The 144179-nt window shown below is 38.8% G+C and overlaps 2 protein-coding genes across 3 annotated transcripts; one reads left to right on the forward strand and one right to left on the reverse strand.

The window, feature by feature from the left end:
* Positions 1-22092: 22092 nt before the first annotated feature.
* On the reverse strand, positions 22093-107230 carry EIF3H (eukaryotic translation initiation factor 3 subunit H). Of its 2 annotated transcripts, XM_065895127.1 has the most exons (9): positions 107079-107225; positions 89275-89325; positions 89169-89199; positions 36797-36964; positions 35177-35276; positions 33806-33955; positions 26199-26319; positions 24057-24189; positions 22093-22313 (listed from the first exon to the last, which is right to left on the reverse strand). In XM_065895127.1, exons 1-9 carry the CDS (start codon positions 107208-107210, stop codon positions 22216-22218), a joined length of 984 nt encoding a protein of 327 aa, XP_065751199.1. In that variant the 5' UTR covers positions 107211-107225; the 3' UTR covers positions 22093-22215. The 2 variants fall into 2 exon arrangements, with proteins under 2 accessions (XP_065751199.1, XP_065751198.1); XM_065895126.1 differs by having other exon boundaries at positions 89169-89325; positions 107079-107230.
* Positions 107231-120949: 13719 nt separating this feature from the next.
* On the forward strand, positions 120950-126702 carry UTP23 (UTP23 small subunit processome component). Its single transcript, XM_065895632.1, has 3 exons — positions 120950-121225; positions 124934-125108; positions 126168-126702. The coding sequence occupies exons 1-3, from the start codon at positions 121038-121040 to the stop codon at positions 126549-126551; spliced, it is 747 nt and encodes a 248-aa protein (XP_065751704.1). The 5' UTR covers positions 120950-121037; the 3' UTR covers positions 126552-126702.
* The last annotated feature ends 17477 nt before the right edge of the window (positions 126703-144179 follow it).

A 144179-nucleotide genomic window follows, 5' to 3' on the forward strand; every position in this document is an offset into this window, starting at 1 on the left:
AGAGTAATGAACCCCAGGGCTCTGCTCTGAGTGAGGGATTAACAGACAAGTTCCCGTTGTCTCTTAGAGTTTTATTTCTGCTTCAAGATTGTCCTCAGAGAGGTGACTGAAAGAAGGCTCCACCTTGCACTGATTTTCCAGTCATGTGCTGTCCATTCACCAGCCTTTCATGGAAGTCTGCCTCTAGAAATGCAGGCAGATGAGCCACTATTCAGTTCTAACAAGCTTTTCGGAGGAAGCCATGCACAACCAGCTCTGCTGCATCACCAATGACTGCTTACAATCAACACTTTATCCACCGGCTACCGATTCCACTGTTGGATCCTCTAATTTTTCATTCCTTTCAGTTTCATCTCCTTGCTTGTAAGGACTTTCAGTCACCTGTATACCTGCCAAACTCCTTCGCCTTCAAAATGTGACCTCTTCCCTTGTTTAGTCCTTGCTGAGCCGGGATGAATGGCTGGTTGAGAAACATAACATTTATTGACCGCTTGATACGTGCAACCGTGTATCTACAATCTCCCTTGATCCTCAACAGCCCCGAGAGCACGATACTATTACCCCCACTTTACCAATGAAGAAACAGGATCAAGGGGTTAGGTAACCCCATGGTAACACAGCTCCTGGTCTTAAGACAGTCTTTCTGCCCCTCTTCCCATCTACTGTTCCTGTTCTGGTGTAGACCACCTGGAACCAGCCATGCACCAGCCGCACCCAGGGCCAGATGGTCTCAGGGAATGGTGAAGTCCCATAGAAACTTCTTCGTTGCCTGTGTTCAGATATATTGATATTCAAAAGCATTTAATGCCATCCCTGGGGGAAGACTTACAACCCTGCCGCATCGGCAGCAACCTTGACAGTGCCACTTGATTTTGCCAGAGAAACGTGAGCAAAGGAGATGTGTTCCACTCTCAAGCAGAGACTTTAAGAGCCAGCTGAGAGTTTGCCATATTCTGTTTTTCTTTCATTACAAGCAACACGACTTTCAAGGTAGAGGTTGTTCCATCAGTCTGCGTCATGGACTGAAGCCACCCACAGTGGACACGAAGCATGAGTGCAAGATAAACCATTGGTTTGTAGGTCACTGAGATGGTATCATTTGTCACTGCAGCATGAATTAGCCTATTCAGGGCTCTGAAACTCCAAGGGGCAGATCCACTGCCCAACGTTTGTTAGCTTTTTAATGTATGGTAAATAGTCGAGTGGGCCACGGGTCTACACTCAGAACGAGTTGGGTTTGAATCCTGACTTGCCATTTACAACCTAGCCATGTGCCCTCCTGATCGGTTGCTTAACCTTTCTGAGCCTTCATTTCCTCACCTGTAAAACTGAGAATAATGGGGACTTCCCTGGCGGTCCAGTAGTTAAGACTCCACGCTTCCACTGCAGAGGGCACAGGTTCGATCCCTGGTTGGGGAACTAAGATCCCACATGCCAGGCGGCGCAGCCAAAATATGAAAAAACAATGAGAATAATGCCTGCCACATACACATTTGGAGTGAAATCTAAGCGATAACAAATGTAGAGATCCTCACTCTGCTTCTGGTGCTCTATAAACATCCCTCCAGCCTTCCTCCATCTCTAAGTGCTGCCCCAACACAAAAACCAATGTGTACACGTATGCCCAGCACACCTTTGCCAAGTCCTCATTGCATTTCCCCACTCCCTGTGAGCTCTTTCTTCCTGTCCTGTCCCCCTGACCTGTGTTCAGACCATCCCCTGCCGTCCCCTACACTTCTGGACTTTCTCTCCTGTTCCCCTTCCTTCTCCCCTGCACCCACACCCAGACACTCATCTTCCTTCTGACGCCTTCCTTCCCTCTCTCCCTCCTCCAGTAACAAGTGTCTTAACCTGAGAGCCTCAACCTCCTTCCCTGCATCTGTAGTCATCACTGAAATGCTGAGCACAGCCTGGTTTTCAAAGCCAATGGTTAACTGCAGGGAGCTAAGGGTGACCCCATGGCAGTGTCAAGTATTTACAGGGTGAAGTAATGAAGATGCTGGTAAGCAGACAGCCCGAAAATCAGCATACAATCCCCCTGAATAGTTTCCAAGGGCTCTGATGAAAGTGCCTCTCCCCGGCCGGTGAGGCTTGTGCTTGAGCTGGGACGCAGACAAGAGCCAAAGACCACCCCAGGGAGATGCACGGCGGGGAGGGTGCATCCTCAGACCTACAGGAGGATTTTGATAACTTCCCCAGTTACCATAGCAGCTGGGCTCAGAAAGGATTACACAGGAACCAAGCAGCAAAATCTTTAATGGGGTGATGACCTTGAGGGCCTAAGTCTCCCCTCACCAGACATAGTGGTCCCCTCCACCCCATCACCATTAATGAGTGACCCCATTAACACCCCTCACACAAAGAACAGGCCTACCCTCCCCCATGGACGAAGAGGGAACCTGATCAAATATGTCATATCCCAGCTGAGCGTTCTGAAAACCTTGAGAACAGTCAGTCTGTGCTCCTATCATAACCTTCTTTGCCTAGTCCGCAAATATTCAGACCACAATGGGTAGATAATACCCAAGGAGTATAACCATATTACTCTATGGGCCATCATATGGTCGTATGGGTTTATCTGAATGGAGGGAAGTTTCCTGAAGAGTCTTCCACTTTTAAAATGCAGCAGTTTTTTAAGTATTTACTCTACGTCAGCTCTGGGGACAAAGCAATGAAAAACTTAAGGCCCCTGCACTCAGGGAGTTTATCATCCAAGGAGGAGAAACAGAAACAAACGAGCAATTTTAAGAGAGGTAGGCCCAGGAAGTGTGGGGAGTGGGGAATGAAGAAAAGTGCTTACCTTGTGACAAGTGTTTGAGAAAAGATTTAATGTGAATGAATTTTTTAACTGTGGAAATAATCAATAACTGGAACAACACACTAGGTACCTTCCTACGACAGGGCATTTGCACCTTCTGTTCCTCTGTTGGCAATACTCTTCCCCCAGTGACTACTGTATGAGTTTCCTGTTGCTGCTGTAACAAACTTCTATAGACTTAGCAGCTTAACACAACATAAATGCATTCTCTTACCGTTCTGGTGGCTGGAAATCTAAAATAAAGGAATCAGCACAGCTTCATTCCTTCTGGAAGCTTCAGAAGCGAATCTGTCACCTTATCTTTACCAGCTCCTAACGGCCACCTGCATTCCTTCACTCCCGGTACTTCCTCACATCACTCTAACTTCTTAGCTTTGTTGTCATATCTCCTATGACTGACTGTGACCCTTTTGCTTCCCTTTTATAAAAATCCTTGTGATGACCTTGGGTCCACCAAAAAAACTCAAGATAACCTCCCCCATCTCAAATCATTAATGACATCTGCAAAGTCCCTTCCACCAGGTAAGGCAGCATAGTCCCAAGTTCTGGGGATTAGGGTGTGAATATAATTGGGGGGCCATTATTCAGCTTTCTGAAACCCTCATGACTCCTGCTCTTTTTCTTTTTTTTTTGCGGTACGCGGGCCTCTCACTGTTGTGGCTCTCCCGCTGCAGAGCACAGGCTTCGGACGCGCAGGCCCAGCGTCCATGGCTCACGGGCCCAGCCACTCCGTGGCATGTGGGATCTTCCTGGACCAGGGCACAAACCCGTGTCCCCTGCATCGGCAGGCGGACTCCCAACCACTGCGCCACCAGGGAAGCCCCATGACTCCTGTTCTTAACTTCTCTGCTTAGACACTACTTATTTCTGAGGTTTTCTTGGCCAATCTAGCATCAAATCAACATACTACCTGTACCTACAGCACTCCCTGTCTTCCTTACCCTGATCGATTTTTCCCCTTTATTTATTCCCATCTGAAATACTATGTCTTTACTCACTTATTATGTATTGCTCCCCCCTGCCAATAGAATGTAAGCTGCATGAAGGCAGGAACCTTGTTGACTCTGATGTCACCAGAGCCTAGAACAGTGCCTAGCACTTAATAAATATGTGTCAAATTAATGAAAACCTATAAGCTATGGAGGAGATGGCACTGATGGTGAGAACTTGGCCAGGCAAAGGGCTAGTAAAGAGAAAATGGGGGTAGGGAAAGTTCCAGGCAAAGAGAAATCATGAACAAGGCAAGAAACATCATGAGTTCCAGAAGCATAAAGAGATTAAATATCACTCTAAGGTGGACACTGCTGGTTGCCCAACAGGAATCCATTCTCCCATTTCTCTTCAAATGGAACCCCAGTTCTGAGCGTAAACCCACTACTCACGTACAACACCGCACATACAATGACCTGATGCTTTGTCCTATATCACACAGCCCCTGGCCCCGATGCGCTGCATTGCCCAGGTTCCCACATCAGCCACTGACTTGGCCCATGGAGGTGCTGGTAGGAGATAGGAAATGTAAACGACTATATTATGTCCCCTCAAAAACCCTTATTCCCAATGTGACTGTACTTGGAGGTGGGGCCTTTAAGGAGGTGACTGTGGTGAAATGAGATCGAAAGGGTAGGACCCTAATCTGATAGGACTGGAGTCCTCATAAGAAGGGGAAGGGACACCAGAGCATGCTCTCTCTCTCTGCACACACAGAGGAAAGACCATGTGAACACACTGCAGGAAGGCAGCAGTTTGCAGGCCAGAAAGAGAGGCCTTGGGCTTCCCTGGTGGCGCAGTGGTTGAGAATCTGCCTGCCGATGCAGGGGACACGGGTTCGAGCCCCGGTCCGGGAAGATCCCACATGCCTCGGAGCAACTAGACCTGCGAGCCACAACTACTGAGCCTGCGCGTCTGGAGCCTGTGCTCCACAACAAGAGAGGCCGCGATAGTGACAGGCCCGCGCACCGCGATGAAGAGTGGTCCCTGCTTGCCACAACTAGAGAAAGCCCTTGCACAGAAATGAAGACCCAACACAGCAAAAATTAATTAATTAATAAAACTCCTACCCTCAACATCTTAAAAAAAAAAAAAGAGAGGCCTCATCAGGAACCAACCCTGACAGCACCTTGCTCTTGGACTTTCAGACTCCAGGACTGTGAAAATAAATGTCTGTTGTTTCAGCCACCCAGGCTGTGGTATTTCCATTACGGCAGCCTGAACAGACTAAGATAGGAAGGAAAGAGAAAGAAAAAGCCAGGATATTTCTCTCCCTTCTTCCCTGACTCAGACAGCTCTGTCTCATCCGTGGCTCCGGCTGGACAGGCCCACGTGGTCCCTGCTTCTGCCAGGTGACCGAAGCCCCATCTGTGGCCTTTGTCCCTCCACCTATGACTCTCTGCTGCCTAATCTCTGGGGGGGCTACATCATCCCTTGATGGCTTCTCAGCCCGTTTTTGCCTGTCTGATCAATTCCCTGCATTCAATCCCCTCTGTTTCAAGAATTCACAAGGGTTCCTCTTTTCCTGGTGGGACCTTGCTTGACATCTCTTACGGCACATAAGGTGTGTGTGAAGGAAGCTGCACCAGAGGACGCTAGAGGGCATTGCGGGGGCTAGTTCACCGAACTCCTTGCCCATAAAATTGCCAACGGCAACATCAGAGCTCAAGGTGGGGTGTATCCAGGAAGCAATAAAGGCCAACACAGAAGCATTTGTAGCAGGGGGAGGACCATTTTCAGGGCTCCATTTTAGAAAGATCATGTCACAAAAGTCATCTACCTGCAGCACCTGGAGGATTATTCTTCTCTGGGGCTTACATTTTCCACATGGTTTCTCGAATGCTATACAGACATTACTTAAGATTTCTCTCCCAAAAGGAATGATAGTGGGAAGGAGGGGAGAGACAACACAACGATTAGAAGGCGAGAGCTGGCCCTCCCACTGTCTCTGGACCTAGGCATTCTGACTCGTAAATCATGTCTAACTCCTAAATCTTGACTAAACCACAGCTGACATGGTTGGGCATGCAATGGAAACAACAGTGTCCCCATATCCACCCTTCCTTCCTTTACAAACCCCGAATTCTTGTGCTTAAAAGCCAAGAACAGTAGGGGCTGAAAAATGCAAGCAAGAAACTCCCTGATCAGCACTTTGAATACACAGGATTTATCGGTTCCAAGTAAGGGTGTCATATGGGTGATGCAGCAAATACCAGCTGGTAGCTGTAACTCAAAGGGCCAACATTTTGATCTGTACAATCAATCATATGAAGCAAGTAGAGGCGTATTTGTTCTTTGTCTTCCTTCAGCAAAAGTTCTCCAGTGGATACACTTTTCTCCCTCTCTTTCCTCAGCTCTTTCTTTCTCATTCTTTTCGTTTGTTTGTTTTTTTTAAAATTCTTGGAAATGCTTTTCTGCCAATCACTGTCAGTAGCTACACAGGCCTTGGTAAGGCAACAGCAGATGCACGAGATATACAGACTTGGAAATGAGCTACGGAGGGTGCGTGGGAGGGAGTCTTCCCCGCAAAAAAGAGCAGATAAAACACTAGAGGCTAATACAGCCTAAGACAAATTCTAATCTAGTAAGAAACATTCTTCAGGTGCACAGACGGGCAGAAAACGGAACTGAACGCTTCATCATGCAGAACTGATTTCTTTTAATATTAGCAATGTTATTTTCCTCCAAAGGAAAGCTGCTGAGATTTATACGTATTGCTAACATATTTAAGGCAGAAAAGGACAAGACAACAGCCTTCAACAGGATCACGGGAACTAAATGGAAACAAACAACATCAGAGCTCAAGGTGGGTCCTCCTGTCCCGAGAGGCCAGAAATCATCTGAGACGCTCTAATGCCAGGTGCCCTTGATTATCAAGGTCAGAGGGTCCAGCTGGGGTGAATAGATGAAGGGAAACAGGTTTTAAGGACATTAGCCTATTTTAGAAATCAGCTAAGGTTTAAAGAGTTTAAGAAAAGCCATGGATTTCAGAAAAAGGCTCAAAAGAAATCTGGATGATCTCCTGGTCCCTTCTCACTCAGCACCCTTCTGCACGAACCTGTTTGTCAGTGTACACAAGCCATCCCCTGCCATCTACACAGAGCCACCCACACGCCGAAGACTCAACAGGGCCTATGGCTAGGAGGTAGCAGGGTTGGGTGGATGAGATGCCATCGGCCTCATGCTTGGACTCTTGCTGTCAGTCTCCAAACATAAGCGTGTCATAGTGTGTCCCTGAGATACACTCGCAAGACTAATTTTATAACCTGTTTTGGCATTTCATCATTTTTTAATAGAGATCATTGGGACTTCTAACACTGAGAGGCCTTTGGTATCAAGGATTTGATAAAGTCTCATCAATAAGACCTGAATGCCCCAATGCCCCCCCGAGAAGCAGATAAACCCAGACTTCTCTGATACTTTATGTACGAGGTCTGAGTTGGGTCTCCTTAGAATGTATGCTTGGGGTGGGAGTGGGGGTCTTTTTCCTGGAAAAAAAATGGAACCACTGAATCCCAAAGGAGAGAACATGAGGGAATAGGAATAATTCTTTTTTAAACCCCCAGAATTTCTATGACAATTTGTCAGACATCATCTCTGCTATCTCTACCCTTCTCTCTTTTCTATTCTCTCCCTCTCTCTCCCGCCCCCCTGCCGAAGGTCCATAGCCCCACCCTCTCACTCCCTCCGGAATTCTCTTCTAGCCCCTCTTTACCTGGCCAACTACTGCTCATCTTTCCACCCTCAGCCCCAGGAAATCCCTTCCTCCAGGAAGCCTTCCCGACTTTCATAACACCAGGCTCTCTGTGATACCACCTTGTGGTCTCCGATACTTCTCCTCCGTGGCTCTAATCACAATTGCAAATCACTGATTGCTTATGTGACTGTTTGTTTAATGCCTGTCTCCCCCTCCAGACTGTCCATGCCAGGAAAGCAGTGTGGTAGCCCCTCAGGTCTCCTGCTGCAGGGAGGGTGAGTGACTGCTGGCCCCAGTCGCTGTGCTCATCTGCATCCACCATGGTGTTACACCAAGGCCTCGCTTCCCATGGGCTGTTCCCAGCCACTGATCAAGGTCAGCACAAAACACAGTTCGTTCCTGCCAGATGTGGGACTCCTCCAATAGACGACTTGACTTCAAGGGCTCCCTGTTCACCTGGCCAAAACTTTCTCAGAACCGGGCTGCAGTCCGAGACTCTTGCTACCCTGTGCCCCCCCTCCGCCCTCTCCCCTTCACAAGCCCATCGGAAGTTTCTCCCCACCCTTCCAGCTCCCTCCTCTTTCTCTCTCGAAGGGCATCTGCTTCCTAAGGACCTGGAGGACTCGTACTGACACAGGCAGTAATTCCTGCTTATTCCCCACTGCTTCCCCAGGGCCTGGAACAAGGCCTGGTGTATATATAACAGGTGCTCAAATATATGTGTAAAATGAATACATGCTCACAGACATGGTGTAGATCAGTTGAGAGAGTGTAGATGAACCCGAGCATATCTAATTCATCCTCTGGGAAAACAACAACAGGAATATGCCCTATAGAATCGATACTAGTACCCCATTCCTCAGAGCCTTTGTAGTGTGAGAGTGACCATACCCATGGCCGGAGGAAAAAGCTGTTATCAACATCAGCACCAACACTACATTTCACTGAGCACCTTGTATGCGTTAGGCACTGGCCACCCGATTTCTAAGCATTAATTTATTGCCTTCTCGCAGTAGCAGTAAGGGCTGCTCTTACTCCCATTTTACAGATGAGAACTGAGGCTAATCAGGATAGAGTTTTGCTGTGGTGATAAAAACCCTCAAATCTTGATGGCTTCAAAGTATTGTATTCAATACAGAAATACAAGTTCTGTTCCTGACATCTTGTTCCTCCTTCTAGCCTTTCAAAGAAGGAGCTGATAAACCTTTTGAACCGTGCCAGGGGCTGTCTGACCTCTGCATCCTGAGTCGTTGAGGTCCTGCTTAGCTTGGACCTCGCATCACCAGGGAATATCTGTGACTTACTTGCTGGAGTCGGGCTTCTGGGGCCTGAGGTCATAGTGATAGACATGCTTTTGCACTGACACTCCCGGCTCTCACCAGTTCCGGTAAAACCAAATCAGTTGGCTTTCCATCCACAGTGCAAAGCCCACTTGCTAACCTTTCTTGTCCGTGATAAGAGCTGGCATCAGCCCTTCCAAAGACAAGGCATTTTATTATTTTTAGTCTTCACATTATCGCTGTGACTGTGTCCAGAATCCCCTCACTCTGAGCTTGTTGTTTTAGCCAGGCAACTAGGAAAGAGTCTACTTTTATTTCAGCCTTCCTTTGATAAACATTAAAATCTCCCTATCTCCCAACAATTTTTAGACTGACTAGTTATCCCAAGTGACCAAGAAAATTTGATTGAGCTTCCCTTTTGGCAAGTGCCAAGATGGGCAAGTTACAAAACCAACAGATTCCCTTTTTAATTTTCCCCAATACAAAATTAAACCATAATATTAAAAAGTGTATTCAAACTAAACCTAACACTCCCACTCCTCCAGCCCTGCTGGGGACACTTCTGGAGGTTCTGCTGTGCCCTCCCAGTCGGTTACTACTGTTCAGTAAGACTGCAAGAGACAAATAATATCACAACCATCTAGATGGGAATCTATTTGGTTCCAGGATACTTCTCCGGAGAGACAACCTCAATACAGGCCACTCAAGGGACGGAAGAAACCAGCTCATGAAAGAAAGAAAAGAGACCCTGTTTCCACATCGCGCTGCTTGTCTTTGACAGACTGCAGCCTTCCGACTCACAGCTCTCATGCTGCCAAACTTCTTTCGCCCTGAAGCAGCATCTGGTTTCCTGATTCAAGTCTCTCCTTTGTGAAAACGGGTTCTGTCCCAGCAGAGTCTCAGGTCCCTCTAATGCTTCTTAAGCCTAATTGGAGTAGGGGGTCTGAGAAGTCTCAGCCACTTTGGAGAGTCAGGTAGTCCCTGGGAGAGAGACCTTGTCCCATTCCTAGGACCCACCAGTTGTGTTGGCCAGAGTCCTACGTCCGTGATATAAGCCAATCCCGTAACCAGTTTCAGTACCTCAGTTTCCCCACTCATAAAACTTAGCTCTGGAACTTGGGAATCTTAATGAGCATTGGCCTTTCCTGGAGAAATTAACCAGGTGCCGGAAACATCTGTGGCTGGAAGAGGAGTCTGCTGTATAAACAGAATATAGTATTTTTATACACAGGACTGTAGCTAAAGCTCAAATACCAACTAAGCCTGACTTCATCCTAAGTCCTATTTAGTATGTCTCTTGGGAAAAGGCAATCTCTCCTCCTCTGGACTAGGTTATATTTGAAGAACTCACCTTCTCATTTAGCTCACTCTCTTCAACTCAGGACAAAGGGTCTTCTGTAAAAAGCAGAGGAATCAATTTTTTTTTTTTTTTTTTTTTTTTTGCGGTACGCAGGCCTCTCACTGTTGTGACCTCTCCCGTTGCGGAGCACAGGCTCCAGACGCGCAGGTTCAGCGGCCATGGCTCACGGGCCCAGCCGCTCCGCGGCACGTAGGATCCTCCTGGACCGGGGCACAATCCCCTGTCCCCTGCATCGGCAGGTGGACTCTCAACCACTGCGCCACCAGGGAAGCCCCAATAATTTTTATATCACCACTTTCCATTGAAATCATGTAACAACACTCCAGAAATAAATACCCCCAAGAGAATGTGTGTTCCATATGGACATAGACAACATCTGTCTTACTTACCACGATATCTCCAAAGTGCTGATTCAGAGGATACTAAAAAAGGATTTTTTGAACAAATGAATAAAGCACAGATAATCCCCCTAGAAAACTAATACTATATGTTTGCATAGGTTTTAGACTGCCTTTATGGCACCTCCTTCCATGCTGTCCTCAGTTTATGAGCTTACTAGGGCAGAAAATACTTGATAAAGGCTCAACGAAGGCTCAGAGAAGTCAACGTGACACAGCCAGTAGCAGATCAGGTCTCCAAATACCCAATTCTGTATTCTTGCTTTTACAACCCACTGCTTTTCTTTGTCTAAAGTAAGGATCAGAAAACTACAGCCCTGGAGCGAAATCCAGGCCATTGCCTGATTTTTGTAAATAAAGTTTTATTGGAACACAGCCACACCTATTCCTTTCCATATTGTCTGAGGCTGTTTTCCCACTACAACAGCCCCTGAGTTCAGTAGTTGCCGTAGAGACCACATGGCCCACAAAGCCTAAATTATCTACTATCTAGCCCTTTACAGACAAAAGCTTGCTGACCTCTGCTCTCTAGCAAACTTCGCCTGGAATCCCGTCAGTCCTGGAGCTCTGTGGTCACACTGATTCAGTCACATAGCTCACACAACCAACTGGCCCTTCAGGAATGCTTGCTCCTAGGAGTGCAAAGAGCTTCCACCCATGCTGACCTAAAACAAAGAGACCGCCAGTTATTTGTCCAGCAAAAATGGGTTCATTTGGCATCAACAGAGAATTGCAATTCTGCAACCATAGTAAGCTGTGTGCAAGTCCCCACATAGCAGGGGGAGGAGAACTCTTTTTAAAAAGGGTAAAGGAAGTTGGGAGGGCAATAGTGAACAGAGTCCGCTGGGGCAACTGAGAATTCAGAGTATAGCGGCTTTTCACTGGCTGAGCTGTGACAGTCTCTTATTGGCTGAGCTCTTGCCAGGCAAGAAGAAGTCGTCTTTCTTCCTTCTGTTGGGCTCTGCTATCATAGGGCTCGGCTAAGAGCATAGGATGTGAGAGCGCCCTCTTCTGGCCTCCTGACTCTATTTTAAGTGAGGTTTCTACTCACTAATTTTTATACCCACATTATCCTATTTAATTCTCCCAACAATCCTATGAAGTATGCATTATTGTACAAAGACATATTGTGCTAATAGCACTGGACTAAGCAATAAGAAATTGCTACTTTTTTGCAGGTCAAATACTGGCAATTTCAGGTAGGTCAAGCTAATATTATTATCTCCATTTAGAAAATGAGAACACAGGGGCAACTGGCCCATCCGCACTCAGTTGAGGGAAAGTGCTCAGATACTAACCAGCTCTCTGCCTAGGGCAGCCACTAGCTACACTGCCTCTTCTTAAAACTTTACACTTCACTTTGTATATTAAGGGTTGTGCTAATACTGAAGTAAAAAACTAGTCTAAGGCTGTTTAAGCAAGCTTTTTTTCAAATTTATTTGACCAGAAAAGTTCTGGGGTTCCCCCCTCCCCCAAGTAGCACCTATGAATATCCCACAAAACCAGTCTTCCTTGGCAAAACACACTTTGGGAAACACCTCCACTCCCTCCATCCCCATCAAAGAGCCTGCAACACTTCACAGGCATTGTCATCCTCAGACCTCTGGCTGCAGCCACCTCCTGCCTCCCCAGAAGGCCCACACAACTGTTCTGGGCGTGCGCAATTTGAGACACACTGCACCTTGCTCCACTGGCAAATGGAACTCCAATTTCACTAAAATAACCTGAATAGTTCTTGCTGTTGCTGCTGGCTAATTCCATTTACAGGAATAATGAAGCTCCATCCTTGTGTAGCGTTGGATGTTCATTTAATACACTTTAACCATCCCATACCTCCCATTTGTAATGCAAATAAACTGCATCTTCCATCAAAACTGCTTGCTCTCCCTCTAAATCCAAATTCTTCATAGAATTTATGTGCCGAATCAGTTTCAAGCTTTTTTCCAATGGCAGTACCCAAAATCTGAGATTGCCTTTTAGTCCAGGTCAATTAAACAACATGGTATATATACGCTTAGCGGGTTTACTTTTTTCCCTCCTTTTTAAAGGAAAATAATGGATGGTATATATAAAGTTTACAGTCAGGGCCTCATTTATTACAAATTTTCTTTAGGAATAATGTAATTCCATAACTGTCATATGCATCCTCCCCTGCCCCCTCCTAAAATATTAATTTGGTGGGGAGGTTAGAAATCTATCGTAACCAATGACAGACATCAGGGCACAAAAATAGCAAGCCTCGAGTTTAATATTTTATTGCCATATTTTGAAACAACTGGTTAGGCAGATGCTACTGTTATCTTCCAATTACTTCTCATTTTTCCAGAGTTTTAAATGCAAGCTGTGACAAATTAAATCTAAATTTCTATATGCTTTTCTTTGGGAAAAAAAAGGCAATTTCAGAAAACACTGCAAAAAAAGAATTGAAACAGAGAGGAAGAAAGGGATAATGACAGCAAGCAAGATGAGAACTCTATTCTCAATGCCTCCAATGATTTGTTTCGATGGCCTCAAGAGATGCAGATCTGCCTTCCCCACGCAGGCCACGCAGTCTCCATCCCAAAAAGATTCTTTGCACCCGAGAATATGCGGTTGCTAAAAATGCACTCTCCCTGCCAATTTTATAAAGGTGCTGAAGAAGAAATCCCATCACCGAACGCTGAACCTCTCTCATACTCTGGTGTAACACTCTACCAATGGTACCCAAATATACAAGAAACCTCTCAAAAGATGTAATGGGTCATATTTGGGAGCTATCAGCTCAAACAGAATTGCACATGATTTGGACTGACCACGGAGACAGCATACAGTATGATTATTTTTTTCCTAACGTCAACGTGCTTTTCACCATAAACTTACGGGGATGGTGTTCAGCAATTACATTTTTGCTAGAAAAATAATATATATTTGAATCGTCTCTGTTTTTTAAAAATCTGACTCCTTAACCCTAATTAGGGGGAGTTAGGGGTGAAGGCAGAAGGCAAAATGTCACAACTCCCTCTCCTTTCTGCTGTCGGCATTCAGATTTCAAAACAGAACTCATGTCACTCAGCCTTCGCTCAGTTCAAGGATGTTAAGTGGCACACGCTGGTTTCCTTTCTCTGCAGTGTTAACACCGCTGCCTCTAGGTGGCCGCTGCCATCAGCAGTCAGGTAAACAAAGCCCTGCTATAGCTATTGTCTCGGGCTCCCTGCGCACCTGCTTTGAAATGTTGGTGACTCTCAAGAGAAGGCTCCCTGGTGCCTGCGTACAGGGCTCTCTGGAGGCGTGGATCTCTCCACCCTTCGCCTTCTCCGTCCCTCTTCCTCTTCCTCCTCCCACTGCCTCCTTCCCCTTCTCTCCCACCTCTTCCTCTGTGCTGGTGTTGGCCAAGTATGCCTGCAGGCCTGGCTTTACACTCTGTCTGGAATCCTTCTCCAGGACTTGACATGACTATTACTCTTAACCTCTAATAGAGGTGACTACTCTAAAATAATTTATTGCATTCTGTCCTCCCCAAATCAGCTTAAAATAAGAAGATTCCCAGGCCTATTTCAGACCTGACTTTCAACTCCCCAGGCAATAATGACACACAGCCAGATTCAGGGGCCACTGTTCCAGAGCAATCTTTCACAAGCCTCTGAAACACCTGGGCACTTGTTAAAGCACCGGTTAGGCTCCACCCTCAAAGCTCCAGATTCCGTAAATCTGGGCGGAGGCCCAAGAATTTGCATTTCTGACAAGCTCACAGGTGACGCTTCTCCAGGCACCACACTTAAGAGAACCACTGCCCATGGGTAAGTCCCTTAGGGTCAGGACTGCCTGCAATTCCAGTCCCAGGGTTCAGCACCATGTGGACACATTTGTCTGCTGAATGACCGCCAGAAGGTGCTCCAACATTAATACGTATAGTACGGAGGAAAACACACAGCAGTTACCATTTAGAAAATGTAAGTTTGTGATTCTACTTGCATCCCACAGTGATGCTCCATTTGCAAAGCTAAAACCCACTTGCCAAGTTAGACATAAAGAGAGACTCAGAAGCACTGAACTGACAGAGTAAGCAACACTCAATTCTTTTTAAGGAAAAACACTGCTCTCAACTGGTTGGTTGGCTGACTTTTCTTCCTAGAAGTAATGAGAGACAAGCATCTACTACATAAGAGCACCAGGAGAAAAACCATCCTGTGGTCCAAGTGCGCTTACAGCGGGAGCAATGATTTACTGCTCACACTAAATATATTCAGAATCCAGGGAGCATTTACATGGCCGGCCTAGAATCACTTTCAGCAGAGCACCCCCCAGTCGCCACCGTCCATCCATACCAAACGGGAGATTGTCATCTAAGATCTGCCACATCAGGGCTTTGTCAAAATCCAAAATCAACACCGCCCCTTTCTCCTTCTCCTACCCCAGATGATTTCTGAATTTCTGTACATCTGTGAATTCACAGAAGCACGAGCAGAACGACATGAACATCGCAAATGCAAATGTCTTTGTTCCTAACAAATGGCTCCAGTTCCCCCCTCCCCTAAGTTTGGGAAGGGGAGGGAACGCACTCCACAGGTCATTTCATCCTAAGTTTCAAAGGCAGAGAGGCAAAGGTGTGTCACAGCATTCCAACATGTTTGGTCAGGAGGATCTTTTAAACAGACACATACACACACCCCATCCAGTATCCTTTTTTTCCAATGCTGATTTGTACTTTGATAAAACTGACATCTGCATCTCTAAAGAAATATTTCACTGTCAAAAGAATCTAACTTAACTTTGTTTGCTTGAAATGTTTTCATCTCAGACCAAATTTAGAATACCCGGCCACCTGTTTACACCACCAATCTCCAGCGAAGCAGCAAAAGTTCACCTCTTCCATCCTCTTCCTAGCTGGAACAGTCAGGGTGACGAGGAGATAAGTTACAAAAGGTTTTTAATTAGCCCCTAACATCTTGTTCTTTCTCAGGAGTGTGACCTTTGTGCTCCAAATGCTTCTGAGAACACACCTCAACTCCAGGGGGCATCAGAGAGCATCTCAAAAACAGAAAGGCTGGGCTTCCCGGGTGGAGCAGTGGTTGAGAGTCCACCTGCCGATGCAGGGGACACGGGTTCGTGCCCCAGTCCGGGAAGGTCCCACATGCCACGGAGCGGCTGGGCCCGTGAGCCATGGCCGCAGAGCCTGCGCGTCCGGAGCCGGTGCTCCACAACGGGAGAGGCCGCAACAGTGAGAGGCCTGCGTACCGCAAAAACAAACAAACAAACAAAAAACAAAACAGAAAGGTTCAGCATGAAGGGATAACACTCAAGCTCTTGAAGAAACGCTGAGACACAGAATAATACAAAAGAAGAGTGAATGATCTAGGCTATTTTGGAAACAATATTTATAGCTCTTGAAGGCTGTCTCCTCATCGGTAAATAAGAGTGTGTGTGGTGCCACTGCTATATTTAAATGGATAACCAACAAGGACCTACTGTATAGCACAGGGAACTTTGCTCAATATTCTGTAACAACCTAATTGGGTAAAGAATTTGAAAAAGAATAGATACATGTATATGTATAGCTGAATCACTTTGCTGTACACCTGAAACTAACACAACATTGTTAATCAACTGTACTCCAATACAAAATAAAAAGTAAAAAACAAAATTTAAAAAAAAGTGTATGTGGTGGCCAACAGCTCAGGCTGGGTTCCCTCCTGCTCTAAAATGTCATTAATGTATTTGCAAAACAACTTTGATTCTTCTATTCCTTGTAAGGCTGTACCTTCTCCAACCCATTCAGGCCTAATAGCAAATAAGCCTTAGTATATACATGAGTTGGATTAGGCATTTTTGAGGTAAAAAGCAACAGAAACCAACTCAAATTTGAAGGGGAAAAAAGGCAGTGTTATTAAGAAGATTCAGAAGTGTTTTTCTAAGACCCAAGGGCAGGAACACAAACAGGCCTCAGAAAGGGACTGGAAACAGAAAATCCAAGTGTTAAAGGAACTTGGAAGCATTCTTCCACCTTTGTACCTCTCTTGCTTCTTCCCCTAAGTTCTTCTCTGCTACTCAGCCCTATATTACAAAATGGTTAACAAGGTTAGATATTCTCTTGGCAAGAAATGAGCCCTAATGGACACTGGAGTCCCTTAATCTCAATTCTTATTTATCAGAAAAGGATCACTAATCGGGTGAGGTGTACACCCTGCCTAATTATAAACATGGAGGTTGGGGGCTCACCACTGGGATTCTATGAATTTAGGGGGTGGGCTGAACTAGGGGGCAAAACAGTTTGCCAAAATTGGTGGGAGGAGGGGAGAGAGTGGCTCACCACAGAAGTGAAGCTTTCATACAAATGGGAAGCTGTGCTGAACTGAGAACTATTTTCCTAGAGTTGTGTTAAGGAGGGAGATTGTGCCGAGTACTCATAAGAGAAAGCAAGGCCTGAGCTCCAGTCCTGGTCCTGCCACCTAGCAGTGTGGGAGCTTTAGTTAGTCGCGCCTTTTTGAAGTTTGGTTTCATCGTCCCTGAGCAGGAATTACCAAGTACCAAACACACTGGCTTCATAACACATCCATACTCCTTTCCAATCTCAAATGAGAAAATACACGAGCAAGTACCTGGTGAACTGTAAAACAATGTATTAATGTAGGAAATCGTTCTTCAAAGAGCTGTTTCAAATGCAATGTAATTAGTCTATTCACTTTCCTTTCCAAGTATCTGGGTCTTTCGCCTCCATAACAGGGGTCCCCTTCCGCAGGTATGGAATATCAGAGGGACTACAAGCCAAAATAATACTACCCATCAAGACCAGACTAGATATTGAATGTAGGCAGCATATGCATTTTGTAGTTCTTTGGCCCACTGCCTCCTGAGAGTGCATTTCTCTTATAGTACGGTGGGCTAGAAGTCATCGACTGTAATTCCTCTCTGTATCTCATCAGAGGTCTAGTTTCCCACCTTTCGTTAGTAGTAATGGTGGATGCATGCATCAAGGAGAAAAACAGACCCTCACAATTTTGATCAGGAGATTAGGTTACTGGGACACCTGCCTGCTTGACTGGACAATTATGACACTCAGAGATGCGTGATTCCATCAGGGAAAAAAATTAAAATCTTTGTAACTGTTTAAGAAGAATGAAATGCAATTTAAAAGCCTCAAAATGGAGAAGGGCAAGAATCAAAACTAAAGAATCATAGGCACACTGAATCTAAGAACGAGTTAAGCAAGTGAAAGCCAAATGACAAGATAAACAAAGGCGGGAAAGGATTACCCAGGGGATCTGACAAAACAAGAACTGTTTCCAATACATACAAAGTAAAACACTGGCAAGAAGAGACTCCAGTCCAAGAAGAAAAGGCAAGGACCATTTACCGTCAGAAGCAGTAAACACTGCTGAAAAGTTCAACAAATCCTTTGCCTCCAGGTCCACAAAGGAAGATAGAAGATGCCAGAAATGTCTGTGCCCTGGAGAAGGGTCAATGAAAAAAAACATTACTGAAGGAAACAGAAATGACACCTGGGTTTATGTCTTGAGGTTGACACAAATGCTAGAAGCAATATTTTCCTACTGCAATCAACTTGACTGTAAATAAGGACACTTGGAAATTGGCCACTCTGCATTAAAGGTCTTATGAAGTGCTAGAGTCCTTCACTTTTGTCCAAATGTAAAAACAGTGATTTTTGGAATAAAAGAAGAGAAAAATCATTTTTACATTTCTTTACAGTACAGCATCTGTCAATTACAATTCTCCTATACTTCTTTTTGGAGTAGGGGAGAATGCACATGGAAACTAAATGTCTATCTGCAACCTACTGAAAAGGACTTCCAACAAGTCCTAGGAGTGAGCATGGATTCAGCACCCCACCTACTATCCACTCAACTCCTGAAAGTTCCACAGAATACTTGAAGTTAGTGAGACTCAGACTGCATTCAATCTTTGGTAGTCTGCTAGCCACTGATTCAATGAAAGGATTGAAAATGGGCTGCCTAACTCACAGTTTTAAGAAAATGCAACTGACCTCAAAATCAATCCCACCAAATCAAATTGTGATTCTAATAAACTGAGCATGTGACAATTCGTATGAGAACTTAGTCTCTGAGAACAAGGAGGATATAGGTATTTAAAGAAATATCTAGGACGGACCAAGCCCCTCGAGAATGACCCAAACTCCCCAAGCTGGGGGTGGGTGGCTCTTGGAAACCATTCCACATCCGGAAACTGTATTCCTAAAAATCACTACTGAGGCTTCAGTATAGCCATTCTGGGTTATGCTGCAGAGCCAAGCAGGCTTAAGGTACATTATAGGGAGTGTGCATCTATGTAAAAACGAAGATGAAGGCAACGGGTATTAGGCCACGGCTGTTTGCTCCAGCAAACGGTAATTTCCCAATAGCTCTGGCTCCCCATTCCTCCTTTCCTATCTCAAGTAACTTGGAGTCAGATCAACCCCTGTTCCAATCCATCCAAAGAGGTTCAGACTCCGATTTGGGAGTCATTGCCCAACAAGCAGGTTTGAACTCCTCCACTGCACATTCTTAGGCTGTGGGATGCAGAAATCATCTACTGCTTTTCTCTCATCTTTGTCAATATTAACAGACTCAGATCTTCATCCTTCCCTTCACTACTTATCTACTAACCACTGTACCCCCCACTTCCATACATGCCAAATAAAGAAAGAATCCTCTGTTGGCAATGACGACTTGATTGTGCTTTCTATAGATGGGCACATGAGTCGTTTGCTAAAGTAAGCCTTTATAGGTATTTGGTTTGACCCAATTTGAGTATTATCAGCCCCATCTCTATGACAGAACTATCAAAGAAAAAGATGCCTAATGAAAAGAGAAAACTGATAAATGGTATATTACATATTTAATTTGAATGAGAAATACTTACTATAAGATGGAATTTACAACTTAAATAAAAAATTCTTTCATAACATTCTAATATCCACATCAGAGTTCAATGCCAGCACGGTTTGAAAGTAAAGCTGACATAGGTTTTCCAAAGAATGTTGTAAAAACGTACTGTGAACAGTGTAGTAACATTTTAGAAGACACTAAAACTTAAATATTTAGATGCTGCAAATGAGAAGTTACACCGAACTCCATTAATGACATTAACATTAGATAACCGCATCTCCATTTCCAAGCTTCAAAAAATGGAGAAAAAAGTTCCTTTAGTTTACCTCCATATTAAAAAAATAAGGTATTTTGGGGAGGCTAAAGATTCATTCTCAGGTATTTTCAATTATATATAATGTTACATTATCTAGAAACTTACAAAGTATTATCCATGATTATGAGGTTAAATATCAAATAGGTTTTACTTTTCTTACTTTGTAACATTTAATTTTCCATTAGGTTAATATGCTAGTTTTTTCTGTTCCTCTTGTTCTTGGGTAAGTGAATGATTTATCAGACTTGGTACTCAGTTTACGAGCTTTTCTCATTTCAACTTGAAGAAACTGCAAATATTTATAGAAGATGAACCACATGTATTTGTTCCTGAAGGTTGTCAGAATATAGCACTCAAATCAAATGCCGAACAGAAGCTATTCCCTAACACCACATACTGTGGAGATTTAATTTCCATTGACATGTTTTCCTAAACAGTTTTTCCCACTACAGTAATTCCTAACTCAAAAACTACTGAAATCTTCTTTTAAGTGTGTACTCACACATTACTGAGTTATGAGGACCTAAACAGTCATACAGAATGCAGAAATAGCCACATCTTTAAAAAATACAATTGAATCCTGTTAAATTAAACATATACCATGAGTAAAAGAGTATATAAGATTATGTTTGAACTGACTTTCCTTCCTTTTTTTTTTTTTTAATTTATTTTATTTATTTTTGCTGTGTTGGGTCTTCGTTTCTGTGCGAGGGCTTTCTCCAGTTGCGGCAAGCGGGGGCCACTCCTCATCGCGGTGCGCGGACCTCTCTTGTTACGGAGCACAGGCTCCAGACGCGCAGGCTCAGCAGTTGTGGCTCATGGGCCTAGCTGCTCCGCGGTATGTGGGATCCTCCCAGACCAGGGCTCGAACCCGTGTCCTCTGCATTAGCAGGCAGATTCTCAACCACTGCGCCACCAGGGAAGCCCCCTTCCTTCTTTTTAGTTTGCTCTTTGATACTTCAAGGGCGCTTTGTTTATCCACAACAAAATTCCAAATCTAGGCAACTAGAATGCAGGGAAATGAACCAAGAGTATACCATCCACAAAGGCAGGGACCATGACCAGCTCTGTTTATCAATATACCCCCTCTGCCTAACACAGTCACACTCAAATGTGTTCACTCTAATAAGGAATCACCATGGGCGGGAGTGCAAATCAGTATAACCTTTCTTGACGGAAATATAGCAACTAAAAGCCTTAGAATTATATATACCCTTTGACCAGTAAGTCCGCTTCTAGGAATTTATCCTAGGAAAATTAATTACATGTGAGCAAGGACTTGAATTCTAGGATGTTCGAGGGCCAGATCTTTTTAAAAGCAAAAACCTGCTAACAACCCCCAATATCCTGAACGAGGGCCCAGGGCGCGCCCTGCGTCACAGCTCACTCTGAGGCTGCTCCACACCAACCACGGCTCCCCGTGGACTCTGTTAGCGCCCACAGCACCCTACACTGGTCTCCTTCTCTCACCTCCTCTGCACGAGGACAGTGAGATACAAGGTGTCTCAGGACCCACTAAAGGGAAAAGAGCCAGGGTGCGATCCAGCTGACTGATCCCAGAGCCCCAGTCTTGCCTCGAAAACAATGTTACTGCAAAAAAAAGGATTTCTCAACTCTTCTTACCCACCACCCATTCCTTTGATCATCTTCCTAGGAGTCGTGTCTTCAAAGGGAAAACCATCCAAAGAGTCTCATAGGCACACCTCCGCCGGCTGGTCAATCTCACTGATTTTGGGGTTATACAAATGGCAGGATTTTTTTTTCCTTTCAAATACAAAATTATTAAAATAGTCTTTTCCCTCCAGTGTAGCACTTGTCTCCCAATTCTTCCTTCCCCACTCATAAAACTTGTTATTAGCATAATTATATTTCACGGTATAAAAAAATAAACATGAAGCCCTCAATTAAAAAGAAAACACACACACACACAGAATCAATTTCATTTTCATACAAAAACATGGTCCTTTGGTGAAATGATTTCTTTTTTTTTTTTAATTCTTGTGCCCGATGAATGGCCTATGAGCATGGGGCCTGGGCAACCATCACCTGAAGAAATGAAAAGGCGGACCCACGGGAAGCACGCCAAGCGATTCTAGGCCTGGGAACCAGGGGTGCCAGGGCAAGCACACAAAGCCTGGGGCTTCAGGGGCGCTCACCTGGGAGCGAAGAAGTACTAGATTCACAGTAGGTACCAGGGCCTCTGGGTCGGGCATCGGGACAAGCAGCACTGGACTCGGTGGCTGAAATGTGGCAGCACAGAGGTATAACAAAGGTGATGGAGCCTGTAGGTCTGAGCCTGGTGATGCTTCTGGTCAAGCCTGCTTTATCTTTGGAAATACACAGGTATAAGCTAAATAAAAATAAGAAGATAAATATAATATGTCTAAACCCAAATGAGCAAGCAGTCGAGATTATTTTATTATTATTTTATTATTTGCTAGAAAGACTTCTCAATATGCAAGTGTGTTTCTTCCGAGAATTGCCCCAATGTGATCTCAAGAGTCCACGTTAACTCCTTTTCTGGAAACTTCCTTTTCTTAGCTGTTGTATTCTTGAAGAGCCTGGGCCATGAAGAGTTTGCCTAAGTTTTGAGCAGTGAACTCCTTGATGTTCTGGCAGTAAGTGTTAATCTGGCCTGTGCATTTGGGAAAGTGAGAAAGAGAGTCATAATGTTCCACAAACTGTAAAATGACCCAGAATACTAGTCAAACAAGAAAATCAGCATAACACAGAATCATCAGAATGTTATTTTGTTATGTTTTGAATCAAAAACAAAAACGAAGCAGACACAGATTTAGCGAACAAACTAGTGGTTACCAGTGGGGAGAGGGAAGGGGGGAGGGGCAATACAGGGGTAGGGAATAATAAGACGTACGAACTATTAGGTATAAAATAAGCTACAAGGCTGTATTGTACAACACAGGGAATATAGCCAATATTTTGTAATAACTTTAAATGGAGTATAACCTGAAAAAACTGTGATTCACCAAATTGTAAACCTGGAACATATAATATTGTAGGGCAACTATACTTCAATAAAATTTTTTTTAAAAAGAGTTAAGAATTCTATTCGTTCATAAGGGATTAATAAAGAATATAAGTTTTTTTTTTAAATAAGCTATCTTCCACTCTTGGTTACATGGATAATGAAGAAAAATGACAACTTTTAAAAAGATTATCAGCAGTTAAGCACATATTAGCTGTCAATCAAAATGTACTGACTGTGCAGACCAGACCAACACTGTAACTAAGACAAGTGAGAGAACAGCACTAGCTCTTCTTAGCCAGGTAGAAAGGAGATACCAAATCACAGAACTGTAAACTAACCAGACCCACCTGACCCAGATGTTAACTACAGTAGTTTTCAGTCCGTGCTCCGGAAATATTAACAGCCTGCTCCTGCACCCCCAGAGCCCAGACAGACCATGAGCAAGGAGCCCATGTGAGGAAAGGGCTCTACCTACCACTGCATTAGTCTTAAAACTAATGATCTACTCTGATGCAACAGTTACACATTTCTTGAAAGTATAAGAAATACAATTCTGCTTGAAGTGGCCCTTAAGTAAGTAAGGTGTCTCAGTTTCCCAAATCTCATTTACACAGGTACCAGAAAGCTTTAAGGAATTTGGAATTTCCCCCACACTAAAAATATATCAACAGAATTGAGAAATTGCAGAAGACCCTCTTTTCTCTGAGTTGGATTTTCACTCTAACAAATCTCTCAGACAACTGGCTGACTGAATCAAACAGTATTCAACAACATTCATACAGAAATAAGGTGATTATAGCTAAATAAGGGCATGAATGTTATATATATTCAAAATCAAGTCCTAGCACAGGACACAACAGCTCTACTACCTTAAGGCAGTGTTAAATGTTTATCCCCAGAGAAAGTCCATGGAGAGTTACATTCATGTTGCTACAATACAAGTCAAAGTAAGGGAAATACTTCTTTAAGTCAAAAACTTCAGTTCAATTCAAACACCCACTTACAGACTGGGCTCAAGGCTAGGCTAGAACATCAAAAGTAAGGGGTTTGAACTCAATGGTCTTTTGCATTATGAGATGATAAACACTTTTTCTTGGTTTCCATGAAAGATGACTCACACAAAACCTTCCCATTTTAGAAAGTTTATATAATCCCATCTCAAAAGTGTTTGTTTAGATAAACACAGAGTGAAGCACTGAAAGGACCTTAGAAATAACAAAGACTGACAAATTCTTAAATTTCAGAAATTACAGGTGCTAGATTCAAGTCCATCATTTAACCATTTTAAATACACTAACTTTTAGATGTCTTACCCTGTGAATCTCTCAGTGTCTCCTGCTTCCTAAAGAATAAAGAAAACCAGCCATGTTCTGCACTGGCTAACAATACCTGCAATGAGCAGAGAATCCATCCTGGCAGGGGGCTGATGTGGTTTGAAGAGTTTGGACAGATCCTCCTCAGGGAGCGGGGGTTCTCCTCGACTCTGGCGCTGCATATTCTCCTGCTGGCGACGCTGCTGATACTAAAATTCAGAGAGGAAATGACTGGGTTATTTTTCTCTACCTGGGAAGAAAAAAGACCTCCCTCACTTATGTGATCAACAAAACTCCACTGCTTTGAACTCCAATCTCGGTTTTATAAATGTAACCCTTCATAACTCTTGCTTCTAAGAGGCTAAATATGGTTAACAGTTAAAGAAAACTTCCTTGTTGTAAACTCTAGTGTCACTCTGAGCTCTAAGATTATGTAACTAATGATTTAGAAAAACAAAACTGGTTATGTGAGAAACATGGGGCTTACAGGCAAAGAAGCTCAAGATTCATGAGCGAAAGGGAGTAACTTGACCAATTACGACAACAGGGTAAACAGCACTGCAAGTATGATTCATCTTAACTTGAAGAACTAAGTAATGAAATACCATATTGGGGAATTTTTTCAGCTTTATCCTTATTGACCAAAGTAACAATAATACTGATGATGTTACTATTATAACGTCACCATTCCTGTTATTATTATAACAGTAAATACTATCAATTCCTAACAACAGATAATCATCTGTGCTTTAGCTCTACACCGAAGAAAGAATATTAGCACAGATAATGCTTCAAAAACTTTCAAACTCTGGATTCTTAAGACTCAAGGCAGAGAAAGTGGGGTTATATATAAAGGTATATATCAACTATAAACTTATAGTTCAAACTACAATCAAGACGCTAATAGCTGTGCATTGCTTACAACAGCAGAGGAAATAATATCCCACACACAGCCTTAAAAGGTCAGATAATGGGAAACCAGGGTAGGCTAGTAAAAATTTTAAGTCCTTAGATAAGGGAAGTAACTTGCTTTGCAAAAATTTCTACTCATTATGGGGTATGAGAGTAGAAGTGAGACAAATCTATAAAGGGTTATGAATGGTGCTAAGTAGGAATAAATGTCAAATGCAAAAATTTATGTCATACTAGAATTCTAAAAAATATCTCCTAAGATTGGTTTCCAGAATCAACTGTTTCACTGGTGACAGATTTTCAATTTGATCCTCCAGTTGGGTCTTTTACCTACAGGAAGAACCAGCAAGGGAATGGGATCAAGCTGGTTTTATTCTCCCCAGTTTATAAGAGACTTTCACCATCACCATCTTCACCACCATCTTTTCAGTTAAAAAAATGATACTTTATAGATTTATATGTGTTTTAAAAATTCTATGTGTGTAGAAACACAGTATTTTAAATTTCACTAAATATATGAACATTGGTATTAAATTCTTTTTTTAAATATGATATTCTCAGAACCACTTAGTTGTGCTTAAAATCCTACAGTTACCAACATCTAATTTAAAGTACATTTTAATGAACAGAGTAATCAAACACTCACATGTATGTACATTCTGGAATCAACTTATCTATGAATCAAATGCTAAGAACATTTCGGAGCAATACAGTCCTAAACAGTATTCCAGGAACTGTGAAAATCATGTGGTCTTCAGGTAACACTAATAAAGATTAAGATTAAATGGCCAGAGCAGTGTGGATGTGCATATGAGAATATCCAGGTAATTCCACATAAATCTGTATTATACTATCTATTTCACAGCAGTTGATCTATTATTTCCTATCAAAATTGCTTGCTCTTAATCACAATTGCTCAGTTTTTTAAATGAACTGAAGACTGCTAACTGTACTGCAATGAGCCACTAGCAAACCAATTCTAGTTAGTAAAGAAATGAGCTGTGACCCTCTGCAATCTCTCTGCCTCTGATTTTCTCAATAAATGTATCTCTTTTTTGCATAACCTTGGCATTACAATCTGAGCTTAATCTACCAGCTCTCTTCAAGATAGGGATTTTTAAGTACAGCTTGTAAATAATATATTAGGAACATACTATATAAAGAATAATCTTTTAAAACATGATAGAGTTACTAGCTAAGAGTCAATGCTTTATCAAAGATAATTTAGATCGTTTTGAAGATGACTCTTGAAGCACCATACTTGGAAAGAAATTCTATGTTTGCTGAATTTTCCCATAATACCAACCTGATGTTTCTGCTGCTGCTGTTTACTCGTGTTCCTCATGTATGTGTTATATTTAACTATATCTTGGCTCATTTCATCCACTCTGTCCATCAGCAACTGGAGGGTCTTCCCCAAATGACTGCTGAAATATAAAGTAAGTATACTGACTGACATGTCATACTTTAAAGTTATAGCTCTGCCACTGCTCTAAGTAGTTTTGAGATATTAAACTGATCTGCCATTTGCTAAAAAAAAATGAAAGCACACACATACAGGAAAGCAAAGGCAGAGGAGAGAATGAGAGTCAGCTTGTTATTAAACTTTCCATATCGAACCCACAACTATTAACTACAAGGGTATCTGAAATAGCTCAATTTCTTAGTGTCAGAGCATACACATGTCAGAGTAGAAAGAGTTAAACATATCTAGCAGGGTATCTAAAATGGGTACTTTCTGAACAACCAAGTTTAACCTAGGCTCAGTACTCCTGAACCTGTTTCCTGAGCCCCGCCTCCGCTCTCCCCAACTGTGCTCCAAAGCATTCAAATCAGTAGCCACAGAAAGGAAGAACCGGCAAATGGACTGAGACTTCTAGCACATGATTTCTCTACCTAGCAGGTTCTGAAAGAGTAACAATAGCATTTATTCTGCAAGGCCAAATGAAGAAAGAGGGCTCCTTCTCCTCTGCCCTTCCTAAAATCTGAAGTACAGTCATTCATCTTTCTTTTCCTCTCCATAAATTTCTACTGCAGCTTACTTACCAAAATCTTCTTACAAAGTGATGCTAATGGTTAGTACAACACCCACCATATTCACTGACTTCTGCCCACAACTATCTCCTACCATGTTAGGCCCAGTACACGTATATGTACTCTAAAAATCACTAGCTGACAAACAGTACTCATTCATTCATTCCACACAGGTATCTACTAAACACCTATTATGTTCCAGCCTCAGTGTTAGCAAATAAGGAGACACTAGTGAATGAGACATTCCTGGTCTCGCTCTTCACTGAGCTTACAATTGATGGGGAGAGGGGAGGAGGGAAGAGGGGAGATAAGACACTTAGATAGTGTGGTCAGAATATCTCTTTTAAAAGGTGACAGGCTGGGGCTTCCCTGGTGGCGCAGTGGTTGAGAGTCCGCCTGCCGATGCAGGGGACACGGGTTCGTGCCCCGGTCCGGGAAGATCCCACATGCCGCGGAGTGGCTGGGCCCGTGAGCCTCGGCCGCTGAGCCTGCGCGTCCGGAGCCTGTGCTCCGCAACAGCAGACGCCACAACAGTGTGAGGCCCGCGTACCGCAAAAAAAAAAAAGGTGACAGGCTGGAAGCACAAGATTAGAAAGAATCAGCCATGCAAAAAGTATTCTAGGTGAAAGAAAGCCCAAGTGCTGAAGGCCTGAGGTGGGTAAGAACTAGACAGGTAAAAAGAGGAGGCCTGGCATGGGAGGAGCACAGAGACAGGCTAGGGAGGCCAGACAAGCACACACCAGGAGCCATTAGCTGCCTCGCACAACACCCCAACCACATGGTCACTTAGTGTGAATGAGAACCCGCGACTCTGACATGAATCCCTGGTGACATGTTTTGCCTGAAATTTTAAAATGATTTAGCCTGGCTGCTATGCAGAGAATACACCGGAGGGTAGCAACTAGGAGACGGTTAAGAGTCCACTGTGGAGTGCTGGCAAGAATGTGGAGAAATTAGAATACTCGTACATTGTGGGGAGAATGTAAAATGGTGCGGCCACAGTGGAGAACAGTTTGGTGGTTCCTCAAAAAGTTAAACACAGGGTTACAATATAACCCAGCAATTCTACTCCTAGGTATATACTCAAGAGAACTGAAAACTTACACTTACACAAAAACTTGTACATGTATGTTAATAGCTGCGTTATTCAAAACAGACAGAAATTGGGGAAAAAAACCGTAAAGGATGAATGGATAAACAAACTGTGATTTGTCCATACAATGAAATACTACTGAGTTATAAAAAGAACAAAGTACTGATATATGAATGAAACGTAAAGGCATTATACTAAGTGGAAGAAGCCAGACACCAAAGGCCACTTACAGCATGGTTCCATTTATAGGAAACGTCCAGGGGAAGCAAATCCACAGAGACAGAAAGTAACTACTGGCTGCAAGGGGATGAGGGGAGGCAAAGTGACTACTTAGAGGCATGGGGTTTCTGCTTGGGGTGATGAAAATGTTTCCAAATTAGTGGTAATGATTGCACAATATTGCAAATGTATTAAAAACCACTGAACTGTATTCTTTAAAAATGGTTAAAATGTTAGATTTTATTTTACATGAATTTTATTTTAAATCTGTGCGCACATGTGCGCGTGCGCACACACACACACACACACACATACACACACACACACACACACACAGAATCTACTGTGGCATTGCAGAGAGAAGTAGTGGCGGCCTGGAACAGCCCAGTGGCAGTGAACATGGAGAAAAGTGGGCAGAAATGAGAGAGGAATCAAGGGCGACTCCCAGTTTCCTGGCTTGAGTAGCTAAACGGTTGGTTACAGCACTTACAGAGAAAGAAAAGGCTGAGGAAGAAACAGACTGGGAATATTGGGAATGACTAAAAGTAAACCCAGTTAAAACATGGATTCCATCTGTAACCTGAAGAAAATAATTAGAAAGCTTTGGCTCTTTATCTTAAATAATAGAAAGAGCATAGATCTGGGGTGTGTGTGTGTGTGTGTGTGTGTGTGTGTGTGTGTAGATGAATTTATCTTTTAATTCCAGGTCTGGCACTATCTATCTTACCTCGATCCAGCAGCTTGGTCTAGTGACTTAACTGAAGAATCAAGTGCTTTTTTCAAATTAAATTTTATTTCATATTTATCTTATTCCATTGTTAATTTTGTGAATCATTTTTCACTTTTAAATATTTCTTCTTTGGACATCAGATTAAGTATTCACTTTTCTGTTCTTTTCCAATTTCTTAATAGTCTGATTTTAATTCATCCATAATTTGAGCTGATGTGCAAGATCAGGAATTAAAATGATTTTTTTTCCCCAATAGCTAATCAAATGTCCAGATCCACTGATTATTTAGTTACAATGCTTTCCAAGTAACTTCAGGGCTGAAATTTAACTATACTGTACCCTCTCACATGCATTCTTTCAACACACATTACTGAGTACATACTTACTTTTCCAGTCACTCTGTTATAAGATACTATATAAGACATTGTTGCACTCAAAGCATTCTAGGGAGAAGCAAGGAACACAAAAAGAAATGCAACACAGTGGTAGTAGATTCTATAATAGAACAGAAGCATAAAAGATAGTTTGGTGGGATCAGATGAGACTTTCCAGATTATGTGACAGCTGAATTTTGAGTTTTTGAAGGAGCTGAAGATGGGAGTTGGAGACAAGGAAGATGCAGAGGGACACTGCAGATACTGTGTGTAGTTAACATGGTCAGAGACACTGGCATGAAAAGCATGATACATCTGAAGAACTGCAAGTAACTCAGTCCATCAGAAGAAGCACGGGAGAAGGGCAAGACTGGGAAAAAAGAGAGCAATGAAACTGAAGAGGCAAACGGTCACGGTGCAAAGACTCTTGGAAGTTGGGCTATAAGCTTGGATGCTACTCCAAGGACAATGGGGACTCAGCCAAATATTTTAAGCAAAGGAGTAATATGATCATACAATTTGCATTTAGCAAGATCACTGCAATGAAAGAGGAAAAGGTTAGAAGCAGGAAGTTAGGAGACTGTGAAAGTAATCAGGAAAAGAAATAATGAGGCCCTGACCTAAGGTAGCAAAAGACAAGGAATAAGATGAAATCACCCCAGGAATCACACACAGGAAGACAGACCCCAAGGAACACCGATATTTAGGGATGAGCAGAAGAAGGCTGACTGTGGAGAATGAGAAGTAACCCAGAAGTAACCCAGTGGTAGTATCCTAAACTACATCAAAGAAAGTATTTCAGGAAGAAGGTTTATCAACATATTAAATTTTCAACACTCTATAACATCCAGCAATATCGTGATAAAAGTCATCTTTTGCAACTTCAGCGAGAACTCTAACAACACAGAATAGATGGAATACCAAGTGTTTAGGATAAGTGGAAAATGAGTAAATACAGACAGCAACATATAGAAAATCCTATTAAGAAGTTTGACTGTAAAAAAAAAAGGCGGGGGGAGAAAATGAAGTAAAAGGTTAAAGGAGATGGATATTAATGGCACGAGGTCAAAAGGTGTTGTTTTTGTAACTTTGTTGTTTAAGATGATGGTGACTTTAAACAAGTTTAAAGGACTTACTTAAACAAGTAAGTCCTTACTTACTCTTAGGAGATGCATGCTCAAGTATTTAGGGGTTAAGTGCCACGTCTGCAATTTACTTTCAAATGGTTCAGGAAAGTAAGTACCCATTTATGTCTAGAGAGAGAAAGAGAACAGGTGCAAATGTAGCAACACATACACCTGGTGAATACAGGTCAGTGTTTATGGGTGTTCACTGTATTACTTATTATCCTTTCAATTTTTCTCAACTGCCGAGCATTAAAAAAAAAAAAAAAATTAATGGGAAAATCCAGTCAATAAATGTAACAGAAAAGAACCAGTACAGAGAGGAACTGGAGATACCCAAGGAGAGAGGGTGCAGAAAAAGACAGACCTGGATGAGGCCTCAGCGGAGACACTGATCCCTCATTTTCACCAGTTAAAGAACTGAGGCCCAAAGAACTATATTAAATACAAGAAATACTGTAATTAACTACATGATTACTTGTTAAATAAGTCACTTATGTTCTTAAGTGAAAAAGAAATTCACAGAAGGGAAAGATCACCACCAATCCTTGACTGGGTGATCGAGGAGAGAGCAATGACACTGGAGAACGCCATTAAGAAGAGTTAACTGCCATTGCAGAGAAAGATCTATTATTTTTTCCAGACCTTACATCTTGGAGACTGACTACACTGATTTTAGCAATGAGAAAGGTGCTACTAGAAGAGAACTTCCCTCTCTACTAAAAAGCGTCTTTAATGCGAAGTACTAACATTACGTGTTGTAGGTATATGTAATTATAGTGAAAGAGCACAAGCACAGGTATGTGGACTTTAAACATTTCATAACATTTCTGTTACTATAGTGCTCTTCAGAAATCTAACCAATAAGAAATACGTGAAAATCTGCACAGTACAGGTCTTGAAGGGCAAAAGGAATTAACAATAATACAGAACTATTTCACAGATAACACTCATAGGAAATCAGGTCGACTACCAAGAGCAATTTTATGGGGATCTTTTCAGTACCAGTTCAACTAGAATAGTGAAACAGAGTTATTGTTGGCAGTTTCAATAATGTAGTCTTTTCTTTTATTTCCAAGGAAAGAAAGAACTGAAAACAGATAACTTAAACAGATGTGAATGGAGAGGTGCAGTGATAAGTCTGCTCTGGCTACATTATCAATTTGTCCTTATTATCCTTCATGTATGATGCCCACCCTTAGTTTACTTTTTTAAAGAGGAAATAAGAACAGAATTGTTTTCTCATGTGTGAAAAGCCAAAGGCTTGATTTTTAAAAATTAATAAAGGCTGTTATGAAATAACCATTACCAGAACTTCCGTCTAATAATATTAAGAATTAGAATTTTTTCAATGAAAGGGAATGCAGTATGTTTTATTCATAGCATAAAGCAAAGTTATCAGGTAAAGGAAGAACTGGAACACGCATATGGGTTGTGATAAGCGAGACCAAGCAAAATGTTTAAGGAGCTACTTCAGAATGATTTCTGATGCGGTTTCTTAGAAAAAGTTTTATGGCAAATGATGATTAGCAATCATCATGCTACTAATGTTAGAAATTAAAATTTGAGAGGTACAAAGGTTACATTTCAGTCTTTTAAATTAGTACTATCAATTTGGGCCAATGTAACAGTCCATTCGTATAAGCACTGCTTCAAGGTTGCTTCTTTTTTTTTTTCTTCTCCCAATAGGAACACCGATTTACCCTTTTAAATAACTTCACATGGAAAGCAAACATCTTCTCTTCCTATTTCATATAAAATACAGAAGATTAAAAACTATAATAAAATATTTGTCCAGATCTTAGTTGCTATGGCGAACTGGGAACATTTTCTTGGCTATTCTAAATGCTGCTTTGGACAAACAGACATTACAGACCAGCTCATTGGTAATGGGAAAGCAGAGAAGGGCTGTATTTGTTTTGTATCCTCAATAAAGGAAGCTCGGGGAAAGGTGAAGACGTAAATAATATGTAAGCAAAAGCTTTCACATAGTAAATTTAAAATTATTATATAACTATATACTTAATACATCAAATTGCATGCTGAAAAAGGTTCTTAGCTCAATGCTTTAAATACAGGTGTGCCGAGTGTGTTTGTGAAAGCAATGAAGAAAAATATGACCTTCTAAAAGAGACAAATTAAAGGACTATTGTGAACATACATTTGTAGTCAAACAGTACACTCTTTAGTGCCAAATGACCCTTGCAACCAGGCTGTATTACTGAGCACTCCGTTTACCATCTAGTTTCCATCTCCTTCCCCTGTTAAGACTTTCTAGTGGCCTCTGTGATGAATTCATGCAATGAAGGTGGCACTTCAACCACAGTGCCACCCATCCCAGTGCATGGAGAAGAACACTGGGTATACTGGTCCTTCTGGGTTTACCCCTACTTGTCTTATACTGAAGAAGTACAAAGCCTGCATATTCTTTTGTACTAGCTTCTATCTGGGATAACTAGAAACCTGATAAATAACTGAGCTTCTGTTCCAAACTGGTTGCTGTATGAAAACACACCTTGTTTTTCTAAGCCATTCAGCAAATGCATACTGACAGATTACCTACTTGCTATTAGCCTTCTCCTGCCACAAAACAATCACTAACATCAGGCTTAAAGGGAATTTAAGAGGAGCTATATACATGATTCTGTTCATATTTCTGTTAAAAGCAATCAATGAGGGGAAATGAAACATTAATTTCAAAAAGGAAATAATCTGTTTTAGAACACCTCAGTCAGCGTTTTATCAATATGATAAATAATATCTTAGCAACTAGATAGCCAAAGCAGTCACGATGAAGCAAATGATGTCACCACTGTCTAAGAAGCAAAAGCCAGTGTGAGGTTCAGAAAATTCTAATCTTGGTTGAAAATTCAAATGGAAAGCTTACTGCTAATAGAGTCTACATCTGAACAAGGGCAAATGCCACAGTAAAACAAAGAAGCATTCTGGTTTTCTCCCAAGCATTATTAAATATCCAGACCTAATACCACAGCCTCTAAGGATACTGTACAATAAATAAAGCTGAGCCAAATCACAAAACCCCTCCCCTGTGGGCATGTACCATCTCAAAGCAAAAATGACACAGAGAAGGCAGCAGAGCGCTCCTGTAATAACGGTAGCTATTAGTATTCAAACACCATCTCACTGTATCAATAACCATGGTGTTTTTCCTTGGGTTTTAGCAGAGCTGGACAAGTACTACATGTTGCTACTATGTCTTAAGAACCTCAAAATGTGCTTAAGTAATTTTCTTCTTGTTTCACCGGTTAGAGTCTAAGTAAAAGACTCTTTTGCAGAAAGTGATAAAAAAGGGACTTCTCATTAGACAGGGCCGCTTACCTGCTAGCAAGACTGAGCAATTCATGTTTATCTGCTACAGCTGCCTTCTTCTCAAGCTCCCACATCAGGACGTTGATCAGATGGGAATTTTTAATTACAATCGGCACTTCTTCAAACATGTGCTCAAAGGTGATGTTTCCCTTTTTCAATCTGCGAAGCATGTTAAAAATACATTAGTCTGGTGGTCAGAAGTAAGTGTTAAAGTGATTATTTCATTTTCCCTAATTACAGGCCCTCTTCAGGATTTTTGTTTGTCTCATTAGCACTTTTAAAAAGGGAGAGAAACTAGAGTTTTACAGAGTCAAGCCTAAGTCGAGTGATTTGAACAACTCTGAAAATGATCCGAGTTGGAGCTATAAGACTAGAAAATAAGACTTAGCAAAAGAAACTATTGTTTCTTCACAATCAGGTTATCTTCAAAATTTCAGATACTAAAATGTAAATGCCATAGGAAATCATGCTATATAATCTATATCTAAAATATTTAAAATAGCTAGAAAAGAGAAATACTCTAGTTTTTGGAAAGTTCACTTTAAAAGCCAACTGAACTCAAGAGATTAACAAGTAGCAGGACACTCACACGTTACTCCACACGCGGTGGCTGAGAACACGGCGAGAACGCAACTCCTCAGAGTTTAGTTATAACCACCATGCCCCGGAACTGTTCAAGAGTTAGCTTTTCTTTTTAAATGCTTCGCATCTTAATTTCTTTAGGAGCCAAATGGTAAACTACTAATGAATTGTCTATCCTACATGAAGTCAAAAGCACTAACTTTAATAAGAAATAAAAATTCCTATAATGAACAGAAAATGAAAGAATTCTGAATTTTTAAAATTTTAATGTAAATATTCCAATGCCATTATGTAGGATCACAAAACAGCTTTTTCAATTAATTCTTTGCATACCTGTCACCCATAAAATATCCAAAAAATCCACATTCCTTACTGAACACCCCCAAATATTTATATCTTTCCACACACACCCCCCGCCAATGAAACAGGTCAGAAAATAAGACAAACAGCTCTCGACTGTTCTGATACAGAACTTACAATCTGACAGCCACTGAACACTCACTCATCCCATCTCCCTTTATTTAATCATATATTTCTTCAAATCCAGTAGCTAATTAATCCCCACTCTAACTGAATTCACTCATGCTGAGAACAACAGATGAGACATTCCATAAAGAACAGTTTAAACATGGAAAGGGAGAAATCAAGTGGCACTCAGCCATGCAGAAACTTCTACCGTCCACATGGCAAAAGCATTACCACACCACCACCGAGGATTCAATACATGTGGCAAACTAATATCTTAAAAGAAAAACACCCGATCCTTAACATATGCCTTATAGGCCCCCAAACACTTACGCTTCGGGAGAAAAATCCTTCTCTTTACAAACTTCCATCAGTTTAGGAGTCAGTCTGTATGCCTTTAGTGAGAGAGACCCTTGGGCAGTTTTTATGGGATCTCAAATAAGGAAAAGAAAAAGAAATTACTAAGAATTCTGTCACTACCAGTGCCCAAATGACACTGGTTCTGGGCACATTCTGTTAATTATCATAGTCTTTGCAAAATGAAGATCAAAATAAATAATCAGAACACAATTTGAAGCAGATTCAAACCAGCATAGCAAACAGTAAGTGAAAATGCAGGAACCTATCACCCTACTTATAATAGGCAGAATAACTTCCTCCCGAAAGTATAAACAGAAGATACAAAATACAGTTATTTTCAAATCTGTTCCTCAGCTAGAACCAGCAATCTTGACAAAAATTAAATATAGCATATGTTCTATACATCTTACATGCATCTTGTATAATTAGAAGGAAAATACTAATGAATATTAAACATGAAAATTCACTGGACACATTGTGTAGTTCTTAGTCCACTAATTTAAATAAACAGCCCTTCCAAAATTTATCCATCCTAACAATCACTGTTCAAATTTTTTAGTTAAAGCAGATTCTAAAAACAAAACCACTAAAGTCAAAGTGCAATCACAAGTGTCTCTTTAGTTTTAGAGAAACTAATTTTATCAAAGCTAACGCTTGAACACTCCGTGAGTAAGGGAGCTTAGCACTTGCTGCATAACGGCTCCGGCATGCCAATATTCGCCTAAAACCTGTGTTAACATTCATGTTGCCTGAAACTTAACACAGTGCAACTTTTAGCAATAGGTGATAAAATGAAAACCAAAATAGACTGAAACAAGTGGAAAATTCATCAAGGTCTGATGATGCAATGTTTCCAGCCAGTATAAGTACACTTTAACAACTTGTTCTTTACTGTAATCCAATTGTTAACATACTGAAACAATTTGGGGGCAGCTCATAAGATTGATCGTATTCATTAGTATTTTTTCTGACAGATACTCAGGACGTTACATTTACTTCTCAGCTGGAAACTATATGCAAGTCTGCCAGATATGGCAAACTGTGAGTGTTTGGGGAGGGGGAAGGCTATAAAGCTGTTAAATTGCCTACAGTTCTGATACAGCACAGAACATCTGGTCTGGAGAGCTTGAGGAAACACCATTAAACAGGCCGAAAAGAAAAAAATCTTTGTGCTAAGAAACAGTCCAGGTTTTGTACGCTGCTGTCAGAGGTATAAAAAAACTTGGCACACTGTGTTATGATTGGTCAGTCACGTACAGAGCCAGACACTCTAGCAATCGGGGTTTGTTAGACATCTGGTCTAGTTCCACCAGCCCCTTCAAATGAGGGAGGGGAGATGGAGGAATAAAAATGAAGCAGCTACTCCAGCATTCCAAAATGTACACATCAGGGCTCTGATAGCAAGAAAAATAAACAGAAAGAAGGAAACTCTGTCTAGACTTAGCTGCTGCTGAGGCTGCTGCAGAAACAGGGTTGGTATTTACTTGAGAAGGCCTGCCAGGCTGCTCTTAGAGGCGAAAAGACAGAAAGCAAAAATAGTAGTAGTAATAATATTAAGGGAAGAAAAGAATAATAAAGGAAACTCCTACGAACCGTAAATGAGAACGACAGATTCTTCAATGGCATGCTGGTAACTGAACTGAGAATCCAGAAGCGCCCGGGTGACGAACGAGCCGTAGTATGTGGACTGGTACCAGCCCACGTGGAGATGGTCGATGTTTACATGGCGAAGGCTCCGCATCATTTCCATCTGATATTGGACTAGATGATGGGGACGAGAGGGACAAAAGAAAAACTATTTAATGATATTACCCATATTAAAAACAAGCCTTTTTGGAAACAAATTTCTACACGACTGTTTATTAGCTAAAGGGAACAGGTTTCCAGAGCTTAAATTCATTCGCTTCACATATAAAGAAAACAAATTAAGCTTTCAAATCATTAGGGCATTCCTTTTCTCATTAACAAAAACACATTTTGTAGAAACAGTATTAAAAATCTAATAATAATGCCGTATTCCAAACAAGTAATTATTTATTAATGTGTCTCCACTTTTAAGGAAAAAATGTGTGTAATTACTAAATTGGATGGCTGTAAGAAGTTATGTTTGAATTAGTAAGTTGAGAGTAGTTATCAACGTCTTCAACACAGCTTTTAGAACTGAGAAGTTAAAACCATCAAGAAAACCAACAGGAAAACAATTAACTACCACATTATTTAAGTATGAACAGGACACAAGCTGTAGCTGATTAAAAATAGAAGAATTCATTTTTGCCTTCAACTGGTGCCCCCTGCTGCATGTGCTAAGTTTAGGAATGAATTCTTTTTTCGTCTGTGTGTTCCTTTGTGTTAAGTAATCAACAGTATTTTTTTTCATTAGAACAGTTATATTTTAATCACCATGTACAGAATGAACAGTTGGATGACTTTTACATGTCAAATTAATGACTGTAACGTATATTATTAACTCAAAGCTGTATTACTAGAAAAATGGGTGCAGACACTATAATAATGTATTCTGAAAAGCAATATAGCACAATAATGAGTAGCAAATATGTAAAACAGGAGAAAATTTTATAGTTAACATAATATTCAAGCTATTTCTATTACAATAAAAATGCATGACTGTGTTGAGTAAACATATTTGCTTAACTCAAAAATCTAACCATTTCATTTCCAAAACTCTTAATCAGGTTTTAGCAAAAGTAAAGTTAAATGTCTGTCATTTCCTTGGTTATAGCACTACGGTTTTACAAAGCAAACAAAATTCAGGATCATAAAGTATAGAAGAACCTTCCCCAGATGGACACGGTCTTTTCAACACTTGTTACTAGGTAAAGAAAGTATAAATCTGCTTATTCCAAGGAAGGTTATATTTCTTATGATAAAAGATGGCAGCCAACTCATCAACTACTCAAGAATTATGTTTTTTTGAAGTTTTCTTTTTATATACAATATGAAGGCTTCAAGAAGGAGCAGTATAAAATTAACATGGTAATCCTGAATCAATTACCTTTTATCTTAATTTTTTCGCTTCTAGCATATAAGATATCCCCCTTCCTAGCCAGTTTAACAGATTCCTATCAACCACATAAAACTGGGATAGAACCATTGCTATTGTTTCTTTCTGCTTTAAAATTTCATAACTCTTTTAAAGTAAAATCACTGATTTGGCTAGTAAAATTTAATCAAATGTAACTTATGAATGAAAAATTCTAGTATCACCAGTAAAACAGGAGCCAGAACTAAATTTAATTATTTATTTTAAAGGGATAGGAAAGAGGAGATGGGGAGCAATTACCAAGCAACTGACAGTACAAACACGATTTTATAGGATGAGTTTTTTAAAACTGGTACTTATAAAACATCTGTCAATGTACAATTTAGCTATAATATAAGCAGAAGACAGATTCTACCAACTGGCAATAGTAGAAAAGACCCGGAGTCTAGTGATCTAGGTTCTCATGTCGGCTCTGAGATTTCTGCCGTGGGGCATATCGCTGTCCTTCTCTGATGCTCAGTTTTCCCATCTCCAGAAAGATCTGAGAGCTCATCCCAGTCAAAATGCTAAGATTCCACACTGTTCACTGGATATGCTAATTACAAGTAATGATTCTTCTATAAACTAAAGCAGGTAGCATGCATTAATAATTAAAATAAAAGTGCTTTCCTATGAAAAATATTCTGTAATCTTACTAAGTCAAACAGCCTGAATACAACAGATTTTATAATAGCATTTTCAGGATGCATGAAGTAGAAAACTTTACAATCAGTAGCAAACCTCCAGATTCCTTCTTCATCCAGAGTCTTACCTATCTTACAGCCCCTTGGTAACGATAAGGAGGACAATGAAGTGTTTCTCTCAGCTAGAGAAGAGACTAAAGACTTAAGCCTATGAATGAAGCCTGTCACCCTCGGAGTTACCATTGTAATAAATGCCAATGTATTTATTTCTGGGGATTGAGGGATGAATAAATAAACTTCTACATTACGGGTGAGGCTGGAGCACTTCTATTTTCCTCTTCTACAGCTTAGAAAATCATGACATACAAGATTTTACAAGGCTTTAATAAAAATTTATTTTTAAGGTCATAAGAGTTTTCATAGGATGAAAATACAAATCTAAGGGTTAAGACCAATGACAGGTGAGTTAAAAATTGCTTTTGAAAATCTACAATGAACTGGAATTTCACTATTACACACACAAAAAAATATGTGAAATTTCAGGTCATTCTTCATCTAGGTTTAGACCTACCACCCCAATTTTTTAAATTAAAAAACACAACTTTTTTTTTTTTTTAAATGCATGTCCTCTTGGAGGTATCAGAGAAAGAAAGGATCTAACTAAAAAGACTACAAGTGATCCTTGAAAAGGTGAGGGTAAGGGTGCTAGAGCTCCAAAGTGAAGTTGGGGTGCACTGAGGCCCAGTCCTCGCTGGAACTATACATATGAGGCTCCAATGAATGCACAGTTTAAAGAGGTTACTTCGATTTAATTAAAAAAAATTTTTTTAAGGAAGTCATATTTGTTCTATTATATGCAATCAAGAGACAACTCAGAAACAGCCATGTGAATTTTTATCTCTGCAGTGTTTTAGGTCTATGTCCTTGTTCTAATGTTAACACAGACATGTGACCCTTGTCTCCTTTCACAGTTTTTCCTCCTCCTCCAACCCAAGTTCTCAAAAAGTACAAAATAAAACCCTACAAAAGCTTCCCGGTAAACCTACGTGGGGATAAGAAATGCACAGCAGACTGTCCCACTAAACTGTCTCAAAACTGTGCTCCCAACACGCCCATCAATCAACTGAACTGAGCTGCCACACCAGCTGACACCCATTTACCCTCTGACACGGAAAAAAAAGTCGTGATACAGTGACACGCCAGTAAACTTTACACAGGAAATAAGGAACGATCATTCCAGATTCTCATCTCCCAGGCAAATGCCACTGCTTTAGTGGCTCTGCTAGTCCAGTCCCTCTCAGGAGTTATGCTCGAGGTGGAGGGGAGGGATACTGGAGGTGGGCAGGTGAGATACAAACAAGAGACCCAGTTTAGCTAGGACACCGGGTAAACAGAAAGGGGAAGGGCTCATGCTATCTGGAAAGGACTGTGAGGACGGACGTGTGTCCCAGCCCGCAGGCTCTGGGGAGTAGGGGCTGGTGCTATTTCCTTCTCATTCCCAGCCATCCTCACTTACCCTCTCCCTGCCACCACCCGCAGCTGGAGTTTTAAAAGAAGGGTAGAAAAGATGTGGCTAGACAGATAAGGTTCACTCCTATCTCTCAGAAGGAAGAGAATTACAGCAAAAGAAACAAAAGAGAAAGGAGAAGGAAAAGAAAACCAAAGTTCCTTGATATTAAAGTGCCACACCTCCCTATAGTTGAGTTAATGAAGATCAATGAAATAAGAGACAAGCATTTACTGGCAACTCTGACGAGTTGGCTCAGGGTTAGAGACACTTTCATTTTTGTTCTAAAGTTCTCGTATTTAACAGAAGCCCAAGTGGCAATTTCAACCAACGATATTAACTTCTGAGTTAATGGCTAAATATTTCTGGAGAACTTTCCAAAGATGAATAGCAAGGGAAAACTTTTGGGGAGAGGAGGATTACTTTAAAATATGATAATATTCAATAGAAAGGCTCAGAATTGTGTAGTGAGAAGTTTAGGAAAGAACATTTTAAACGTTGTTAGTTTAAAAAGCAAACCCCCTGCCGACTGACTGAGGAGAAACAGTGCACAGCAAATGAATTTCAAAGACAAATAGGTAGTTACTACCAAGCCAACTCAAATTACTAATACAAAAGCTACACTTAGATGCAATTGAGGTGGTGCTACAAAATTTGGAAGGATTATAAAAATGAGGTGAAGTTTTATAAATCTCTTCAACCTCTACAACTGCCTTCATTGCTTAAGCCGCTCCCAAGCAAAGGAGAGCCTGGTTTACAACACTGAGGAACTGCCCGCAATCTGGCACCAGTGCATTCACATTCACTTTTTCCAGATACCCTCTTTGCAAAACAGTCAATTTTAAACTGCCTAGAGCTAAACAGTCTTAACTGAGGCAGGCTGCCCAATAACTATTGCTTTCAAAAATCCACCACATTTGTTGGGCTTTCTCCCGTTTTATCTCCAAATATGAAAACACTGAATATACTATGCTGTCTTATATTTAAATGCTGTATCTGGACTCACACACTGGCAAACAATCGAACAAGAGTTTGAGATATGAGTTCTCCTTAAGATCACCGGGAAGGACACTGAATTCGAAGCTTTTCAGTTCAGCACGGTAATTAATCAGCATTCTTTTCACCTCCAATTCCTCACCTTCATTTTAAAACCCATCTTTATTTTATTATTTTAAGTGAGTCCTCATGAAATGCAATTTATTGCCAAAAAACAGGAACAAAGAATTACCACAGTTGGCCAGGCTGGGATGAGCTGAAAGTAGAAAACTGAAGCTGAAGCATACTTTAAAACTATCTGTCTGGCAGATTGCACGCGCACACGCGCGCGGCGGGGGCGGTGTGGGGGGGGGGGGGGTTGTTAGAGATGTCTTATTGGGGAACAATTAAAGGACCAAGTAATAAACTAATTTAAATTTTAAAAATTAAAAACAATTCAAAGGATCTATTGTCTTATTTGACTACTTTGATATTGTATCAAACAAATCCAAATCAATTAAAAATATATAATAAAATCTTATTAAAAATATACATAGATATAGTCTGGAGGAAAAGGACAAGACTAAGCACCAGGAAAGAAACTAGCACTTAGTGAGCACTTATATGTCACACTTCCTGCTAAGTGGTCTACATATGTTACCTGACTTTATTCCTCACAATAACTCTAATGAGCTAATCACCGAAATCCTTTTAGAAAAGCTGTTTACCACAGCTTGTAAAGTGGCAGGACTCAATTGGACTTTAGACTTTCTGACTCCGAAGCCCAGGCAACCATCCATTTACAGAATCTCATCTCTTCTTTATTAGTAAAGTGTAGAGTGAATTATTTCTGAATCAATAAAGCATAACAGAGATAGAGCAGAAATACACAATTTCTAGGTTTTCAGAAACCACAGCTTGTGCATGTTTGATCACTAAATTAACTAGTAATTTAGCACTACCAGTAAGATTTTAAGTGATAAAACTACCTTCAAAGATTTTTAAATGTCAAAGTTGAAATTATCACAAACATGTAATCAAACTCCTAAAACACTGCATTCTATGTTACTATTTGAAACTAAGCACTGGACCAGATCAAAGATGACCTGCACAAACAGATCAAGAAAAGGAACAAAGAGAGACCAGATGTAGTTGTACATGCTCTTTGAAACAAAGAAACAAACTAAGCTCAACCAAGAGATGCAAAGGGCTTTAAAAGCAAACAAACAAACAAAACCCCACAATTCTGAAACAAATCAATGATAACAACAAACATGACAGGAAAGTAGAATACATCAAAATATATCTGTTCTAGCATTAGGGCTAACCTAAGGAAGGCTTTTAAGAAACTTATCACAACCCTCCTTCCCAGCAGCACCATGAGACACCGTGAGCGCGGACAGGCTATGAACTGTGAAGGCTCTGCCACATTATTTAATAAGACAAACTATTCTGTGCTTTCCTCTTCATATCATATTTTCTGCCAAGCCACACATACGTTTCAGGCAATGCTCAAAGCTAGGAGCAGATGTAGATTTAAGCAAACACAATGTGCATTTGAAAAAAGAATTAAATAAGAGTCTACTTCGGGTAGAGAGAACTATAGAGTACATATTTCTTAAAACTTCCATATTCTCTTCACACACTCTGCATTACGTATTCATCCTTTTTTTGATCCCCCAATTAATACACCTGTTATTAAGGCCACGCTGGGACTGTTTAAGAACTATGGTAAGAGTTCAATTTCTCACAATATAGAGAAATATACAGTCCAATATAAATTCTACTCTACCTAGATATTAACCTGTTCTATTTAAAAAGAAATAACAAAAATACTGCCTTTCTTAATCTTACCGGAAATATTTTTTAAAGTGTTCATTTGTCCTGGGTGGTTTAATTTCTTCTTTAAAGTGTTTATGAATTCTGACAAGTAATTTCTTCTCTATGCCAAGCTGGGAATAAGGGAAGAGGATGTGTGTGCTACTCTATCTTTTAAAACTAGTAAGAGCTTTGAAAATTATTGGAAATCAGGGTTTTTTAGAGGTTTTAATGTATCCCAAGAAGTCTCCTATGAAATAAACTGGATTCTTCACAGAAAATACTATGTATATCCTGGAACAAATTCATATTGTATCTTCTTAACCAAATCATGAAACACAGCCAAGAAATCCTATTTCTTTGAGGTTACGAGAATTTTTTAAATATATATATACATTTATGTCCTTGGTCATGAAAACAGATGCGTGTAAGTGAATGACAGAGAACAGCAACTAAGTTAATTGTATGTCATTTGAGATCCATTTACACAAAGTAAATTCATTTTGATGGGAGCAAGGCGATATAGACCCCCTTTCCTTACCTATCACCATGAAGAATTCTCACTTAAAGAATAACCTACTGACCACTGCTACCACTTGCTACAATTAGGAGCACAGTATGTTAGAAGACCAAATGAGAATCTTTGGGTTTAGAAAAATATATATTTCATGCTCTTTCATGAGGACAGGTAACGCCCTGTCATATTTACAGGTATATATCAAGTACTTGTTTAATGCTGGCACAAAGTTAGGTACTATAAGAAATATTTCAGAAACCTAATTGTTGTTAATGTACTAGAGGATGGTCACAATTATTAGGAAATTATAGATCGATAAATCAATCCATCTCCATCTTACCATGTTCACAAAGGACATAAAGTAGCTTGCATTAAAAAGCATAACCAGTAAAATCACATCTAGGGAAAGTATAAATTAGATTAAAGAAGGTGGAAACTGAAGGTGAGGCAGAGACCTGAACAAAGTGAAGCAAGCCATAGATATTTTGGTTAAAAAACACAAATTTAGTTCTGGGCTCTGGCAATCAAGTCAAAAAGGGAAACGTGGTAATTTATATTATCCAAAGGGAGAAAAACATAAGATCCCAAAGTAGGTAAGGCTTTTATCTAGTTCTTAAGCCTAAAATGAAAATTTCATGTGGAGTCTCAATGGAAAACTATTGTACAGTTTTTTGAGAAGCAAAAGCATTCTCTAATAGAACAATCACCACTGATTTACCTTTTTTATAAATCTAGGTTTTTAAAGGAAAACAAGGAGAGAATGGCTCATGAGTCTTAAAACAGAAAACAGTTTGTACAAGTTACAAGCAGCAGCAGAAGCAGCAGCAGCAGGGGAATAAAAGAAGAAAGGGCTACCAAAATGAATTAATAGTTTCATCCTGTAAGAAACTACCTATCAGACTCAGGCTGTTCAAAACATAGAATGGGATGCATCAGCAGTGAGCACTAAATACTCAAAATAGAGAACAAATGGTCAGTTTTTGGAAGAACTGTTTGCAGCATACAAGCAATACTGTTCATTGTGAAACCGTTTACTGAGTATCACCTGTGCTGGGAGCCTGATAAAAGTTATAGTGACATGAGCTTTAAAGGTACCCCCTCTTCAATAGGAGCTGGTGGTCAATTAACACATTTCTCTCTCTGAACCTTAACTTCCCCACCTAAAATATGGTGGTTTCAACTTCCAACCATATGATGATGGCAATTTTAAAAACTTACCTCCAGCCCAGATGGCTGTTTGCTTAACGAGCATTTTTCGGTGGGAGTTCCATAGGTAATGCACTCGGTAAAAGTATACACTGACTTTATCAATCCCACCCTCCATGCAGACTAACTGTTTTCTCTCTCAGTGAGAGGCCCTGAGTCATCAATCTTGCCCACCTTCTCCCACACTCAGCTCATATAGTCCTCTACTTTCTTAGCAGCTCTCAAATCTGTTTTCTCCAAGGCAAAAATCATTTAGAATGTTTCTAAAAATTTTAACTGGGAAAATGCTCGTGAGATGCCAAGATGAGGAAAAAAAGCAGAATATGTGAGTAACCTAGGTTGCTCCCTCCTCTGAAAGAGAAAAACTAGAAAGAAATATGCTAAAATGGTAACGGCAACAGTTCTCCGGGGAGTGGGATCATAGATGATTTTTGTTTTCTTACTTATTCTTACCCTTATTTTCCATGGTTTTCGGCAAGAGAAGTGTGCAATACATACAATACTATAGGAGTACGTACACAAGTATCAACAGCATTTTCTTTTGCTCGCCAACTTATTACATTTAACATGGTCACCAAATAATCTGGATACCAGAGCTCCTAAACTGTGGGAGCAGAGAACAGAATATGGTACCAGACTATTCAGAAGAATCTGAAGTAGCCAACCTGGTCTGAATAGCATCTGCTATGGACTGAACTGTGACCCACCCCAAATTCTTAGGTTAAAAGCTTGACCCCCAATGTGATGATATCTGGGGATAGGGTCTTTGGGAAGTAATTAGTTTCAGTTGAGGTCATGAGAGTAGGGCCCTCACAATGGAGTATGTGCCTTTATAAGTAGAGACACCTCAGAGCTTGCTTCCTCTCTCCATCCATAGGCAGTACTGAGTAATCAGGCTGTGTGAAGACACAGTGAGAAGGTAGCCACAACCCAAGGAGACAGCCTTCACTAGACATCAACCCTGCTGGCACCTTGATGTTGAACTTCCAGTCTCCAAAACTGAAAAATAAATTCCTGTTGTTTAAACCATCCAGTTGTTTAAACCATCCAGTCTATGGTATTTTGTTACAGCAGCCCAAGCTAAGACACCATCTTTAACACATATTAGTTGTGTGACCTATGACAAACTGTCTCAGCTTAGGTGTCTGCCATTGTAAGATGGGAATAAAAACAGTATCGACTTCATGAAGTAGTAAAGAGGATAAATGAAAGCCTTAGCAACAAGAGCTTGGTGCACTGAATAACCTCAAGAAGAGCTCAGTGGGCTTTCACCATCACCTATCATTCAGAAATGCTATTTATAATCTAGAGGTTATGGTGTTTATCTGAGTCAAAGGAAAGTTTATGTACAAATATGAATATGATCAAAAAACAGTCTACTGTGAAAAAGGATTACAAAGGGAAAAAATACTTCTTAGACACTAAAACTATAAGCTAATTATTTTCAGTACAATAAAGAACAGTCAATAAGGAAAGAGACAAGCTACAGAAATTAGATTTCGAGAAAAGGTAATCTTGGGTGTACTATTATTACTGGGTATATAACAATATACTTGCATTGTGCTATATAAGTTTCTATCTCCTGATTGCATTTGTAAGTCTTCCAAATAAAGGAAATAAGCTCCCTGCCCCCTCCCCAACAGGTGACTTTAGAAACCGTACTGAGAATACAGGTGGAAATGGGAAGGAAGAGTGAGCAGCAGTGCCACCTTACACAAGGCACTGACTGAGTAAAGGTTACTGGAAATACTGCCCACCCAAGTGACGGAGCTAAACTCAGTTCAATATAGCAAACAGCTTTCTAATGTGCCACCTATCACTTAGTAGGGTGATCCACTCCTGCAGCCTCAACTGTCCAAAGATAGTGCCCTTTACCTTCAAACATCAGGACAATTTGGATTAGCAAATCAGTATTAAAGATGCTATAAGAAGAAAGCTTGAAGGACACGAGTCTTTGAAGAGTATCCTTAACTGCAACGCAAAGGGAAAGCTGGCAAGAATGGAAAATGACAGGAGTTAAAGAAAAGGCTAGGAAGAGCAAATAACTTCCTATGGATTATTTATACCACAGAAACAGAAGGACTTGTAACCACTCTCTCCATCCAACCCTTTCTTACCCCCATCTCTTCCCCTACACACTCAGCTTCATGCAAACTTATTTTTATGGGGTAAGGAATAAAGAGGTCTATGCTGAGAAAAAGAACAAGCAGAAACCCACACAGCCACCACAATAAATCTGAGGCTTGATCCTTGTGGCTTGTTTTTAATGAGGCCATGTTACTTTTCCTGTTACAATCTCCTTTTCCCAAAACCATACAAATATGCACTTTTGTGGAGAGAGGGTGTAAAGCTTTCACTCAATTCTCAAAGGGGCTAAGATCCAAAAAAGAGTAACAAGCACTGAGATGCAACAGAGAACAAGCCAAATGTGGTCTTGGCTCTCAGGGAACTTCCACTCCTCTGTGCACATGTAGGGGGAAGGTGGGAAGGAGGCAAGATGTGAAGCAATAGTAATCAATTCAGTTCAGGGGCAGCCAAACAGTAGCATAGACAGCACTGAGATCACCAAAGACACACTATTCAGGGAGAGTAAAAATGACAGGCCAAAGGTCCCAAGGAAACCCCAGCAGGACACCCAACAGATTGTCACTTTTACCCTTGTCCTACCAAAACCAGGAAGTTCATCATGTGGGAAGCTGGATGGAGGCTTCATCTAAACAACTCTGTGATTTAGATTAGTAATTCCCAAGAGAAAATACACTCCTTGACTGACCAGGTGATATGACCGGAGCTAGTAAGCTAAGACTGTTCTAAAGGCAAGGAGTGGTGATCCAAACAGAGAGGTAACCTTTCTCCATTTGAGAAGAATACACATTTTGGGGGAAAGCTGGTCTCTAGCAAAAATGTTATGTTATAAAAATACACTTAGCACAAACTGTATCCTGCTATGTTACAAACGTACCTTGAAATACAGTTCTACAGTCACACACTAAAAACCATCTTCAAGCAACTCAGTAATCCTGTTATCTTTTGGAGTTTTTACACAGCGATCTCTAGAAACCATTACTGAGACTTGTCTAATCAGTTGTCATTATGTAATCTGAGGTTCCTAAAGATGCTTTTCTATAGTGGACCTCTTGGATTAGAGAGGAAGATGAAATAGAGCATACAGGCGAGAAATAAAAATCACTGAAAGGCAAGAAAAGTATTACAGAAAGATGCTGGAAGGCTACAAAACAGACCAAATAATTCTCTTCCGCAATTGGCAGGCAGGATCCTGCCAGATGTTTGAAATAGAATTAACCTCTATGGGCTGCACTGACAGAAATACACTGCACAACTATAAATAAATAAATATCTAGGGAAGCATAAATAACTATCTAGGAAAAGGCTATCTTTGTTTTACTTTCCCTGAACTTGTTTCAGATCGTTCACCCCCCACTCAAACCGCCAAAAAAACCTGTCCCTCACTGCAGTGTCCAGATACAGAGCGAGCTGGGTATGCCGAGACTTGAAAAAAGGTGCCATCTGCAATCTTTCAAAGCATTTTCAAACCAGGTAATATCACCTTAACAACAAAAAAAAAACCCTCTTTTATCCCCAAAGGATATGTATCTCTTCCTTGCAGAATAGATTTTGATGGTCAGATAAAGGCAATACAAACAGCTTACAGAGGCTTCCTCCTTATATTCTGAGGAAGAAAATTCTTGAACAGCAAATTCATACATTCATCCCTTCATACATTCACACAGCAAGTATTTATTTCAAGCTATAATGCGCTGGACTCTTAGGTGCTGTCCAGCAAGAGGGCAAAGACAGAAAAGGTTCCTGCAGCTGACATTCTAGTAGAGGAGCAGGGTGACAGCCAGCATTCCTGGGTCTACTCAAATGCTTAATGTTCCGTAAAGAAAATATCTGGATAATCACATATAGTTCTCTGGGCCTTTAAAATGAACAAACTCTCTCTTTTAATAACAACCAGGAAATCAAGCTTGGGAATCAAAGGCCTGGCTTCTTACTTTGCAAAATAATACAGCACAGAAGACTAGTTGCAGGCTGAGAAAACAGCAGACCTGAATGGCATGTTTGGCTTTGCCATTAAATACAATAAAATAAAGCAGAGGAAAACCTCCAAATAACCAAACTGCCCTTAAAATTACAGTTTTAAAATCATCTAATTTTTAATGTATCTCAAATGAAAAAATGATTTGGATTAATGCTTATCACATGGTAACAGTGATCAAATAAACAGTAGTAAAATGGCAATGATTACCCTTGTGAGAAAACTGACATTTTTTAAGAGTTAAGGCAGGGACCAGATAAAAATCCCCCATGAATAAAACTTCATGTGTTTCTCTGCTAGGTTTTGAAATTGGAATCAACTGTCTCTACTGTGCCTTCAGGTGCTAATATTCCAGAGATAAATGGGGGACAAAGTCAGTTTCACTAAAACTATGATCTAGAAACCCTAACAATAAGAATGGTCAAAAGGAGGAGAGAAGTATAACAAGGATCACAGTTTAAGAAGTGACTAGAGTTCTAGACTACAGAGCATAAGTGGGTTCCTCACACAGACAACAGGCCTGAGGCTAATCCCTGAAGGAAGAGGCAGAGGTTCAAAAACCATCATTAGATTTTCCTCCCAACACAATTTTAGTTCAGACAAACAAGCACTGGAACCACCTCTCTCACACGTGAATCATCTGCAGAACATTTAATGGACCTCTGCACTCATGAAAACCACTGATTTCAAGTTTTCAAAAAGTTATCCTAATTTTAATTATATAAATAAAAGTTTTAATGAAATTAAAAACGAGACAAAACTGCTGTATATCAGTGACAGAGATGATTTGCATTTACCTCCAGGGTTTAAATATACAGCCTGGAGATGGATGACTTGAATTACAGGTTATATATCTAAGAAGGTTCTTTTCTCATTCTATTTCTACTAAATTAGCAGCTCCTTACTCAGACTTGTAGCTCTCATCAGGAAAAGCAGCCAGCATTTCGTTACTGTCAGATGATGCTACATATATGAATGAAATAGACTAGATTCTAATCCTTGATTTCATTAAGCTCTGGAGCTATTCATATCCTGTTGCACTATTTAGATGTAGTTTAATATGTCTAGCAATCTCATCAATTTCTTCCTCTAATAAATTAAAATTATCAAGGCTTAGTAAAGTGGGAACACTTTCCTCATCCCAGTATCATAATCTCAATGTTTAAAACTGTGGTATTTTTACTCAAAATTAATACTATAAAACTACTCAAGATACTACATGTTTAGCTAAAACATGCCACTTTAGCAAATTATTTGAAGGAAGGAATGAAAATAGCTTTTACTGTCACTGACTGTTATAAAGAAGGTATAAAAATGTAACCTCTACTCTCATGTCAAAGATTCATACAGGTATCTTTACGCCTCACAGGCAGGTTAGAAAAGCAGGGTCAGATTTAATCTCTTCCCACACATTTTTCATTGAACATATTCTAAAGATAAGTATTGAAAGACTGAAATTTCAATTTTATTATCTTCACTATTTTCTTCCATACTAAATTAAGATTGAAAAGCATAATAGCATTATTTCATCAAGTCTAAAACTCCACTAAAGCATAAGAAAGGAAAGAGAGCTAGCAACTTTAATTATAAAACACCATGGATTAAAAAGTACATCTCAATTTCATAGATGTTCAGGTGCAAAAACAAGGAGAGGAGGGGAGGAGAATTCTAGAGCCACTGAAGCTGTTCCCTGTAAACAAAGAAGTGTGTGGGCAGGCACTGTGGCAGCAATGCTTTTTTCTTGCCAGAAATACAATTGTACTCTATCAGTACTCTAACACGCTTTTTCTAGTCTATATAACTCACAAAATAGTTGTTAAATAAAAACTCTTCTCTTGAATCATGGATTTTCCATAATGAACAAAAAAATCACCTGGCACTTTTCCTTCATACAAGAATCACATATATGCTAAGGATGAATGCTTTTGTGCACATCAACAGTGAAGCTGAGTATATAGTAACATGCATATTTAATAGGAAGTGCTTTTGCATGTTCTATGTGATTGAAACTACGAAATATTAACTAACAGTAGTTTTGTAAAGGAAAGGATATAGGTACTCTGCTTTCTCGCCAAACACAGCATTTTGTCATTAACTTTACAGCTGCTTTTACAAGGTTATCTGCAATAGTGCAACTTCTACTTGTGTTATTATTATTTTTTAATTTACTTATATTTTATTTATTTATTTATTTATTTTTGCGGTATGCGGGCCTCTCACTGTTGTGGCCTCTCCCGTTGCGGAGCACAGGCTCCGGACGCACAGGCTCAGCGGCCATGGCTCACGGGACCAGCCGCTCTGCAGCATGTGGGATCCTCCCGGACCGGGGCATGAACGTACCCCCGTCGCCTGCATCAGCAGGCGGACTCTCAACCACTGCACCACCAGGGAAGCCCCTCTACTTGTGTTATTTAAAAAAAAAAAAAAAAAAAGTGCTACTTTGAATGATGCTCTGGTAGTTGGGACTCTTGTCCACCTTTAGCGACAAGATTCATTATTTTTGGAAATAGTTCTTTGGAAAGTATTACATTTGTCCTGGAAAAACTTTATTGATTTATAAAAATTGTCATTGGAGTTTTAAATCACATGTTTTAGTGGCACTGTGCCACCACTTGACAAAGTTTCTTAAATAACCAAAAACTTTGGGGACTAGGGGCAAATTATTCAAGAAGTCCATAAAACCTACTTTTGAGGTATGTGCCACAGTGATTCTTATTCACTTTCCTTTTATTGCTTGTATAAATCACCACATTCTTAGATTCTCATTCCTAGCATATACAGATCCACATTCCACAGAGGCCAGAGTTTCTGCGGACATTCTGGGCCAGATAGTTCTTTGTCGTGGTGGCTATCCTGTGCGTTGTAGCATACTGCACAGCACCTCTGCTTCCCACACACTGGATGCCAGCAGCGCTCCCCAAAGTGATAACAGAAAGAATGTCTCCAAACACTGCCAATGTTCCCTGAGGAGCAAACCCCAACTCTCCTCAGAACACTGATGCAGGCACTGGAACCCTGTTCGATTATCACATATTATTCTGAGACACAGTGATTTTGTTACTATTTTTACGACTCAATGAACCATTCTGCCCCCCATTTTTGAGATGGAATTTCAATACAATAATAAGAATGAAAAATTCAAATTCGACAAACAAAAATATGTAAATGATGTAAAAGTGGTAACCAAAACAAACTACCATATGTAACTATCATCTGAGACACACTGACCAACTCACTATCCTTTAGAGCACACATACAAGCTTTAAGAACAATTATTAGGAATGTAGAGAAGTCTTCTAGGAAAGTCATAATCAACCTTACACTTCAATATGTAAAATGTATATGACAATTGTTTCAACGCCTTTTCCTCTGAAAACACCAAAATTTGAAGGCAGAAAGTGAAGGATAAATTTTTTTAATGTTCATATTTTAAGTGTTTTAATATAAAATTCACTACTATCAAACTGTGATATAGGCCAGGGACATGAAGGACTTTCAACTGGTTTAGAAAAACTATTAACAAATACATGTGCAGTTGAGATCTGCAAGTTGGGGGCCAATTATGGCGATCATGCTTTCTTATAACTTGTCTCTTGATACAATACTATTTACTAACACTAATTATAGAAAGACCGGAGGGTGGGTAGACCACAAGCCTGAATTAATACAACAGTACTAATATACATGGCAGGCAAGGGAAAGGCTAGACATATATTACTCACCTTTCAGGTCTTAGCTCAGAAACCCCTTCTTTCTGGAAACTTTCCAGGTTCCCTAGTCCAGGCTAAGTGCCCTTACTTTGTGTACCGTGCTCCTGCTTTTATAACATTATTCCACTACGCTATAATCACCTTGTTGTGTTTACATTTTCACAAAAAAACCACTGTGTCCTCAGCACCAAGTACACTGCCTGGTACAAGTGGTGCTTTAGTAAGTCCTTCTTAAAAAAAAAAACTCAGATGAATCCTATGATAGCTTTCCTTATGATATACAAAAGGAATAATAATAAATGCAAGTTTATCCAGAGTAATTAATAACAAGGAAAGAGAAAAAAAAATCCTGAAAGCAATCTGGAACACTGCAAACACTGGACTAGAAACCTCAATGAGCACTGCAGAAGACTGTCTATATTTAGAAAGAATGAATCGACATTACGTAGCTAATTTACTTACGTCTTTTTCAGAAGAACATATTGTGGGAAAATAAAGATAATATTTAAGATTATGTTGTTTTTTGTTTGTTTGTTTTTGCGGTACACGAGCCTCTCACTACTGTGGCCTCTCCCGTTGCAGATGTGCAGGCTCAGTGGCCATGGCTCACAGGCCCAGCCGCTCCACGGCATGTGGGATCTTCCCGGACCGGAGCACGAGCCCGTGTCCCCTGCATCGGCAGGCGGACTCTCAACCACTGAGCCACCATGGAAGCCCTAAGATTATGTTTAAATGGAGAATTTTACTCCATTGGGCAGACTATAATTCAACATTATTTGTAATCAAATAAATTTGAACCAAAATATGTCAATTTTCACCTGAAAAATATGTAACTTTAAAAAAATATGCACAATGATGGTGAAGATGTGGTTTAATTGCAGGGTGACATATGTTCTGAGTGTGGCTGGGCTCCAGTTTATATTTGTCCAAAGCCCACATTACTTGGCATAGGTTTGGAACTAAAGTTTCCCAATTTGTGTGTTAAAGTATATGGTCACACTCAAATGATACTCTCATATACTACTGAGAGCAACAACCTTTAAGGAAAAATGCTGGGTCTAAGAAAAGCTTCTACTTACTGAGCACCTATATTTCAATCAATAAATCAGATACTCCCTATACTTTATATGTAAGGAAGATATTACTTTTTCCATTTGTTACATGAGTAAATTGCCCATATAATAGGTAAGTGACCACCATGGCTCAAAGCTAGATGTTCCCAGCTACCAAGCCCACATTCTTTTCAATATACCATAAAAATATTTATGTCCTTTAACTCTGATTCCTCTGCTGGAAATCAGAAAAAAGGTTATAATTCATAACTGGAGGGAGGGGTATGCTTTTAAGTGATCATCAAAAACTGTTTATAACAAAAAATTAGAAATTGACTAATATGTCTGACAATAGGAAGAAGTTGTGATACATTTATGCCTTCAAAAGTTCACAATACAGGGGCGTCCCCGGTGGCGCAATGGTTGAGAGTCCGCCTGCCAATGCAGGGGACACGGGTTTGTGCCCCGGTCCGGGAAGATCCCACATGCCACGGAGCGGCTAGGCCCGTGAACCATGGCCGCTGTGCCTGCGCGTCCGGAGCCTGTGCTCCGCAACGGGAGGGGCCACAACTGTGAGAGGCCCGCGTACCGCAAAAAAAAAAAAAAAGTTCACAATACAGCTTTAACAATGGTGAAAAGCATTCAAAAACACAATAATATGCAACATAATATGAAACAGATACAAAAGGTAAAAGCACTCTAAAATTTAAAATGTTAAAGATACTTAGAAGGAAATATACCAAATTATTAACCATCATTATGTTAAAGATAAAAGATGGATAATTTTTCCTCTTTTCCAAATTCTCTGAAATATTGTTCTATTAATCTTTTATAATTCAAAAAGCTTATTTAAAAAAGAAAAACTTAGCAGGGGCTAAAAGTTCAAACAGAGTACATTCTGTTCTCTAATTCATAACAAAATTCACATGCTCACAAAAATGATAGTTAAGTTTAAAGATATAGATAAGATAGGAAGAGAAAAAGCAAAACAGAGATGCAAGAATTTGAGAAGTTCAGTAACAGAAGCATTTCAAGAGGTAAACCAGATGCTCCTATGGAACTGCAGCAGAAGGTCCAGGAGACAAATTCATAATGTCAAAGGCTATATCAGATCAAAGAGCATAAAAGTAGGGTCCATTTGCTACAGAACCGTCTGTTACACTGAAGAGATCAAGCCTCACTAAGCTCTCAGCAAAACTCACAATTAAAATCAGTTGAAAGCTGTTGAGTAAGAAAGCAATGGAAAGATGAGAAAACTGCTTCCTCAAGCATTTCACTGGGAAAAGGACGCTTGGGAATCGGGTCAAAACAAAGCAGTCAAAAGCATAAGTTAAGTGAACAGTGTCTCATGTGAGGCCATAAAAAGTTAAGTTACCAACAGTAATTAGCAAATATCCATGATATTTGCTTTCAGTGCCACAATGCCTCTCTCTCTAAGCGTCTCTCTTCTGTTTTACTTTTCTTTAGATTAGGCAATGTTACTGTCCTTTCTCCAGGACTTCTCAAAACCAAATGAAAAACTCTTTAAAAAGATATTGCTGTCTTCAGAGGCAGCATGGTTCAAATGCCCTCACAAAACATTTCACAGGTCACATTTCAAGAGGGCAGAAGATGCATACTCTGGTGAAATTACTCACAATAGGTAAAAAGTAAAAATTATTCTAAGTGTTTGGTCTGTACCTAATAAATTTACCTTTCCTACAAAATTAAAATGGAATTGTATTGAGGACATGCAGGATGGTATGAAGCCAATTGAGCAGGAAATACTTGATCTCTTGGGGGTAAAAGTCTTAGCTTCCAACTGCCTGTTACTTCTATTCAACAACCTAATCAAGAGAATATATAAAAATGAAATGTTGTGATATGTTGTTTGCTATGGCTGTGGTGCATGAACTTGCCCTGAGACCTCTGCTGAGATGATAATCATCTGACGCTGAATTATGACTACTATATTAAGTGCCTGTCCAGAGAAAATCAACTAAACTCACATGATTGTTTAAGGTCAAAACATCTCAGAATACCTATCATCCACAAACAATAACGTTTTACACATGGTGTCATAAAACAAAAATTTCAATAGACATCTGCTGTATCAGGAATAAGAACAGACAGAGCCATACCCCAGACATTAAACAGAATGCCTTTTCATTGTCACAATGCCCTATATAATGAATGTATCCCTTTAGTATGAGAGAGATCAGCTTCCTTCCTACCTAACTACTCCAATTTTGAGCTTCCCTTGGGCTGCCATAACAAAATACCAGAGAAGTTTACTTCCTCATAGTTCTGAAGGCTGGGAAGTCCAAGATCAAAGTGCTGGCTCATTCGGTTCCTGGTGAGAGCTCTCTTCTTGGCTTGCCAGCCTTCTCCCTGATGCCTTCACATAGTGAAGAAAGAAGGCGAGCAAGCTCTTGGTATCTCTTCCTAGAAGGACTCTAATCCTACCAGACCAAAGCCCCATCCTCACGGTTTCATCTAACTCTAGTTACCTCCCAAAGGCCCCATCTCTAAGTACCATCACATTGGGGGTTAGGGTTTCAACATATGGACTTTGGAGGGACACAAACATTCAGTCTATAACGACTTCTATTTAAATTTCTCAATTTGGCAATGGGGTGTGTGCATAGGGATGATGACATAAGCTAAAACTGTTTATTTAAATCATAACAATTTTTGAATACAAAAGGTTGATATTAATATTCATAAAAAGGACTATAAGAAAACAATATCAAAATTGGGCAGAAGCAAAAAATAAAAAATCTGGTTATCATGAAGATGCTGTTTTGTAAATGCTCTGGTCACAGCATATTCAGTGATTTATATAACCCTGGCAGGTTATATACACTGAATTCTTTTTAATTTTAGCCAGCTTTATTTTTTTAAGCCACAAGACGAATAATAGTAGCCTACATTGATTATTAGCCTACACACCTCACATGTATTTATGATAATCCTCCCAACGGTTCTATTGTGTAGGTACTATTATCCCCATTTTACAGACAAGGAAAGTGTAAGAACTGTCCATTATAGTAGTACAATTTTAGAATACAGAGTTTAGAAGAAGAAAATAGGACCTGTCTCTAATAATTCTCTATCTGGAAAAAGGACTATTCACAAATCTGCAGCCTTTCATTTGACTATTAATAAAAAGAGCCTGTCTTTGTTCTGTGTTTTAATCTCAAAGAGAAGCTATTATGCTATAACCACTGGAGAGAGCCAAGATGAAACTGGGCAGAAAGGATCAAGTTCTCACCAGATGGAAGTCTTGCAGACATGAGAGCTTTTACCAAAATATTTGATTGAAAGTAGGAAGAAGGGAGAGTGTATCTTCTGAAATGCACTATAAAACTGTTCTTGCTGGATCCACCCCCCTACAGTGAAGATGTAGAATGAACACGAAAAAAGCAAAGTTTCCAAAAGAAAAGGTGCCAGGATTCCTCCCTTTCTCCAATTAATACACATTTTTCAATTACATTGCAGCTATTATGTTCATATTATTCAAAAGAAACAAGATGATGCATTCCTCGATACTGCTACTTTTACAAAGTAATGCTTCTAATGTTACATAAAACTGCTAAACCATTATTGATGGGAAGGAAGAACACAGAAATTTGGAATATCGTGAAATCTTTTCCAGACTCAGAATTATGACTAGTGCTAAAATTCAAAGATTGAAGGAAACAGATAAGAAAATAATTCTTTTGAACTGTAAGCATACACTACAGGAAGTATGCATAGCATGAAAACATTTTATTGTTTTTATAAATCAACATCCTGCAGATGTTATGATTAAGAATATCCACAATTTGTTCAATTATAAAATGTTTTAAATTGCCAAATTAGCAAGAAACTCATATCTGCTTCAAATGCTTTTTTGGAAGGAGTATGTAAATCATAAATAGCTGTTGCACAATCAACAAAGAATATTACTTGACTGTTTATTTCATAAGAAATAAGTATACTGTTGAAATATATATTTCCCAAACCTTTTCAAACAGAATATACAGGCAATATCAATTACAAAAGGTAAAATGTAGCTGCAGCACAATTTATTTGATATTATGCAAATCACTCAGTCTTTCAGGTTATAAAAGACTGAGCCTTTTCTCTTATTTATAAACAACCACAGTCTGCCTAAAATAAACTTCAAATTCTGATTTCTTATAGTGTTTGATACAAGAAACTAACCAGAAGTTTGCCCTAAAGAGAAATGGAACATCTGGTGAAATGAGTAACATGCTTCAGGATCACATCTGTTGCTAAGGTTAGTATTCCAATGTGATGGCTGTAATCTCCATGCTAAGTGGTAAAAGCCTAACGGAGAATAAAAAGGTACTAAAGAGGCATCTTCTCCAACCCCAGAGTGCTTTCTTTTTCTCAGCAATGTTCTAACAACTGGGCCTCACAGAGTACTTGGAGAACTATTTCTGTAATAAGTAAATCCTTCAGTTCAAAACACGGACCTATTCAATAGACTGCTTCTACCATGGGATGGCTGATTGCGTCCCTTCCCCCAAGTATATTAATCTAGGACATTAATCAAGACAAAATGTGCGCTATTTCTTGTCTGTGATTCATCAATCTATTCTTTTATTTTTCAATTCACCAATAAGAGAATCTGGAGTAGAAGAAACAGGAGAGAAAAACTGAGAGAAAGCCCAGGTGACCAGGAGAGATGGCATTATTAATTCAAAAAAGGCTGCTTTCACAAGCACACCATGCTCAGTAATCTTTCTCCTCCATTTACTTTTAACTTTCAATTTTACGCCATAAACAGCAACAACAAAATTCTATGCTTACTACAGTATAAATTGCCTTATATTTGTGACACTTTTTAAAGCCCCTACCGTGCCATCAAAGGTTCCCAAACAAGGAAAGATCTGTACAGCAGGAGAGGAACCCACTTACATTTTCTAACAGCTGTGAAGGATCAGTCCCCTCGAGTAACAGAAATCAAATGCAAACTAAAAAGTGTTTAGAAATCAAATGTTTCCATCACCTCACACTATCAGCTACTTCCGTTAGTATCCATGAAAGAGACATGGATTTTATACAGCATTTCAATACAATAAACTTTACTGACAGTAGAAAAGAGAACACAATTACAGACTAATCCTACTATTAAACACAGGAAGTCATCAATGAAGAAAATGAATACTCAACTTCCCATTTCTGTCGCTTCTCTACTGGACTAAACAACTAATCACAAATGCCTTAGGGAAGAGTTTACAAGTGTTATTTATGAAGCTTATCTGGGGTTCCATATTCTGAATTAAAACCATATTACTTAAAATATAAAACATTTAGCATCACATCAGGAATTGATTTTACACCAAGTTCAAAGTCAATGATAAGCCCTATGGAGGGAATTTTATATAATTTGTGATGGTTCTGTAAATATCTTGACTACCTACTAATCAGAAAGGATAATACAGTCTACATATCCTGGAAAATAAAAGATGAGTGACCAAATGGGCTCAAATCATCCATATTATGCTAAAAATAGGAGGATGTGAAAAGATTTTCAAATGTCATTACAGAGTGAGTCTCAACTCCAGTTCCAGATGACTTCTGCCAGCATTTCCTGAGCACCTATCTCTTTTTCTAGGCACTAAGGTAAAAGCTGACAGCCAGCCTTGAATCAAGACATAATCTTTGCCTTCAAGCGGTTCAGAGTAGGTAAGAAAGCCACATTAGCAATACCATGTGATAAATTCAAGGTATATGGGTTGCAGAGTTGACACAAAGGGAACTATGGGGATAGGGGCATTAGGAAAGGCTTTGCAGAGGTTCAAAACCTGCGCTAAGTTTTGAAGGATGGGAAAGAGCTTGCCAGACAGAAAAAGTAAGAGCTGGAGTCAAGCCTGAGGAAACCACCATGCAAGGCACAGAAGTGTAAGAGACTCCAAATTTTTAGGGAACCCTATAAAACAATCTCATACTATATAATGTGCACAGGAAAAAGAGTAAGAAAGAAGGTGGAAACCATATGCCTGAGCCAAATCTCAAAGCACCGTAAGCCAGGGAGACACGGACTTTACTGTGCAGGTACAGAGGCGCCAGAGAAGGGTTTTAAGTAGGAAAGTGACACTCTGAGACTTCTGGGTTTTTTTTAAGGCATCACTTTAGACGGGAGAATGGACTAAAAAGGAAAAGACTTGGGCAAGGAAACCTGTTAAAAGGCTACCACAATAATTCAGGCAAGAGATGATGATGAAAGCCTGAAGTCAGGTAATGTAGACAGACTGAGCAGTTAACATGAAAAATGGAATATGCTCAGCAACTTTACATGGTAACTTTAAAACTAGCTCGTGCAAAAAGTTTAAATGAGCCACCAAGAAAACATCAAAATTCCAAAAGGCATTTTAGGTTGTGTGCCACATTAAAGGAATACTGCAAAACAATTTCAATTAGTAGGAATCAACAAAGTTCACACATTCAAGAAAAGGACTAGAAATCCACATCGTGCCTGCTCCAACCTTGGTGCTCCAGCAAAAGAAACACAAATCACAAAGTGGTGTCACAAAATTCACAAATCAAAAGTGCAACCTGAAAGTTTCCAAATAAATAACTGCGATAATTTATGATTACATAATTTGTTACTATATTATCTAAAGAAAAATACATGTAGGACTTCAAGAGAAACTGATGCAGCCATTTGATAGGCTTATGAAGTATTTTCTACTTGGCTCTTAAGTTTTTCTTTTTTTTCCTTTTAAGAGAAGGGCCAAGAGACATTTGTTTAATCTGAGGGCATTTTTACGGGCTTTTAAAACAGCATCATTTCCAAACTGCTTTTCCCATGACTGCTTTCATTTCTGGAATAATTTTCGAATATACTGAAAACCACCTAAATTTACAAAAACCTCTAACAATGAGGGTTGCTAAGTTATTGATATACTTCATGATTCCTTTTAAAGATACTTGTAATAAAAACTTGGTCACAAAAGCAATCATTCATTCAAGTAAGAAACCTAAAATGCCCAAGACACTAAGCTAGAATGAATCAGGTCTGACTACTGCCTACGTATACTTATAAAATACAAGCTAAGGTTAGTTAAAAATATAGTACTTCAGAGGGTCGAGACACATTCCGAGCACAGCTTAAATGCAACACGACAAAATGTTACTGTCAACACAAAGCAATAAAAAATAAAGATAAATACCATATTTAGTCAGCCCAATTTAACTCATAATTTCCCTCACTTTTATCTATATGATATTCATATAACGCAGAAAAACTAAAGAAACATTTGAATACCAAGGGAAAAGTTCCAAAAACTTTGCAACAAGCCCCTACTGTCAAACTCACCACAAATGTGTTAGACAGCAGTGAAATGCCTTCTTCTGAATATACTCAAGTACGAGCGCTAAACACAGAATGCTGTCTAATCTCTCTGGTATTCATACCTTAAGGAGTCATAAATGGTCAACTTTAGCATACAAAATGTTTTGACATATACAGTGCTTTTAAAAACCTAGAAATTTCACATAAAAATTGGAAACAATTCAAATGCCCACTGAGGACAGAATGAATGAATAAAATGTGATATATTCAAATAGAATACAGCAAGAAAATAATGAATGCACTACAGAGGATGAACCTCAGAAATACAATGCCGAGTAAAACAAGCAAGACACAAAGAAAACATACACTGTCATTACACTTATAAAGTTCAAAAACAGACAAAATTAAATTCATAATGCATAAAAACATACCTGGTAAAACTATAAAAAATAAAGCTTCAGAAAAGTCAGAATACTAGTTACTTCTAGGGGGAATGCAAGGGAGTTATGATCAGGGAGATTCTGTGGTGCTATCCATGTTCTATTTCTTGACTAAAGTAGCCGTTATGTGGATGCTTGCTTTATAATTATTCAACAAATTGTGTTTGTTTTATGTACTTCTCCTGTAAATAGACGTAGGAATTCAAGAGAAACTGACTCAGCCATTTGATAAGCTTTACGAAGTATTTTCTACTTGGCGCTTAATTTTTTTTTTTTTTTCAAGTTAGAAGGGCCAGGAGACATTTGTTTAATCTGGGGCATTTTTACAGGGTTTTAAAACTGTATATATTCTTAAAAACTCAAATGTAGTCAGAAGCCCTATGACATTGAAAAGTCAGATCTTCTGCATTTTAATTAAACTATTACAGGTGAAATGAATCTCACCAATAGGAAAGTGTATATATTCCCTGGTGATGCAGTGGTTAAGAATCCGCCTGCCAATGCAGGGGACACGGTCCGGGTTCGAGCCCTGGTCCGGGAAGATCCCACATGCCACGGAGCAACTAAGCCCGTGCACCACAACTACTGAGCCTGCGCTCTAGAGCCTGCGAGCCACGACTACTGAAGCCTGCATGCCACAACTACTGAAGCCCGTGCGCCTAGAGCCTGTGCTCCACAACAAGAGAAGCCACCACAATGAGAAGCCCGCACACTGCAGCGAAGAGTGGCTCCTGCTCGCCGCAACTAGAGAAAGCCCGCGCACAGCAAAAAGGACCCAAAACAGCCAAAAATAAATAAATAAATAAATAAAATTTATTTTTTAAGAAAAACATGAACATATCCCAGAACATCGAAGGGGTCTGATATCTTAATGCCATATCTACTCCTCCCACAAATGAGAATATATTTCTACCCAAAATAATCACTATCACTTTAATAACTGCTGAAAATCACTTCTACTTTCACAATTATTACTAAAAGTCAGTCATACTTGTTCTTAGAAGATACCAAGCCCAGGACCTTCATCTCACTGGCCCTGCTTCTTTATGGTTTTTTTTTTCCTACTATTTGGCCTTAAGCAAAAAGCAAAGAGCTGGCCTACGACTTGGAGCTGACAGTTCTCTGATGGACCACTAACACTAACTACCGAAGTCACTAGTCTATTTCTGAAAATACAGCAACCTAAAACAATCAGATGGAGGGCAATAAAATTAAAAAGAAAAATAGCTCCTCTCCTCCTTTATCTCTCAACCCCAGCACAATAGCACTTGTTGGAAATGCGGGGCGGGGGGCGCGGGGGGGGGGGGGCGGGCTAAGAAATTTGAAAATAAGTTCTAGCTGAGCTAAGGCAACTTACTGAAAGGGTGCAGACACTGAAGCCCAGGAAAGGGTATACTGGATTTATTAATCCTTCAGACTGCTGTTAACATTACTTTTTGATCCCAACTACCATTTCTAGGTTGACTTACACTGGGATCTAATTATAACCTACTTTGCTTATCATTCTCAGCATGTAAAAGAAAAATGTCTAATACAATTGATACAGCAAATATTCAAAGATTAGTTCTGCTCTGTGTATTCATTTTAAATAAAGAGAAAATTTAAAACACAGGTAGAAAATGCTTTAGGTATATGTGCTAAATTAAGCAAGTGACTAAGAAGAAGGCCATTATACTCAACATATGAAAGGCTCTGACAAGCAAATAAAATGTGAGAGCAATATGAACAGGTATCATGGCTAATCCATAGAATTTTCACCAAAATTAGTGACAGTGTTGTAGCTCTGAGAATACACTCAACCCCAATGCTCAGTGTTCAGGTAAACATTGTTTCCTAGTGTTCTTAGATCAAAGGTACATTTAATAAACAGCCTTAGTGCAAACATAGTTTATTCCATTACTAAGCCTGATGGCAGCTCCTAATGACAGCAAACACTGCTTAAACTATTAAGAAATGCAAGAAAAACCTTCATTTTCCATTTATAAATAACAACCCATTTGTACACTGCATCCACGATACACATACATACTACACTTTGAAAAAGAGCAGACTCCAGTTCAAGACCAAATCCCACCTTTTGGGTTTGACCATCACTCCCCCACCCCCTACAAACCTAGCATTGGTGGGGGAGGGGTGCACTTATAAAGCCCCAAGGACACTCCAAATAATGTACTCAAGTGTTCTTTGTTTTGGTTGTTTAACATGTACTAAATAATCTTGCAATTCTTGCCTGTCACTCTATATGTACTCTTCAGTCATTTAAATTTTAATTTTGTTTCAAAACACCACCATAGGAACCTCTATTAAAAAGAAATAAATGTTTTAAAGCCTACAAAAGAAATGTCCTTCTATTTAAAAAAAAACGAGGAGGGGGATGTACAAAGTCCCTATTTTCAATTTTAAGGTTTGGTAGATTAGACAAAATTACTTTTTATATTATTCCTCTTGGAACAGAGGTTCTTCTCATAGCTAGTGAAATCACAAATATGAAATTGCCTCTTCCCAATGCTCACTTTTTTACACTGGCAGATAAGGTCTTGTGTTCTACATTAACAACCTCCTAAGAAATACTCCCTAGCATCCCACTGTGGCACAACCCTCTTTACTTACTGGACTGAACTGAATCTAATAGACTACAGGGATAAGCATAGAAGGATATACACATAATTTTGCAAGCACTCTGAAAGGCTCTCAAAATCCAATAAAAGTTTACCATGACGTGAATAATATGAAACAAACTGAAAGAAACTAGAGGAAAGAACCACTCCCTTTATAAAACTCACCCAAGAATCCTCTTAATGGCAAATTCTCAGTGCACTTGAAAAGACTGTTAGATTTACAAACATATAAACTATGCATTTTTTCAGGACCTCGATTATACAAAAAAAAAAAAAATCAGTGCAGTAAAGGCCAATTAAATTTTGGTTTACAGAAAATACCACCTTGCTTATTATCTTCTACTAAAAGTAAGTACTGCCTTAAAATCAAACCTAAGTGGAACTTAGGCAAAACATTTAGAGAATGTATTGGCGTAATAAATGACTAAGAATCAAGACAGGATTCCACACCACAATTAAGGAAGACTCAGGAAAAGTATTATCTGTCTTTCAAAAAAGAAATCCTTTTCCTGCTACCCTCACTGTATATTCATCTTATATAGTGGCACTGAGATGTTTATTTACAAACACTCTTCATAATAATATGCTTACTGAGTTGAAACACATAGGTCTCCCTCTCACTCCTATGCCCTCTGACATCACCACACTTTCTGGTTTATAGATGTATCCTTAAAGAGGTAGTCTTAGCATATACAAGTCTGTTACACATAAAGATACATAAATTCACATATTTTCAACAAAATAGTAGCATGCTCAAAAAACAAACAACCAAAAAACGTACTCCCTTAAAAATATATCTGAGGGGTTCTCCACACTTGTTCATAAAGCTTTTCATATTTTTGTACAAACGTGTGGCATCCCACTGAATGGATGCACCATATTTTAATCATTCCCTTACTGGCAGGCATTAAGTTATTTCAATCTTTTGATATTAAACATCCTGTAATAAATATCTTTATACATACATCACTTCACATACGTGGTAAGGAGATGTGCAAATCAAATTCCTGTAAGTGAAACTGCAAGGTAAAGAACTGTGAGCAAACATTTCCATTTTTGATACCGCCAAACTTCTCTTCATACAGTTTGTGCCAGGTTAAACTCTCGTCGGTAATATATGAGTGTATCTGCTTCCCTACACGGTGTCTATCAAATTCAGTGCAGTGTGCTATAAAATTTTTTAATCTTTCCAAATCTGAAGGGTGAAAACTAGTATTTTCTTATACATTTTAAATTGCATTTCTTTCATTTAAATTGATTTGTTTATCTTTTCCTATGAACTGCCTGGCACCTTTGGTCCACTTTTTCTAGTGGTCTGTTTGTTTTCTTTTCTCCCCGCATTCGATTTGTAAAAACAATTTTTATATAATTTAGAAATTAGCCTTTTGTCAGTGCTGAATTGCAAATACTTTCTTTCGCTTTGCCATATATGTATTTTTATTCTTTGAATTATCAACCATTCATTTTATGCCTTCTGGGTTCTGTAGCATACACAGAAAGGTCTTACCTAATCTAAGACTGAATATTAAATAATTCACTTACATTTTCTTTTAGTTCTTTCATGATTTCATTTTTTTGTTTTGTTGAAATCTTTGACCTATATATAAATTATTCTTGAGAAGTAGTTCTACAACCTCTCCTTAAAAGTTCCCCTAAAACGAAATCATGTTCAGATCAGATAGAAATACTATGTGATGCTAATAGTTAGTTTAACCCTTCAAAGAAGGAAGCATGAGCTAAAACGGACTCATGAAGGGGTACTGCAACACAGTAACAGGGAATAAGAAAACAAAAGTTTCTCTTCATGCATCCTCTATTTATCCCATATCCATACCCATACTGTCTTTAAAAACAAAACAGCAATAAGAAAATCCCATCTAATGCAAAAGTCTTAAAAACGAGGGTCAAAAAAAAAGAAAAAAAAAAAAAAACTAGGGTCCACCTCCTAAATTCTTGTGCCTTACTGTGCACAGGTAATTAATTTAAGAAGCGCACAGCCTGGGCGTGGGGGGGGTGGGGGGGGCGGAGATGCAACAGTCCAGAGCAGAGTGTCAGAGCCCAAGCAGGTGAGCAGGCTGTCCAACACTAAACAGTAAGAAAGGCGGCCTCACAAGGCAGTAGGTGGCATGGGGAGTCAGAGACTCAGTAAAGTTGGGGGCGCAGGGAGCAAAGCAAAGAGCTTCAGCATCTAAGCAGGGTGAGGAATGCAGGGCAACCGGGGGACAGGTGGTCTGGCATAGGGTATCAGAGCCCAAGTGGGGTGAAGAAGGTCACATGGGAGAAGGGGATGGAAGGTGGAGTCAGAGCCTGAGCAAGGTAAGGAGGACATAGGCATGGGAAAAGGTGTGACAGCAGAGACAGCTGAGTTACATGAGGAAGAAATTAACCAAATAAGTAAACATATTAAGAATAGCAAAGGCCAGTGTTTTCACTGTCAGAGAAGGGAGTTATAAATATGGAAAGGGAGAAACCTAAAATAAACTCTGTTGCAGTACACTGGAGTTGGCCATTTCAGTGTGAACTCATGGTTTTCAATACAGATAAATAAAGAAGTACAGATGTGAATGTGTTTTCTGTGTGTTATTTGTGTACTTAAATACATACATTCCCTAGATCTGTCAGCCTCAAAAGGCCCATTGCTATACTCCAATAGCAATGAGTACACTCAATGCCCAGTTCTCTCTTCTAGATACCATTCTTCTCTACGAGGATATGGGGATCCTTTGAGAAATGACTGATTCCAGAGCTGTGACACGGAAAGTACAAAATGAGCCTGGAACATCATATTATGCCACAAAGCAATAAAATGTTCAACTAATTGATGGAGACATTGCTGAAGGACACAGCCACCTTGAATGATAACCCACTGATCAAACAGGATAAAATGAACATCAAAATAAAGTGATAGCAACATATAGTAACCCACTGAATAAAACAGGAAACCATGGAGTATATACACATATAAGGATATATGAATAAACTGAAAATTTTTTCAAATAGCATACTTTCAAAGTATCCCTAAATACTTGGAAAATCCCCCAAAATACTTGGAAATAAGATTTTTCCTCATACCACTCAAATTTTTCTAGCCCTATAATTAATAATCATGAATAATAATTAAGGCTTGATAAAAGATAAGCATATTTCATGACTACATCAAGAATCAGATCCCAAAGCACTACACAAATTGTTTCTGAAATAATTCATTATTTCTGCCTAAAATACAGGGTTCAATGACTAGCGCTTCAGAATAGTTACAGTACGGGTGAGGGGGGAGGTGCTGTTAGCATGATATTGAATTTCCACTACATACTCATATATTTAATCCTTGTATCATGCTTAGTCTCCTTGAGAAAAAAAAATCGAAATAATATTTGAGGGTAAAATTGATGAAGTGTAAATCTGACTACAAAATATGTAAGGCAGAACACCCTTGCTCCAAAAACAGAATGAAAAGCACAAAAACCAAAAAAAAAAAGTTTTTTAAGAAAACAAATTAAAACAGTTAAGGCAGTACATGCAGTCAAATAAAAAAGGCTAGGACACCAAGCCTGCCTGTATTACACTACGATCATTACAATAAGGGCACAGACATAATAGTCTCACTGTGGCTTTTCCAAGGGGTTCCAGATCACCCCTCAGGAAATACTGGGCCCAGATGAAATTTTTTTAAAAGAAAAAATTAAAAAAGGATAGAGCTTTAGGATTTTAGAAAAGCCTTTTTTTTTTTTTTTTTTTAATGCATGCCTATTTGCATACATATGGACACTGAAGACCTACTGTTGCCTTCACCAACCCAAAGACTGGCAAATTTGCTCACTTTCCTCCTCTGTTCTGCTACAGACTGGGAACAAAGCGGAATTCACTCCACCAGTGAGCTTGTGAATTAAAATGGAATTAGGATGACCACAGCCCTCTGAGTCTGTACTCGAGCCACTTTCCCTATTGCTTAAAGCCACTACCAAGAGGTGAGGCTCCCTCTGCATTATGTTACAACATTTTTTTACCCACTTTACCAGGAACCTCTAGCTGAGCCTGTCCTCCTCACACTGAATTAGTACTAAAGGTTTATGTTTCTTCCCTCAGGGCCTAAATCTTTATTTGTTCCTATTACATATCACACTGTTTAAAAATCTTCCAAATTTCAACTTGCCCTGATTAGTTTGAATTATACAATGCAAATCAGACTACTCAATAAGGCTTGATCTTGAAATGTGATAAACATAATCTCAACTGATTAAGTTAAATTATGCTCCAGTAGAAGGCAGACTCTACATACTCCATATGCCTCCAAGCTACAATGAACTCAAAATTTTACCCCAAATGTACCCAAAGTTATGCTTTTGTGAAAAATAACAATACCTAACACTCATTAAGTGTTCACCATGAGTCACGTACTGTTTTAATGTTTTACATGCATTCTTACTTAATCCCCAGAACAACCCTACAGGTAGATGGTATCACCATGGTACAGATCAGATCACATTCAAACACAGCAAGAGCCTACCCCTGGACCATTACACTAGAGAGCTATTATCATGTTTTGGCTATTAGGTAGCTATTGTTTCACATGCAAAATAATTATAACTGCGGTAATTTTTACCTTTAGCTTTAACAAGTTGATCAATGTGATATAAAATAAATTTGACATGGCTGATTATTCAAAAAAGTAAACCTATACATTTCTCATACATTTAATTCAAAACAGAATTTAAGCTGCAATTTTGTAGATCATCATATTAAGTCTAGTCTACAAGTCAAGTTAGCTGTCGCTCACTAATGCAAATCACTCCTTTACTCAGAAGTCATCAAATTTCTCGTATCTACCCCTTCTCTCATTCCCACCACCAGTGCTCAGAATGGTCTTAAAACAGATCTGAACTGTCATAATACAAAAAGCTTTCATAGTTGCCCACTGTCAATGGTACAAAGGTCAAACTCTTGAACAAAATGATCAAAACTAATATAAATCTATGTTGTAGGTATCGACTGTCTCCATTTTACAGAGGAGGAAAGTGAAGCTAAAGGACTTTTACCATACTCCGCATCTGTCTATCAGTACCTTGGTCATGTAACAGCCTCTATTTTAAAACCTCTCCCCGCAATCAACCTCTTTCCCCATTCTTAGAAATCCTAATCTGTCATGTGAACGCCAATTCTTTAATGCTGCCAACCCCTAAATTTCATTGTTTATGATTTTTTTCTACTGAGATGCAAAACACTGTTAATATCAGTGGCTCATCTTAACAAGGGACAGCAGTGGGGCTGTTAGGAATTTATACATATAAATTTTACACACAGACATATATACATTTATTTGCATGTGTATGCCAAAACTCACTGAGTTATAGGTCCCACTTTATTAATTAAAATTGATTTGATAACATTTGCTTACATTTCCATCCATTTCATAATTCAATCTCCCAACAATTTTCGTCATCAATAAAACACTTGACATTTGACTCCTCTAAGCTCAACAAACTTTTTCCTTAACAGTTTATTTAAATGAACACATAGGTGCTCTGATTATTCTCTTCGAATGGCAAGGGGCCTTAAGATCAATGGCAAATGACAGTGTTGGGTTTTTTTAATGGAAATAATGAAATAGAAGACAGTATTTTAACAGTCTCAAGTAGCCAACGATAATCTGGCATTGGAGCAAGACTGCTTAACCATCTAGGGAAAAAAGCAGGTAACAAAACTCATCCTTAGTGGGATGGTGGCAACTGCAGCTGAAACAAAAGATTATCCAATTGATTAACCAATTTCAATCTCCTGAAGTCTTCAACATCTTCTTAAACAAAACTCCTTTTCACTTTTTAGTCACTACTTAGCAAAAACACCAATGGTCAAATGCAAGTATGGTTTATTGTTCCTGTTTTTAGTGGATCAACTGACACTCTTTAAAAAAAAAAAAAAAGATTTATACTGTTTGAAGGGAAGCCAGAAGCATCCATAAGTAAAACCGGCATCCAATATGGAAGTTAAATTTAGCATGCTTGGTGTTCAGAGAGTCCATTTATATTGCAAAAGCTAGGTTAAACATAACATTTGTAACTTTTAAACACCTTTTTTGAGAAATGGGATGGGATTTTTCTATCACTGCTAATTTACTTAGAAATTATATGCTTTCCCAAGTTAAATCCACCCTTCTAAATATAGAGCATGCTCAAAACATTCAACCAGCTATCATATAATAAGACTTCTGGCCTAAATTTATTTTGTTAAATTTCTTTATTCTAATCAGTTCTCCTTCAAAGCTACGAAAAAAAATACTTTTTCTATATATGTTAAAATTAGGGAAGAATGTATTCTTCAATCACAAACAAAATTAAAACAAAGGAAACTAAAACAGTAAAATTTTTTGCCACATTATTCAAACACTGTTAATACTATTCTGCTACCTAAAGGATCAAGTTTAACTAATTTAGCTTTGTGTGCAATTCACAATCTCCTTTTTTTGGTTCTAGCCATTCAACAAATATTTTATTGAGCATTTACCATATGCCACTGTTCTACATACAAGGGAAACAATACATCAGCCTTAGTTCCTGAGCTCAATAAACATCCAGTCTAATAAAAGTGAATAACTGAAAAAGATAATTAAGATTAATCCTGATAGTCCTCATAATATTTATTAATTACTGGGGTGTTTTCAACTTACCTCCAAAAATTCTTTGCTACTTGTCCCACCAGGAGATGGAACTTAACTCCCCTCCTCTTGAGTAGTAACTCACTTCTAGGGAAAAACAGTAAATATTCAGTGGAGAAACCTGGCAGTCACCTCCTAAACTGAGCGGCCAAGGTTAGTATCACCAGTACTAAAACATGTTGAGATGATGTACCCCCTGATATGATGTGATGAGAAAGGCACTTCTTTTGTATTCTTCCCCAAATTCTACAACCTCAATCTAACCACGAGAAAGCATCAGACGAACCCAAACTGACAGACAGTGGACAAAAGACCTGATACTAGTACTTTTCAAAATGTCAAGGTCAGGAAAAACAAGGAAAAGGCACAGATTGCAGGAGACTAAAGAAACATGACAACTAAATGCAACATGGTATCTTGGATTGAACCTTGGAACAGAAAAAGAACATAAGTAGGAAAACTGGAGAAATCTAGATAAAATCTGTACTTTAGTTAATGGTCCCAATTCTTAGTTTTGACAACACCGTGGTTATGTAAGATGTTATGGTTATATAAGATGTTAACAGTAAGGGAAACCTGGTGAAGGGTATACAAGAACTGTCTGCAATTTCTGTAAATCTAAAATTATTTCAAATTAAGAGAACAGAATAATCCACTAACAAGACAGATCTTGGTTTGGGTAGAAAACAAGTGGTTTAGCACAGCTGGCATATTAGGGGGAAAATTGAGGGTAATGTCGAAGGACATGTCAGAGAGAGAAGCAGGAACCACATATCTTCAAGATCTAGTGCAAATTCCACTAGTTCCAACCTAGTGCTCAAGTGACTTCCTCTTCTGAAATCATTTCCTATACAAGTCATTTGTATATAACCAAGTATTGCCTGGGAATAGTACAGTACTTACTTCATAAAACAGCCATGGGGATTATATTTAATGCATACCAAAAGCTCGACACAATTTTTGGCACTTGATAAGTGCCCAATAAATGTTAGCCATTGCAACTGAGGTTGTAATGTTATCATTACCAATAATAATGATGGTGATGATGATGACAACATTCAAAGATTACTGCCTCCCCATGGCTAACTTTCAAGATTTTTAGTGATTTTTCCCAGTTAAAAAGAGAAAAAAGACAATTTCTTCCTACTAATAGCTAGGAAAAATACCTATTTTACTAATAATAGTAAAATCTTGATGTACAATTGTTTTTTTCCCCATACAAAGAAGAGTAATAAGGTTAGTCAACAAATATGAAGAGATACTTGGAGTCAATAATCAAACAAAAGTTTAAGAACTGCAGAAAATGGAAATCAAAGGAATGTCCCTAAAATTTCAATACAGGCAGCTTCCATATCCCCCGTGTTCCACACCTGTGGATTCGATCAACTACAAACTGACAGTATTCAGGGAAGGGGAAAAAAATTCCAGAAGGCTCCAAAATAAGAATATGTAAGATAAAAAACTTGAGCATCCATGGGTTTTGGTATTCACTGTGGAGGCCCTAGCACCAATCCCCCGTGGATACCAAGGGATGGCTGTACATCCTTTCTTATTTTCTTAACTGGAAAACTCAAAATTTGTAGTTTAAAAGCTGAAATGTTTCAAACATCCCAAAGAAAACACAAGCTATTTAAGGCTGGTTTTTAATTATTTCAAGCCTTTTTTCTTCACCTCTCAAACAATTTCATAGACTGTATAACACCGTGTAGCTCTCACAGTGGTAGTATATGCTATGTCAGTGGACAAAGTTGTATTCACACCAAATGTAAAAGTTTGGCGAGTTCCTTTGTACAAAAGGCATTTTGCAGTGGATACAAACTATTGCCAATAACACTGCGTAGGATCACACATGGGAAATGATAATTTCTGCATCAAATATTCCTGATATTGAAGTGCTGATGAGCTACAATGAATGTTCTCCAACATCTAATTCATATTCTGTCAGAGATAGATCCCAACTGGCCTGAATGAATTTAGATACCCAATAGTATGTCTAAGATGGTATAGCATAAAAGTAAAAAAAAAGTTCATCTAAACTGTGAAAAGTTACATATTAAGGCACATAATACATAACTCTACCCATGTTGTTTAGCTATTAAACTATTAGGAATAGACAGTATAAGGAGAAAAGTTGTTTCTTCCAAGAGAGAAACTCTAATTTTTCAGCCAAAACATCAATGTCCTAAGGTTTCCGTAAATTATAAAGACTTCCAAGACAGAGTGATGATTCAAAAAGGATATCAGACACCACCTTACCCATGTGACCAAAGTTAGCATCACTAGTGATGTCATGTGGATAACATTCTACCCTCCAACAGGATGTAATAAGAAGAGCACTCACTGTTGTGGGTTTACCCTTCAAAACTCCAGTCTAGGGCTTCCCTGGTGGTGCAGTGGTTGAGAGTCCGCCTGCCGATGCAGGGGACATGGGTTCGTGCCCCGGTCTGGGAGGATCCCACATGCCGCGGAGCGGCTGGGCCTGTGAGCCATGGCCGCTGAGCCTGCGCGTCTGGAGCCTGTGCTCTGCAGCGGGAGAGGCCACGGGAGTGAGAGGCCCACGTATCACAAAAAAAACAAAAAACAAAAACAAAAACAAACAAACAAAAAAAACTCCAGTCTAATCATGAAAAAATATCTGACAAACTCAAACTGAGGGACATTCTACAAAACACTTAACCAGTACTCCTCAAAATTACCCATATCATGAAAAACAAGGAAAGACTGAGAAATGGCCACAGACCAGAGGGGACTAGGGGGACACAACAACTAAAAGCAATGTGATGTGGTATCCTGGACTGGATCCCAGAAAAGCAAAGGACATTAATGGAAAAACTGGTGAAATCTGGATAAAGTCTGGAGTTTAGTTAACAGTAATGTGCCAAAGTTGGTTTCTTAGTTACACTTATGTACCACAGGAATGTAAGATGATAACATTAGAGGAAACCGGGCTGAGGGCTATAGGAAAACTCTGAACTATCTTTGCAACTTTTCAGTACACCCCAAATTTTTCCAAAATAAAAAAGTTAATAAAAAATAAAAACTGCAGACAAATTTGTTTATAAAAGTTATCTAGTAGCCACAGATAAACTTTCTTGGAATAAACACTATCACCAATGCATTCAATCACCAAGCTGAGTTTTCATGAATATTTCAAATACACGACCAAGAAGAAAAATAAGTCTTAGATTAAATCACAGAGTTATAAAGAACATGATAGTCATTAACTCAACCATTTAACTTAAAACCCTTCAGTTCAGTAGCCTCTTGCTGCTTACTAAACAAAACCTAAATTCCTATGAGGCTCTGAATGACACAGCCCCTTATTTCTAATTCAGAAGGATTTAATCAGACGGCCTAGCTTTCTAAAAGTTGCTAAACAATGGCAAGCTCATTCCCACCTCAAGGAGGGCCTTCACACTTCGTTTTCCCCTACTCCTGGCTCTCACACACCTGAATACACCTCAGTGTCAGGGACTCTGAAGGGACCCATTTAAGGTGGGGCACCACCCACTAAATCATCTGTTTATTTCTTCCACACTACTTAACACAATTTGTAATTATTTTATCTGGTTAACTGTCTAATGTCTCTCTCCTCAACGTGTTCATTATGTTATCCCTCAACATCTGCCAAAGTTCCTGTGGTAGCTGGCACTCAGTAAATATCTTTTAAATGAATGAATGAATCCACCAATTTGTAAAAACTATTCTCAAGACAGGACACAACTGTCTAAAGAATTCCATCCCATGAATGGACAGCTCTGTTGGAAGAGTGAAGTAAATCTACTTTACTCTTTATTTCTATTTTTAGAAGATCTTAGTTCTGCCCTTTGGAGCTTTATAATAAAGATCAATCCTCTCTCCTTAAGACAGCCCTAAAAATATCAATCCACATCTATGCCATATTGACTATTCCAAACAATGCATGTACTTTTCAAAATGGCCCCGAAAGCTCCCTTAATTGAAAAATCTTAAATATTTAATATTTTAGTAAAGCTCGTATTGCCCTGCCGGTTATCAACAGCTTACATTTACTGTACCCACCTGCTCTGTCATACATACCATTATCACAGAATGGGTGCTGTTTACAAATTATTCAAGAGGAAAAGGGATGACAAACAGGATTTAATTCTCCTAGAATATGTCAGATATTAAAGCTATTTGATACATGAAGTCAATCCCTCAAAATATGTGTATAACCTTGAGCTCAACCTTTTACAATTTCTTCCGTCTCTCTAGTATTCACCTTTTCATTCTTAATGCTACTGCTCACATTTCATTCAAACCTTCATTATCCATCTGTTTTTCCTGCCTCTAGACAAAAAAAATATTGATTTTATACCCTTACACCTCTGCTGGGGAACCCAGAATGACACACAACTGTTTCAAGTCTAAGCCTCTTTTTCAAGCATTCTGTCTTCCATAATCTGACCCTATCTATCATAATTTCAGACCATTTCCCCAAACTAAGTCTTTGCTCTAAGTGACAGACCTCACTTTCCTACATTTGTATCACATGCTTGTTCCTAAATCTATACCTCTTCATTTTGTATGAGTTCACCTTTCCTCAATGAGTCACAAACCTCTAAAACTTAAAAGTACTACCCTACTTTCTAAAAACAGAAAGTTACAAACTCTTGGTAAGCAATCTTTCCAATGCTCAAATCTCTTCCTATTTTTAACACTCTTCTCCTTTGTCTTATCAGGGAAAACAAAAAGGCTGTTGATTATCACTTCCATACGTCTTTCAGTACCAAGGGCAAATCAGTTATATTAAAAGAAGTCCATTACATTTTTAAGTGCCCTTCACCAGGCTTAAAAGTTACACTGGGACATGGAAACTTCAAGCCAAACTACAATAATTGTAAGAGTACTCAAAAATCAAGACGGGGGGCGGGGATCAAGACAGTGAAAATTAATCAGCACATCAATAAATGTACAAAGCATTTTACATGTAAATTTTCAAGACAGCTCTTTTAATAATGATTATTATTACTATCATGCTAAGGACAACAATATCTTAAGTTATTAAATCTTCCCTGTCCTCCATTTACTAGTCCAAATGAATATTTATTTTCCTAAGCCGAAACATTTGCTTAACTACACAACAAAGATACTATTAAATACCTGTGAAAGACTATTTCTAAAATTAGTGGAAGGAAAGTCTGTTGATTTTGATGACTAAAAATTTCATTGATCTATATTAATAGGCTAGCTAAAGTTTAAAATTTCAAGTTCAAAGACAAAGCAAGACAATTTATCAAACAAATTAAATTCTGTGATTAGTATAATTCATTCATTATGGGCGAAGTAGTTAAAAATCTTTCCATAAATTCTCAAAGATGCTCATCAAAACCATTTAATACCAGCTGAAGGGAAACCGATAGCAGTTAGTTACTACATTCTCAAGACATGAAATATATATTTAAATGGATGTATTTATATCAAACAATAATTAATTGAATTACACCAAACAGCATTATAGTGCTCCACTACCACAGGATAAACAAAAGTGTAATTATGATCCAAGCAAAAAACTAAAGAGAAGCAAGGTCGGATGAACTTGATACTCAACTGCTGCACTTTCAAGCTTTTAATTTTGTTTAAAAGGTTTTCTTGTTCTAAGGTTCGCTTAGCTGTTGAACTTGCACCGCCCCAGAATCTCAGCTTGGTCAGAGCCTTTCTTTTAAAAAAATCTCTTTGCAGTGAAAGAAATTATGGTCTAAATCACAAAGATGACAAGAAACCTTAGCAATTTAAATAGACAAGCCTTGAAATAATATTGTGATCAAAGTATCAAGCAGCCTAATAAAACCCAGGTGGCTCAAGCTTATCATATACGGTACTCATTACCACAATTGCACTATTTAATCTACTTCCTGGTGTCAACAAAAACTTTCTGTTATTAATTCCCTCCAGTTATGGATCTGCTTAAGTTACTGCAGTTTTCTGATAAGACATCTCTTTGTCCAAAAAAATTTTTAAAGAGGGAGCAAGTCTCATTTTAAATGTTTTAGAACTAGAGCCATGGTTGGTAAAACCACAGAAACCACAGTGGCTTTGTATTATTAGTCATCTATATAAGGTTATGTTAATTCCTAAGGAGGTACCAGATGACTCATGATTAACAGTTTCATAAGAGCTCATATGTTTACATCAAAAAGGTAACCATATGCACACACAAAGAACTGTTTTACAAGTTATAAGCCTCAAAGCCAAATAAGAGATTTACTCACTGACAAAGGTATACAGGATAGATTCTGCCAGTCAACTCCTCTTACCCATACACAACTTCTCCATCATTCATATGGTTGGTCCCCTGTTGGTTACAACTTGTAAGATTTTGAAGGAATTTTCCCATCTATAGGTCTTACTGACCCTTTTTAAAGTACTTAATTGTTTCTCAGGAAACTTGTTTTATGGCATAATTTGTTTCCAAAAAGATTCCATTTAGGCAACATAAAAATGCTAGCTAGCATTATTAAATCAACCTCAACAATGGTGTCAAACACTGAAGCAGCAAAAAGACTTTATATTAGAAAAGTAACAGAGAAAAATAATAAGAGGCTGGCATGATCATGGTTACCATCCCTGGATTTTCTAGTTGGTCTCAAGCACAGGTACCACAACATCCAAAAGGGGAAGTCGAGAGCTGAATGTATCGCAAGCCTCCAGTTTACAGACAGCTGGGTGTACTGGTGACAAAAGAAAATCACTCACTGCTTCGTGCTTCAGGAGTGGCACCCAGTGTTCACACAGATTCCTTACAACTTACTAACTGATCCATTTCCTTTCCATGTTCTCCTCTCTCTCACTCTGCTTGCGCAGATGGCAGTCACAGCAGATTGGAAGCATTGCACAACATATCACTTAAGCATACTGTGTACTCAGTAAAGAAGGAAATTCACATGACAAGCTTTATCAGTATTGTCTGTCTAAGTCATCTGCAAAGCAATGTATTCTAGAAAGTCTTCCTGTGTCATCAGTCAGAGGCTGATCTCCTAAGTCAAATTAAACCATCTATTCAACCTATTGTTTATAACTGCATTCAACAGCATTTAATAAGAATGTGTTTTTCCTCCCTTAACCCACCCAGACCAATTTATACTTTCAATTAGCTTCTCCATTCTTTCAGCATTGAAATGATCTTAAGAGTGCCGGAGGTGACTGTATATATTCAACTACCACTAATTTTCTGTTGACCTAAAGGTTAGAATTGCCCTTCATTTTAATTTAATACCTAGTATACAGGCAGAAACTTAAGAAACTTTCTGAATCTAGTGTTAAATTCAACAAACATTTGTTTCCAGCTGTGCTGAGAGTAAATGATAACACCAAGAAGTCACTTTTAAGTAAATACATCATGCCTACAAGTCACAATTGCATGCATCTATATCACTCACAGTGCTTTCAACAAAATACTGGCATTACTGACAACCCTCCTAAATTGTGTGAATTACATATTAGATGGGCACGTTGGAATTTCTAGTTCTGGATTAGCCACTCACTTTAAACTTGGGCCTCTTTGGGCTTCAGTTTCCCATGTGCAAAAAGAATCACAAAAGTTCCTACTGTGATCCACTCTGCAAATGTGAAAATTGAGGCTAGAGACAAATGATTACAATCAGTAATAAACCAGAACTTTACCAGAACTCAGTCTAAATTCCCTTCCTTTTATGCCTTTCAGAAAGTTTGCAAGAGCTGTATAAAAATGATTTAAAATTTTTTCTCAACTAACAGCTATAATGGTAAATGTGTACACACACCATTTCCATATATATGGAATTGGCTACTACTTATTTTTTATCAGGCTGCCCATAGGATGAGGAGACAAAAACGAAATACAAATCTGGCTTATAGCAAAACATCATTCTCACGGTTAATCATGTCAAACATCTCCTAAAGGAGCAGGGAAGTAACCCAGACGTGCTTACCGTGATTTTAACATTTCACAATATGTAACGTTTCACAGTATGTCTATACCATCCCATTCCTCATTCATTCACCAGAGAAAATGGCTAATACCCATAAAGGTGTTATATCACCACTCTTTATACAACCCTTCACTCTCTTCCAGTAATGAATCTTTTTAATGTTTTGCTTTATCTGTGTTTTCAAGGTATGAGTGCTGATAAGAGTGTTATGAGGAAGGAAAGAAGAAATGAAGAAATAATTCACCTCACCAAAAAAGTCTTGCTAATAGACTTTTAAAACTGAGTACATTTGATTATAGATTAAATTACTGACAAAGAAATTTTCATCTAAAATTTTGGGAGTCCCTACCAAGTGAGATCAAAAATAAAAATAAAATATTCCTAATATGAAAATAAAAAACATGATGAGTTTACAAATCTTTAGGAACCAAATTAAGTTACAAAATAATGGAATCACTCTGAATCCCCAACTTGGAGATGTGTAGGCTTGCAGACACATCTTTATAAACCCACGTCATTCTCCAACTACACAAAAGTTTTTCTAGACACTTGCACCTGAACAGCAACATAATCTTCACTTTATACCATAACCTGGTTTCACTAACGTAATGTGCTAACCAATCTCCCCATGCTTCAAGTCAAACACATTGCTTAGAACAGCTAAGTTCTTCAACGAACACTTCAGGAAACATCCTTAGCAGATACAGGCACGAAATGGCCAGTGGAAATGCCTGGCACATAGTTCCCACTGAAATACTGACTTGATGAATGAGTAACAATGGAATAAAGAAAGAAAAGAAAAGGAGAAGGTAAAGTGAGAACAGAGGAGCCTGGAAGCTACAGTAGCGTGAGGACAACTGTTATTTGTGGAGTGACTGCTGCCTTTGCTGCCTGCTGGGGTCGCTGACACATGCCCCAAATCCAAAGTTCCCTAACTAGGACGCTGCTGCCTGACTCTTCTGACCACTGCTGCTTGTGGGACTAGTAGCCTGCCACCAAAAACCATGTCCACAAGGTCCTCACCTTTCCAATTCTACAAAACAGCAACAAGACAGATACATTTCTGCAAAGACCACTGGAGTAATTTTGTGATCCTCTCACTGATCAAGGAGGGAAGAAAGGCTGTCTGTATATTAAAATGTCTGTAGTTACATATTAGAGAAAACAAAGGGTGAAGATGTATGGGGTGAAGAAGGGGGGAGATGTAGGGCTGCATTATAAACCTATGCCATCATATTGTTACTTGAGTCAAAATAAATATTGTCTTTGTTCTCAAATGTATCAGAAAGCACCAAAAATGTACTGAGTAAAAAATTACCAATTTTAAAAAAGGGCAGCAAATAATCCTCATGTTGAAAAGGGATAAAGGTATGAAAACACCAGTCTGAAACTGATAATAGGTAAGCCTTGAAGAGTAACCTCAAACAGATAAAAGTTTCAAGAGCTATGAAAATTTCACCTAGAGAGATGAAAACAAAACAAACAGAACACTTCACTGGCATGACTAAGATATCACTCTATATTAAAAGGCAGTTTGCAAAACTCAGTATTAGCACCAAAACGTCAAATCTAACTATAAGTAATCTATCAATCTATAAAACTTGCAGATCAGGTAATGTATTTAATTGGGGGGGGGGGTGAAGCCAGGTAGCACTTCTCCAGGGCAAGACAGGAAGCTTGAACTGTGATGGGTAGGACAATTTTTGGAAAAACAGAAATAGCAAAGGTCTTTGATTACACACTGTAGCTGTGGCTTTTTGACATTTTAATTAGTGCCAAAACAGTTCATTTCTAATGGTTATTAACCTTAAAGTTTAGTAATAAATTAAAATATCTATACCTAATGTCGTTGTGGTTCAAAAGTAAGGCAATTTTTATTTAATTAAAATTTAAACCACTGGGAATAGTAATTTAAGGATTACATTTTTAGACCTGGGAAACTTAGGAATTTTAAATACTATTTAAGTATTGTATCCACCTGTAATTTTCAAATCTTAAAGTATTACTTTAAGTCTGGACAAAATTTGAACAGGTTTTACTTGGCTTCTTTCCAAACCATAGCACTTACGCTTTAGGGACTGAGGGAGGGTACAGCGTAAAGCACTTTAATTTCTTAAAGCAGAAAAATCTTTTACCTTGACCACATTTTCAATAGTATATCCTTCTATGCACAGGAGTTTCTCATTTAAAAGGGGGGAAAAACCCTAAATTTTAAAACATGCAATAAAAGCAAAAATATTTTTCAAGCTTTTAAAATGAAGTCAGACTTTGCTCCTACTCTTGTATTTAAAATCTTAAGACGCCCAAACTGAGAGAACAAAAAAGGCATAAAAATAATCAGGACTGATGCTTTATATTTGGATTCTACTTCTCATATTCTAATCACCCTAATAAGCCAAAAACTAAACATATAAAGTAAGGTTAAGGTTTTTAAGTTAGTTTCAAATCACAAACTATAGCTTTCTGAGTGAGCAAAATAATTTAAGTAAGCAATAATCTAAAGTTCATTACCCTGAATATTCAGTGATAAATCACTCAATGTGAATGGTTTAACGTTTTCAAAATACTACCATGAATAACAACAAAGACATCAGTACCCTGGAGAACTGTGCCATAATTCAGTGTACAGATTCTCTCTAGTTACCTGACTATACAATGTTTCATTTAAAATGAAATATATATGAAACAGGTTATTAAATATTTAAAATTTATTAAGTATCCTATTTAAATATTTATTAAATATTTTAAATAGAGCTAACTGCAGCATGGGTCCTGAGTTTCCATAAACAAGGCACTCAATTATTATTGTCAAGCATCTTTTTATGTATCAAAAGAGCCTAGATGTCAAAAACAACTTCTCCACCTAATACAAAATCAGCAACAAAATCTGAAAAATATTATCAAGGAACATAATTAGCTCTGAACAATAAAGATGCCAAAATGAATATATATTAAATTCTAGAGATGCTTGTGTTATTTATGAGGGCCCAGAAATGTGAGTAATTGGAACAAACTCACAAGACATAACTTCCTTAAAAATTACTTAAAATGCAACTAATAACCACCTACAAAATCAAACTCTACCTCCCCTGTGAAGTCATCCTCCAAAAGGAATTAGTAGCTCATATCTGAGTGTTGCCATCATTTTTCCCCTTCCTCACACTAGACTCAGATTAATTCTGTTTCACAATTCTTTATTTACACACTTGTCGCTCCCACTTAAAATCTTTCAAAGCAGTAACTAGGATTTTATATCTGTATCTTTTTCACCACCCGCTCAATGCAATTTTTTTTCACCACCTACTCAATGCAATTTGCTGGATAAAAGCTGAAAAGGAATTTTTTTTCTGATATCTGAAACATTACCATACCTCCACTTGATGATCTGAGATCACAAAGTAAACATGCTTCTACTTCTCCAGTAAGTTTCAAAACACACTTCAAAACTATCTATATATAATATTTCCAATATTTCCACCAAGAAAAGCTCTTTGGGGGGGGGGGAAGCAATAAAACAGTATTTTTTAAAAAACGAAATCTATCGAACAGACCACAGTGATCAATGACTGTTCATACAGATGGAAGATAATACAAAATAGTAAGTAAACATCATGTCTTTTTACAAAATGTCCCCATCTGTCTGAAAAAACATGAAAAGCTTTCTCCATTCTGACTCAACCCTTCCCTGAACTCCAAAGCAATACAAAGCCGAAATAGTGATCGTCAGCTAGGGTTAAAGCAGTTTTGCACTCAATGTGGGCTGCAAGCAAACTAAGGAGAAAGAAGGCGAGACTTCAGGAAGCAAGTAATTAAGCAGAGACTTTCTCCAGTGTAAAATATAGCTTACCTATGTAGAAAGTATTGCAAGTAATATAACTATACAAACCCACTCTCTCCGAACCCAGTGATAGAAAAATAACACCTATGCCATGAAAAATTACTGTGATTACATTTTATTTTAATTACATTTTTGCCAATTCTTATTTTAGCCTTTGAAGAGTCTGTTTAAGACGATACTACTTACTGCTCTTCTGTTGGTAGCTTAATGATAAATGATAGCGTATAACACAGTCTTTAGTAGTGTTTCCTGGTCTAACACTAAACTTGAGTTTAAGAAAATAATTTTCAAGTACCTGAAAATAAACAGAAAGGTTAAGAGCTATGTGCGTGTACATATCACTTCACTGTGTGGAATTACTTCAGTAATTACACATGCTGCACACGTCAATATTGTCTCAGTTAGGCATCACTTCATTCCCCTAACTGCATTTTAATAGCACAATACAGTCTTCATGCTTCATTTCTGAAAGAAACTTATTTGAAGGCCAAGGATCATCCTTTGTGACTGACTTAAAAAGAGCAAAATTTTAAAAATTGTCTATTCCAAATATGAAAATTATGGATTTGGCTCTGATGCAGAATAAAGTAAGCTTCTTGTATCACCTGCAATATTATATTGATTTAGTTTGCTGAAAAACAAGACAGTGAGTTATTGGATCTGTGTTTAATTCACTGCAATTTATAACATATTTAAGGAATTCAGTTGTATAAAACAGTATCTGAATCTTATCAGATGAAAATATTTTTCCCTTTTAGCAAGCCTCGGGTTGCATGTCTAAGAAAACAAATGAGTCTCCAGTTCTCCTAAGCTTGATAATAGTGCCCCCTAATGGGAATTTTAATATGAGTTTTTCTACTTAATTTTTTAAAAATCATATATTCTCTAATATGAGCATATTATCTCTCTAGAAAGTAAATTCTGTAACATAAAAGTTTATTGAGATTTAAACCACTCAAAGGAGAAGTTATCACATATGCAAAAAAAAAAGGTGAATTCATGGAGAGAACAAGAGAAACTTCATGCCACAACTGTTTCTTGTTTTCTGTATCAGCTTATTGTAACATCATCCATGGTAGCACTACCCAGAAAGTTAATCTCATAAGGAAATTATCCTTCAGTTATGTTCCCAATGTTCAGTATATAAGCAATTAATACATGCTTGATGAAAAACATTAGTGAGTCAGATAAAAACAAGTTCAGAAGTGAATTATTCGGCGTCACACAGATCCTAAGTATAGAGCTGAAATTTCCAGCCGGGTTTTCAGGCCTCATAACACTACCTTTCCACAACACCTGGTCACAAGTCTACAACCATTAATTGAAAGCCTTTCTTCCCTGTTATCCACAGACAGTTCCCACATATATCAATAATATGTGGGATTTTTTTGAAAAGAAAAATGCATTAAAATTAAAGTAAATACCATTCTGATACTTTCCAGGTGCACCAGAGAAACAAACACCTGATAATACCAGCATTTTCATTACAGTGCCCATAATACATTCTGGATGAGAGTCAATGTCAAGGGCAACATCTAGAAGAAATAAGTAACAAACAAAAAGCCATCACTTTATGATGAAAGAAGGAACTACCTTTAACTTTTGAGAGCAGGAAAATAACAAGAAAAAATTATATATAAAAAAGAAGTGGTCAAACTTTCTTAAAGAACCAGACAGTAAAAAAAAAAAAAATTCAGGTTCGGTGCCCATACGGTCTCTGTCCCAACTACTCAACTAAGCCACTGTAGCAGGAACACAGCCACAGAAAATACATAAGTGAATGGGCATGGCAGTGTTTCAATAAAACTTTATATGCAAAAGCAGGCCCACAGATCATAATTTGCCAGGCCCTGATTTAAAACATCTCTCTTTTGGACCACAGATTAGAAATCTCAACTTTACACGAGGCACAAAAACACACAAACCAAAAAAACCCAACCTAACACAACTCGAAATACATAATCACTAAACTTATTAAATGTTTGATGATTTTTACTTCCATAGGGTGAAAAGCAGAGGAAAAGATCCTTCCCTGAATAAATATTAATTTTAGCCAGCATATAATACCAGAATAGCAGTAAGCAAAACAAAAGGCCTTTACTTTAGCATGATTTAAAATAATCAACATGCAGGACTACAATGGGAAAATTTAGCTTTTATCAAGGTTTGATAAACATCTAATGGTGACTGCATACCAATGCCCATTAAGATAAATAAATGGGGACTTCCCTGGCGGTCCAGAGGTTAAGACTTCAGCTTCCAATACAGTGGGTGCAAGTTCAATCCCTGGTCGCGGAGCTAAGATCCCACATGCCTCTCCACCAAAAAGCCAAAACGTAAAACAGAAGCAATATTGTAACAAATTCAATAAAGACTTTAAAAAATGGTTCACATCGAAAAAACTTAAATAAATGGATTAAGTGAGAGAACCTAAAATTTAAGACTACTACAGGAGGCTATGAAGAAATACAGAGCATTGACTTAGATTACTCACATATATAAGAAAAATGGCAAAACCTACTAGCTTCCAAAGGCAAACCAAGAAAATCTAATTCAAATTCAGTTGTTTTTCCCAAAAACAAATTTAAGATATAGAATAATGATGCTCTGCACTCAACACCCTTTAACCACTGGCTTCTACTTCATTAAATTTCTAAAATCAACACCATTTTAGTGGGAAAAATCATGGGATTTGGGACCAGGGACCCAAAGATCTCAACCCCTATTCTACCAACTGCCAGTTAAATGATTTTGGACAAGTTGGCCTCAGTTTCCTAATCTGGAAAATGGGACTGATAAAACCTTCAACTATGTAGAGTAAATGATTATAGGAAATGTACATATAATACACAGCAAACAATGCCCTGTAATTTTTTATTATTATTTAACATTAAGTTGAAGTCTGTTCTAATCTCAGTGTTATTAAAGCATTTTTTAATGAGCTTCTTAAAGCACATGTTAATGAAAAGGTACAAAGGCCAATTATCTCAAGTCCATAAAAGAAGCCAGCTTCCATAGAGAACAGTATGGAGGTTCCTTAAAAAACTAAAAATAGAATCACCATATGACCCAGCAATCCCACTACTGGGCATATACCCAAAGAAAACCATAATTCAAAAAGACACATGCACCCCTATGTTCACTGCAGCACTATTTACAATAGCCAGGTCATGGAAGCAACCTAAATGCCCATCGACAGACGAATGGATAAAGAAGATGTGGTACATATACACAATGGAATATTACCCAGCCATAAAAAGGAACGAAACTGGGTCATTTGTAGAGACGTGGATGGATCTAGAGACTGTCACACAGAGTGAACTAAGTCAGAAGGAGAAAAACAAGTATCGTATATTAACGCATATATGTGGAACCTAGAAAAATGGTACAGATGAACTGGTTTGCAGGGCAGAAATTGAGACACAGATGTGGTGAACAAACAAATGGACACCAAGGGGGGGAAAGCAGCAGGGGGTGGGGGTGGGGGTGGGATGAACTGGGAGATTGGGGTTGACATGTATACACTCATGTGTATAAAATGGATGACTAATAAAAAAATTTTTTTTTTAAAAAGCAGGAAAAAAAATTAGCTTCCAATGATCAAGATCTAAAATTAGTCAGACATTTTGCTTTGTTTATCTACCATATTTGCAATGAACAGCTATTTCTTGCTAATATTCTAAATTGAGAATTTTATAAAACAAAATTAATTAGCCGAGAAAGCCACATGACAATGTAAACTGTTCAGGAATGGATTCTGCTCCCAACTGTGCCACTAACAAGGAAACTGAGTAAGTCATTTCAAATGAACCTCTCAGGCTCCTAACTTGTAAATCAAAGAAATTGTGCTAACAATCCCTGGTCTTCTCCCTTGTCTTCCAGATCTAAATTAGTTATTACTGAATTATAATTAAGTATCTCCAGATAGGCTGGTGAATATGGGAATAGAGATAACTTAATACTGCCAAAATGGACTAAAGAGAAATCCCAACCATAATCCTATGTGAGTATTACACACATTTAATATTAATATTACAGTAGTTCAAATGAAACAAGGAGATCCTGACTGGTTTAAAATAAAACAAAATAAAATGCATACTGCATGAAAGTTTTTAAATAATGCTAATACTTAAGTGCCTAGAATAAAACAGCCTTGGTTAGTTTCTAGAAGTTATTATCTTAATGAAAAAAAGATGTGTAGACCAAACTGCAATATCAAGGTTATTATATTAACCTCAGTAAGAATATACTTCGTGTTATTAAATGTTCAAGGTACTATGAGGATGTGAAGTCAAATGAGATAACATTTTATCAAAGTTAAAGTTGATCAATTAAACGTTATATAGAAAATGAATGATAAAAAGAAATGTAAAAGACAATCTCATTTACAATAGCACCAAAAAGAATGAAATACTTAGGAACAAACTCAACCAATGCGGCACAACACTTGTATACTGAAAACTACAAAACACTGCTGAAAGAAAGTAAAGACGACACAAATAAATGGAAAGACATCCAGCCTGTATTCATGGACTAGAAGATTTAATGTTGTTAAAATGTCCATACTACCCAGTGTGATCTACAGATTCAATGAAATCCCTATCAAAATCCCAATGGCATTTTTTTTTTTTTGCAGAAATAGGAAAAAAAATCTAAAATTCATATGGAATCCCAAAGGACCCTAAATAGCCAAAATAATCTTGAGAAAGAAAAACAAAGCTGGAGACCTCACACTTCTTGATTCCAAAACATATTACAAAGCAACAATAATCAAAGGAGTATGGCACTGGCATAAAATTCCTAGAAGAAAATACAGGGAAGAACCTTCATAACACTGGTCTTGGCAATGGTTTCTTGGATGTTACACCAAAAGCAAAGGCAACAAAACCAAAAATAGATAAGTCAAATTATATTAAAGCTTCTGTGCAACAAAGGAAACAAAAGAGTGAAAGGAACAAAACATCTACAAACCATATATACGAGGAGTTAATATCCAAAATATATAAAGAACTCCTTCAACTGAGCAACAACAACAACAAAAAATCCTGAAGAATTAACAAAGGACTTGAATAGATATTTCTCCTTCTAAAGAAAACATAAAAATGGCCAACAAGCATATGAAGAGATGCTCAACATCACTAATATCAAGGAAATGTAAATCAAAACCATAATGAAAGATCACCTCACACCTGTCAGAATGGCTATCATCAATAAGACAACAAATAACAAGTGTTGGCAAGAAGATCGAGAAAAGGGACCCCTCACGCACTGTTGGTAGGAATGTCAACTGGTATAGTCACTGTGGAAAACACTATGAAAGTTCTACAAAAAAAATTACATATAGAATTATCACACGATCCAGCAAATCCCACTTCTGACAAGATTATATATCCAAGAGAACTGAAAATAAGATCTTGAAGAGACATTTGCAGCATTATTCACAGTAGCCAAGAGGTAAAAAACCATCTAAATATCCATCAATGAATGAATGGAAAAAGAAAGTATAGTATATATACATACAAGGGAGTATTATTCAGCCTTAAAAATGAAGGAAATCCTGCTGTATGCTGTAACATGAATGAACTTTAAGGACCTTAAGCTAAGTGAAATAAGCCAGTCACAAAAAGACAAATACTGCACAATTCCACTTATAAGTGGTATCTAAAGTAGTCAACCTCTTAGAAACAGAAAGTAGAACGGTGGCTGCCACGGGTTTGGGGAGGGCAAAAAGGGTAGGAGTTGGTCAATGGATATGGAGTTTCAGTTTTTGCAAAATGGAAGTTCTAGAGACCTGCTCCACAACAAGTGGCATAAAGTTAACACTATTGTACACTTAAAAATAATTAAGCTGATAAATGTTATTTGTCTTAACTGCCATTTAAAAAAAAAAGGTATCCGGCTTCCCTGGTGGCGCAGTGGTTGGGAGTCCACCTGCCGATGCAGGGTATGCGGGTTCGTGCCCTGGTCCAGGAGGATCCCACATGCTGCGGAGCTGCTGGGCCCGTGGGCCATGGCCGCTGGGCCTGCACGTCCAGAGCCTGTGCTCCGCAACGGGAGAGGCCACAACAGTGAGAGGCCCATGTACCGCAAAAAAAAAAGTTATGTACAAAATGAGTTCAGACAAGTGAGAAATTATTTTCAACTAGATTTTTTTTTTTAATCCTTTAGGATGCTGACCTTAGCCTTTGGTATGAGCTTTTAACTACTATTAGCCTTTGCTAACAAAGCAACTATACCTGCAGCACAAAAATAAAATGCTCCTGAAATACTTAAGGAGTGTCGTCTTTCTGAAGTAGATAGCTCAACTCATCTTTTCTTAAACAGTAAGCCAAATACTATAGTAGGAAATGGGTGTTGGACACAATAACAATCCCTGTCCTTCACAATGTATTTGGCAAGCTGATTTCATAATGGGAAAGTTAACTTCAGCACAGCTCCTATCCAAATTATGAGAATCACAAATTCCAAATAAGTAAAGGCCAGACTAATGAAGTGTTTTATAATAAATCTTCATTTCAGAGAATTTGTATAATTTTTTTTTCAAGAAACTCAGAACTAGGCTACCCTGATAGACTCCCAATAACAGAACATCAAAGGTTATGGTGAACATTGGATTAATAACCATTTGTGTGCACTGCAAAGACACAGTAAGACGAGTACCCTTACCTTCATCAAAGTCAGCATCATCTTCAGTGTGCTGGGGGAAAGGAAAGCAATTGGTAATTTCAAGCCGATCTTCGACAACAAGGCCCAAAAGCACTCCTTGAACGACTTCAGTTCCCTGTCCTTCTTCTTGGTAATGTTTGATAATCTTTAATACCACCTGAAAGAAAACAAACAGAAAGAAGCTTAAATACCATCTTACAGTTTACACTTCCTTTATTTCAAAGAAAAAATAAAACTTGCCTAACCAGGGCTTCCCTGATGGCACAGTGGTTGAGAGTCTGCCTGCCGAAGGGGACACAGGTTCATGCCGCGGAGCGGCTGGGCCAGTGAGCCATGCCGCTGAGCCTGCGCGTCCGGAGCCTGTGCTCCGCAACGGGAGAGGCCACAACAGTGAGAGGCCCGCGTACCGCAAAAAAAAAAGAAAAAAAAAAAAGTGTCCATGTATAGCACTCACAACCTTCAAGTCAAGGGTCCCTAAAGGTCTGGCATCCAAGAGTTCCTTCACTCAAAACAAACAACATCACCTCAACCTGAGATCATTATAAAGTGATCCTTTTTACCTTTGTTAATAGTAAGATAATTTCCTGCCACAGATGATAAAAGTATCAATAAAACACAGAGATAAAGACCTCAATTATCTGAACACCCAAAAGCAGAACCCTCTGACAAATTCTCAACACCTCAAGATGGTTCCTGAACAGAGCATCTAATTAATCAGAGGAAGCAACAATGGGAACATGTATCTAAGAAGAATCTGCTTGGTAACAGAGAACAAACACAAAGAGAACCCAGTCTCTAGCACTACCTAATTTTTCTCAACCAGAAGGATACACCAAATAATCTCTAATGGATTAGTCAGCTCTTACTATTACTCTCTCCTTTAATATTTCCATAAAGATAAAGAGGTAACATGATTGAACAGGTAATTAATTTAAAAGTTCACAGTAACAGTAATGATTAACAATAATTCCTACAACATGAGATTGGTAATATATTAATGGGCTTTGAATAGTGCTTGGCACATAGTATTTATTAATAGTAGTCTATTATTCAGTACAAGTCCATGGCCTGAAGACGAAAGGGCAATACAGTCTACAATATAATGGAAAGTCCTCAGAAGGAAAAAATAAGTCTAACAACAAAATGATAATTAGTATCTTACTGATTAGCATTTAATTTAAAACAAGTATATTACTGACAGAAATAAATCATTGGTAACCAGTCAGTAACACAGGTTACAATTATTGAACACCATGTGCCAGGCAGTATTCTAATTATTTTACATGTATTATCAATCATGTAATTCTCACAACTACCTTAGTGAAAAGGCATTATTATACTCATTTTACAAATAAGAAAACTGAAGCAGTGAGAAGTAAATGACTAAAGATCACACATCCAGGAAATGGAAGAACTAAGATTTAAACCAAGTCAAACTCCAAAGCTCATGTGCATACTTTAACAAGGACATGACTTTCATATCAGTAACTTAATAATTAAAACCATGAGTTAGGAACAGATATGAAGCAAAGACTCTGTGATGAAGAGACCCAAAAAGACTTTACACCAGTGTAAGATCCAGACCTCCTAAGAACAGCAAGCTGTCAGCAGGGAAGAGCTTTATGCAGAAGGACTGGCAGTACTAGCTGGTGTACTACTTCAACACTGTGAAGTGGGGAAAGTGTACAAACCTTACATATTCCTGTATAAAAGACCTCTCCACTTCTTGAAAGGCACAAAATGGGCTTAAGGGGTCATGCAGGAATAGGAATGATTTACAGCTCTAGCATTTATTAGCTGTGACCTTGGGAAAGCTATTTAATCTTCCTAAGTCTTAGACTTCTGACTTGCAAAATGGAGCTACTTCATAGCATTATTGACACTATTAAAAATGAGAAAATGTACGGTAAATACTTCACACAGGGTCTGCCATGTAATAAATGCTCAATAAATCATCAATATTACTGACTTTATCAATAAAAAGAAAACAGAACTGTTTAATTCCTATTCAACTTGACTCTCTGCCAAGAACAATCATTTCACACACTTAAAGAACAGAAGAAACATGAATGGCTAAAAAGGGATAAACAAAACTGATAAAGAGTTATGACAGACACACCTACCAACTTGTGTAGTTTACCTAGTTTCCTGGATACTTAACCCTATTAATGAGATCACTGAACCACAACTGAAATCAAAGTAAATGAGAGATGCTAGAAGATATCTGAGCTTAATGTAGATCTTTGCACAAATCCTAGAACTGATTCCTAACAGCTGGTTCCTGTGTGTGCAAAAAGCAGTATTGATGACTAGGGCCCAGCATACTTTCACAAAAAGTCAGGCCAAAATAACCTTATTTCCTTTTATAAAGAAAATAGAGATAAGAAAAAGTAATTATGTTTAAAAACAAATTAGCATAGTTTAAAAATATCTTACGGGCTTCCCTGGTGGCGCAGTGGTTGGGAGTCCGCCTGCCGATGCAGGGGACACGGGTTCGTGTCCCGGTCTGGGAGGGCCCCACATGCCGTGGAGCGGCTGGGCCCGTGAGCCACGGCCGCTAAGCCTGCGCGTCTGGAGCCTGTGCTCCGCAACGGGAGAGCCCCAACAGTGAGAGGCCCGCGTACCGCAAAAAAAAAAAAAAAAAAAAAAAAAAAGACTGAGGGAATGGTACTGGTGGTCACATTTTTTGTGCCCTGATAAGAAGTATCATGAACAGGAAACTGCCACTAATTGTAAGAATGCAATTCAGCTCTTTATCTTTAGCAGCACTATCCTCACAAGCCACAAGATGGGAACGTTCCACCACACATGTCCTGTTTCAGTCATGCTTACTAGCCTTTCATTTTTCTCTCCCTCCAACCAATCATATGCTTCTGTCCATAAAGCAGTGCTGATATACTTTAAATTAATCCTGTTTATTGATGTCATGCTACCTGTTCTTACTCTTAAAAGCAAGATACATGAAAAACTTAACAGCTCCCCAAAACAAAAACATACTCCTCTATTATACTTTGTTTATAAGCATCACAAATGTTCTTAGCTTATCAAAATGACCTGGGGAGCTTTTTTAAATAAATGAAGAGAGGTCTTCACCCTGGCTACATATGACAGCCATCAATATTTTAAAAACACTGATGCCTGAAACCCAATCCCTAAAAATCAGAGTTAGTTAACCTGGGTTGGGGTTCCTATACGGTTTTTTGGGTTTGGGGTTTTGTGGGCTTTTTTTTTTTTTTTTGGTTTTGGTTTCTATTTTTGTTTTTAGATTCTCCAGGTGATTCTAACATCCTACTTCATTCTAACTTTTAATGAGGTAGTATGGACCAGCCTTCCTTTTTTTTCTGTTTTTTGTTGTTTTTTTTAATGAGGTGGGTTTTTTTGTTTTTATTTATTTGGCTGTGTTGGGTCTTCGTTGCTGTGCGCAGGCTTTCTCTAGTTGCAGTGAGCGGGGGCTACTCTTTGTTGTGGTGCACGGGCTTCTCACCGTGGTGGCTTCTCTTGTCGCAGAGCACGGACTCTGGGCGCACGGGCTCAGTAGTTGTGGCATACGGGCTCAGTGGTTGTGGTACATGGGCTTAGTTGCTCCACGGCATGTGGGACCTTCCCAGACCAGGGCTTGAACCCGTGTCCCCTGCACTGGCAGGCGGCTTCTCAACCACTGCGCCACCACGGAAGTCCTTTTGTTCTGTTATAACTTCTCAGGTGATTGCAATGCACTCAACTGGTTAAACCACAAGTTTTCTTTCCTGTTTTAAGACTCCCTGTGTTGCTAAAAAGTGAGTACACTGAGAAATACAGACCCAAGAATGAACCTTTTATTTATAAAAGCATAAAGAGAAACTCAAGCCCTACTTGGAAGGATCCCTACAATAAAAAAATGAGAGGAAAGGTAATGTGAGCAGTTCATCTGAGAAGTATTCACGTGTCTATAGCAGAGTAAAACTTACTCTTTATAGCTTGACCCCATATTTATGATTACTTATGAACTACTACTACTTATGAACCAACCAGGTTCCTTTATCCTATAAATTAGCAGGTAAAGGAAGATTCTTCTACAAATTATGCCTTATGGGACAGAAACAAACTGGCCAGCAGAATGTGAAATTACCAAATTCTTCTACACCTCCCCAACATTGTCATATTTGGAGTCTAAATGCTTATTAACCTCCTTGATATGCCCTGCATAGTAAGTACTGTTCTTGGAATAGGTCAGCAGTCTCTAGAACCATCTCCTAGCTTTCTGAAGTTCGCATGTTCTCAGGATGGGCAAATCTTGCCAAAGAATCCCAACTTGCAAGACAGTAAACAGACTTCCTGTCTGCTGAAAGTACCCTAGAGGAACCATTTTTTCCTACTATTGTTTACTATTCAGTGCAGACAATTTGAAAAAGCAAAGCAGACTATTTCTAATCTCCAACGAACAAAATACTATTTCTTTAAGTGTTTGGCATTAAAAAAAAAAATGAAAACCTAACTTTGCCCAAAAGGCTAAAAGCAACAAAGAATTTAACTTCCAAGACAGAAAGTATTCTCAATACTATAGGACAAAATATAAATAATAATCTAAAATATCCAAATAAATTAATTATACCAGAAGTCAATCAACCTAAACTTTGAGTTAATTAATAAGCATGATGGGTTAAAACTTCCATCCTTCCTGGAAAGGAACACTTAGCAGAATCTCTAATCAAAAGCACATCAGAAACTTTCAGTCCCATACCAGGGAACAATTTAAATCTTACCAAATTAAAGATTATGTTTTCTGATGAATTGGAGTAATTTTCTATCAAATATGATGTCTACAAAGACCCGTTACTACAGAAAAACTTGGAAGCCCTGCATAGAATCACCAGAATTCTGTTATTTTCAGTTTCTTTCATTCACTCATTAATCCATTCACCCAGATATTTGCTGAGTGACTTCTACAGGCCAGTTATAGCAATGCCAGTCCCTGTGAATATGAAACTAAATCAAATACATAAGGCCTTTATTTTCATGGGGCTTATATTTTAAAACATCAGTTCTCACATATTTTGATCAAAGGACCCTTTTAACACTCTTAAAAACTACTGTGGACCTCAAAGAACTTTTATATTGATATTTACATATGAAAATTCAAACCAAAAATGTTCAAAATACCTTATTCACTTAAAACAATAAATGCATCACAAACTAACTTAAATTACATTTTTATGAAAAATAACTACTTTCCAAAACAAAAAAACTTAATCAGGATACAAAAATGACATTGTTTCACATTTCTGTAAAACATTTACCTTTTCAAAAATAAATTTGAACCAGGATAGGAGAATGACACTGTTTTACAGTTTTGTAAATCCTATTAATGTCTAGCTTAATAAAAGACAACTGGATTCTCCTATCTGCTTCTGCATTCAGTCTTTTACATAACACATCATGTAAAATCTGAAAACCTCCATTAAACACTCAAGAAAGAATAAGAGTAAAAGTGACAAATAATGTTTATAGTTACTATTATGAAAATAGTTTAGATCTCAGACACCCTCTAAAAGAGTGTTGGGGATTCTCACAGTTTAAGAACCACTATTCTAGAATGACAATTAAGAAAATTAACGTGTGTATACATTGTTAAAAGCACTATGAAGAAAATAGAGACATGTGCTGTTAGCTAGGTTGATCTGGAAAAGGCCTTTCTCTGAGATGACCCCTGAGCAGAGAGCTGAAGAACAAGCAGCCAGCCCTACGAAGAGCTGGGTGAAGTGAGTATTTGCCAACTATGGGTTCTAAACACTAGTTCAAAAAAATACTAATATTCGTTTTTCATAAAATATACAAGTTGTATTTTAAGGGAACAAAAAGGCCTAAAGAGGGATGAACAGTAGGGTGGGAGTAGTACACTTTCACGTTTTTACCAAAAGCTCTGGTATATAAATAATAAACCCAATCTCCTAGCAGACTCAGTTACATCCTAAGATAGTACTACATAATTCAAAACTAACAATTTCATATCATTTTTGTTGATGAATTATGAAACAATATATTAATAAAATCCTTTCAGGAAAGGCTTGCCATGGCTTTTATAATCAGCGATATTTCTAATACCACTGTCAAGGTTAATCTTTACCTGGTAAACATACGTCTACGAAGTTACCACCCAAAATTCTTCTAATCAAGGTAGCAAGTCTAATCAAGTTCAAAGTTAAAAAGTAATTTAAGAACTGAATCTGGAACTTTCTGGCCTTGCAATATACGAATACGAAGTACCTCAACCCCCTCTACTCCTGTGTGCATGCAGAAATGATGAATAAGCTGCATTTCTGAAAAGCTTACCAGACAGTTAGCCAAGCTAGAAGAGAAAACTCACAGACCAGAGCATTAACCCTGTGACTTAACACAGCAGTATCCAAAGGTACAGCAGACCTAGATACAATCCCCAAGGGCAAGGAACTGGGCTGCAGCCCAATTTCTGTCCTGGGTCAGCAGATGGGGTCTTGACTTGTTTGACTCAAGGAAGTGGAAACTAAGACCTTTCCAAAAAGCTAGAGCTCCATGAAAATTGTTGGTGGAAAGATAGAAAACAGTAATTGCAGTATCGTATAGTTAAATATAAACTTACTACATGATCCAAATTCCTACTCCTCAGAATTTACCCAAGAAGAATAAAAACATATTCACACAAAGATATGTTCACAAATGTTCACAGTAGCACTATTCATAATAGCCAAAACCTGGAAGCAACCCAAAAGTCTACCAAACACAGGTGGATAAACAACTGCAATAGGCTATCCATTCTATGGAATACTACTCAGCACTAAAAAGGAACAGAGTGGGCTTCCCTGGTGGCGCAGTGGTTGAGAGTCCGCCTGCCGATGCAGGGGACACGGGTTCGTGCCCCGGTCCGGGAGGATCCCACATGCTGCAGAGCGGCTGGGCCCGTGAGCCATGGCCGCTGAGCCTGCGCGTCCGGAGCCTGTGCTCCGCAACGAGAGACGCCACAACAGTGAGAGGCCCACGTACCGCAAAAAAAAAAAAGGAACAAAGTATCAATACAACAACAGGGAATCTCAAAAGCATTATACTGAGTGAAAGAAGTCAACAAAATGCTATGTACTATATGACTTCCTTTATATCGAATTCTAGAAAAGGCAAAACCACAGCTGATAAGTGGTTGCCTTGGGGCCAAGGTGAGGGGGAGGATACTGAGGGCAGAAGGTCACAAATAATTGTATAATTGTGGTTCCCATTATATAATTATTTACAACTACTAAAGTTCATCAAACTGAACATTTAAAATGAGTGGGTTTTATTGTGTATAAATAATACCTTAACTTTAAAAAACTGTATGTACTTTAAAAATGTCTATATGATGAAGAAACAATTTATATGTGCCCACTCCAAATTTTATCCCCAATTTCAGAGTTCAAAGATCCCCTGAAATGCCATAAGGCCCAAGGAACTAGATTAAGAACCACTGCTATATTCTGACATTATTTATATTTTATATGTGTATATATAAACTCAAGTTTAAAATAACTCATTTACAATAAGCCTAAGTAATCAAAAATAAAACAAATCAAAAATAAATCTGTATTATTTTAGAAGTCAAAGTATAACATTCAGAATTTTTCTTTTAAAGTATTTTAGAATTTAATGAGATTAAGTAATTAACAGACAATTTCAGTTACCTAGAAAAATCTGTTTATATAAAAATAATTCACCAGAAATTGGATGTTTACATGTTTACAAACACACACACACACACACACACACACACACACACACACACACACACACAAAAGACATGGCTAAAAAATATCCACACTACCCAAAATTCTACATTAACAAGTATACTTCTCCAAGTCTATAAACCCTAAAAGCAAACATTCAAACCTGAAGGTCACAAAGGAACTGAAGGAGATCTAAGAACCTCTTAAAATCAAATGCAATATTTTGTGTCTACATATTTTAAGGGCATTTTCTTGGAAAAAACATCCATGGCATTTGCCAGATTCCCAGAGGCCCATGACACACAAAGGGTTAGAAAGAGTTTTAAAAAGTAGTAAAAAAATGTATTATATACGTGCAGTTATGCATTTATGTTTGTACGAACAAGAATGGTGTGGAAGGACATACCTTTTCTTCTATGAATCTTTGTATTATTTACTTAATCCTAATAAGCATGTATTTGTTTTTAACTCAAAAAACATCAAATAAAAAAAATTAAGGGAAATGATTTTAAAATACAGCAATCACTGCAATTTACTGTATGGAGTTGCACAAAGAAGAGCAAACTAATTTAATTTCCTTTTTTGACAGTGCTCCTGAGTTGACAGAATGGTGTGGACATAATGTATCTTGATTTTAGCATGTTCTTTGGGGTACATTAAAAAAAAACATGGACTGAATGAAGCATGGTTAAGTGGCTCTGAAAGGAAAAGAAAAAGAAAAAATCCACACACTATAAGCCTGAGCACCTGCTGACTTTAAATTCTAATCTCTTGTTGATATGGTTACTCTTCAACTCAATTCACAGATGTCGCTGCACACATAACAAAAATTACCAGAAAATATGCATATGTACACACCATCAAGGTGAAAGAGGTAACTTCCAGATACATAGACTGGTTTTCAACAAGCAGACAGATCTGTTTAAGAGAAGCCTAACCTAAGCCAATTATAAATCAGCAAAATATCAATTCAAACTTACGGCAATAAATCTTCACCAGGAAAAGCAGCAGGTTTCCCACTGTCTCTGCGCTACACATAAAAAGGATCTGTTGAAAGCCCAGTTTAAATGATTTGGGACCTAAGTAGTTCCAAATTGTTAGAACTATACCATCTATCATTTTTAACCTTCTTTTATAAAGCTGAGCTCATAAGGAATGCTCTGAGGTTGCAACCTGTACTGTGCACCTAGGGTAAACAAACACTGAATCTATCTGTTCATCTTGTTAGAGTTCACAGGTAAGAAATGTTGACATTATTAAAATGTTTTACCATTAAACCTGATAATAAAGTAAAAGTAGTGGTATTTAGTGATCACAATATTATTTTAGGTAGGTTCTACTAAATATTATTAGTTATAGGAAGTGGCCTTCCTCTGGTTATAGGAAGATGCTATTATCTAAAATAGGCATAAAAATCATTTATAACAGTGCTTCTCAAACTACAAGCAGCAAAGAACTCATTTTCCTCCCATCTACCACAGACCAGTATTTTAGTCAAAGAATAAAAATTACTTACTAGAAAGTGAAAACATATTTTTAAAGACATAAAGAATACAAGCCCAGGGGTCACAAGCTTGGCTACAAAGCAATATTAAACTGCTGTCAAAGTTTCTAAAGACTTAGTCTGAATCCCGTGCTTGTCTCAGGCAGACCAGTAACAGTTCACACTTAATCAGCACTGGTTTATAGAAACTGTAACGTTAGGCAGGTACAGTTCTCTCCCAACTCCAGGAGTGGAACATTGAGAGTTTATAATCAAACACTTCCTAATTTATGTCACTGATAACGAAGTCTCTCAAAATATAACATTATCTCAATAGATGTGAAGTCTAAACTGTGTAGCTATCAAACCCATAGCTTCCCCCCAACCCCCGCTTGCTACAGGAGAGGACAGGCACTTGCTGGCCTCAGACCACTATTCTCTTAGTTTTGATTCTATTCTGAACTCTGTATTTTTAAGAAGGGTAAAAACAAACTCATTTCAGCAGCAGAACTCCACTTTGAATCACATACTCTGTAAGACAGAAGTAAGACAGTAAATCATTTATCAAGTGAGCGAGCCCAGCTAAAGCCCCAACATGCAAACCTTGATTTGCTGTCTTCCATTTGTTGTCTAGTACACAGTAACCCTAGAATTAATCTTTATTTTTGTGGAAAAAAATAATGTTCAAGTGAGAGAGAAAACTTTAGTAAAAGCTTAAAATTAATTCTTACAAGTACACAGAAATGTGAACCTCTGGTCTGTACAAACAGGAAAACCATATAGCATAGTTTAGTCTGGGCACTAGAATTCAAAATTAAGCTTGATCTGTGGCCTTAAGCAGGTTACCTTACCACCTATCTCCTATGGAGATAAATCAGTCAGTACCTATTCTCACAGCATAGTTACAAGGATTAAAAAATAACCCACCCAAAGTACCTATCACACTGTGCCTAGTAAAGCCTCAATAAACGTTAGCGACTATTACAACCACTAGTTTACAATAAATATTTTACCTAATCTCTTTCATTCATCCATCCATCTATCTATCCCACAAATATTCAGTGAGTGACTGAATATGCCAGATACCCTCATGGCACTTACCCTTGTCTCCTCAGAATGTTCACAGTCTATTCCTCAGAGATTTTTTTCAGTCTTATAAGATATAAATATGACTTATTAAAAATCAGCCACTTAACGCCAAACTCCCATTTTTGTTTAGACTTATCAGGCATCTGTACCTATCTCTTATAACAACCAATACCACAGGGTTTCAGGACAAGATTTTTTTAATCTGCATTAAAAAGTCAAGAGTGTGAGTAAACTGATTAATTGATTTATTCAAAATATTGTGTATGGATAGATGGATGTAAGTTTCCTTAAAAACATCATTATCCTTGCTAAAAATAAAGACTAGATCCACTACAAGAGTGTCTTAAAAGTCTGAAGTAAAAAGGTAAAGCCCAAACTGCACCAGTTGCTAGCCAGACAGAAGAGGTCAGACAGGATGCATGATTCCTAGCTGGCTTTACTCCAGTTTTGTAGATTCTGGGAAGTAAGGTCCACAGCCTGAATTTCTCACATCAATCACCGTCAAAGAACAGCTATTACTGTAGAAGAATTTTAGTCTCAAAGAAACTGTAATGCCACAGAATCTCCCCTTAGCATATTCTGTAAAGTCAATATCTTGACTTTCATTTAATTCTGGCTTCTCTCACTGACTGATCTGTGAACTTGGCAGTTTTCTTATTTGGTTAAGCCTGGATCATTTTTTCTAACACTGAACAAAGAAGGTAGTTACTGCCAAAATGTAAATTCAAAAAACAGAAAGCAGCATTAGTCTTAAATTTAACACATTTTATGGCTCAAGTGGGATGGGGTTCCATTTCATAACTGGCTGAGTCAAATAATAAATAGGATTTAAATCACTGCTGTTAAGTTTTGATGTGAAAGAAATTCAAGTAACTTCAATAAGAAGAAGAAGAAAAAAAAGATATTTTGCTCCTGACACATATGGGATCAGTTACAATGTTCCAATACACTTAACCAATATTGCTTCTATAATATTGCAGTTGAAAGACTGTATTTCATAATTATTCTCTTGGATCTAATGCTCATTGATGGTCCACAGTTTTAAAGTTAAATCAACTATTAATTGTTGGGGAAAGGGGAAGAAGAACAAAGCAGCCTCAAGAAATTCAACAGAATAGCTCTGCTCTCATCATAAAAATTAGTCATCAGAAAGTCCAATGATGCAATCAAACATACAAATGTATAATTTCAATTAAATGTTAACTGAGAAGGATATTTAACTTATAATATTAAATTTTTACTTTACCAACTCAATATACATAACCAAGAAGCAAATTTTCCCACATATAGCTAGAAGATAATTTTCCTAAAGTAAGAGGCTTAGCTGGAACAAAATTCATTTCCCCTCTCACACAAAACAAACAAAATTTCAAAGCTGTTATGAGCTGTCTGCTTTCCAACACAGTTTAAGCTTATTATATTCAGGAGCGTGAACCACTGCTTAATTAGAAGGCCTTAAGGTGATTTTTTAGGTGCTTCCATTACAGTTTGTTTCTGCTTCCTTAACAGGAGGCAATACTTGCCAAAATAGGTCCAGAAGGAAACATTCAAAAAGAGTAACTGTGACTCTGCCCCTGAGAAGAGGGTGGGTGAAGATAGGAATGAAAGTGACAGTTTCTTTTCACTACCTACTCTTTTTTGCGTTTTGATTTGTGTACCATGTGTACCCAGAGAAATGGCTGTGTTTAATTAAACAGGTTTAATAAATTAAAAGCACTTCAACTTTCCAGCATAAAAAGTATACCACAATAATCCCAGGGGGAGGTGATTATTCGCCTTCTTTATCCTCAAGAGGTCCTTCAGAACAAAACTGAAGGTTATGCATTTCTGTACAAAATCTAAAATGGGTTTTATTCTACCCAAAAGAAAAAGATGTTGGTTTTGTTTTAAAGGCTACCCTTAAACCAAACTTGAAAACAGTATATCTACAAGCTCTTATTTGGAGGCTATAAACAAAAGGTAAAGAGGATCTTAAAAGTCAGGCTGTAAAGTTTGATGTTATTTTGTGTAATGAGGATTTTTCCAAGGAGTTTCTGCATTCTAGGATCACAGCTACTAAGTAAGTGACTTTAAGAGAATCCAAGGGAAACCCTAAGGAACAATCAAAGATAATACCCGAAGACTGGGTGACTTGGGCAGATCTGTGAGTGTTATCACTATCAGACAAGAAATATTTACCAAATTGATGAATCACTGCAACAAGCATACTAACATGCATACTTAATTTTTAAAATAGACTAAGATTTTTAGAAACCATTAACTTTCAGGTGGCAATGGTGTCAAGAAACAGCACTCTATAATCTGTAAGTGGGAAAGCACACTGAACTATACAACTCTTCTGGATAGCAGTTTGGCAACGTGCTTAATATGCTTAAAAATGTGCACAACCACCTTTAACCCATTAACTTCAACTATAGATATTTATTAAAGCATTGAAGAAACGCTAGAGAAGAAAATTCCGAACTCTTAGTAGTGTACCCACCCTCAAGTTATGAGCATATAAACTGATTTCCTTTGTGTTTTTTGTATTTCCCCAAATTTTTCTTACTATGAATGTATACCGTTTTTTGTTTTCTAAAACATCCAATTTTAGCACATTACTGCTACCCCATAGATAAACAAACATTTGCTACTCGTATCAAATGAAACTAGTTGGGGACAGGGATAGAAGGTAAAGGTATTGAGAAAAAACAATGTTTTGTATTAATCATCAAGATACAATGAATACCTGTGGCTTTTGGTACTATTTGGGAGGAAAATAAATCCTTAAAATTTTATGCCAAAATATAGTTGATATTCAGACTCAAAGAGCAAAAAAGTTTTATATTTTGAGTAAGTTAATACTGAGTTACCACTATTTTGCTAAATCCATTTTTTTTTCCTTGTATGCTTAGGCTTGGTACCAACATCAATAAAACTCCAGAATACGGCTCTGGTATACACCAGTACGCACTTCAGCCCTTCGGTTTTGATGAAACAAGTACAGTTTGTCATCAAATAGATGGATATGTAAATTGCACTATACTTTGCTATCAAGTCTAATCTTTACAGGAGATAACCATTTTATAGAACAATCTTCTACAAACAGTAGTTTGCAGGGGGAAAAGATAAAGCTATTTTCTCTTTAAGTGTATTTTCCCATATCCTGCCAAATGAAATAATATCCAAGTACAGTAATTTAAATATTTTACAAAAACAAAATTATGAATTTCCTAGAGAAAAGCAAATGCAACCAAGTTTTCATATTGTGCTGAAATCAGGAACTTTTATCTAAAAAACTATCGAAAGGAGACTTGGTAAAGTAAAAGAGGATCTGACCACAAAAATAAGAACTGGCAAACATCCTCTTCAAAGCCTAATGATTTATAGAGGCTTTTCTCCCCAATATCGGTGCTAAAGGCCCAGAAAAAGGTTGCCAAGGCTTAAAATATCTGGATAAACTTATGAAATCCTGGATAATAAGATCAGAACTTCTAGTTATACAGGAGCTAGTTGAAGCCAAAGGTGACAAGAAAGCAAAAGATAAAAAACCAGTAGTCTGATGTAAAAGACTTACTGTGCCCACACCTTTTAATGTCGAAGCAGGCCTTTGGGAAGTGATATATGCCATTTCATCTGGACTGCAACAACTATAGTTTAAATTTCTCATTATATTCCATTTACTTGGTCAGGCATCCAGTTTGGAATCCCACTGTAACTAATACCAACTATTAAAATCAATCCCAGCTACTAAAACTGTTATTGACAATGATTAAACATCAGTAGGAAATTTTATATGTTAAGATTTTATTTATTACAGTAGGAAGGCCATGCCTTATCCTCACATTAAAGCAGAACAAACTAAGGTCCAGAAACGCTATTTATTAAATCATCTCCATGTGAAGTACCACGTATAAGCTCCTTCAATCATCCCCACAAAGCTACAAGGAACAACACTAATACAGCTTGTCACCAATGGTGTACATGCCATAAACACAGGAAGCAAGCACTGTCATGAAGTTTTTTTAAGAAAGGAAATGGATTTCAACAAGCTTTCTTGCCTTAAGGGAAAGAAACGATGTCCAGAATGTCTGCAGGGTTATCCAAACCTTGGAAGCAACCAGAGATGAAAAAGTCAGATGGACTTAGGTTTGCCTACCTAAGGCAGGTAAACTACCTTACTTACGGATACCTACTAGTACTCCGCCTGACTTTCCTTAATATACAGTAAACCTTTCATTAACAGCATATGATTACACGCCAAGATGAGCAACACAAGCTGTCACCACAAAAAGTTCAGAGAAAGGAAGAGATCAATGTGGCCCAGGGCAGTACTACTCAAACATTAATATGCTATAAATTACCTGAAACAGTAGATCAGGAAAAATTCTGAAATACTGTATTTCTGCATTTCTAACAAGCTACCAGGCGAGGCCAATTCTGCTTGTCTTGCTGGTCTTTGGACCATACTTTGAGTATCAAAAGTATAATGTATATAAGTAAGGTAAGATTCAGCCTGGTTTGGGGGGAACAAGGTAGGTTTTACATGAAAAGTCCAATAGGAAGAATTAGCTTGATCTTCTCTAGGAACAATGAGACCACTTGACTACAATGAAGACTCACTCATCCGTTCTACAAGGATATACTGAGCACTGACTCTGCACAATGTACAACAAAAGACACACCGACAAGCCTACTGAAATGCACAATTAAGATTATTGAGAGATATCATTTCACACAACGAAAACAAGCCATCTAACTGTCCATTAACATTTAGATGAGGAAAATTATGTTCTAGTCATACAATGAAATGCTATATAGTAATGAAAATGAATGAATTATAGCTCCTCACTCTAGAACAGAATAATCTCAAAATCATGGTGTGAGATATGCATATATATGATTCAAGACACAGGGGAACATATACTATGATTTAATTAATATTTCATTTTTTATTAATATAAACAGAACAAACTAAACAAATTGGGAATACTCTGTGTGGTGAAGCTATAGAGAAAACTAAGAAATCACTGAAACAAAGCTCACAGGAGTGATTACAGGTTTCGAAGAAGGGATGGGAGAAAAGGATGAAACGGGAAGGGGCTTCAAAGGTACTCAATGTTCTATTTCTCAAGTTAAATGCCAGGTAAGTGGATGTTTACTTTGTGATTATTTAAATTATGTACTACAGACACTATTTTGCATGTATAATATATCTTGATTTTTTTTTTTTACAGTTCTTTGATAATGTTATCAATGACCTTTTTAAGAACTAAGTCAGGGACTTGGTGATGGCAGATTCTAGTAGCAGTGAGTTAAAAAAAGAATGGAAGACCACAAATATAGACAAATCCTTTAACCACTGACTTCAAGGAAAAAAGTGGGGACTAAGAATGAACACAAAGTACTAAGTAAAAAGAGACAGGGCTGAACATTTTAATATGGGAAAGTCTGACAATGGTCACATGTTAAGAGAAAGGTAACATTAAAGATACAGAAAAAATTGATGAAACAGGACTAAAGCTTAGAAAGGAAAGGCTCAAGAAAATAAGAAGAAAAATTGGCCTTGGCCATTACCAAGACACTGGAAACAAATGTGATTAAACATGAGGCTAACCAAATTAGTCCTGTGTGGCTGGAATGAACCGTTCCTACGTAGAAGCTTGGAAATAGTAGCAAATAAATGTGAACACAAAAACAAGGACAACATCTTGGTGGGCCTTGAATTCATTGCAAAGTCACTAAAAACATTTCAAGGGACTTCCCTGGCAGTCCAGTGGTTAAGACTCTGAGCTCCCACTGCAGGGGGCACAGGTTCAATCCCTGGTCACAGGAACTAAGATGCCACATGCTGTGCAACGCGGCCAGGAGGGAAAAAAAAAAAACATTTCAAGAGGAAAGTTAACAAGGTCTGAACGTTCACATTAAGTGAATGTTTTAATAAAAGTATGCAGGCTAAGAAAACAAGTCAAGATACCATTAAAATAATCTTTATAAAAGAAGATATCGGGACATGAAACAGGAGCAGTACAAAATTCATCAGTTTATCCTATCTATGTCAATTAACCTTTTCAGTTTGGGGAATAGAATAGGTGAAAAACCATAATCCCTGCCCGCCCTCAGTAGCTTACATTCTAGTGGGGGAGACAAACAAGAAAGCAAACAAGACAATTACAGGCAGTAGAAAATACTACAAAGGAAATAAAGGTGATGTATGCAGAGTGATGGGGATGGGACTATTTTTTACCAGGTTGTTAGGCAAGGCCTTTCTTGAGATGCTGACATTTAAGCCAATACCAAAAGGCTCAAAAGAAGCCACAGAGAAGGAAAAATATTTGAGAGAGTATTTCAGGCCAAGAAAACAAAACTCTGAAAACTCACTGTGACTGAAGCCTAGAAGAAAGTATGAGGTGAGTTTGAAGAAAGAGACGAGAGTAGCAGGACCCTCAAGTCTGTATAAGAAGTCTGTATTTTATTGTAAGTGGATGTGGTTGGTGGCAGAGAGATGAGAAGCAGATGAATTTGATATATTTCGAAGGTGAAACAAACAGAATTTGCTGACGGACTGTATGCTGAGGGTAAAAAAAAGAACATGCATACATTAATCCCTAGGTTTTGACTTTTTCAAATGGAGAGATAGTAGTTCCATTTATTAAGATGGGAGAGACTGAGGTAAGGTTAATGAGTGGGAGAGAAGAAGGAGAGGGAGAGTCAATAATTTTATTTTGGACACGTTAAATTTGCAGTACCTATGAGATATCCAAACAGTGATAGCAAGCAGGCAGCTGGATATATAAGAGTGGCATTCAAGAACCAAGTCAGGCAAGGAATATAAATCTAGGAGTTATCAAAATACAAATATTTAAAGCTTTGAATAGGGGCCTTAAGGAAAGTCTACCACTGTAACTTCTACAAATAATAACAGTAGCAGATAAATTAAATGGTAACACGTTTTACCATTTAATTTACCAAGGAGAAAGAGATTAAGTAACATGCCCAATGTCATTCAGCTAATTTTAGAGCTGGATTCCAACCCAAGCAGTCTGACTCCAGAGTTGTGCTTTCATCTACTTTGTCAAGCAGAGACCAGGTGGAAGGAAGCCTAAACCCAAATCCTGAGGCACTCCAATGTTCACAGATAGGGAAAGCAGAAGCCAACATAAAAAATATTTATTCCAATTACGCGGTTTCAGGTAAGCGCTGAACCACAGGCTCAAAAGTGGCTACAAAGTAAATCTCCACTTGTGAAGTTACAGATGTCAAATGCCAGCAGGGAAGCAATAAAGTTTATTCTCCCCTTCCAAAAGCCCTAGAGTCCTAGGTCCCTCTCGACACCTCCGTCACCTACTTGTCTCCCAGAAGAGTCATTCTCCAAATACCCTCTCCCAGGCATCTCAAAACAAGACCCCAAGAATCTGTCACACACACACCCTAGCCTAGGTCCCCTTTTTCAGCCCTCACCTCCCCCATAAGATGGCAGAGAAGGCGGCCGCGTCTCCCGAGCAGAAAGTGAAGATAAAGAAAGGTTTTAGGGAAAAATCTTGTCCCAGCCTCAGCAAGCCCAGAGGGGAGGCTGCCGGGAAGCACGTCTGGCGGAACCGGGCTGGGAACTGAGCTCCCCACGTGGGCATGGGGAGACGGAACCCCACTCACCAAGCCATCTATCTGCACTTGCTTCACGGCTGAATCTCCGGACCCCCCTTTGCCTTTGCCTTTCCCTGCAGCGCTGGTGGTGGAGCTGGAAGAGGTGGCAGTAGAGCCGGTGCCTTCCTTGCGGGACGCCATCTTTCCAGCCGGACAGGAAAAGAGAGAAACGTGAGTAACCGGAAGCGGAAGTACACGCTTCACGTGACGTCAGACGCAGTCTGGCGTTCGAGAGGCGGAGCTCTTAGGAAAGGCCCGGGGAGGCCCCGCCTCCTTTCTCACTTCAGTCACCTTCTTCGGCAACGGAATCGTCTGCACATGCGCGTTGTGCGTTAGCGGCTTTCAGAAAGCTTTAAGAAAGGAAAAAATGGACTTTTAAAAATGTTTTGCACTTTATGTTTAGTCGGTCTCCACTAGGCAGTTGATCATAACTGCATTATAGCTCACATTTATGTAGCGTCCCATTCGTAAAAAATCCTTTTACTTCTAATTTTTAAAATTAATCCCCATTTCCAATCTTGGAAACTATGAAGAGCTATACAAACTCCCATGTTAGGAAATTGAGACGTGATTTGTCTAACGTCATTCTGTTAATTAGTGGTGAGCCATATTGCAGTTTGTTTTAAATTTCTTTGCAATTTTTGTCCTTTTAAATATCCCACTAAGATTTTCCAGTCATGTATGCTAAACACATACATGGGTTCTTGTAATCTGAACAAAGACAGTGTATGTGGGCCCTCTGCATGAAATAGCCCAGAACCAAAAGATACAAATACAGAGACAGAGAAAGAGAGAGAGTGAGAATGAAGTAGAATTTTAAACAGGAAATCAATATGATCACCCTAACTAGAAAGGGTCTAGAAACAATGACATTCCTTCACTTGGATTCCTAGTTTCCTTCCTATCTCACTGACTGATCCTTTCTTCTCAGTCACCATTGCTGATTTCTTTACCCTTCCCTAATTTTAAAATTAAAATTTAATTTAATTTAATTAATTTAAGAACAGCAGCAGTGTTCAGTCCTTGTACATCTTCATTCCCTTATCTTTACTCGCTATCTCACAGGTCATCATGCAATGCTGATGATTCCCAAATTTATATTTCCTCAGACCTCTCCACTGAACTCCACACCAGCATATCCATCTGTCTATTCAACATCTCCACTTAAATGTCCCACAAGCACCTCCAACTTAACCTTTCAAAAATTGAGCTCCAAATACCACCTCCCCTCGAAAAAAATGTTCTTCCCACAGTCTTCCCCCTGTCATTTGATGACAGTGTTATTCTTCTAGTTGATAAGAACAAAGCCCTTGGGGCCATCTTTGACTCCTCTGTTTCCTTCACACCCTACCCTTGCTCCATTGGAAACTTCTGTAGGCTCCACATTAAAAATGTATTCAAAATCCAGACTTCTTTTGGGAAGATGAAGTAGAAATATTTTTTCCTATTCCTCCCTATGAGTACAACAAAATCCCAGGGTATTATATATAAAAGCAACATAAGAAGACTCTGCAAGGTGAAGAGAAGGAGAAAGACTGGTTAGGGACATGGGGACCCAAGGAGCAACACAGTGGTGATTTCCCAGTTTCTATTTGCCGCATATATCCCAGACTTGGAGCTGAAGTCCAGTCACCTGAAAATATCAACAGGCACAGATTTAAAAACTCCAACAAAAGTCTGTTCTCTGCACACTGCCAGTAGAGACCATGTGGGGAGCTCGAACTTTCACCCCCACCAGACAGTAATAGGCACCCACTCCATCCCCCAATGGAGTGATGTCAAAGAAGGCCTAGTGGAGACTAAGGATTTCACCACAGCTGGTAATGAGGCCAACCACTCCTAATGCCAGTGAAGGAAACAAGAAGAGCAGTAATGAAGCATTACTACCCCTCCCATCCAGGAGATATAAGTTTACGGGTAGTGGGAGCTGGAACTCCCATCCTCCAGCAATAACAAGGAACTAGTCCTACCCCCAAGGGAATCAATGGAGGCTGAACGTGAAAATTCTATTTGTACCCTTCTAGGGCAGTGATAAAAAGGACTCCCTCCTCCTTCCATTGCCAGAGCTGTGTCAGAGGAAACCAGCTAAAACATATGTCTCAAAATCCAGTGTTCTGCACAAATAAAAAATGTTGGTGAGAATGTGGAGAAAAGGGAACCTGCATACACTGTTGGTGGGAATGTAAATTGGTGCAGCCACTGTGGAAAACAGTATGAAGACTTCTCAAAAAACTAAAAATAGAGCTACCATATGACGCAGCAATTCCACTCCTGGGTATATACCCGAAAAAAACAAAAACACTAATTCAAAAAGATACATGCAACCCAATGTTCATAGCGGCATTATTTACAACTGCCAAGATACGGAATAAGCCTAAGTGTCCAATAACAGATGAATGGATAAGGAAGAGTGGTATGTATGTATAATGGAGTACTACTTGGCCATAAAAGAGTGAAGTTTTGCCGTTTGCAGCAAAATGGATGGACTTGGAGGGCAAGTGGTTACCAGTATGGAGAGCGAAGGGGAAAGGAGCAATAGGGGTGTGGGAATTAGAGGTACAAACTATTAGTTATTAAATAAGCTACAAAGATATATTGTACAACATGGGGAATAGAGCTAATATTTTATAATACTATATATGGAGTATAGCCTTTAAAAACTGTGACTCACTATATACCTGTAACCTATATAATATTGTACAGCAACTATACCTCAACTTTTTTAAAGTTTAAAAAATAAAAAAAGAAGATCCAGAGTTCTGTAACAAAATACCCAAAAGTCTATGTCTCAATTTAAAAAAATCACTTATCATCACATCAAGAACAAGGAAGATCTCAAACTGAATGAAAAAAGACAAATAGAGGCCAGCACTGGAATTACAGAGATGTTAGAATTATCCAGCAAGGATTTTAAAGCAGTCACCATATAATGCTTCAACAAACAATTACGAACACACTTGAAACAAATGAAAGAGTGTCAGAAAAGAAGTTCAAAGTCTCAGCCAAGATATAAATAAGAATGAAACATAAATTTAGAACTTAAAAAAAATACAATAACCAAAAATAAAAAAACTCAATGGATGGGCTTAACAGCAGAAAAGAAAGGACAATGGAAAAAAATCAGAGGACTGGAGATAGAATGATAAAAATCACCCAGTCTGTATGTAAATTAACAGAATATAAAATGGTACAGCCACTGTGAGAAGGAGTACGGCAGTTCCTCCAAAAATTATCATAGAATTACCAATTTCACTTCTAGGAATATAGCCAAAAGTATTGAAAGCAAGGACTCAGACAGATATTTGTACAGCAGTGTCATAGCAGCATTATTCATAATAGCCAAAAGGTGGAGGCAACTCAAATGTTCTTCAACAGATGAATTAATAAATAAAATGTGGTATTTACATACAAGGGTATATAATTCAGCCTTAAAAAGAAATGAAAGTCAGAGACATGCTGAACCTTTTCAACGAGGACGAACCCTGAAAACAGTATGCTAAATGCAATAAGCCAGACACAAAAGAACAAATATTGTATGATTCCATTTATATCAGGCACCTAGAATAGTGAAATCTGCAGAGGAGAAACAGTAGAATAGCAATTACCAGGACTTGGAAAGAGGGAGGGATAGGGAGTTACTGTTTAGCGGATGCAGGGTTTCAATTTGGGATAATGGAACAGTTCTGCAGATAAACAGTGGTAATTGTTGCACAACAATGTGAACATACTTAACGGCACTGAATTGTTCACTCAAAAAAGGATCTTAAATATAAGTGTTTATGTTATGTATATTTTCAAAACAACTTAAAAAAAGGAGACCGGAACAAAAAATGAACAGAGACTCAGAGGTCTTTGGAACTGTAAAAAACACATATCTAACAATCCTGTCTTTGACGTCTCACAAAAGACAAAAGAAAGAGAGCAGGGGTTAAAAGGTATTCGAAGAAATAATGAAGAAAAACTTCCCAAATAGGGGAAAAGTCATAACCTACAGTTTCAAGAAGCTTGAGTGAATGCCAAACAGGATATATCCAAAGAACTTCACACCAAGACATATTACGGTCAAACTTCTGAAAACCAAAGAAAAAATCTTGAAAGCAAAACAAAAAAAACCTTATATATATTTTTTTTAATTTTTAAAAAAAATTTTTTTTTTTTTTGCGGTACGCGGGCCTCTCACTGTTGTGGCTTCTCCCGTTGCAGAGCACAGGCTCTGGACGCGCAGGCTCAGTAGCCATGGCTCATGGGCCCAGCCACTCCGCGGCACGTGGGATCTTCCCGGACTGGGGCACGAACCCATGTCCCCTGCATCGGCAGGCGGACTCGCAACCACTGCGCCACCAGGGAAGCCCCAAAACACCTTATATTGATATAAGAGAAAAACAATTAGATTAGAGTGGATTTCTCGACAGAAACCACAGAGACCAGAGGAAGTTGCATAATATTTTCAAACTGGTAAAAGAAAGAATTACCAACCCAGAAACCTATATCCAGCCAAAATATCCTTCAGGAATAAAAAGGAAATCAAAACATTCTTGGATGAAGGGAAACTAAAACAATTTGTTACCAGCAGACCTACCCTAAAAGAATGACTGAAAGAAGTTCTCTAAAAAGAAAAGACAATAAAAGAATAAACCTTGGAACATCATAAGGAAGAAAGAACACAGTAAACAAAAATATGAGTAATTACAATAGACTTTCCTTCTCCTCTTGAATTTTCTACATTATTTTTGAGAGTTAAAGCAAAAATTATAGCATTACCTAGTGTGGCTCTAAATATACGTAGAAGAAACAGTTAAAGCAAATAAGGGCTGGTTAAGGGACATATAGGAAGGTCAGGTTTCTACAAGTCACTTGAACTGGTTAAATGACTTAATAGTAAACTGTGATGTTGTTTTTATCTAATGTAATACCTAGAGGAACCACTAAAAATGCTTTACAAAGGGAGACACTCAAAAACACCATAGATAAATCAATATGAAACTCTAAAGAATGTTCAAATAACCCACAAGAATGCAATAAAAAGAAAACAGAAATAAAAACAGAGAATTATAGGGGAAAAAATGAAATGGCAGTCTTAAGCCTAAACATATCAATAACTAGATTAATATAAATGTTCTAAATATACCTATTAAAATACAACTATTGGAAGAATGGATAAAAACAACCTAACCATGGGCTGTCTAAAAGAAACTGATTTCAAATATAACGATATAGGCACATTGACACAAAATGATGGAAAAATCTATCATACAAACATCAATCAAAAGAAGAAGGACTGGCTGTATTAATATCAGATAAAAGAGAATTCAGAGCTAAGATAATCACCAGAGACAGTGGGAAATATATAATGATAAAATGGTCAATCACCAAAAGCATACAGCAATTCTAAATGTGTATGTCCTAGCAACAAAGCTGAACTTACGTTGAGAAAAAACTCATAGAGCTCAAAGGACAAATAGACACACCCACAGTCATAGTTAGAGATGTCAACTCTCCTCTTTTAACAATTGATAGAACAACTAGAGAGAAAATCATATCCTGAGTCATAAACCAACCTTGACAAATTTAAAGTAACTGAAATCATTCCGAGTATGTTCAGCAACCACAATGGATTCAAACTAGAAATCAAAATATAAAAGTAAGAGAAAAATTTCCAAATACTTGGAAACTATACAACGTGCTTCCAATAGCCCGCCCATGGATCAAACAGGAAGTCTTAAGAGAAATTTTAAAACACACAGTAAACCGAATGAATATGAAAATATAAAATGTTAAAATTTGTGGGACACAGCTGCGTCAGTACTGAGAGGAAAGTTTATAGCTAAATGTATACATTATAAAAGAGGATATATCTCAAATCAATAAACTAAACTTCCTCTTCACGATCCTAGAGCAAAGTAAGCCTGCAAACATGCAGAAGAAATTAAATAACAGAATACTGAATATATTTGATCACCCAAAGAAGATTGCTCACAACCATTAAACTGTACTTTAGCCGCCTTCCAAAAGGCAGTTTTGATGTTGTGGTTATTAATTTCACTGTGGATATTCATATACCAGATAAAATAAATTCATCCTGTATTCCCAATAATATGTTCTTCATTCTCTCTGTCACTGGAGCTAAAGTTTTTACCATACTTCTATATGTGCTGGAAATATTTCAAATTTAGTCAGAGGCAAAAAGAGAGAGGATGGTAAAGGCCTTCCAAAGCAAGCTGTGGGCCCTGTCCACGGTGATTACCGCATGAAGACAGGAAGCAAAGGATAGCCTGCCATGCCTGAGAGAAAAAATGAAAAAATAAACAGTCTGACTAGTTCTGCTTTTGTGGCGTAGTAACTCAACCCATTCGGAAAACACAGCCCAGTGAATGTCAGACTGTGACCAGTCCATGCCTTAGACCCAGCCAGTACTAGAGCTGTTTTCCTTCACTTGGCTAAGATTTACCTAAATCCCTTTCAAGGCAATAAAATAGAAGAGTCAAGACACCAAAGATGAGCCAAAGGATTTTTTAAAATGTCACTTTATTCCTATTCAGTATTCAGATGAGCCAAAGGATTTTTTTTTTTTAATGTCAGTTTATTCCTATTCAGTTGTTGCCTTCTTCCAGACCTCTATGGAAGGCAAGGTTCCTTTGGACATCTTGACAGTCTGAGTTGAGCTCAGGGTTGGCAGGCAACCTCTATAGGACCAACTTAGCATTGGTTCTAGCCTTGGTATGAAGGAAGAGGGTAGAAAGTCATCTGACCTTTCTATTTACTGTCCCTCTGGAAAGTAACCACACGTTCGTGACATACAACCGAGGAATTGTTCTGCTTTAGTACCCATTAGAAACAAAGGAGTCAAGGAAGCACCATTTTCGATCAAATTTTCAATGAAAGCCTATAAGGGGTGTATGTTCTTATCTCTTCTTTGTAGATTATTTTCTAGGAAAGGAACACAAAGATCTTTTTTACCCCTTGAGAAGGAGATACCATTATGGCATGGTGACAGGATCTCCCCAAACATCAGATTAGTCACCCCATTGTTAGGGAGTCATAAGTAACCAGGTATAGGGAGAAACAGGAAGCCTACCTTCCAATAATATTCACTCATAAGGAGGGGAGCAGAAACTCCCTACTCTATAGAAATGGGAGGAAAGGGCAAGAGCCGTCGTATCTCCTCCTCTCCAAAAGAATATGTGGTGCCATCACAATTCATGAACAAGGCCTGGGACACAAAAATTGGACATAAGCAAAGCCAGAAGAAACAACATATAAATAGGGCAAAACTAAAGCTCTGAATTAAGTTCATAAACTCTTTACAAGTCCACAAATATTCATTTGGCCAAAAGAAATCATTTGGCTTAAAACACTAAATGCTTTCCTTAATATTTAACTAGAATGGAAAAAATGCCTTTGGGAGATAGTTGAAAGCAGCTAATAGCAACACTTAACTTTGCATCCCAGCCTCTTCACAATGGTGTCCAGGACAAAACAAGAACATATGCAGAACATCTTAAACTTCTTTAAGGTAAAATATTATACCGGTAATATTATCATTTTCCCTTTAAAAGTACATTTTCTTGCATAGATTTAACAAATATTCCATCAGTTAGGATGCTTTGGGCTACAAGCAACCAAAAAAAAGTAAACAAAAAACAATTTAAATTATTTTAAACAAGAAGGAAATGTATTCTATCACATAACTAAATGTCTAGAAGGGGGCAGACTCCAAATGAAACAGCATAAAGACTCCAGTTCTTGGCGATACGCGGGCCTCTCACCCTTGTGGCCTCTCCCGTTGCGGAGCACGGGCTCCAGACGCGCAGGCTCAGCGGCCCAGCCGCTCCGCAGCATGTGGGATCTTCTCGGACCGAGGCACGAACCCATGTCCCCTGCATCGGCAGGCGGACTCTCAACCACTGCGCCACCAGGGAAGCCCCTTGACTCTGTCTTTTACCGTGTTTTGGTTCTGTCCACAAACTGACTGGCTACCCCTATAACCTCAAAATACCTGCCAGTAGCAAAGAACACAATGTGCTTCTTTTTAAATGTTTATTGTAAGAAAAAGAAAACCTCTTCTCCTAACCATGGGGAAAAAGTCTTTCTCTTTAGTCTGGGATCAATTTAAGTCATATGTCTTCTTCTGTGTACATACATACTATGTGAGGTTATACTTTGAAGAACAAAGTGATTTGTTTAAAATTATGAAAAGTCACAATAGAGAGGGTAAAGAGAGAGCCAATAAAAAAATATTCATTATTCCTATGACTCAGCATGTGGGTATTTCCTATATGTTTGCTAAAATAATAATTTTAAAATGATGTTTGATCTTCTCATCCCAGTATTTTGATGTATGACTTATCAACTAATATTAAAAGAAAGTGATCTCACATTGAAAGCATTTGCACAGATTCTAAGAGCGACTTTTATTTGGTATAATATCATGTAACTAATACCTTGTATTGGTGTAATTCAATTATAAATATAAGACTTTGAAATAATATTCTACTGAATTATTGAAAGCCTTGCCACCAGAAGTTCAGTTTCTGCCCTGAAGTCCTCCTGCTGCTTAAAAATATATACGAAACCATGAGTGAAAGGGTTGTCTTCAACATTTTGTTCAATATAAATAAATAGTGTTTCTAGGAACTCGTTTAATGCCATAATCTGACATAATTCTCAATCTTTAAACTCCTTTAAGTAACAGTAATAATATTTGCTTACTTAGAGTAATTTTATAAGGAGTCATTAATCTTCTAAAAATGCTTTGATAGGTTAAAAATGAATGACCCCATACAGTGTGAACTTCTCTACCAGTTTCAGTTATGATTTAATTAAATTTCAAAGGGCAGTTTGTTATGTATGTATCAAAGTAAAACATTTTGCACATTGCTACCACTTCTTAACTTTTCTTTTTTCTCTACCATTGTATGTTTTTACTACTTCAATTAATGCCACTGAACATTTTGTAGTAAAATCCCAATGGAGAGCACTATGCAGATCTATTGTGTAATAATAAATTCCTTTCAACTTACCTCACATGGCAGTATTTGTTCTCTGTATAATTTCATTCAAATAAACTATTTAGCAAGCAAATTTGCTAGTCTAATTTTACAGCCATCTGACAACAGTCATCTGATAACCAATGGTGAACTACTTCCTGATCACTGTCTTGCTTAGAAATATCCTTGACAAAGAGCAATCCCTTGAAATTTTTTTCCAAGAGACACTTTCTCCTTTGTCATATAAGGAAGAGCCCACTGGTACTAGCTGGGCCAACAGACAGAAATTCTGCTCGCTTTCTTTGATTGACAACTGGGTGACACTAACATTTCCTTGATGTTTCTTGCCCAAGCAGCTGGGGTTCTTCATATTTAACTAACTTTTCCAAACAGGAGATATATCCCACTGACATTCTCAGTTCAAATCAAATTGTTTATACGTTCAAAAGAAACAAATGTGAAGATAACTTCTATAGTATGTAAAATGGATTTATAGTTTATTTTACTTTGAAAAAGTTTTTTACCTTTCACAAAACTTATAAACTAGGATTTTGAACCTGTTCAAAGAAAGGGTAATTGTATTGGCAAACACTAACCAACATCAAACTTTTATCAAAAACATCTGCCAATATAAAATTCTCTAATTCTGGCAAGTAGTTTTAACATACTCTGTCAATTAAGATTGGGTTTGGCTGCATATAAAAGAAACAATTTATCAATGTAGGTTCCTTCTTGGTTGAAAAAAATGTACCATTCTGGTGAGTGATTTTTTTTTAATGAATTATTTATTTATGGCTGTATTGGGTCTTCGTTGCTGCACACGGGCTTTCTTTAGTTGCAGAGAGCGGGGGCTATGCACAGGGTTCTCTTGTTGCAGAGCACGGGCTTCAATAGTTGTGGCATGTGGGCTCAGTAGCTCCACAGCATATGGGATCTTCGTGGACCAGGGCTCAAACCCATGTCCCCTGCATTGGAAGGCAGATTCTTAACCACTGTACCACCAGCAAAGTCCTGAGTAATGCTGATAATGGGGGAGGCTATGCATGTGTGGAGGCAGGGGCTACATGGGGAGTCTCTACATCTTCTTTTCAATTTTGTTGTAAACCTAATACTGCTCTAAAAACAATAGTCTCAAAAAATAAAAAGAAAATAAATTTTTAAAACTAAAATAGAAATTTATTTTTCTTCTCATGTAAAACAAGGCCAGAGGTAGAAAGTCTAGATTTGGAAAGGTAGTTTCATAGTCATTGATGGCCCAGGCTGCTTCTGTTATCTACTTTGCTGTCTTAGCACATGGCCTCCATCCTCAAGTTTACTTCTTGGTCTAAAATACACTGCTAGGGTTCCCTTCGTCACATCCAAATTCCAGGGAGTGGTTAGAAAGGCAATGGAAAAAAAACAAAAGTGCTCATCACCAGGTTAAGTTCCTTTAAGCAGCTTTCCCAGAAGTCCCTTGTCACACTTATACTTACATACCCTTGGCTAAAACTTAATGGTTTGACTGTACTTCACTGCACAGAAGGCTGGGAAATGGATTCTCTTTTCTGGGCACACTATTGTCCAGAATAAAATTAGGATCCTATTACTAAAGAGAAGAGATATTGAGCATCAATTTACAGTCTGTGTCACAGTCATTATGTTAAATGTGGTGATTTTGTGGGAAATTTCAAGCAGCCATTAAAAATAATGAATAAGAACTATGCCAACTGACTTGGAGTATGTGTGGAGAGGATTTCCACAAGGATTGTTGGGTAAGAAAAGCAAAATGTACAGAAGTGATAAAATACGATTCTATCTTTGAATAACATAGAGTGACAAAAATCTCTACATATGTATGCATATATGTAGGCAAATAAGTATATGAATATTAAAAAAATTACAGAAGTTACACAGTAGATTAACATGTGTTATTTGGGCAAGGAAGAGTAGATGAATGTCCTGTGTTGTTCCATTGTTCCTCTTGTTATAACAGGCATGTGTTATTTTTGTAATTTGAAAACTGTAAGGATGATTTTTAAAAACGTGGCAGCCTCCAGAACCAACCTTCATAACACCTTCCCCTATATATAAAAACTCACAGTAAGCAAGTCCCAGATGGAGTTCATCCTAGGGGATCTTAGTGAAGGACTAATAAGCCCTCAATACAAACCAGTTTACCTAAGTTGTTTTAAATTATTTATTTCAGGAAAATATTTATTTAAAGAATATGTTAGCTGGATAACGTTACGGAAAATGTTATATTCCTTTGGAGCTAATGGATGTTAACAAATATTTAAATATGAATATAAGGCAGAATAATATCACAATAGATATCTTTGCTGAATTATTTGGTATACTAGTATTTATGAAATTAAACAAAATAACCTTTATGAATTGTATTTAATATTTACCTATTTAATTCCATTTAGGACATGAATCTTTCATGAAAATTCTTGTTTGGGAATTAGTCATACCTTGCAGGAATAAATCATTTTCAGGTCAACTTGGCTTCATCAAAATTTCATGAAGGAAGAACTTCAAAATCATGTACAACAACATCATATTATAAATTATATTTGATCCAGATGTAATAAAGAATATGAAGAGTATGAAAAAATAAAGAAAAATAAATGAATCTCCTACCCCAACTGAATGTCTATTTGGCCTGGAAAATATCCAGTGTACTGACCTGAGGAAAAAAATAGCAGCTAGCCATGCTGAGACATTACTGTTCCTGCACTCTAAGGTCAAAAAAATTTGCAATGACTATTAAAAATTTTTAATTAAAAATTTAAAATAATATTATAATAATTTTCCAAGTAAAATTTCAGATTTAAACTTATATCCAAATAGTTTCTCCAATAATGGCAATATTTGGCTTCTGCCTTTTGTTGTGGCCAAATATTGATTTTCCAATACTAGGTCATTTGGCATCAGGCCAAAACGTATTCAGTGGACCATTTAATGAAAATGTCCCATTGGGTAAACAGTGATGCTTTACTGCAGACAGTCCTTCTGGAACACCAATATGCATAATAAATGACTTGGGGATATTGTAATAAATGTCACTTCCTCTCTGATTAGTATCCCTCTCCCTCAGTACTTGTTTTGAATCAGAAATGGGCATATTAAACAAGCACACTAAGAACTTTTCTGCAGGTCCCAGGATCATGTTTTGAGAAACACTGCTGTAACAGAAAATTCTGTTTTAGACTTGATAATCAGCAGTATAGACTGTCTTCTTATTTGTGAAATAAGGGTCAGTTGTGTAAATAGCACTGTCATATACATAGAGCTTGAAAAAAATGCTACAGTCTAGTAAATTAAAAGAAAAAAACAAAAAAACTAGAGTATGACTCAAATCCCTAGTCCTGAACCTCATTTTTCTTAGTAGCGAAACGTGGCTAACAGGATGGAGCTGGTAGATAAATCTGTGAGCCTGTTTTTAAAACTGTTTTAACTGTTTTGCAAGGCTGGGATAATATATTTTCTGTCTTTGGCGGGATTATAGTCAGAGTGGGGTGTTGGCACACAGGGATAAAGAGAGTATTCAGATTGGAAGGTCATGAGCAATTATACTCAAGAACCATAAATCCAATCCTACAATAACTCTTCATGTCTTCCAATTCCTAAATTTATTTTCAGTTAAATGAAAGCAGTCATCTAAGGGGTGTTGTGCTGTGAATCAAGACAGGGTTAACATTATAGAAGATTTTGGTTCCAATTTCATAAACCTATATCTTCAAATAAAACCCCAAATGCAAATAACACATCTCGATCACTTTGTAAGTTATTTTTCTGCATTGGTTCTTTCTCTCAATCTTTAGCTAAAACGAGATTTGGGACAGATTCCAGGCCAGAAGAAAAAATGCAAAATTCCATACTCCCCATTCTTTGGTTATTTTGCCTAGAATTGAAGTGGATATGTGGCAGTTAGCCACGGGGGAACTCAAAATTTTCAGATTTACTCTCTTCATTAATCAAGTTGAGCAAGTAATTTCTAAACTTTCGGTCAGCTTTGTACCTCCCTGTTAGTAGCCCAGTATGTCGTTCTCCTACCTCAGAGACTATAGACATAAAAAGCATTCTTAAAAGGCATCTAGTCCTGCCAACCTATTTGACAGTGAGGAAGCTGAACCCGTTTCTTGGGGAGTTGCTCAAGGTCAAATGGCTTGGGTGAGGGGCAGAATTAGCACTCTCGTTTAGGGACACTGACTCTTGGAAAACGAAGTTCTTGAATAAGTCTTCCGGAAACACTCCATGCGAGTGATTTAGGATGGTCTCCAGGAGAAGAGGAAATGCAAAACGATGGGGACTTTTTGCCCTGACATTTGGCTTTTCAGTGGGAGTGGTCCTATGGCGGGAATGTGTGCGGGAGGTGTGGGGGAGTGCAAGAATATTTGAACTTCAGGCAGGCGACCTGAGTTCCGGTGATAGTTCTGACACTAAAGAACCACGTGCCCTTAGTAAACGTGCTTAACTTCTTTATAGGAAGGCAATCACTACAAACCTGCCCAATCATAGTCGCCCAATATACTTTGGTCGCTTTCTTCCCTCATTTGAGAATTATTAACATTAAAGGGAAAAATATAAGGTATATTACGTAGAACAGTGCCTAGGACATATTAAGGCTCAATAGTTTCACTGATTATTATTATACCGCGGATTTTTCAGATGCCGTGCCAGGTAACGCGCAAGACGCAGTGCGTATATTTTTTAACCTGGACCATGACTGCGCATGTGCGCCTCTAATCGAGCCCTTAGTCGTTTTCCCACTTACGCGCAAGCTCCGCCCCCGAGGGCGTGTCCCTTAAAGCGCGGGCACCGGGTAAAGCGCGCTCCCGTTTGGGAGTGACGTAAACCAGGCCCACAGATGGGGCGTTTGCTTCCGGGGCCAAGGGTTCTTCATTTCCGGGAGAAGTCCGTCTTGCCGATAGCGGGCTGTGTTGGGGGAGTTCGCTGCTGCTTTCTGGTCCGGTGGCTCGCTCCGGGAAAGCCAGGCATGAAGATCACGAGGCAGAAACACGCCAAGAAGCATCTTGGCTTCTTTCGCAACAATTTTGGGGTCCGCGAGCCGTACCAGATCCTGCTGGACGGCACCTTCTGTCAGGCGGCTTTGCGGGGCCGCATCCAGCTGCGGGAGCAGCTGCCCCGCTACCTCATGGGGGAGACTCAGCTGTGCACCACCAGGTGGGCCTGGCTGGTCCGGGTGGAGGCGCGGGGGCCCCGCGGGTGCGGTAGAGGCGAGGCCGCTGCTCGCAGGCATCCATTGGGAGCCCTCGAGGGGCAAAGCGCGCCGCCCACGAGGAGCTGACAGTTCAGCGGCACCGCTAAGGAGGGTGGGCGAGTATCTACCAAGTAGATAGACAGTATAAGGTGCGGCGAGTATTCATCTTAACCTGGAGGATAAGACACGTGCTTTGCCGTTCGACCTGGTTTCCAGTATTGGGCCCAGTTCTACCAGCTTTGTGATTTCGGACAAGTTACTTAACCTCTCTGAGCCTTGTATTACTCATTTGTAGAAAAAAGCTCGTAACTACTTACACACTGCCTATAAGTCGGAGGAGGTATAGTATATGTAGAGCGTTTATTGGTATCTCAGACCTGTATCATCTAAGTGATTGCTTGTTGTTTGCATAGCTTTTCCCAGTTTAAGAATTTTTCAAGCTTCACAACTGCCCCATGTTGTAATATCTTTGATTCCCAGAAACATAAGTCAGGACTCGATGTTTCCTAACTTTGTGCAAGGTCATTTGTTTATTCAACTGTGTTTATTGAGCACCAGCCATACGCCAAGCACTGCTCTAGCAGAGGATAACTTGGTGAACAGGATGATTTCCCAGCCCGTATGGCCAGCAAAGTGCATAAATCAACCTCTAATTGGTGTGTTTTGACCCCTAGTTTCCTCACTTCTTCAAAGTGTGGGAATACCTAAGATGGAATCTTGGGGGGTTGATTGGAGGAAAGATGGAATCAAGGAAGGTTCCACAGAGGAGATAACTTTTGAGCCCAGTCACGGTTCAGTTCTGAGGGGAAGGACATTTTTTTTTTTTTTTTGAAGGACATTTTTTGAGTGAAAGAAAAGAGAAGTGACTTGTAGGGACCTCTTGAACAAAGGAGTGGAGTGGAGTTGTGAAATGCCAGGGAAAGAGATTAGAGCACAGCGTATATTTGGGAAAGAAGCTGATAAGAAGATAAGTTGAGTCTGCATAATGAAGAACTACTATTCATAAACTTAGTTTTGTTTTTTTTTTTCCTTTGTAGGATATTTCCTTTAAAAAGTGAACAGAGGGGCTTCCCTGGTGGCGCAGTGGTTGAGAGTCTGCCTGCCGATGCAAGGGACACGGGTTCGTGTCCCGGTCCGGGAAGATCCCACATGTGGCGGAGCGGCTGGGCCCGTGAGCCATGGCCACTGAGCCTGCGCATCCGGAGCCTGTGCTCCGCAACGGGAGAGGCCACAACAGTGAGAGGCCCGCGTACCACATTAAAAAAAAAAAAAAAAAAAAAAAAAAGTGAACAGAGAAAATTTAAATGACCTATAATACCACACCAGTGACTTACCACTGTTAGCATGTGGTGTATCATCCAGTTCTTTACACACACACACACACACACACACACACACGAATGGGCTCTTACTCTGCATGTGATATTAATGGCCTGCTTTTCTCACATAACACTACTCCATGAACAGCTTTCTATATTCAGAACTTCGTGTGGGTTTCATTCAAGCAGAGCCTCAAATGGGTCATAGATACCCCCTAAGTTTTGATCCCCATCTCCTTCAGAGCTCCCAGACAACTTCTCAGATGGTCTGTGCCCCAGTTGATTGCTTCTGGCTACAAGCCTTGTCTACTTACCCCTGTCTGCCATAGAAAGACTAACATTTTTAATACAGGGCTGTAATATAAAAAAGGTTGAGAAGTACTGCATGAAATTATATTCTGCAGCATTTTTCCCCCTAAAGAATTTATTTTAACTTATGGGATATTTTATACATACACAAAAATAGAATAGTATAATGAAACATCTATCACCCAGTTATTGCAATTATTGACATGGCCATTCTTTTTTTTTGGCTACCTCGGGTGGGTCTTAGTTGCAGCATGTGGGATCTTTCGTTGAGGCGTGCAGGCTTCTCTCTAGTTGTGGCTCGTGGGCTTAGTTGCCCCACGGCATGTGGGATCTTAGTTCCCTGACCAGGGATCGAACCTGCGTCCCCTGCATTGGAAGGCGGATTCTTAACCACTGGACCGCCAGGGAAATCCCAACATGGCCATTCTTATTCATTTAAGAATAAGTTACTGCTAGTTTATTTTAAAGCATATTATTGTCAATTCTTGGTGTGTATCAAGAGATAAGTGCTATCAGACCTGATAAGTATCTTCTAGAAAAGATAACTGCAGCTATGTGAGGGGTAAGTTGGAGAAGCAAGAGAATGAAGAGCAAGAAGAAGAAGAAGCAAGAGAATGAAGACATGCATGTTTTGTTTGTGGTTGTCTAGTCAAGAAATAATGGGAGCCTGAACCTGAGAGAGGAGAGGTAGGAATTTCACAAGGAGACGTTACAGAGGTAGATACCAACAGCTGAGATAGGACTACCACTGATGGGGTAGGGGCAGGGGTAGGAGTGAGGAAGCAAAGGTTAAATAGGATTTCTGATTTCAAAACAGTATCTGAGAAGATAATAAATTTAAAGAGGTAGCAAGCCCTGGAGAAGTCTGGAGGCAGGAAAGTAGTTTGATTTTAGACATCGTGAATTTGACGAAGAGCTGATGGCGGGCCATCCACAAGAAATATTCAATAAGTAGTTGGCAATTTAGGCCTGAAACTCAAAATGGATGACTTTAGAAGCAAAATCTCTTAAAAAAATCAAAAACTAATGGTGTGATAAAGCGGGTGAGGCAAGGTAGAATCAGGCAAGGGCTGGCTAAGGTTGAGAAATCTTTGACTCAGTAGTTCTCGTCGTAATTTTTAAGAGGAAGTACCTGGGGAGCTTATTAAGATGCTAATGTTTGACTCCACAAGGAGTTCAGATTTGGGGATGAGAAAGGAGCTAGAAATTAATATCACTGTGTCATTCCGATAGTGGTAGTTTATAGGTGACACTTTGAAAAACATTGCCTGATATTAATATGAAAATGCAAAGTGAAAGAAAGTTGTGATTGTTTTTAAACACGCCGGTGACTTGAGAATATTTACTTTTCTAAGCTGAAAATATTCTGAAGGTGCACCGATTTGCACTTGAAGGAGAAGCCTGTAGCACTGTGGTTGGTCCAAAGCATCTATCATCAAACTACTTAGATTCACATTTCAACTCTACCTCTTATTAGTTGTTTGAATTTGGGCATGTTACTTGAAATCTCGCAGAATGAGGTGTTCTAAAATAAGGATAATTTTACAGTAAGCTGCCCTCATGCTGTATAGCACAGGGATCTCTACCTTACGCAATGTGCTAATCTGAATGGGAGGGAAGTCCAGAAGGGAGGGAATATCTGTATGTGTGTGGCTGGTTCATTTTGTTTTGCAGTGGGAGCTAACACAACATTGTAAAGCAACCGTACTCCAAGAAAAATTAATAAAAATAAATAAATAGAGTAAAAGTAGAAAAAAAATAAAGTAAGCTGCCCAACTTTGTAGGGCTGTTTTGAGATAAGCGAGAATTTATGTAAAGGCAGTTAGCATGCTGCCTGCACATCATAAATGCTCAGTACATGTTAACTGTTTATTATGTTCCTTCTACTTGGTGTATGCATTTTTCGGGTCTTTTAAGAGTGAAATGCTTAATGTGTGGTTTGTAGTTTAAAAAGAAGAATTGAGTATTTTTTTTCATAATTTATGTGAACAACAGATGTGCGTCTGTTATAATTGTGAGCTGCTAATAACTTTTTTTTTTCAGGTGTGTGTTAAAAGAGTTGGAAACATTGGGAAAGGACTTATATGGGGCAAAGCTGATTGCACAAAAATGCCAGGTTCGAAACTGTCCCCATTTCAAGAATTCAGTGAGTGGATCAGAATGTCTGCTTTCCATGGTGGAAGATGGGAATCCTCACCATTATTTTGTGGCAACACAGGTGATACCACTTTTAAAACCAGAGTCAATCTTAATCATTTCTATTTATACTCCATATGGAGCTATTTATCATTAGAAAAAATTAGGTGGAAGTGGTTTAAGTGTTTCAACTTTTGAAAATGCACGCTTTCAAGTTAATTTGTAGTCAGCAAAAGCAATTGTCATTTCAGAATTTGAGGAGAGAACCTTAAGCGTAATGATTTTCTTCTAAATTACTGAAGTTTCCTTTTGTAAAATAAAAATTATTGACAGATGTGATGATATGTTTTGGGGCTCTTGAAGGGAAGGGGAGTAGAGCAAAGATTTTACATTTTGTGTTTATGCATGTTTTTTCATGTTCCCGTGTTTCATATTATTTCTTAGAAAGTCGTGTTTCATATTGTTTGCGACTATACCACCAGTATGGAACTGTTTCAGGCTTTTAAAGACTGGGAAGCAGGGAAGGAGAGACTCTCAGGGTCGATATTAATGAATAAGCTCACATACATACAGATTTCCTTAAATTTGCTCGTAGGATTATAAAATTACACAATTAGAAGCAGAGCTGAGTCTAGAATCTGAATCGGCCAAGGCTCACGGGCCCAGCCACTCTGCGGCATGTGGGATTTTCCTGGACCGGGGCACGAACCCGTGTCCCCTGCATCGGCAGGCAGACTCTCAACCACTGCGCCACCAGGGAAGCCCTCTGTGAGCATTCTTGACCCTTTCTGAAACATATCTCAGAGTAGAAATGAGGGACATCACCTAGTATATTTACCTTTGCATTAGTTTGTAATTCAAGGTCCTAGAAAATTTATGGTCTTAGAGTATTGATCAATATAAAATATTGATAAATCCCATTCACATTGTTGCCACTTAACTGTGCTCAGTTTTTATGTTTTTCTTCCTTTCTTTATCGTAAAATATACTCCCATTAGTAAGACATAACTAATTTGAAAAGTAAAACCTGGGATCTCTTTTATTTTCAGTATAGCCCACTTTAAGTTCTGAGAAATCTCTTTAAGGCATCTGATTTAATTGACATATTTGAAGTAAATAGTTCTATTTTTGTTTTTAATAGGATCAGAATTTGTCTATGAAAGTAAAGAAAAAGCCTGGAATTCCTCTCATGTTCATTATTCAGAACACTATAGTCTTGGACAAACCTTCTCCAAAAACAGTTGCATTTGCTAAAGCAGTAGAGTCAGGTCAGCTTGTCTCAGGGCAAGAGAAACAAAATATCAAGCAACTCAAAGAGGAACAGGGTTTAGTAAAAGACCCTGAACAGAGAAGAAAAAAAAAGCGCAAGAAAATAAGTGGCCCTAATCCTCTTAGCTGTTTGAAGAAAAAGAAAAAAACACAGGATACAAACTCATCTGCCTCTGAAAAGAAAAGAAAAAGAAAAAGAATCCGAAACAGATCTACCTCAAAAGTACTTTCTGAAAAGCAGAATGCAGAAGGGTAATGAGTCCTTTGGATACTTTTAAAGACATGCAAATATGAAAATGAATTTCTTTTTGAAACTGTGGAAGTACTTATGTTAAAAGACTAAACTTATTTTTGTAAATGAATATTGACCCACAAGCCTTTGTATAAAATTATTTGTTTAAAAAAAAAAAAAAACCCAGAATGGATGGATTTAGGTGTGATCATGTTCACTTTTCTTAGAGAATTTGGAGGTTGTTTTTTAATGTAAAACTGTTGTCTCTTTCTGTCTTATTGCTGCTCGCCACCCTCCAACATTATATGCAGATAGTTTAAAAAAATCATATAGTACCAAAACACTTGTGACAAAAAAGAGGTAATCCCTTTTTCACATTCACAAAGGAAACTTTCTCTTTCAACTCATGTAGTGGTTTTAGAATTTACCTGTACATTTCCAAATAATATGAATCTGCTGCTACCTTTGGATCTGCCCATTATTTATTGACTTCCTACTAGAAGGAGTGGAAATTTTGCTTACTTATTTTACTCCACCATTTTTCTAATATATTAATATTTCAATCTTTATACATCCCAAATTCAGTATTTTCATTTTGATGACTATAAACTCTGTTTACCGCTAAACCAAGTAGCCTCCTATGGTTGAATTTATTTTTCATGTTACTTCTTTGTTATTCCAGAAGTTAATAATAGTCTCATTTTCTTCTAGCCTCTGACTTGATCTTACCATATTCTCCAGTAACTCTGGAAAGGATCTCATAATTTTCAATATAATATCAGGTCATTTCTTACCCCTGGAATACTTCTGGAGCCAGCCCTCTGTCCTCCAATGTGGAAAGGTTTTCTGCCAAGCATGTTGCTCAGCTATCACCCAGGCATTTCCTGTCCTTATCCAGAGAATCTACTTTGTCACTTCTGTAGCCTAGATTCTTCATTCTACTCATTCTTGATTTCCTCTTCTGCTGTGGTGGAGCATAGAGTGTGTAGGAGGTACATTTTTTGAGGCTCAACCAGTCTGTCTAAACCTGTATTTGTTGCACTGATAATCTAGCAAGATAAAGATTCTTTGTTGAAAAATCATTTCTCTCCATTTTTCTTGAGAACTTCATAATTGTTTATAAGGTCCTAGGAGGAAAAAAATCCCTTTACTTTTTTTGAGTTCTGGAGGACAATTTTCTTTTAGATGTAAATGTTATCTTAAATGGCAAAAATTCCAAAATAATACTCTTTCAGGTTGGCTTTAAATGTTACTTTAAAAATGTCTAAAGGTGGGGCTTCCCTGGTGGCACAGTGGTTAAGAATCCGCCTGCCAATGTAGGGGACATAGGTTCGGTCCCTGGTGAGGAAAGATCCCACATGCTGCGGAGCAACTAAGCCCATGCACCACAACTACTGAGCCTGCACTCTAGCGCTCAGGAGCAACACCTACTGAGCCCGTGTGCCACAGCTACTGAAGCCTGCGCGCCTAGAGCCCATGCTCCGCAATGAGAGAAGCCACTGCAATGAGAAGCCCGCGCACTGCAATGAAGAGTAGCCCCCCTCGCCGCAACTAGAGAAAGCCTGCATGCAGCAACGAAGACCCAACGCAGCCAAAAATAAATAAAAATTTTAAAAACTGTCTAAAGGGTTAATTCAATTAGGAATTGAAAAATCAAGCTTTTCTTTTTCGGCCCCCTCCCCAATTGTTTTAATCATCCTTCAGGCCAAAATTAAAGTAGCCTTGTAAGTTTGAAGTGTAAAGTTGTCAGATTGATCAGTAGCTCCTGACTTTCAGCTGCCTGTGATACCTTCAAATAGTGGTTCTAATCTGTATCCTTAGAATATGATCATGTATGAAGTACTTCATGAATAAGTTCTTATTTATGGCTAAAATAAATAACTTCTTAAATATGAGAAAATTCAAATTTATTCCTGTAGAAATGTCATTCTCAGTTGAATTCAAGAGGTGCTTTTTTGGTGGAAAGTGGAATTTTAGCTTTACACCAGGAGGACCACACAGGCTATATTACCTGTCAAGCCAGATGAGTGTTTTCTATTGTCATTTCATGATTCTGGTTTAAATTCTTAATGGTAGGAGCATTTTTTTCAAAGGAAAGCAAAGGTACTGGAAAAAAGTGAATATAGTTCTGTAGTTCTTGTGAGGAGAAATAACATTTTTCAATCATGACAAGAGTTAAGATTAGCAAATCAAATGTAGATGAAGTGATAAAGCAAGTGAAATGTACACTGATGATACTTGTTTCAATATCCTCAAATGCACAAATTTTAGGTATTTTTAACAAGGTTTATATTTATTCAGTGCTATTTGATTGCCTATTATTAGAGTCCAAACTGGAGAGCTGGAAAAGTCAACTCACTTTTATAAAATAGTAATTTTTAAGTTAAAATATAAAAAATAAAATGCAGGGACTTCCCTGGTGGCGCAGTGGTTAAGAATGCAGGGGACATGGGTTTGAGCCCTAGTCCAGGAAGATCCCACATGCCGCAGAGCAACTAGGCCTGTGCGCCACAACTACTAAGCCTGCGCTCTAGAGCCCGCGAGCCACAACTACTGAAGTCCGCGTGAAGCCTTCCCCAAAGGGACCTGTGGCCATTTTCTAGAGAGAATGTGCTTTGGGGAATAGAAATATCTAGAACTTTTGGAGATTACTACACCCTGACTCTGAATTGATGCTGATTGCTAGGGTTTCAAGATGCAACTGGTCCAACATTCAAAATGGAGGTTTATGGTGGTCAGGTGATAAATTGAATTACATGCCAAGTTTGAATCCCAGTAGGTCCATGAGCCCACCCTGTGTTTTTTCTCCAGTTCCAGAATGTGCAACTTAAACACATACTAGGCAACTGATTGTGTCCCTGTATTAGCTGTCTCATTTATGAAGGGTAATTAGGATATGAAGGGTCAAAGGGAAGCTATTGGAATTTCTCTTCCCTGCCAGGATAGTAAACCAAAAGAATAAGACATCTTTGGAGGAATTGCAGGGATTACTACCATCACCAAATACTTGAATGATGCAGAAATGTTGATTCTTTTGGTACGCGGGCCTCTCACTGTTGTGGCCCCTCCCGTTGCGGAGCACAGGCTCCGGACACGCAGGCCCAGTGGCCATGGCTCACGGGCCCAGCCACTCCACGGCATGTGGGATCTTCCCGGACCAGGGCACGAACCCGTGTCCCCTGCATCGGCAGGCGGACTCTCAACCAATGCGCCACCAGGGAAGCCCTTGATTCTTATTTCATCTCCATTTAACACATCTATTTGGTCTGTGCAGAAGGCAGATGGATCTTGAAGCATGACTAGATTTTTTATGTTAATCAGAGGGTAACTCATTTGCAGGACCTCTTCCAGATGTAATATATTTGCTGGAACAAATCAACACAGCTCCTGGCACCTCATGTGGAAAATCCTTTTTTTTTTTTCTCCTTCAATTTTTAACAATTTGCTAGGACCAGCACCAAAAATCAGTCTGTTTTTCCTTGACAGGGTCAATAGTATACCTTTACAGTCTTGTTTCATGCTAAGCTCATTTGCCTTCAGCCATAGTATAGTCTGTGGGGATCATGAGCATCTTGATATTCCACACAATGTCACACTGACCCACTACATTGATGGGATTACGCAGGTTGAATCTGATGAGCAGGAAGGTGCAAGTACTACAAACATGTTAGTCAAGTTAGGGACTTGGAAAGAATAGGATTGGAAGATTTGTGAGAAAGATGTCTGGTGAAAAAGTATATAGATGGATCTTTTAGAATGGGCACAAAGTATGAAGATAATTTGTCCCATGTGAAAATCCATCAATAGGCATTCACTGCAGAGGAGGCTCTCAAAAATCGGGTGGACAGAATGGCACTTTCTATAGATGTCAGTTAGATGTCTTTTCCCGCCGCTGAGTGCTTGTTCACTGGGCCCATGAGAAAAGTGGCTATGGTGACAAAATGGAGACTATGCATGGGCTTCAACAACATCCCTGACCTAGTTATCACTACTGCTGAGAACAACACTGAGCCCACAGTATGGCACCATTCTGGTGGGGAGGGGAAAGGAACCCGTCAGCCACCTGCTGGCAGGTTGATTACACTGCATCCTTTCCATCATGGAATAGAAGTTTATCCTTAATGGAACAGAGCCTATCCTGTATATGAGTTTTCTTTTCTTTCCCATAATGCTTCTGTCAGTATCACTTAACAAAATGCCTGTCTGCCATCATGGTATTCTGCCAGCACGGCTTCTAATCAAGGAATTTGTGGTATTAAATGGTCTTGTTATAATACATCATTATGTAAGTAACGCCAGTTTGGAGACAACACCTTGAAAGGATGGATATTCTCTTACAAGATGCAGTATAAACTTTGAACCAGAGGTCAATATATGGTGTGTCTCTTCCATACCTAGAATACATGGGTCCAGGAATTAAAGGATAGAAATGGGAGGAGCTCCTCTCACTATTACATTTTATAACCCACTCAGAGAATTTTTGCTTCCTCCCCTCACAACTTTGAGCTCTGCTGGCTTGGAGGTCTTGTTTCTAAGGGTGAAATGCTCCTACCAAGGATGCAACAATAATTCCATTCATTTGGAAGATGAGACTGCCACCAAGTCACCTGGGGGTTTCTTTCTTATGCCTCTGAACCAACAGGCAAAGAAGAGAGTTACTCTACTGGCTGGGATAGTTGATCCCAATTTCAAAGAGCAAATTAGACTCCTGCTACAGCCTGAGGGTAGAGAGGACTATTTCTGGAACTGAGGAGAGTCTCTAAGATGCCTCTTATTACTTCTATATCTGATAGTAAATGTTAATAAAAAACTACTACAAACAAAGAGAGGCAGAACCACGGTGTATTCAAACACTTCAGGAATGAAGGTTTGTGTTGCTTCACCAATTAAAGAACAAATTGAGGTTCTGGCTGATGTCAAAAGAAACATGGAACACATGGTTGCAATAGCCAGCCTCCAAGATGGTGCCCCCAAATTCTCACCTCCTGGTATTCATAAGCTTGTGTGTCCTCTTCCACACTGGATAGAGCTGAGCCATATAACAAATAGAATACTAATACTATGGAAATGATGGCATGTACCTTCTGAAGCTAGGTCCTAAAAAAAAGTAGCTTCCATCTTGCTCTTTGTTTTTGAGGTACAGGGGCCTCTCACTGTTGTGGCCTCTCCCGTTGTGGAGCACAGGCTCCGGACGCGCAGGCTCAGCGGCCATAACTCACGTGCCCAGCCACTCCGCGGCATGTGGGAACTTCCCGGACCGGGGCACGAACCCGCGTCCCCTGCATCGGCAGGAGGACTCTCAACCACTGTGCCACCAGGGAAGCCCCAAGTGTTTTTTTAAATTTTTTTTTTTGAAGTATAGTTCATTTACAATGTTGTGTTAATGCCTGCTGTATAGCAAAGTGACTCTGTTATACACACATATACATTCTTTTTTATATTCTTTTCCATTATGGTTTATGCCAGTATATTGAACATAGTTCCCTGTGCTATGCAGTAGGACCTTGTTTATCCATTCTATACATAAATAGTTTGCATCTACTAATCCCAAACACCCAGTCCATCCCTCCCCCACCCCCTACAAGTGTTTTTTATTTGCGGTTAACTTTACCATTTGGTCTTCAGAAACAGAATTTCATCTGGGACTGAGGTTGACATTGAGGGGGTAATTAACATAACCTAAAGACAGCTACAATGACCGTTAGGATTTTGCATCTTCTCATTTTGTGAAGAGTGAGAATGCCTTCATTTGTATGAAGGACAGTTGCATCATGTTAGGTGAAACAGGGAGTTAATTGTTTGAAAGTTTAAATGTGTAAAGAAGGGTGCATACGGATGCTGAGTAGCCAAAGGGGTGGCCTGTGCCAGCTCCAAGCCCACCTTTCTATGCTCTACGTTGTGGCACTGGAACTGGAGCTCTGCAAACCACAATTCTCTGGTGGCAGCTTTTTTGTAGCTTCTGCCACTGAGGGGCGCTGAGGCAGGACCTGGAAGGAGGACGGAAGAAGAAAGGACATGCTTCTTCCTGTGAGCTTACTGTAGACTCCCTGACTGCTTGGGGCTCTTGCGAGTGTCACTTCTTCACTCTAGCAGCTGCAGTTTCTTACTAACATGGTCCCTGAATCTATTTGCAACACCTGCAGAAACAGCTTTATTGCATCCACCCCTCTCCCCCCACCAGAGAGCCAGACACCAGCACTAAGGGGATGGAGCCCCTCCTCGGAGCTGAGAGACGTCTGCACCAATGGATTGGAGTTTGCCTTCTCCGAGGTTTCAACTCCAAGGGCTGCTTCTCCACACTTCTGTTTTAGTAATTCTCACCTCTTCCGTTTTATCCCCTTGCTTTAAGGGCAGAAGCTGCTTCCTGCAGTTGCTGTACCTCCAGGAGCTTTAGGGTTCTCTTTCTACCTATTTAGGGTCCTGGTTCACAACTTGATACTTAATTAATACATGCTTATATTACATTATCTCTTTCACGTGACTGGTGTGGTTTTCCGTTGCGACTAGGCCCTGTTCTAATACAACGTTTCCAATTAGCCAGGCCTGATTCAGGTGTTCATTCTGGCGCTAGGGGGGAGGAGGTCAGCTCTACTCAAATCACATAGACTGAGAGTGGATAAGAGATAGTCCTCATGAAAGAAAAAAATTGGGGTTCTATTATAGAGAGAGGTGAGAAGGGATCAGGCAAAAAAATCACATCTAAGCATTAACATCATCTTTAAAGATTATAAAAGAAGTTTTCACAACCTTTTTCTCCCCTACAAAAACCGCCCAAATAAAATTATTGTGAAGGTGAAAAGACAAATGGAAATTACATGCCATTTCATACCCACTAGGATGGGTTATAATTAAATAGACAAAAAATAACAAGTGTTGTCAAGGATGCGGAGAAATTGGAACCCACATACATTGCTGGTGGGAGTGTGAAATGGTGCAGCTCCTTTGGTAAACAGTCTGGCAGTTCCTCAAATGCTTAAACATAAAATTACTGTATTATCCAGCAATTCCTTTCCTAGGTATATACCCAAGAGAAATGAAAGTATATGTCCACACAAAATCTGAACACAAAATTCATAGCAGCATTATTTATAATACCAAAACGTGGAGACAATACAAATATCCATTAACTGACGAATGGATAAATAAAATGTGGTATATCCATATAATTTACTTGTCAATAAAAAGAAATGAAATACCAATACATACTACAACATGAAAGAATCTTGGAAATATGCTAAGTGAAAGAAACCAGTCACAAAATATCATATATTGTGTGATTCCATTTATATGAAATGTTTAAAATGGGCAAGTCTATAGAGACAGAAAGTGGATACCTAGGGGCTAGAAGAGATGACAGGCGGATAGGGGATAAGGGGTGCAAGGTTTCTTTTCAGAGTAATGAAATATTCTGCAGTTGACTCTGGTGATTAGGTGTACAATAATGTGAATATATTAAACGATTGACTCTGTACACTTTAAATGGGTGAATTGTGTTATGTAAATTATCTCAATAAAGCTGTTAAAAAAGTATATATGCACAGTAGGTATACAATACATACTTATTCATGAATTAGTCACACAGCCAAGTGGATGGAATAAAATATACTTCTGCACTCTAGATGTTTTTAAGGGGCAGCTAAAGAGAAAAAGAAAATGTAGGAATTGTTTCCAGTTTCTTTAAAGGAAAAGAAAATTACTGACCAGCTCTCTGGGTGCTAAGATTTCATTTCTTTTTCTCCAGTGAATTAATCCCTAGTGGCTCTCCGCCAGCTTGCTGTTGTTCCCTGTTCACTCCCTGATGTTTTCAGAAAGATGCCATCGTTCCCTTTAGTGGCCAAGATGTTACAAATTATCTAAACCTTTCCACAGGTAGTAAACGCTGAAAAGGGACATCTTCCAAATGCTCATCACTTTGCACACTACTGTACAAAGATATATAGTTCAACTTGATGTGGAAATGACAATCCCCATGTAATGAAATATTTGTAATCTCCAAAACTGAATTAGCAAATGTCAGTATTTTACATGGTGAGCAACGTGACCATGGTGCTGTTTAGCTGTATGATGTAATAATGTTCATAGTGGCACTTAGAGAGTTTTCTACATTCAGAAAGAGTAGGGCATGAGAGGAAACTGTCCAGGAATGGCATGGACTTTTAGAAGAGCCATGTTTGTTGTTAGCATGTACTGTCCACATTGGTGGCCCTTAAAATGGTGGTGAGCCCAAACAGCTGGGCAGGTAGGTAGCATCCCTGATCCTGAAGAATTCCGGGGTTTTATGTCTCAGCGTCATTCCCTCAAACAATACATTTAGACATGTAGAGCTATCACTAGGCTTTTCTTTGGTTGAAGTTCAAAGAAAATGATCTTATTTTACTCTTGTTTCCTAGTAGTGCTTGATGTCATTTCTGGCACCTAGGTGCTTACTAAATGTTGAATGAGTGAGTGAATGAAAGAATGAATCAAATTGGATGAAATGAATTCTATTATTATCACCTGTATTCCAGGGTCTCTAGCCTTCCTGACTCATGACTGTCAGTATCACGCTGTTTCTTTTACATGTGACAGAATAGGGGCCATCTACCTTTACTTGACAATACAGCACATACAATGCTCCACTGAGCCCTTTAGCATTTGGAAATAACCAGTAGTTAGAATAAAGAATCTAACATTTTGGTGGAAAAGAAGAAATATTTAGAAAAATGTTTGGCAAAATATCGTGTATCCTCACTGAAATATTGTTAATTTCATATACCTCTAAAAGTTATTGCCTACTTTCCCCGTCACTCTGTCATGAATTATTCTAAAGTGACAATGTATGTGTATGGGGGGCATTGAGTGTGTGCACTTTGATTCAGTGTCCCTCCTACTCTGTCATTATCCTTTGTACTGAAACACGCTCTGCTCTGACATCCTGAAAAGACAATTTTGTACCATCCCTGATTATTTCTCACTGCAGTGAGAAAGTACTTTAGTCTCTTTGGATGTAATGTCCTTTCATCGTGTATTGTTACATGGTCCCTACCATGTTCTGGCTAATACACTCTGGACCATCTGAGATTTTGGGGGTGACTCTGGAGAAGTAACAAAAGGAGCAGAAGAAAGTGACTTCACTAAAACCGGAAAAGGGAATTCAGAAATATGTATATACACAACCAGTACGAGAAGCAGAATGCTGTGGGACAGTGGTTCTTAGCTCTGTGCCTCAGAATCATGGGGAATAGTAAAAACAACGAAAGGTGTCCAACTCCCTCCCGAGAGATTTAGATTCCTTTAAATCTGGTGAGAGATCCAAGCACTTGTGTAAATTAAATGTTCCTCACGTGTTTCTAATGTGCAGCCAGATGGAGAACCTCTGGCGTAAAAAAGAACTTGGGTTTGGGAGTCAGGCAGGTCTAGGTCCAATCAAATGGGGCTTCTCTTGGCCTCAGTTGTTTTAATGGGTAAAACGGTAAATATGCATTGTAAATAAGATAGTGTCTGGCCTTTAGTATATGTTCGATAAATAGTGCACAGCTTATAATGGAATACCATGCAGCCAATAAAACTTGCATTTTCGAAGGCTACTTAGTGATCCAAGAAAACAAATGCTTGTTCCCTTGCCCCCATTCTCTCTCTTTTCCTGCACTGCCAACTTCTGCAGGTACATGCCTGGGTCCTACCTTCCTTCCTAAGGACAACACAATTCAGAGCAGTCTTTCTCATCTCTTGGTTGCAAATTTTTTTCTCAGACCTCTCAGAAAATCAAATGAGAATCTCTAAGGGAGGTGCCTGGGCTTCTGAATGTTTTAAAAGCTCCCCAAGTGATGTTAATATGAAATCAGCATTCAAAAGCACTTAATGGAACAGTGGATCTCAAACTCTGGCGTGCATTAAGACTCATTTGGAGATTTTACTAGAACTCAGATTTCTGGGTCTTAATCTCAGAGAGTCTGATTCAGTAGGTCTGGGGTAGGGCTCAGAATCTTCATTTTTAACAAACTCAGCTCCTAAGACCAGGAGCCTCAGCTGGGAGCTTGTTAGAAATGAAAATTGAAGAGCCCTACCCCAGAACTACCAATCAGAATCTCTGGGGGTGGGGTCTAAGAATCTCTAGAACAAGCTCTCCAGGTGATCCTAACCCATGGTAAACTTTAGGAAGCACGCATTAGATGAGAAGAGAATGCCGAAGCAAGACGCAGGGCACCACCAGGAATCTGGGAAGGTCACCAAGACTTCCAATGTCCAACCTGGGACCCGGAGTCTGAGGCTAGAGCCAGAGAAAACACAAGGAGTAAGTATAAGGGAGAAGTGGTTCTTCTGAGGAAACTCAGGTGACATTGCCAAACCAAGGGGAACAAAGGTTAGATAAAAACATAGCTATCCCCTACAAATATGGAGGGAATATGGAATTATGGCATTTGTTTTTGAGGATGAAACAAAATGATGCAGGCAAAAGTGTTCTTCAGTGAGTGTCTGGCACATAAGTACTTAGTGAGTTATAGGAATGATTTTTTATTAAAGTAGCATTGGGGGCAATCAGTTTAATTATATTAGGAAATATAGCCTTTGTGCTTTATGTTTCTGGTGTTAAAAATTTAAAGAAAATAATATAGGTAATACAAACTTTAACACCTCGTGAAGAGGACAGTCCCCTTTTGGAGAACTGCAAAATGGGGTGAAAGGCAGAAAACGTTAATAGGATAAAGAATAAGAAACAAGGAAGAGAAAAATAGAAAACATCTGATTGGCTGGGGCCACTTAGTCGACCTTGTTGGGGGTGAGAAGGAACAAGGAAATTCGTGTAGAGCCCAGAGTTGGCTTGGAGTTGGGGGTTGGCTGACTGGATATACTGCGTTTCTGCTCAAGCAGAGCATGTACAGGGACACAAAAATTATCTAAGCTTTGGTTTGCTGACGTGGCACCCTGGGGAGGAGCCACTCCATCTTGGGCCTAGAAATTTATTTCAACACTGGGTTTTACTGTTAGGTATGTTACTGACCCGGGTTCCTTGCCTCCTCAGTCAATAGAAATTGATCAGAGGCCAGACAGGAAATTGAGGCAAGGCTTTATTGGGACCCCTGCTGCAGCAGTGGGGGGCGAGATCAAACAGTAGGTTCCCTTGCTTGCTTGCTCCCCGAGGTGGGGGGGAGGGGGCGGGGGGGGGAAGCTAGTTACTTTTTTTTTTTTTTTTTTTTTTGCGGTACGCCGGCCTCTCCCTTTGCGGAGCATAGGCTCCGGACGCGCAGGCTCAGCGGCCATGGCTCACGGGCCCAGCCGCTCCGCGGCATGTGGGAATCTTCCCAGACCTGGGAACGAACCCGCGTGCCCTGCATTGGCAGGCGGACTCTCAACCACTGGGTCACCAGGGAAGCCCAAGCTTGATCCTTGTATGCGGTGAGGGTAGGGGTGTGTCCAGGGGGTTTGCCCACCCCTTAGGTGGTGGTGTGTGCTGGGGGCCTGCGCAGTACCGTGCTTTTGCTGCTGACCCCGTGTTGTGCTCCGAGCTCTTGAAAAGTAGCAGTTGGGTTTTTTGGTCTCTTTCTTTTGTCCAGAATTTGCAGTAACTGCGAAGGCATGCAGTTATTTTTAGTCCCACATAATTTCCTTGTATTTTGTTGCTCGACGTGTACCCAGGTGCAAGCACTGCAGCAAAGGGGCCCAGGTCCCAGCCTGTCTCAGGTATACTGGCCATCTCAAGTTAATTTTTGTGTATGGAATGACTTATGGATCAAATGTTATTTTTTTTTCTATATAGGTATATGTAGTTGTTAAAGCAGCGTTTAAAAAAAAAGACTTTCCTCATTAAATTAACTGCTATTTTCCCATTTTTTTTTTCAGTTAGCAGTTTTTCCTTTTATTGAGGTATAGTTGATTTACCATTATTATGTTTCAGGTATATAACATAGTGATTCAAAGGTTTTATAGATTATATTCCGTTTAAAATTATTGTAAAATGTTTGCTATATTCCCTGTGCTGTACAATATTTCCTTGTATCTTATTTATTTTATACCTAGTAGTTTGTACCTCTTAATCTCCTACCCCTGTTTTACCCCTCCTCCCTTCCCTCTCCCCACCAGTAACCACTAGTTTGTTCTCTGTATCTGTGAATCTGTATGTTTTGTTATTAAATTCAGTAGTTTGTACTTTTTAGATTCCACATATAAATGATAATATAGAGTATTTGTCTTTCTCTGACTTATTTCGCTAAGCATAATAGCCATCCATGTTGTTGCAAATGGCAAAATTTCATCCTTTTTTATGGCTGAGTGCTGTATATATATGCACCATATCTTCTTTATCCATTCATCTGTTGATGGACACTTAGGTTTCTTCCATGTCTTAGCTGTTGTAAATAATGCTGTATGTATCTTTTTGGGGTGCATGTATCTTTTTGAATGAGTATTTTCATTTTCTTTGGATGTATATACTCAGGACTGGAATTACTGGATCATATGGTAGTTCTATTTTTAATTTTTTGAGCATATCCATACTGTTTTCCTTAATGGCTGCACCAGTTTACATTCCCGCCAACAGTGTACAAAGGTTCCCTTTTCTTCATATCCTCACCGAGGTTTTGTTATTCGTGGTCTTTTTGAGGATAGGCATTCTGACAGGTGTGAGGTGATAGCTCATTGTGGTTTCATTTTGCATTACCCTGATGATTAACAATGTTGAGTATCTTTTCATGTGTCTGCTGGTCATCTGTATGTTTTCTTTGGAAAAAATGTCTATTCGGGTCTTCTGCCCATTTTAAAGTCAGGTTGTTTGTTTTTTTTTTTTTTGTATGCAAATGTTCATAGTAACTTTATTCAAAATAGCCGCAAACTGGAAAAAACCCAAATGTCCATCCACTGCTGAATAGATAAATAAATCGATGGGATACCCATACCATGGAATGCTACTCAGCAGTAGAAAGGAATGACTAATGATAGAGGCAGCAACATGGACTCATCTCAAAAGCATCTGCTAAGTGGAATAAGCCAGACACTAAAGGCTATGTACTGCATGATTCTATTGGTGTGACAGTCTGGAAAAGGCAAAGGGGACAGAAATGGGATCAATGGTTACCGGGGGCTGAGGATAGGGAAAGAGAACTGATTCCAAAGAGGAGGGAAAATTGGGGGGTTATGGAACTCTTCTATATCTTAATTGCAGTTGTAATAACACAACTATATACATCTGTCAAAATACAGTAATCTGTATCCTTTAAAGGAGTGAATTTTACTGTATGTAAACTATACCTCAGTATGAAGATGCTGTGCTTTGCTTTCATTACCACCTAGGCTTACTAAATATGAGAACCAAAGATTTTCCTGAGGGAGGGGCAGAGGACACTGTGGTGTGAAGAAATAGATCCACCTGAGCGGCGATAAGAGGTGTTAAGGATGGGCTGAGGGGATGAAGGAGGTAAAGGAAGAAAGTTTGTCTCAGGGAGGGGCATATCCTCAAAAGGCTGAGGTCTAACTCTGGAGAAAGACACACTGACAGATAAGGCAATAAAGTGTCACAAGTGAACAGACATCATTTTTTAATTATTATTTATTTTTGGCTGTGTTGGGTCTTTGTTGCCGTCTGTGGGCTTTCTCTAGTTGTGGCGAGTGGGGGCTACTCTTCATTGTGGTGCGTGGGCTTCCTGTGGTGGCTTCTCTTGTGGAGCGTGGGCTCTAGGCACGTGGGCTTCAGTAGTTGCAGCATGCGGGCTCAGTAGTTGTGGCGCATGGGCTTAGTTGCTCCGCGGCATGTGGGATCATCCTGGGCCAGGGCTCGAACCTGTGTCCCCTGCGTTGGCAGGTGGATTCTTAACCACTGCATCACCAGGGAAGTCCCGAACAGACACCTCAAATTCCATGTCAGGGGGCCTTGGAGGTCACATGGCTTATGTGAAGAGGAAATTCTAAAACTGAGGCAAGAAATAGAGAGAGGAGTGAGTGTTCCATGTAGCTGAAGTAGTTGAGCAGGGCGGGGAAGTAGGGAAGGCTCCAGGGTAGACAGTTGTGTGGGCTTGTGGTTTGGAGAACAAATGGGGTGTGGCTATAGAAGGGGTTGGTGTATTTGGGGAGATGGGCAGGAGGCAGCTCTGTGAGTCCCTGTAGATTTTCACCTCCACTTGCTCCTATAGGCAATGGGGAGCCAGTGTGGAAAGTGATACATACAGATGGCCCCCAACTTACGATGGCTCAACCTAATGATTTTTAGACTCTGTAACAGTGCAAAAGCAATGCACATTCCATAGAAACCGTCCTTTGAATTTTGATCTTTTCCCAAGCAAGCAGTATGCATTCTGATACTCTGTTGTGATGCCGGGCAGTGGCATTGAGCAGAGGCCCCCAGTCATCCATTTGATCACAGGGGTAAACAACCCATGCACTTACAACCATTCTGTACGCAGATAATCATTCTGGACGCATACGACCATTCTGTACGGTATTCAATAAATTACATGAGATATTCAACATTTTATTATAAAATAGGCTTTGTGTTAGATGATTTTGTCCAACTGTTGGCTAATATAAGTATTCTGAGTATGTTAAGGTAGGCTGGGCTAAGCTATGATGTTTGGAAGGTTAGGTGTATTAAATGCATTTTTAATTATTTATTTATTGAAGTATAGTTGATTTACAATATTGTGTTTCAGGTGTACAGCACAGTGATTCAGTTATAATACATATATTTTCAGATTACTTCCTTTATAGGTTATTACAAAATATTGAGTATAGTTTCGTATTAAATGCACTTTTTTATACTTTATTTTTAAATTTTATTTATTTATTTTTAAAATAATTTATTTGTTTTTGGCTGCATTGGGTCTTCGTTGCTGTATGCGGGCTTTCTCAGTTACAGTGCACCGGGTTCTCACGTGATGGCTTCTCTTGTTGCGGAGCACAGGCTCTAGGCTCGTGGGGTGCAGTACTTGTGGCACAGGGGCTCAGTAGTTGTGGCACGTGGGCCCTAGAGTGCATGGGCTCCAGTAGTTGTGGTGCATGGGCTCAGTAGTTGTGGCACACGGGCTTAGTTCAGCATGTGGGATCTTCCTGGACCAGGGGTTGAACCTGTGTCCCCTGCAGTGGCAGGCAGATTCTTAACCACTGTGCCCCCAGGGAAGTCCCTAAGTCCATTTTTGACTTAATGATATTTTCAATTTATGATGCATTTATTGGGATGTAACTCTATCATCAGTGAAGGAAGATCTGTATCTGGATTTTGAGTAAATCAGTTTGGTTACTCTGAGGGGGGTGGGGTCATGTAGGGTAAGAGGTAGGGGGTGGACAGTGGGGATGGGTAGACCATTTAGGTAACTGTTGCAAAAGTCTGGTTGAGATATGATGGCCTGAAATGAGAGGCAGTAGCCATGGGGATGCGAGGGACAATTATGAGAGCTATGTAGTAATTTCCTCAGGATAAAATTCTGAGGAGGATGTAGAACCTTGGATAAGGTTTTTTTTTTTTTTGGCGGTACGCGGGCCTCTCACTGTTGCGGCATCTCCCGTTACGGGGCACAGGCTCTGGATGCGCAGGCTCAGCGGCCATGGCTCACGGGCCCAGCCGCTCCACGGCATGTGGGATCTTCCTGGACAGGGCCGTGAACCCATGTCCCCTGCATTGGTAGGCGGATTCATAACCACTGTGCCACCAGGGAAGCCCAAGTGTTTTTTTAATTTTTTTTTTGAGGTATAGTTCATTTACAATGTTGTGTTAATTCCTGCAGTATAGCAAAGTGACTCTGTTATACACACATATACATTCTTTTTTATATTCTTTTCCATTATGGTTTATGCCAGTATATTGAACATAGTTTCCTGTGCTATGCAGTAGGACCTTGTTTATCCATTCTATACATAATAGTTTGTATCTACTAATCCCAAACGCCCAGTCCATGCCTCCCCCACCCCCTACAAGTGTTTTTTATTTGCGGTTAACTTTACCATTTGGTCTTCAGAAACAGAATTTCATCTGGGACTGAGGTTGACATTGAGGGGGTAATTAACATAACCTAAAGACAGCTACAATGACCGTTAGGATTTTGCATCTTCTCATTTTGTGAAGCGTGTGAGAATACCTTCATTTGTATGAAGGACAGTTGCATCATGTTAGGTGAAACACGGAGTTAATTGTTTGAAAGTTTAAATGTGTAAAGAAGGGTGCATACGGATGCTGAGTAGCCAAAGGGGTGGCCTGTGCCAGCTCCAAGCCCACCTTTCTATGCTCTACATTGTGGCACTGGAACTGGAGCTCTGCAAACCACAATTCTCTGGTGGCAGCTTTTTTGTAGCTTCTGCCACTGAGGGGCGCTGAGGCAGGACCTGGAAGGAGGATGGAAGAAGAAAGGACATGCTTCTTCCTGTGAGCTTACTGTAGACTCCCTGACTGCTTGGGGCTCTTGTGAGTGTCACTTCTTCACTCTAGCAGCTGCAGTTTCTGACTAAAACGGTCCCTGAATCCAATTTGCAACACTTGCAGAAACAGCTTTATTGCATCCACCCCTCTCCCCCCACCAGAGAGCCAGACATCAGCACTAAAGGGCTGGAGCCCATTCTGCTGAGATGTGTGTGGATACCAGACCCATGGGGCCCCTCCTTGGAGCTGAGAGACGTCTGCACCAATGGGTTGGAGTTTTCCTTCTCCGAGGTTTCAACTCCAAGGGCTACTTCTCCACACTTCTGTTTTAGTAATTCTCACTTGTTCTGTTTTACCCCCTTGCTTTAAGGGCAGAAGCTGCTTCCTGCAGTTGCTGTACCTCCAGGAGCTTTAGGGTTCTCTTTCTACCTATTTAGGGTCCTGGTTCACAACTTGATACTTAATTAATACATGCTTATATTACATTATCTCTTTCACGTGACTGGTGTGGTTTTCCGCTGCGACTAGGCCCTGTTCTAATACAACGTTTCCAATTAGCCAGGCCTGATCCAGGTGTTCATTCTGGCGCTAGGGGGGAGGAGGTCAGCTCTACTCAAATCATATAGACTAAGAGTGGATAAGAGATAGTCCTCATGAAAGAGAAAAATTGGGGTACTATTATAGAGAGAGGTGAGAAGGGATCAGGCAAAAAAATCACATCTAAGCATTAACATCATCTTTAAAGATTATAAAAGAAGTTTTCACAACCTTTTTCTCCCCTACAAAAACCGCCCAAATAAAATTATTGTGAAGGTGAAAAGACAAATGGAAATTACATGCCATTTCATACCCACTAGGATGGGTTATAATTAAATAGACAAGAAATAACAAGTGTTGTCAAGGATGCGGAGAAATTGGGACCCACATACATTGCTGGTGGGAGTGTGAGATGGTGCAGCTCCTTTGGTAAACAGTCTGGCAGGTCCTCAAATGCTTAAACATAAAATTACTGTATTATCCAGCAATTCCTTTCCTAGGTATATACCCAAGAGAAATGAAAGTATATGTCCACACAAAATCTGAACACAAAATTCATAGCAGCATTATTTATAATACCAAAACGTGGAGACAATACAAATATCCATTAACTGACGAATGGATAAATAAAATGTGGTATATCCATACAATTTACTTGTCAATAAAAGGAAATGAAATACCAATACACACTACAACATGAAAGAATCTTGGAAATATGCTAAGTGAAAGAAACCAGTCACAAAATATCATATATTGTGTGATTCCATTTATATGAAATGTTTAAAATGGGCAAGTCT

The sequence above is a fragment of the Phocoena phocoena genome, chromosome 17, assembly GCF_963924675.1.
Source record: "Phocoena phocoena chromosome 17, mPhoPho1.1, whole genome shotgun sequence".
NCBI classification, from domain to species: Eukaryota; Metazoa; Chordata; class Mammalia; order Artiodactyla; family Phocoenidae; genus Phocoena; species Phocoena phocoena.

What these genes read in the sequence shown, in the direction of transcription:
- EIF3H (XM_065895126.1), bottom strand. Translation starts at nt 107,210, where the DNA reads ATGGCGTCCCGCAAGGAAGGCACCGGCTCTACTGCCACCTCTTCCAGC. An exon ending in TTGCTCAGTCTTGCTAGCAG is followed by an intron (nt 26,320 to 33,805) that starts GTAAGCGGCCCT and finishes TTTATATTTCAG; the next exon opens with CAGTCATTTGGGGAAGACCC. An exon ending in AGCAGCAGCAGAAACATCAG is followed by an intron (nt 24,190 to 26,198) that starts GTTGGTATTATG and finishes TCTGAATTTTAG; the next exon opens with TATCAGCAGCGTCGCCAGCA.
- UTP23 (XM_065895632.1), top strand. Translation starts at nt 121,038, where the DNA reads ATGAAGATCACGAGGCAGAAACACGCCAAGAAGCATCTTGGCTTCTTT. An exon ending in ACTCAGCTGTGCACCACCAG is followed by an intron (nt 121,226 to 124,933) that starts GTGGGCCTGGCT and finishes TTTTTTTTTCAG; the next exon opens with GTGTGTGTTAAAAGAGTTGG. An exon ending in ATTATTTTGTGGCAACACAG is followed by an intron (nt 125,109 to 126,167) that starts GTGATACCACTT and finishes TGTTTTTAATAG; the next exon opens with GATCAGAATTTGTCTATGAA.